Below are 144,179 nucleotides of genomic sequence, written 5' to 3'. Positions count from 1 at the left end.
ATGAAAAATCACCATTTTTGGCGAATACACCGCACGATTTTTTCAATAGCTCCCAGGTCATTTGAGCCATCGACTCCAAATCAATGCCGACATGTCTTGTTATACTGGTAGAATGAGACACAGCAGTTTTTATTGGATTTTAGTGAAATTTCTATTTTTCATGAATATTTTGAATGAAAAATCACCATTTTTGGCGAATACACCGCACGATTTTTTCAATAGCTCCCAGGTCATTTGAGCCATCGACTCCAAATCAATGCCGACATGTCTTGTTATACTGGTAGAATGAGACACAGCAGTTTTTATTGGATTTTAGTGAAATTTCTATTTTTCATGAATATTTTTTTCAAAAAATCACCATTTTTGGCAAATACACCGCCCGATTTTTTCAATAGCTCCCAGGTCATTTGAGCCATCGACTCCAAATCAATGCCGACATGTCTTGTTATACTGGTAGAATGAGACACAGCAGTTTTTATTGGATTTTAGTGAAATTTCTATTTTTCATGAATATTTTTTTCAAAAAATCACCATTTTTGGCGAATACACCGCCCGATTTTTTCAATAGCTCCCAGGTCATTTGAGCCATCGACTCCAAATCAATGCCGACATGTCTTGTTATACTGGTAGAATGAGACACAGCAGTTTTTATTGGATTTTAGTGAAATTTCTATTTTTCATGAATATTTGAATGAAAAATCACCATTTTTGGCGAATACACCGCACGATTTTTTCAATAGCTCCCAGGTCATTTGAGCCATCGACTCCAAATCAATGCCGACATGTCTTGTTATACTGGTAGAATGAGACACAGCAGTTTTTATTGGATTTTAGTGAAATTTCTATTTTTCATGAATATTTGAATGAAAAATCACCATTTTTGGCGAATACACCGCCCGATTTTTTCAATAGCTCCCAGGTCATTTGAGCCATCGACTCCAAATCAATGCCGACATGTCTTGTTATACTGGTAGAATGAGACACAGCAGTTTTTATTGGATTTTAGTGAAATTTCTATTTTTCATGAATATTTGAATGAAAAATCACCATTTTTGGCGAATACACCGCACGATTTTTTCAATAGCTCCCAGGTCATTTGAGCCATCGACTCCAAATCAATGCCGACATGTCTTGTTATACTGGTAGAATGAGACACAGCAGTTTTTATTGGATTTTAGTGAAATTTCTATTTTTCATGAATATTTTTTTCAAAAAATCACCATTTTTGGCAAATACACCGCCCGATTTTTTCAATAGCTCCCAGGTCATTTGAGCCATCGACTCCAAATCAATGCCGACATGTCTTGTTATACTGGTAGAATGAGACACAGCAGTTTTTATTGGATTTTAGTGAAATTTCTATTTTTCATGAATATTTTTTTCAAAAAATCACCATTTTTGGCAAATACACCGCCCGATTTTTTCAATAGCTCCCAGGTCATTTGAGCCATAGACTCCAAATCAATGCCGACATGTCTTGTTATACTGGTAGAATGAGACACAGCAGTTTTTATTGGATTTTAGTGAAATTTCTATTTTTCATGAATATTTGAATGAAAAATCACCATTTTTGGCGAATACACCGCACGATTTTTTCAATAGCTCCCAGGTCATTTGAGCCATCGACTCCAAATCAATGCCGACATGTCTTGTTATACTGGTAGAATGAGACACAGCAGTTTTTATTGGATTTTAGTGAAATTTCTATTTTTCATGAATATTTGAATGAAAAATCACCATTTTTGGCGAATACACCGCACGATTTTTTCAATAGCTCCCAGGTCATTTGAGCCATCGACTCCAAATCAATGCCGACATGTCTTGTTATACTGGTAGAATGAGACACAGCAGTTTTTATTGGATTTTAGTGAAATTTCTATTTTTCATGAATATTTGAATGAAAAATCACCATTTTTGGCGAATACACCGCACGATTTTTTCAATAGCTCCCAGGTCATTTGAGCCATCGACTCCAAATCAATGCCGACATGTCTTGTTATACTGGTAGAATGAGACACAGCAGTTTTTATTGGATTTTAGTGAAATTTCTATTTTTCATGAATATTTTTTTCAAAAAATCACAATTTTTGGCAAATACACCGCCCGATTTTTTCAATAGCTCCCAGGTCATTTGAGCCATCGACTCCAAATCAATGCCGACATGTCTTGTTATACTGGTAGAATGAGACACAGCAGTTTTTATTGGATTTTAGTGAAATTTCTATTTTTCATGAATATTTTTTTCAAAAAATCACCATTTTTGGCGAATACACCGCCCGATTTTTTCAATAGCTCCCAGGTCATTTGAGCCATCGACTCCAAATCAATGCCGACATGTCTTGTTATACTGGTAGAATGAGACACAGCAGTTTTTATTGGATTTTTGTGAAATTTCTATTTTTCATGAATATTTTTTTCAAAAAATCACCATTTTTGGCAAATACACCGCCCGATTTTTTCAATAGCTCCCAGGTCATTTGAGCCATCGACTCCAAATCAATGCCGACATGTCTTGTTATACTGGTAGAATGAGACACAGCAGTTTTTATTGGATTTTAGTGAAATTTCTATTTTTCATGAATATTTGAATGAAAAATCACCATTTTTGGCGAATACACCGCCCGATTTTTTCAATAGCTCCCCGGTCATTTGAGCCATCGACTCCAAATCAATGCCGACATGTCTTGTTATACTGGTAGAATGAGACACAGCAGTTTTTATTGGATTTTAGTGAAATTTCTATTTTTCATGAATATTTTTTTCAAAAAATCACCATTTTTGGCAAATACACCGCCCGATTTTTTCAATAGCTCCAAGGTCATTTGAGCCATCGACTCCAAATCAATGCCGACATGTCTTGTTATACTGGTAGAATGAGACACAGCAGTTTTTATTGGATTTTAGTGAAATTTCTATTTTTCATGAATATTTGAATGAAAAATCACCATTTTTGGCGAATACACCGCACGATTTTTTCAATAGCTCCCAGGTCATTTGAGCCATCGACTCCAAATCAATGCCGACATGTCTTGTTATACTGGTAGAATGAGACACAGCAGTTTTTATTGGATTTTAGTGAAATTTCTATTTTTCATGAATATTTGAATGAAAAATCACCATTTTTGGCGAATACACCGCCCGATTTTTTCAATAGCTCCCAGGTCATTTGAGCCATCGACTCCAAATCAATGCCGACATGTCTTGTTATACTGGTAGAATGAGACACAGCAGTTTTTATTGGATTTTAGTGAAATTTCTATTTTTCATGAATATTTTTTTCAAAAAATCACCATTTTTGGCGAATACACCGCCCGATTTTTTCAATAGCTCCCAGGTCATTTGAGCCATCGACTCCAAATCAATGCCGACATGTCTTGTTATACTGGTAGAATGAGACACAGCAGTTTTTATTGGATTTTAGTGAAATTTCTATTTTTCATGAATATTTGAATGAAAAATCACCATTTTTGGCGAATACACCGCACGATTTTTTCAATAGCTCCCAGGTCATTTGAGCCATCGACTCCAAATCAATGCCGACATGTCTTGTTATACTGGTAGAATGAGACACAGCAGTTTTTATTGGATTTTAGTGAAATTTCTATTTTTCATGAATATTTGAATGAAAAATCACCATTTTTGGCGAATACACCGCCTGATTTTTTCAATAGCTCCCAGGTCATTTGAGCCATCGACTCCAAATCAATGCCGACATGTCTTGTTATACTGGTAGAATGAGACACAGCAGTTTTTATTGGATTTTAGTGAAATTTCTATTTTTCATGAATATTTGAATGAAAAATCACCATTTTTGGCGAATACACCGCACGATTTTTTCAATAGCTCCCAGGTCATTTGAGCCATCGACTCCAAATCAATGCCGACATGTCTTGTTATACTGGTAGAATGAGACACAGCAGTTTTTATTGGATTTTAGTGAAATTTCTATTTTTCATGAATATTTTTTTCAAAAAATCACCATTTTTGGCAAATACACCGCCCGATTTTTTCAATAGCTCCCAGGTCATTTGAGCCATCGACTCCAAATCAATGCCGACATGTCTTGTTATACTGGTAGAATGAGACACAGCAGTTTTTATTGGATTTTAGTGAAATTTCTATTTTTCATGAATATTTTTTTCAAAAAATCACCATTTTTGGCGAATACACCGCCCGATTTTTTCAATAGCTCCCAGGTCATTTGAGCCATCGACTCCAAATCAATGCCGACATGTCTTGTTATACTGGTAGAATGAGACACAGCAGTTTTTATTGGATTTTAGTGAAATTTCTATTTTTCATGAATATTTGAATGAAAAATCACCATTTTTGGCGAATACACCGCACGATTTTTTCAATAGCTCCCAGGTCATTTGAGCCATCGACTCCAAATCAATGCCGACATGTCTTGTTATACTGGTAGAATGAGACACAGCAGTTTTTATTGGATTTTAGTGAAATTTCTATTTTTCATGAATATTTGAATGAAAAATCACCATTTTTGGCGAATACACCGCACGATTTTTTCAATAGCTCCCAGGTCATTTGAGCCATCGACTCCAAATCAATGCCGACATGTCTTGTTATACTGGTAGAATGAGACACAGCAGTTTTTATTGGATTTTAGTGAAATTTCTATTTTTCATGAATATTTTTTTCAAAAAATCACCATTTTTGGCAAATACACCGCCCGATTTTTTCAATAGCTCCCAGGTCATTTGAGCCATCGACTCCAAATCAATGCCGACATGTCTTGTTATACTGGTAGAATGAGACACAGCAGTTTTTATTGGATTTTAGTGAAATTTCTATTTTTCATGAATATTTTTTTCAAAAAATCACCATTTTTGGCGAATACACCGCCCGATTTTTTCAATAGCTCCCAGGTCATTTGAGCCATCGACTCCAAATCAATGCCGACATGTCTTGTTATACTGGTAGAATGAGACACAGCAGTTTTTATTGGATTTTAGTGAAATTTCTATTTTTCATGAATATTTTTTTCAAAAAATCACCATTTTTGGCGAATACACCGCCCGATTTTTTCAATAGCTCCCAGGTCATTTGAGCCATCGACTCCAAATCAATGCCGACATGTCTTGTTATACTGGTAGAATGAGACACAGCAGTTTTTATTGGATTTTAGTGAAATTTCTATTTTTCATGAATATTTGAATGAAAAATCACCATTTTTGGCGAATACACCGCACGATTTTTTCAATAGCTCCCAGGTCATTTGAGCCATCGACTCCAAATCAATGCCGACATGTCTTGTTATACTGGTAGAATGAGACACAGCAGTTTTTATTGGATTTTAGTGAAATTTCTATTTTTCATGAATATTTGAATGAAAAATCACCATTTTTGGCGAATACACCGCACGATTTTTTCAATAGCTCCCAGGTCATTTGAGCCATCGACTCCAAATCAATGCCGACATGTCTTGTTATACTGGTAGAATGAGACACAGCAGTTTTTATTGGATTTTAGTGAAATTTCTATTTTTCATGAATATTTGAATGAAAAATCACCATTTTTGGCGAATACACCGCACGATTTTTTCAATAGCTCCCAGGTCATTTGAGCCATCGACTCCAAATCAATGCCGACATGTCTTGTTATACTGGTAGAATGAGACACAGCAGTTTTTATTGGATTTTAGTGAAATTTCTATTTTTCATGAATATTTTTTTCAAAAAATCACCATTTTTGGCAAATACACCGCCCGATTTTTTCAATAGCTCCCAGGTCATTTGAGCCATCGACTCCAAATCAATGCCGACATGTCTTGTTATACTGGTAGAATGAGACACAGCAGTTTTTATTGGATTTTAGTGAAATTTCTATTTTTCATGAATATTTTTTTCAAAAAATCACCATTTTTGGCGAATACACCGCCCGATTTTTTCAATAGCTCCCAGGTCATTTGAGCCATCGACTCCAAATCAATGCCGACATGTCTTGTTATACTGGTAGAATGAGACACAGCAGTTTTTATTGGATTTTAGTGAAATTTCTATTTTTCATGAATATTTGAATGAAAAATCACCATTTTTGGCGAATACACCGCACGATTTTTTCAATAGCTCCCAGGTCATTTGAGCCATCGACTCCAAATCAATGCCGACATGTCTTGTTATACTGGTAGAATGAGACACAGCAGTTTTTATTGGATTTTAGTGAAATTTCTATTTTTCATGAATATTTGAATGAAAAATCACCATTTTTGGCGAATACACCGCCTGATTTTTTCAATAGCTCCCAGGTCATTTGAGCCATCGACTCCAAATCAATGCCGACATGTCTTGTTATACTGGTAGAATGAGACACAGCAGTTTTTATTGGATTTTAGTGAAATTTCTATTTTTCATGAATATTTGAATGAAAAATCACCATTTTTGGCGAATACACCGCACGATTTTTTCAATAGCTCCCAGGTCATTTGAGCCATCGACTCCAAATCAATGCCGACATGTCTTGTTATACTGGTAGAATGAGACACAGCAGTTTTTATTGGATTTTAGTGAAATTTCTATTTTTCATGAATATTTTTTTCAAAAAATCACCATTTTTGGCAAATACACCGCCCGATTTTTTCAATAGCTCCCAGGTCATTTGAGCCATCGACTCCAAATCAATGCCGACATGTCTTGTTATACTGGTAGAATGAGACACAGCAGTTTTTATTGGATTTTAGTGAAATTTCTATTTTTCATGAATATTTTTTTCAAAAAATCACCATTTTTGGCGAATACACCGCCCGATTTTTTCAATAGCTCCCAGGTCATTTGAGCCATCGACTCCAAATCAATGCCGACATGTCTTGTTATACTGGTAGAATGAGACACAGCAGTTTTTATTGGATTTTAGTGAAATTTCTATTTTTCATGAATATTTTTTTCAAAAAATCACCATTTTTGGCGAATACACCGCCCGATTTTTTCAATAGCTCCCAGGTCATTTGAGCCATCGACTCCAAATCAATGCCGACATGTCTTGTTATACTGGTAGAATGAGACACAGCAGTTTTTATTGGATTTTTGTGAAATTTCTATTTTTCATGAATATTTTTTTCAAAAAATCACCATTTTTGGCAAATACACCGCCCGATTTTTTCAATAGCTCCCAGGTCATTTGAGCCATCGACTCCAAATCAATGCCGACATGTCTTGTTATACTGGTAGAATGAGACACAGCAGTTTTTATTGGATTTTAGTGAAATTTCTATTTTTCATGAATATTTGAATGAAAAATCACCATTTTTGGCGAATACACCGCCCGATTTTTTCAATAGCTCCCCGGTCATTTGAGCCATCGACTCCAAATCAATGCCGACATGTCTTGTTATACTGGTAGAATGAGACACAGCAGGTTTTATTGGATTTTAGTGAAATTTCTATTTTTCATGAATATTTGAATGAAAAATCACCATTTTTGGCGAATACACCGCCCGATTTTTTCAATAGCTCCCAGGTCATTTGAGCCATCGACTCCAAATCAATGCCGACATGTCTTGTTATACTGGTAGAATGAGACACAGCAGTTTTTATTGGATTTTAGTGAAATTTCTATTTTTCATGAATATTTTTTTCAAAAAATCACCATTTTTGGCAAATACACCGCCCGATTTTTTCAATAGCTCCCAGGTCATTTGAGCCATCGACTCCAAATCAATGCCGACATGTCTTGTTATACTGGTAGAATGAGACACAGCAGTTTTTATTGGATTTTAGTGAAATTTCTATTTTTCATGAATATTTGAATGAAAAATCACCATTTTTGGCGAATACACCGCACGATTTTTTCAATAGCTCCCAGGTCATTTGAGCCATCGACTCCAAATCAATGCCGACATGTCTTGTTATACTGGTAGAATGAGACACAGCAGTTTTTATTGGATTTTAGTGAAATTTCTATTTTTCATGAATATTTGAATGAAAAATCACCATTTTTGGCGAATACACCGCCCGATTTTTTCAATAGCTCCCAGGTCATTTGAGCCATCGACTCCAAATCAATGCCGACATGTCTTGTTATACTGGTAGAATGAGACACAGCAGTTTTTATTGGATTTTAGTGAAATTTCTATTTTTCATGAATATTTTTTTCAAAAAATCACCATTTTTGGCGAATACACCGCCCGATTTTTTCAATAGCTCCCAGGTCATTTGAGCCATCGACTCCAAATCAATGCCGACATGTCTTGTTATACTGGTAGAATGAGACACAGCAGTTTTTATTGGATTTTAGTGAAATTTCTATTTTTCATGAATATTTGAATGAAAAATCACCATTTTTGGCGAATACACCGCACGATTTTTTCAATAGCTCCCAGGTCATTTGAGCCATCGACTCCAAATCAATGCCGACATGTCTTGTTATACTGGTAAAATGAGACACAGCAGTTTTTATTGGATTTTAGTGAAATTTCTATTTTTCATGAATATTTGAATGAAAAATCACCATTTTTGGCGAATACACCGCCTGATTTTTTCAATAGCTCCCAGGTCATTTGAGCCATCGACTCCAAATCAATGCCGACATGTCTTGTTATACTGGTAGAATGAGACACAGCAGTTTTTATTGGATTTTAGTGAAATTTCTATTTTTCATGAATATTTGAATGAAAAATCACCATTTTTGGCGAATACACCGCACGATTTTTTCAATAGCTCCCAGGTCATTTGAGCCATCGACTCCAAATCAATGCCGACATGTCTTGTTATACTGGTAGAATGAGACACAGCAGTTTTTATTGGATTTTAGTGAAATTTCTATTTTTCATGAATATTTTTTTCAAAAAATCACCATTTTTGGCAAATACACCGCCCGATTTTTTCAATAGCTCCCAGGTCATTTGAGCCATCGACTCCAAATCAATGCCGACATGTCTTGTTATACTGGTAGAATGAGACACAGCAGTTTTTATTGGATTTTAGTGAAATTTCTATTTTTCATGAATATTTTTTTCAAAAAATCACCATTTTTGGCAAATACACCGCCCGATTTTTTCAATAGCTCCCAGGTCATTTGAGCCATCGACTCCAAATCAATGCCGACATGTCTTGGTATACTGGTAGAATGAGACACAGCAGTTTTTATTGGATTTTAGTGAAATTTCTATTTTTCATGAATATTTGAATGAAAAATCACCATTTTTGGCGAATACACCGCCCGATTTTTTCAATAGCTCCCCGGTCATTTGAGCCATCGACTCCAAATCAATGCCGACATGTCTTGTTATACTGGTAGAATGAGACACAGCAGTTTTTATTGGATTTTTGTGAAATTTCTATTTTTCATGAATATTTTTTTCAAAAAATCACCATTTTTGGCAAATACACCGCCCGATTTTTTCAATAGCTCCCAGGTCATTTGAGCCATCGACTCCAAATCAATGCCGACATGTCTTGTTATACTGGTAGAATGAGACACAGCAGTTTTTATTGGATTTTAGTGAAATTTCTATTTTTCATGAATATTTGAATGAAAAATCACCATTTTTGGCGAATACACCGCCCGATTTTTTCAATAGCTCCCCGGTCATTTGAGCCATCGACTCCAAATCAATGCCGACATGTCTTGTTATACTGGTAGAATGAGACACAGCAGGTTTTATTGGATTTTAGTGAAATTTCTATTTTTCATGAATATTTGAATGAAAAATCACCATTTTTGGCGAATACACCGCCCGATTTTTTCAATAGCTCCCAGGTCATTTGAGCCATCGACTCCAAATCAATGCCGACATGTCTTGTTATACTGGTAGAATGAGACACAGCAGTTTTTATTGGATTTTAGTGAAATTTCTATTTTTCATGAATATTTTTTTCAAAAAATCACCATTTTTGGCAAATACACCGCCCGATTTTTTCAATAGCTCCCAGGTCATTTGAGCCATCGACTCCAAATCAATGCCGACATGTCTTGGTATACTGGTAGAATGAGACACAGCAGTTTTTATTGGATTTTAGTGAAATTTCTATTTTTCATGAATATTTGAATGAAAAATCACCATTTTTGGCGAATACACCGCCCGATTTTTTCAATAGCTCCCCGGTCATTTGAGCCATCGACTCCAAATCAATGCCGACATGTCTTGTTATACTGGTAGAATGAGACACAGCAGTTTTTATTGGATTTTAGTGAAATTTCTATTTTTCATGAATATTTTTTTCAAAAAATCACCATTTTTGGCGAATACACCGCCCGATTTTTTCAATAGCTCCCCGGTCATTTGAGCCATCGACTCCAAATCAATGCCGACATGTCTTGTTATACTGGTAGAATGAGACACAGCAGTTTTTATTGGATTTTAGTGAAATTTCTATTTTTCATGAATATTTGAATGAAAAATCACCATTTTTGGCGAATACACCGCCCGATTTTTTCAATAGCTCCCAGGTCATTTGAGCCATCAACTCCAAATCAATGCCGACATGTCTTGTTATACTGGTAGAATGAGACACAGCAGTTTTTATTGGATTTTAGTGGAATTTGTATTTTATATTAATATTTTAAAGAAAAGTCACCATTTTTCATGAAAACATCTGCCATTTCTTCAATAGCTTGAAACTATTTTTTTACCCGTCTTTTTACACAAAATCTGTATTTCTACTTGAGTAAAGAATATCTGTGCTTCAACCACCTCTGGTTATAAGAAGTATCTTGCACCAGTAATGTTCTGTGTCTGTCAGTAATGTTATCTGATGTAACTGGTTCTTAGGAGAAATACACGTCTGGACTCAATTCATCTGCAATCTACAGAGAATTATTGACAGGAAGCTGCAACAAAACACCTGAAACAGACAATGAAAACACAGCGGAAAGTAAGAGCCAATGTTACATTATAGATCGATTTGGATGGCGCTGGCCAACATGTAGGTTTTTACCTCCTCTTTTACCTCTAAAGCCGAAACAACACAGCCCTTCCGGTTGCTTTGCTGTTCCAGTGTGAGGTCTCTAAGTGTTCGTCGCTGCTGACTTACAGACAAAGATTTTAAGTGTACGTATATACCCACTCCACCCCTGTTATCAATCATGTTCGCCCTTCTCCATCACAGTTAGATTTACAGTCCTGTCAGTGGTGAAAGGTTTATGGAGCCTCATGGTTCATTCCATGATGAAATAAGCTGGATGAGTAAGAGGATGTATCTGAACAGAGCTGCAGGAACAGCAACACATGTAGGAGCCTGCAGGTTTCTGTGCATGACTGGAATGTATGCTGTGATGAGCTGCAATAATGTTTTATGAATTCAACAATTAAAGATAGTTTATACAAGATAACTCCAGTCGGTACTTTGGTTTGTGTTTGAAGTTCTCCCCGTATGCCTGTATTTATTTGTTCTTTTCTGACTCATCTTTCCTCGATCTGTTTCCTTTACTGTCTTTTCATTACACTGTATAAAAAAATATATAAACAGAGTATTATGCTGTGAGGTTATGTGCATTTTTGTCCTGAATAGCCTTGGGGTACAGAGCAGAGATAGTTTTTCAAGCGAAGGTTGATTTTAAGACACATTCTTTTTTTTGTTCATGTCTCTTGTCTGTGCCAGCTGCCCCTCTTTGACCTAAAATGTATTTACCAACCAGTTACCCACACTGCTTTAACTTGGAGATATTGTACTGCAGATATAATTAGGTTAAATCAAATCCTTCTGTGCTGCATCTTGCCGGGCCAGCAGGCTGCTGCTGCTGCACACAGTAAGTTGTCATAGTCAGAAAGAAATATAGGAGGAAAAAACAACTTGACATGAATCTTGATGTAAAGTGCTTCCTGACACTGGTTTACACTGGAGGGCCTGTCCACTCTGTCCCCATTAAGTACTGTGGAGTGTGTGAGAGAGAGCGCTGACTCTGCTGGAAGAGCCTGACCTATATTTAAACTCACGAGGAGTGGTGCATTTTTACCAAGTCAACTTGCCACAGTTTGTGTGTGTGTGTGTGGTGTGGTGTGGTGTGGTGTGGTTTTTGCTTGGGATATCAGGATATCATTCAAAATTTTGACATCCAAATTGCCTGATTCCTCCCAAATCTTCCAAAGTCGTTTCTTTTTGTTTCTCTCTCTAAGGAAACATGAAAATGTTGGTAGCTGGGAATCCTGCTTTGCCAATGCAGTCGTCTCATTGAAGTGAATGAGGAGGCTGCACTTTTTGATGCAGTGCCATTGGTCTGAGCACGGCCATCGGATATCTCCTCTCTTATTCTGTTTTCATAGAACTGGGCCTGTACTTCTAGGCGACTAACAATTCTCATTTTTGCTCTTACTTTTAGGACAAAATGCATGAGAGATTTCTCAGCTTAAATAAAGTACAGAAGTGTCTTAGCCTGCCCTCATGAAGTAGATGTTATCAAGTTCAACTTCAGTTAAAAACAAATATTAATCAACAATACTTGACTTAAAGTGTACTTTTCATTATAGGTATATTTTAGTAGATTTACAAACAGTGCACTTTAATGTTCACTTATTAATTTATCTATCAAGCTGTAATTCTGTGCAGCTTTAAAAAGTATACTAAATTGCAAATACTTATAGAAGTAATTAGTGTGCTTATAGAAAGTATACCTAAATTACACTAAGTACACTTCAAATTGTGCTTTCAATATTTTCATTAGAACTAAAATATACTTGGTACATTAGTTGTTCCAAAATAGCAAACTTTAAGTTAATGAAATGTACTGATAGTCAAGCTACAAGTATCCTTACAGATTTAATACATTTCTTTTTCTATAGGGTGCATTAAGTGCATGCATAGTTTGGCTTTCGAACAGTTTGGAACCAAACAAAATGGAAACAAAAACTCTTTTTAAAGCAGTGCAGAGCTTTCAAGCCCAGTGTATGTTGGTGACAGTCCTGACAACTTTACAGAGTCATGTTACAGAGTTTATATAGAGGATGGATGACAGGACCTCACATAAAGCACACTGCGAGATCATAACACACAGCATGGGATGGAAGTGGTTTTACTTTTACACCCTACGGTTCATTGGCTTTCAGAGCGGTCTCGCTTGCTCGGCTAATAATTGTGCTTGACATTTTTTCTCCTGTTCTGGAAGTGAGCATCAGTGTGTCAGTGTGTGTTACGCCCCGCTGTTGAACCCCCACTGCCACGCAGCAGCCCTGCAGGACTGACGGACTGATGACAGGGTTTGAGGACGGTCTGTGTTATTGCCATGTACTCAACACATTACCGGGACAAAAACATGTTAATCTGTCTCACAGTGACACTGATGGAACTCACCTCCCACCTGGCAGCACAACTACGCAGAAAAAAATATTTGTTTTGGATTTAGGATTAATTTAAAGATTAGGATTTCACTTTTTAAACTGTCTATAAATGAATAAAACAAGACAGCATGGGTGTACTCAGTTTCTACAAAATATAATAATCTTTTCAGACATCAACAAAGTTATCCAATTTTTACATCCTGTCCCACTTGTTCTGTTTTGTCTATTACTCATGCAAATAAAGCCAAAGAAAGGATCTTTGGATGCTGAAAACAAGGAGGGATGTCCTCTGGAGAGTTGAGCAGCCTTCTGGATTTAAACACAACATCTCTTTTGTTTACCTCACACACGCGCGTGACCACAGGCTTGGCCGCCTCATCATCAGAGTCCGCCAGCTCACAATCCCAGAGCTGCACTCTTATGTGTCTTTGCTTTGCTCTAACAGCAGGCCCGTCATATCTCTGACAGTCACCTCAGATGAGATCCTCTTGTCCTGCTGAAGCCTCAGAAGCTCAGTCACCAATGTAATCTTGGTCATGTAAGATCCGATGTGCCAGCAGATTGAAAGAGCCCGTTGTAATAATAGGTGTGTTTAACAGCACCCTGATGGGTCTGTAGACGCCAACTCTTCCCTCAATGAACTCGTGGATGTTCTGTTGCTGTATATCAAAATACAGAGCAGATTTTACACCAAGACACTCAGAATGATGTGTGTTGATTCAATGTTCAGCCGAGGCGCAGTTATTTTAGGTCATCAATGGACCGAGAAAACTGTTTAGCTTGAAATATTTTCAGAAACGGAAATGTCACCATTGTGACAGAGCAGATACTATAAAAACACAAAACACGTGAATGCGGGCAGGTGCAGCTTTTACTAATTTGACACATTGTGAGTCGGTTGTGCTTCGCTGCTCTCATTCGTGCACACACACACACCACACACACACACAGACACACACACACACACACACACACACACACACACTCACACACACACACACTTATAGGCCATGCATGCACCACAATCAGGAAAAGTTTCCTTTCAAAAACCGACAAGAAAGAAAGTAAACTGCTGCTGTTTGTTTGGAAAGGAAACGAAGCAGAGCAGAACGGCCGGCTGAATAGCGTGCCAGAAAAGAGAGAGTGGAGAGGTGAAAGCGGCGACAGGAGAGGAAAACAGTGGGTGAGGCAGGCTGTGTGTGTTTTAGGGGTTAGAGCAGGAACTCAGGGTCAGGGCCCCCAAGCACGTCCACAACAGGAGCAGGAGGAAGGTGGGGGGGGTTGCAGACCACACAAACTACAATAGACTCTGACAAATCACATATCTGAAATAGCTTCCAACCTGAAAAATGAATGAGTTGGCTGGCTTCTTGGCTGCCCTGGTATGCGATGTTTTCACTTCTTAGGCTGTCTGAGTGGGTAGATAATTCAAAGACTTCTCCAGTAACCGTTTAGCCTACAGTAGAGGGTGCAGGAGGTCACATCGTCCTTCATCGCCTCCGTCTAAATAAGAAGCTCCAGTGATAAACTGACTCCTTTTCTTTCCTCTCTCGCAGGGAGAGAAACGGCTGCACAGAAATACTGGAAGCACAATAAAATAAAAAAACATTCAGAGCTTTGCACTGTGCAGCTTTTGTGAATTTTGAAGGAATGTAGCTGCATCAGGATCGTTCACAACTGTTAGACGCATCTTGGAGAGAAGTGAGGTTAGATGTTAACTGCGACTGTTTATGTACTCGATATTTTTTTAATTAAAAATTTAAAGAATTAAGAAAACGTGAAAAAAAAGTGTGAAAAAAAAAGAGTAAAGCAAAGAGAGGTCCCGGAGGAGAAATATAACCCGACAGGTGAAGGAAGACGTTGGTGTGTTCACCAGGAAATCTTCTGGTCACAAGCCTGTGTATTAGCACTGCCGCTGGCTGTTATCTGTCCCGTCCCATCTATCCAAGCAACAATCAAAGTTTTTTTATTTAATTTTTTTTTTTAGCAGCAAATGATTTTGTGAGATCTCTAACTTCTCATAATGTAGGTATTTAAATAATTATAACAAATTGTCTTAATTAGGCAATTGGATTTTAACCCGGTCATACAGCAGAATCTAAGCCAAAATGTCGCACTGGCTACGAGACAAAGGGAACACATACATCAGCCGAAGAGTCAAATAAAACCCTGACTCGACAGATGGATGAACGGAGACAAAATGACTTGAAGAAAGAGGAACATCAATCACTTCATCATGGAAGTTAACTGTGCATTAGTAGATTCTTGCCTTTCTACTCAAAGACAAATACCCATGTAGTACTTTCTCTCCTCCAGACACAACAACCTGTGTGTGTGTTCAGGGGGGCTGAGTTTCTACACCTGCACAGGTCACTTCTTTCAGACTGTGACGGGCAGTTAACATTGAATAACGTTGCTTGTGTGTGTTGTACGCGCCTGCTCGTGCATGTGTCTCTGTATTAGTGCAGCAGTAATGTGTTAACAATGAAAGTGGATGGCGTGAGCGAGAACAGGATGTCGGGAAAGAGGCAGATGGAGCTCGTCTTCACTGCCCCACTGCAACTGCTGCAAAACATTTCAGGATCAAGGCGAAAAGAAAAAAGCTCCAAAGACACACAAATGCGTAAGCTGAGGACCACAACACGCTTTACTCCAGTTACACAAGTGGATGTGCAGTGAGTGATATGTAGTTCAGTTTTAAAGGCCACCGTGAAAACAGAGCCTTAAGAGACGAATTCATTAAAAGATTAAAAACATGGGTAGTCAAACATGTATTAGTGCCCCCCATGTATTAATGTGATGTGATCATTAATTTATGTCTGCTCCACATGCAGCACAAATATAGCCGCGGCCTTGGATGTGGAGAAGGTAGAGAGCTAGAGAAATGTACATCATTGAAAGTTCAGCAGGTTACAGTCTGAATGATAGATGGAATTGAGCGCAGAAATGAAATGAAAATGTGTTTTTCAAGGACGCTAATCTGTGCAGCTGGGGAATAGACTGCCGAGAGGGTCGAGGGAGTTAAAGTGAGGTTAGAGGTGTAATGAACGAGTGATCTGGAAGAGGAGTGGAAACCAGGAAAAGGTAAATTGTCAAATAGGATGCAGGCGAGACAGTAGGGGAGGTCACCGTGATGGCCGAAGAAAAAGGTAAAGGGATTAAGGGGTGAAGGATGGATACAAGAGGGAAGACACACACACACACACACACACGCACACACAGATACACACTGAAGTCTAGACAGGGTGATTTGTTCGTGAGATAGCTCGTTTAGTATGAGTTTGCGGAAGGTCGTTGTTCAGTTGTTTGAAGTCATGCATGGGTGTATGCGTGAATGAGTTTGCCTAAATAAAATATTCACTCATCATATACATGAGTCTGTCTGCATGCATGTGTGGACTCATGTCTGTGTGCAACACAACACGAAGCAAAAGATTTTCTTATATCAAGACATTTATTCATTTACTTTGTCTAGTCTTTGACTATTTATTTTGTCAATTGTTGCAGAAATCATCTCTTTTAAATGAAATAAAGCACCATGCTTGTGGCCTGTTAAAACATGGTGTTCACTACCGAGCGTACCTCTTTTGTTTACTCAGCACAGTCTTCTACAGTTGTCTGTCTGTCATCAGGCAACATGTATGTTGGAGACTCCTTTCCCCTCCCTGGCCTCTGTAGGCTGATGCAGCGGCCCCAAAAATGCCAGAGCTCACAACCCCATTAAAATTCCTTCTTTTTCAAATTAAATGAAATTATCATCAGAGTGAATCCAACACAATTTATCCATATATATACACACCAATAAGCTGTAACATTATAACCACTGACAGGTGAAGTGAATAACAATGATTATCTCATTACAGTGGCACCTGTCAGTGGGTGTGTTGTATCAGGAAGCAAGTGAACAATTTGTCCTTGAAGTTGATGTGTTTGAAGCAGGAAAAATGGGCAAGCGTAAGGATCAGAACTATTTCAACAAGGGCCAAGAGCATCTCCAAAACTGCAGTCTTGTTGGGTGTTTCTGGTCTGCAGTGGTTAGTGCCTACTTAGTCCCTAGTTAGTGGTTTCAGGAAGGAGAACCGTTGAACCGGTGACAGGGTCATGGGCGCCCAAAGCTCACTGATGCATCGGGGGAGCGAAGGCTTGCTTGTGTTGTCTGATCCCACAGAAGAGCTACTGGTTGGTCCTAGGTTGGATTGTTTTCTCCTCTCTTGCCCTTCTTCATGGATTTGCAGTTCAGTCCATACATCCAGACCAACGCTCGCCTGGAGGCAACATACAGTGCAAGTCTGACCCGGCTTCCATGTATGTTTTTTTTTTAACGACAAAACAAATGTTAAACTATAAAACAAATCTTTGAGGAATAATTTTCATTGACAGCCGACTGCAAACTTCATTGCTTGCTTTGTTCCAACCTTGAACAGTTGTGAAAACTGTCACGGAGTCGTTGGACTGTTTCAATTTGTTGGTTAGCAGACTTGATTCTTATTAAATCGTGCCATCGAAATATGCTTTCAAGTTTGACTATTGTTGTATTTTTCCAAAACAGTGACCTGATGAGGCACATTACCTGCAGCACTGGACTAATCCTGAACCAGCTCTGGTGACTTAGGCTCCTCTGGACCTCCTCCTCCTTCTCTCAGAGTTAGGATCTACTTTCAGAGTTAGAATGATTTGTGAATTACTCTCAGAACAAAAACTAAGGAATCCTACAACATGGACTGACATGCCCCTTATTTTATTTTTTCAGGAGTTTCTCCCAGCGCTAGGAGCTACTTTTAGCCTCATGATGACTCACGGTTATCAGTCACATGGTCACCGGTCAACACAGAAAGAGCAGTTTGGGGAGACAGAAGGAAAAGTGTGAGAGGAAAATAGGCTGGTGAATTTTTGCCGTTATTGTTAATGGATGGAGCAGGCGGACATCTGCTTTAGCCATGGGGGGGTCGCAGTGCAGGTTAACTGTTAAAACAGAGAGATGCCGCCATATGGAGGAGAATGGAGAGGGAGTGTGAAGATTAGGAAACACACTGACTGTTAAAAACACATCAGAGCTGCCATATGGGTAGAGGAGGGGATGATTCAAAAGCAGGGAGGAACATAAAAGGCAGGGAACTGGTTAACTGTTTAACCTTCTGAAGCCTACTTAGCATGTGATGGACTGTAATATGTATATGTTGTTCTGAGTGGAGCATTATGAGAATCGAAATTAAACGTGACACCTTAATTCACAAAAACTCCCACCCCTGGGGACCTGCCCTTTAACAAACAAGAGGGGTGGAAAAGAAGAAAAACAAATGAGGAGGAGAGAAAATGGGAGTGAGGTCACGTCTGTGTTTTTCTTCTCACTGTTTTAACAGGTTAACTATGAAAAACAACGGGATGCATCGAGTCAGGGGCAGAAACACACGCAAAGTGGAGGATGAGCGTGTGGAAAGTTGACTGAGAGAAACAAAATAAAGTAAAGGGAAGCAATGAGAAGGAGAGAGGACAGTGAATGAAGGAAAACATTGAGGGGACAATAGAAAATGAGGAAATATGGCAAGGAAAGGCTTAAAGCTGATTCATATTCCAGAGCAGTTGGAAACGGTGGTCAGCGTGCTCTTTCTGGGAAATGTTCATTCCAGTTTCACTTTCTTTACCGTAGAATTTCGACCAGGGCTCCAGACATACTCTTCTGTGTCTGAGCTCTGATCTGCAGGTTATACGTCAGTTATTTTCAGTTCTTACCAACGTATAGGCCAAGGACATCAGTGTCTGCTGTGCATCTACCAGAAACAAACTCTGTCCTGAGACAAAGAGTACTGTAATTGAAAAAAAAAAGGAGACTATGTTCAGCTAATAAAGTTGAATTTACTGAATACTATAATTCTATATTCAGTCGCAACCTCTAACACAAACCTGTTTGGTTTGTGAGTCTAATGAGCAACAACAATGGGAGCCGGCAGAAAACGGCATGTGGGTTCACAGCACGATTGATCTGCCCACAAGTGGCAAATTGTGGTAAGCAGCGCCTGGCTGCCTCACAGTGTTCAGTCTGGCTTTACTCTTAAGAATGAAAGGGGGAGAAACAAGCGGAAAGAGTGACATAAACCGAAGGACAGAAGCAAAGAATGAGCTTAACAGGTTTTTAAAAAAAAAGGTCCAAGAAAAGCATGATGTGCAGCCACAAATATTCAGATATGAGATTTTAAAAACTTGTGTAATGAGACGATTGTTTAAGTAAAAGCCTTTTGTGATTGATATGTTATTTCACTGACCATACAGACTAAATGTTGACATTTTACATTCCTGCAAACAATGATATGTTCACATTTCTACGTGTCATACGTTGCACATCAACATTTGAACGTGTGTCATATCCCATTAACACAACATTTGTGTTAGTCAACTTTCGTGTCAGGAGGCGGAGGGCGTGATTGTGGCGGAAAAAGCAGAGCGAGGCGGCTGCCAAGCAAGAAACCACTGTTTGAGGCAGTTTTTAAACATTTGCAAGCATGAAACCACTGGGTATTTTTAAAAAGGATACATCAGGACTTTTTCCAGCTGTGTTAGTGGCAAAAAAGACAGATATTTTTCACAAGATGACCCTGACCACTTGTTTTTTGTGTTTAAACCTTACAATGAGCACAGAATGGTAATGGAATGGAAAAAAACCTTCAGAAAGGTGAAGTTGAAACATAACTGTAGCTTGAAGTGTTTTTGATCACAAGAGAAAGAGAAACATAACAATTCTTTTTTTTCTTTTAGAAACCTGAATGAATAAACTTCAGGGAAGTGTCCAATGAGGATTATCCTTCATCACGAATACGGATTTTAACACACTTTACTCAGATGATACTCGTACTTGACCGAGAGCGCTCCCAACCTTAAAGTGTACATTTGTATATGTATCTGAAATAACACACCAGTAGATAATAATTACTTTAAACTGTCAAAATCATGCCACTCTGACCGATCTGAAGGTAGTGGTTGGCGGTAGGAGAGACTAGATTCCTGGAAAGCCTTGCGAAAATACAACCTGAATGAAAAAAGAGGAGTCTTGGTCGAAAGCTGCTGACTGTGGATAAATTCTAGATTTCGAAGGAGAAACTGCCGGAGCGTGTAACAGCATCGTACAGCAACAGATTAGGGTGAGAGTTACGGTCAGCTCACAGTGTCAGCTTCTCTACGAGGCCATCCGAACGAATCTGCTCGTATTTACTGTACATTTGTCAGTGTCAGCGGGAGACAGGTAGATACAGCAGGGTGATCTCCCGCATGTGCAGATTTATAGCACATGTTACACTCTGTTAAACCTTACAGTGCTGCTCAGATGTGTTTCTGCCTTACCGGGATTATGATAAAGACTTGAAGTTGAGCGTTCTTGAATATGTTAAAAAATCACTCATTGATCAAATCACTGATTTTTGTCACAATAAATCATTCTCATTTGTGTCCTTCATCAGCATCGGCCGTGCTAGATTCAGGACTACAGCAAAGACCAAAGAAATGTCCACAACTACAGTTGTTCTAATTAGTGTCTTTGCACTGCTGGGTGAGAAGGGGTGAAACAAGGGTGAGGCGGAGGCTGCTGAGTGAGGAATTTGCAGGGAAGAGCAGCACTGCTCACAACACGGAAAATAATGGCAAAGACAAAGAGGCTGAGCTGATGGGAAGAGACCAGGAAAAGATCCGGTCGGGTGAAACATGGAGGAGAAAGGTTGGGGAAAGTTTGCTGACTGTGCAGGTTATCCAGAACAGGGCCGGCTAAACATAGCAGCCTCGCTCTCAATGTGGAACAAGGTAGCCAAGTATCCAGGGATGGGTACCTGCAGCTCATTAAAATATGGTACAGTTGAGACAGAAAGCGATTCACAGTACTGGGCAGGTGGTCTTCGCGAAAGGCACGAGAACAACAAATGTGGCTCTGTTATGGCTCACAGCAGGAATTGATTGCACACATAATTTATTACAGACAGCTTGAAAGAATCTGTAGACCTTCGGTTCAGAATGTAACAAATGCACAACAACCAAACCAAAGAGAACACGAAAGTCCAAAGATTTCAGCAAGAGAAACAGAGAGTGGAAACTGTGTGGCTTTAAAAGACTCCCTCACAGGTGAGCTCAATAACGAGGCTGGAACCAAGCAGTCAGGCACAACACCTGAGACACCACTGAGGATATCGTCACTTATGTGGGGGATTCTGCAGTGCTTTTGTTAGGAGACACATTTTAATAGACAAAACGATCAGAGATTGTTAAAGGTGCAATATGTAACACTGTAACTAAAATTGTCAATAGAACGCAAAGAAGTAACAGCTTTGATGTTGACATCTATTCTTGCAGAGAATATCTGCTCATGATAGCATGCTAACCAGCTAGCCCCGGCCCGTCAGCCTCCAAAGCTCCTGAACTAACGATGTAAACACCAGCACTCCCCCGCTGTTCAAACCTCCCAGTCCAGACCACTAGCTGTACGGCTAACTGAGCTAACTGCAGCTACAGTTGGCAGCAGTTAGCAGTTACTCTAGATATATGCTGCCCCTATTTGTTTGGAGTATGAATTTGATAGCCAATTCTTACATAGTGCACGTTTAAAACTAATGTGATGACCCAATATTTGTGTTCTTGTTAATTCATTATTAAAATAATCTCTGCTAAAAAAGAAATACTTATAGGGAAGTGTGATTCTTCCATTTTAGCGCTATCATCAAAGTTCTCAAGACAGCAAGTCAGACATTTTGTACCAAAACAGAACTTTTGCAGGTTAACAAGAAATGGAATATATTGAAAATCTCTCAGAATCTCCCTAAAACAATTTTTTTCTCCAGTTGGACATAAAACTGTAATAATCATCAAATATACAGACCTCTCAGCTCTCCTTTGCCTGCTGAAATTCACTGGTTCTGAAAGCTAGTCCTTGAGAACATAATTCAATGGTGCTGAATATTTTACGGTTTCTAAATCTAATAAATTCAGTGTTTTGAACCGTGCTGAAGTAAGGATAAAAATGGGTAAGTCAGAGTGAGGTGCAGGGCTTTTGGATGTCATTTCCAGAGCTACAGCAGTGTAAACCAACTAACAGATCCCCTCTGGAAGAGATTAGGAAGTAAAGATCAAAGAAAAAAGAAAGAAATGAGAAAATAAAATAGCATGCTGGGTAATCGAAGGAAAGGCACAGCAAGTGGTAAAAATAAAGGGTGAAATAAGTGAGAAGGAAAGGGTATAGTTTGACAAGAAAGGAACTAAAGTAAAAATTGACATAAGAGGAGGAGGTGAGGATGGAGAGGCTGATGTTAGGGTAGATGGCAGGAGGAGAAGACTGTGGGTGTGAGGAGTGATCTGAAGGTCACAGTGAGGCTTTATGATGATACGGGGTCACAGACCCTTTCACTTGCTAGAAAAGGTGGAGTGGAACGGATGGAGGGATTGAAGGAAAACTGCAGGAGCAGATGAAAGGAGCATGACGGAGTTTAAAAAGGGGTTTGAAGGGAGTCGTATAGAAGGATTAAGGAGACACACACTCTGGGACTGGGACTACGTAGTAGATTTGGGAAAGAGAGTCAAAAAGATGTCTGAAGGGGAAACATGAATGTCAGTATGTTGTGTTTGCTGCTCACCTAGAAAATGATCAGTTATTGGAGCCATGAAATCTACATTGAATATCAATTAAAGTGGAGGTGAGGTGTAGACAAACCCTACCAAACATACGAGTGTCAGCCATGTTTGCTTCTTCCTTGTTTCGTGGTAAAAAGATTTGGGAGAGCACAGATACTGTGGGTCGGTTGCTGACGTATTTTTAAGAAGACATTAACTACTGTAAGTCCGACAAGATTAAGGCTTCTCTCAATTTCGCTGAAATCGGAATGATTTGGTTTCAATTTACGTCATTTTGCTGCGTTCATAAAGCTTTCCATTGCGTACCTTAATACTTGCTGTTGGCTTCTTGAAGCTAGATTGTCTGACTCCCACAAACTAGCTATAAACACACCAGTACCTGGCTACACGGGACTGATGTCGCCATGTTTTTTTATTTTTTTTTGTCACGCTTGCCAGACTAGTTACAGTAACTAAGGGGGGCTGCACTCAATTACCTTAAAATTAGAATAAATGATAGCAGTAAACACACAAGCATTTAAAAAAGACTGAGCAGTACAGAAACACTCTTCACTGCCATCAGAATCATAACCTCTGAGTTCAGTATTTTACTGAGCTACATTTCAGGTGGGATCTTGGCCACTCAAGAACCATGTAACTATTTCTCACTTCCTACAGCTTTCCATCTAGTTCCTGCGCTGAATGAGACCGCAGGTGGGCTATTATGCTAACTTGATGAAAATACCATATTGAATGTAAAAATTAGTATGACATTATCCGGAACTGTGGGCTTTGGTTCGGCCTCATTAAAAGCACTTGGCTGCCACACGGGCTCTTACAGGAGGTGTCGGTGTTCTGGTCTGGCCTCGATCACATTTTCAGGTCTGTCAAACTCCAAAAGGAAATGATTGTTATGGGGTCTTGTTAAGCAGTTACAAATCTGCCATCTGGATTTGCATTTGAGAAATTGAAAGCTGCTTTTGCCTTCATGTGGCGGGCGTAATAAGACACACGTGCGCGAGGACACACACGCAGCTCTCTTGCCGACAGGCTGCAGGCATGAACAGAGTGACCTTGAGCGCATTATTGAGATGAAGGGATGTAAACTGGAATATAGAAGAAGCGTGAAATGAGTTGCAGTGAGAGCAAAAACAGAAAGACACTTGATTTTTCGTCAATGATTCATTGTTCCCTGCATTGGCAGAGGACACACGACAGATATGGCCAAGTCTCATGGGTCAAGAATGGAGTGGGCGGCTCTGACTAACAACTGGTTTGGACCTCTGTGACACGTGCTGTCTGTATTGTCTTTTGAAATATTTATAGGATTTTGTCATGAGTGATCAACACTGCTGCTGAAGTGAATACAAGGTGTGTCTCTTCATGACGCTGACAACAGTCCTCTCTTGGGAAACATTCTTCGTGTTCATAAATACAGGCTGTGCTGTCCAAAATTACAGGTTTAAACGGGGGACTTCCTCCCTCACCCATTTAATTTGTCTTGTGTTACTTTGTCATCTGTTACTCGGTCAGTGGTGTTAGTTTGTCATTATGGGCCCCCATTGTGTATCAGAATATGACATCAGCGTCAGTCGTGCGCGTCTTGTTCAATAAAAGGATGAGCTCACTGCCGCACATGACGTGACACGACAACACAAGTTCTCTCTGTCGTTGTTAAAGCTCATTTATTCAGCTCGTTGCTTTCTCTTCTTCATCTATCTCTCTATCTTTTTCATCCGCGATGGTAAATACAGGGTTGTGCTTGTGTTAGAGAAAACATGAGAAGAAGTGTGGGTGATGTGAGAGCCACTGCTGATGCTGAACTAACTGGCTTTGCTTTTCATATAATCCACAGGGACCACCTTAAGAAGTGGCTAATGAACAGCATTCTCTGATATACATGAAAAATGACATCACTCACTCCTGTTCTGGCTTTTTAAAAAAATGTATTTATTTATTTTTTAAATCCGTGGGAGCTCTGTGATGCTTGTGGTTGTGTGTTTGAAAAAGAGCCTGGTGTTTGTCTCTGTGATGGAAACTTTCTCTTGGTATTTTACAGCGGTCAGTGGTTTGCATGTGTTGTTGTACGTTGGCCACTTAACTAAATAAACTGTTTTTAATCAAATCATATTGAATCATATGTTTCCATCCAGCCTTCAAACAATGTTAAGGCTCTGAAATGTCTGTAGCCCTGCTGGTGTACTTGTGAGCCAGTAATGCTACACGCAAGTAAACATTTGTGTTGGATGGATGAAAAATCGACAGACAACTGCTCTATTCTTAGATTCTTACAGCTAGTGGGGCAAAACGCTTGAAGATTTGCCCAAAGATGGTCTTTTCATAACCATAAAGTTGCCAGGCAACCAGCGGAGACATCAGGAAATGACTGCTCCTAGCCAAGATATATTGTAGCGAATAACCTCAATGTAAAATCACATTGTGATTTTTGTACACTTTGGTTTTTGTACGAATGAAACTATACATATCGTGTGAGGTGAGCTTTACGGTTGTGTGTGAGTGGATTGTTTCCTTTTGGCTTTTCCTTGGCACCAGTGTTTTAGAGGCAATATCTAAGAGCTGGCCACAAATTCATATGCAAAACAAATATGGGGTAGTATATCACCAGAGTAAAAGCTAACTGCTGCTAGTCGAAGAAACCAATGGGGCCAACATCTTAGAGGGCTGCACCTTTACTCATATTTCAAACACATTTCACCCACTGAGGGGTATGGCCAGTGGGACAAGGGGGAGACAGGATGTGGGTGAGTACCACACACAGGAGAAGCTATAAGCAAACCTCTGATGTTTCTAATCGAGTATGCCCCTTTGCTTTGCTGTGCTTTGTGCTTAATGTTTACATGCTAACATAATATTAGCATGCTATGTTTTTAGCATGCCCTCAACCCTTTGTAAGCTTTTGACATTTTCTTAAAGGAAGAATCATTTTCAAAATGACCGCTAAAAATAAAAGTTCAAATTGAAATGAAACTTCCTGCAGGAAAAATGTTTTGACCTTTTGACTTTTTCTTGTTTTCTTTGTGATTTGGAATTCATAAATAAGGACTCTCACTTGTGAAATGCACATGAGAATTAGCCACAGTTGGGTGATAATTGGTGGGATTTTCCAGGTTTCAAACCCATCGTTAAATCCCACTCTTACTGGCTGCACCTGCGCCTCTATCTCCTTTGCTGTCTCCTCTTTAGTCTCTCTAAAATGTCTACAGGTGTGTCAGTTTATGACAGGATTAACCATTTAACAGTACCTCTGTCTGACCTCTCACCTCTGCTGTGCTGGCGAGGAAATGAGGCAGGATGTGACGAGGAAATTATAGGTTGATATTTTGGACATTTAACTTTAAGCATTGTGGCTATTTTTAAAGGAAACATTCGAACATAATGCAAACAGAAAAAAACAGTTTTTTGTTTGTCAACTTGGCTCATAACCTTTAAATCAGTTGCATGTGTAGCAGAAATTCTTAGAAGTAATAAATGTAAAAGACTTTCTGTGTCACATTATGTCCAGTCCTAATAACATTTAAGCTTTTCCAAAAGTTGAATCAACTTTCTGTTAAATGTAAATAAGTTTAAACGACACATATTCTGCTCATTTTCAGGTTCATAATTATATTTTGGGTAACTACTAGAAAAGATTTACGTGCTTTAATGTTAAAATGTTTCCCCCCCCAGCCCTCACTACCTAGTCTTCTCTGATTGGTCAGCTTACACAGGCCTGAGCCAGCACCACTAACAACAACAGAGCAGCTGTGCTACATGCTAAATTAGCTGCTAGGCATAAATTATGCAAATGTGTGACAAGGTGACCTGGTGTGGTGTCACAAAGTCACTGACGAGGCATTCAGGAGCAGTGTTTCCTGTGGGAGAGAGGAGCTTCTGTTGGTGTAGACTTTGACCTTTTTAACTTTCATTATCTTTTACATGCACAGGAACATGTAAAATGCTGAAGGAAAGGAAAAAAAACAAAAAAGCACAACAGGTCTCTTTTAAAAGAACTTATTGTCTGTTGTGTGTTTTTTTTCTACTATTCTCTGACCTTTGAAAATAAACGTTTATCTTTAGCCAGTTACCCCAAACAGCAGCTAGATCCTTTTCCAAACAAGGACATTATTTAACCTCGTGCCAGTGATTTATATTATTTTTCTCCACTGTCTCTCTGTATCAGCATTAATGTTTGTGTTTACAGAAAGTGTGTCTACAGATCCAGGTCTTTGTCTGAGTGTGCCGGTGTGTACATATACTCAGGGGAGAGGTCTGGACAGTGGCCAGCGCCTCACTGGTTCTGTGTGTGTGCGTTTGCATATAAACAGAAGTAAACGGCCATGACTCTCGTCTGTCTCTGCAGGGCCCTTACATAAGCCTATTTAGCCTCCTAAGGGGATCCTCACCTTCCTCCTCGTCTTCCTCAACTCTCCCTCCCTCCTCCTCCTCGTCTCTCCTCTCTTTCTCTCTTGATCCTACTAACCCGCCCACTCATCCCTTTAGCGCGCAGACTTCAGCGAAGGGTTTTACCCATGCTTAAGGGTTTTTTGGCCAAGTCTTTAATCATGTCTGGCACAAGTTCACAGTCTTGAACAATGGTGATATCTATCCCCAAAACCTCGATCTATCTGTCTCTCCTGCTCTTCATCTCTTCTTCCGTCTCAATCTCTCATCCGATCCGTCTGGCACCCGTTCTCTCCCCTTTAGGTCACTTTCTTATCCCCTCTGCACACATTCAAGTTCTCCCATCCTCCATAAAAACCCCATTCATCCTACCTTTGCCTCCATCCCCTCACCCTCCCACCCTGCATTTACCTTCCTCCTCTCCCTCCAGCACTTCGACTCAATCCCTACATCCTCTCCTCTCCCTGCAGCGCCCCCATTCAATCCCTCCATCCAGCTGCTCCCTCATTCCCCCCCCCTTTGTGTTTTTTTTGGATCATCTGAATCCCTACTCATGTCTATTCATCATTCACTTATAGCCTGGGATGTATGTTTTCCATTTAGGGATGCTGCACATGATACACATCACTCCTCTCCACATTTTGTTCCCCATCCTTCCATGTGTCCTAAATCTATTGTTTAAACCTTCCTGCATCTTTCGAACCAAACAAAATGTTCTCTTCAGTACCTTTTCTTTCTTATTAAATCCCTTATTCCTTCACTTTCATCATTTCTTTTACCATACATAGCTTAGGGACGGTCAAAAGAGGCAAATTAGAAATTAAAAAGATATTTACTGAATGTGAAGTATAGCTGTTCAGCAGTTCTTGCTGCTGCATTTACGATGGTTACGATGGTTCAACTTTCCATCCTGCCGCTGTGGCTCGCTGCACGACCAGGGTGTCCACAGAAAGCACAGCATAGGAAATGAGCTGATTATAGTGGTATCTAAATTACCCGAATTATTCACCTCTTCCCCGACAGAGAGCAGACGGAACAATGAAGAGGAACAGAATTGGAGCGACATCAGCCTTAAAGTTTGATTATCAAGTCAAAGATGATGAACAATGTTTAAGATACCTAGTACATTATACATTAGCTGGGTGATACTCCTAACCGATTCTTCTTTTTAAGAAACAATCTGCGTAACAGGATTATATTATAGGTGGGGAGCAGCCTCTGGTTTAAGGGCTGGTAGAAATGGATGCTGTAGCTCATGCTAGCTTGGGGATGCTAGCTTGGAGGTTTTTGTTGTGATTTCCCATAGAGACAGGGATTTTGAAAATTTTAACACCGAGATAGCGGAAGGAGGAGGAGAATGCTGACTAAAATAGTTGACAGTTGGCAGAGTTATGCCAACAGGCTACATCTGGTGAGCAGGGGCGGGGTGTAGTTTTTTTGACCCACAATACACGCACATTTTAATATTAGGTAAAGTAACATAATGACTAAACTGCCACATGATAAGCAGCTCATTTATGCATATTTTAGGATTTATATGAAATGTGGGCTATAAAAGGCTCACTCCATGAGTTGAAACCACGGAAATACATTTTCCTGCACATTGATACTAATGATGTTTATGTTTAAGACTTAAATTGATAAATAAATAAAAAAAATAATTAAACAAATATTACAAATAAAGTTTTGGATCAAATTAGATTTTTAGTGGCAGTATTTTAAAATATTTGTGAAACATGTAATGAAGGCAGTTGATGTTTTGGAAAATGTTTGGAAATAACAGTAAATAAAGCATCAGCAGCAGCTGATCAGCATAAAACTACCAATCCTGAATAATAGACAATAGCTTCAGATTACTATTATTACTATTATTATTATTATTATTATTATTATTACTGTCCATTATGACTGGAAGGTGTATACTCGCCTTTGTCTCCATACTGCAGCTACCTAAATTCAAGAATATGTTGAAGTCTGCATAAAAATATTATGAATAGCTTTGAATTTTCCAGTAGTCCAATGGAGGATTTTCACTTTTATTTCAGCAGTTAGATATACAGTCTCCTTCCTCCTTCCTACTTCAGACATTCACCTTGCTCTTCACACACACATTTTCTCTCTCTCTCTCTCTCTTTTCAAATGACACGGACTCTCACATGTGCACAAACACACAGTCAAATACACACCCTTTGTAACTGTAATAAATCAGCACACATGTGCACTCTCAGTGTGCGTGGTGGTTGTATATGGAGATAAAGTAGGGAAGGCAGACAGGCATAAAAAAAAAGCCACAGATGATAATAGGAACAGGCAGAATAGAGAGCGAGGGACGAGAGCCAAGGACAGGACAGAGAGAGAGAGAGAGAGAGAGGGAATGAAGGAGAAAGTGATAGAAGAAAAGACAAATACGAACCAAGGACAGGAGGGAGGAGAGGAGGAACGGAGTAGAAATGAGAGAAAAAGACAGGAAGCGCACAGTGTCACCGTTTGTGCGTTTATGCACTTCAGTGTGTGTTTAAAGTCAGTTTTATCCATTAACCACGTCCTGTATATGTGTGTGTGCATTATATAAACTGCTGTCCCATCTCATGGGTGTCTAATTGTGCTTGTCTGCCATTTTCCAAAAGCAGCTTATTTTATCGCCATAATAAGTGTCTATTTCCTTTGTGTGTGTGTGTGTGTGTTTATCTGTTAGCGTGTGAGACACTTCGGCTGACTGCTCTCAAGGTTCTAGGTGTGGGGCTGTTGTGTCTTACCACTTATCAATGTTTAAGTGTCCTTGAGTAACACTGAAAACACACGCACACACACACACATCCACGTGCACGTTTATGTCCACATATTGCAGTAAATTGACACATTTTTCAGTTGTAAAAAGAGGCGAAGCACGAAGGAAAAAAACAGCCACTATATGAGGATATATAACAAAATCACACACAAAGACTATTTGGTTGGACAGAAGAAAATAAAGAAGCATAGACTTGGATTTTCACACACACACACACACACACACACACACACTGCACACACACACACACACACACATACACACACACACACACACACACACACACACACACACACACACACACACACGCACACACACACAGTTCTACACACACACTCTTGTTTCCCACGGTGCAGTATGAGTGTATTTGGTCTGCAAGCACCAGGCTTATCTATGTGTCGTGTCATAACAGCTCCCTGTGTATTTATGTGTGTGTGTGTGTGGTATGCAGGGTAGATACACGTATGCATACACACATACATGAACATGGACAAAAGCTCGGACTCTTGGCCCCAGAAAAGGTCAAAGTGGCCTCGCACAGGAAGCAATATATAGCTGTGCTTCATGACAAGATCTGATGATGTACAAACACACACAAACACAGACACGAATGGGCACACAGAGTTACACACTGCATACGTTTCTGTCTACATTTCTGTCATTTAGCTGAATTTCTTACCCATATCCTCAAATATCACAATATTATTTCAGGTCATCTTGCCTAGTGTATTGTCATTATTCGATGACGGAAAGTATGCACATACTGTTATGTGTTTAGCAGAAAGGGACCCTTATGAAAGACACAGAGGCAGGCAGGTGTGAAAAACAAAAGGTGAGCTTTATTAAAGTAAGCTGGAATCCACAAAATCTAAATGCAGACAACAAAAGTCAGGGAACAAAACAAGGCTAAAGAGTCCAAGAAAGACAAATACAAAAAACTAAGTGTAAACCAGAGAAAGCAGGAACACAGAGAACGCACAGGGAGCAACACACGACCGGGGAACAAACACAGGACTGCTGACGAACCAACGGAGAGTGAAGGAAAAACACAAAATACACAGAGGCTGAGTAACTAATGAAACACAGGCGTACAGGGAAAACAGGGAGAAAAGAGGACAAAGACTGGAAGTGGAAAGTAAAACATGACACATGAGGATATCACCTACAAAGTAAAACAGGAAATGATTAAACCAGAAATGCAAACCATGACACAAACATGTGGTCCTGTGATCCTGACTCACTGTAGTGACTTTAGCTAGCAAAACACAGACACACTAATGCATTTTCTATATTCAGGATGTCAAACAACAATCATTTACCATTTTGTAAAGTTTTTTTGAATTGCTTATTATTGTGTAGGAGTGGATAGTTTTGCATCTGTAGTCGGAGAGGGTTTCCTGTCCAATCATTTCTCCCTTTATCATTAAACTGAGAGAACAAAGTCACTTCCCATTTAAACAGGTCATAGTGGTAGTGCTGGTAGTTGTGTTATCTAGAAGGTCACCGTGGCAGACTTCATGTCTCTGGGCAGTAACAGAATATTTAAACCCCTTATGATAAAAGCTTATGATAAAAAACAATTTCCAGCACATTTTTTGACTTTGTACTTTTGTCCCTTGAATGTGGAACATTTGTCCCAAAGTATCAAACTACAATTTGGGTGATACGGTTACAATAGAAAGGAATGATTCACTGTTATGGAATATGTTCTTTGTTTCCAGGACGAAATGAGCAGCTGTTATTGTGAACAGACTGATGGCAGACTCCTCTCTGCTTTTCCCTCATATGGACTTCTATCAGTGTCAGTGGTGCAGGTGAGCAACTGAGATGGATGGAAAAATAAAGCTGTGGCTGTGAGAGTCCTCAGGATCATGTTGCACCATCAGGTCAGTGTCCTACTTGGCAGTGATGCTCCGTCAGCATTCCTGCAGCAGAAAGAATTCACATGGCGAAAAGAAGAGGGAGGATGAGATGAGATGGCGTGAGCGAGAGAGAAGGGAGGGCAGATGGTTTGTAATGAATCTAAAACTGTTGTCACATTATTCTTCACATTTATTCATATCTAACTGGGGGAACGATTTACAACGGGAAAATGAAATAAGGAAACCACTACAAATTAGTAGCTTAATTGATGGTTTTAATACGATTTTACAATTTAGTTTGGTCCACTCTCATGATAATGTTTCAAAATAACACAATGTACCACACATCATTTGACTTCATTACATCTGCTATGACAAACATGGTCATCATGCGCCTACACTGCCAGTTTTTCTGCATCTTTTGTTCATTTCTAGTTCTGGAAATACTCAGTTGTGAAAGAATTTAGTGACTAATCAAATCAAATATATAATTGAAAAAAGATTTGAAGGGAAGGGATGGGCAGGAAGGAGGGTTTTTACAAGAAAAGTGGAAGATCAGCTGACTTGCATTTTCATCAACTTGCTTCATGGCACATTTTTTGTGACTTGAACATCCACTGTACTGGAGAGGCAACAGATGAAAAATAATGATATTAAATGAACATAAATGTAACGGTTCCATCATGTTTTTCTACATTGTTTTCCACCGTTTGTGCTTTGACTGACACCCTCTTCCTCCGCAGTGGTTTAATGCCTCCTGACTGAAGCATCAATGCCAGCAGCACCCAGTAATATTCACATAACAGTAGCAGATGGCAGGTAGGACATTTTATTTGCTTCACCTTATCTTGATTTTCTGGAAATCTGGTTAAAATTTGCACTTCACTCTGGCGATTTGGTTGTGATTATTGTTTGCTCAGGTTAAGGCTCAGAAACAGGTTAGTTAGGTTTAGGAAAACATCACAGTTTGGGTTTAAAGTTAGTTAAGGTTAGGAAAACATCACAAAAGACTTGTTAAGGTTAAGAAACCTTTGTGGGACAGAGAAGGATTGCTGTCATGCTCTGTGGTCAGTTGGAAACAGGAAACAAACAGCTGTCTCTTGTGTTAAAGTGCAATTCTTTGCTGACCCATACAACCACCTGACCTCCTCCCTTTGTGGACTTTGTCACTTTATAATCACGTCACCTCACTTCCGTTGCTTCCGTCATAATCACAACAGCCGCTAGAGGACTTTGTCACTTCAGCATAAACACAAGTTGTTTAAGGGCAGTTGCTTTAACAACTCGTGCTGCCATTTTTCTTGGGACGACAGTCTTGATAAGAGAGTCAGTTTGTGGGAAATAAGGGGTTATTTAGAGGATAAGCTGAGGAGAAAATTTAAGAGAGCAGAAATGAAGACGGATGAGGAGAGGACAGGGGAAGAGTGAAGTTTAGATACAGTAGCTGCTGATTTCACTGTTTGGACAGGCAGTTTATCCAATTAGAGGGGCCCTGTGCGGTGAGCGATGGAGGGAGTGAAGGATGATCGGCCGAGTGTGTTTACCTTTCAGACGCTCCTGGACTCCTGTCCTTCTTTAAATGGGAGGTTCTGACACAGAGAAATGAGAGGAATGAGAGATTAAAGATGCTGCTGGCACACGTGGTGCAAATGTTTGAGATTACGCTTGTTTTCCTCTTTTGGTTGTTTAGGTTTTTTTATTCAATTCGTGACCTGCTTTTAGTTCCTGGTGGCTCCTCAGTTCCTGCGACTGTTTAGTCAAAAGGAGCCAGAAGATACCAAAGGATTCACTTTTAAACACTCTCTCTCACCGGCTCTTCTTGACCTGATGCGCTCCGGCGCTGTGTATTTTCACTTAAGTTTCATCATCGTTCAGTCCCTTGCTGTGGATCACTGGCTCATGATTCTGCTACTTGGTTGACCCCCCAATCCTGGGAGAGTCGCCCAGAACTCTGGGACTCAGAACCCAGCACAGGGAACACTTTGTCCTTTTCTCTCTCTCTCTCTCTATTTCTCATCCTTTCATTTTCATTTTTCTCAGTCTCTCTTTCTCTCTCTCTCTTCCTCACTCACTTTCTTTGTCTTTTTTTTTGCATGGATCACTGTTTACCATCTGAGAGACAGAGAGAGAGGGAGAGATTGCTGTGGGCTCAAATGTCAGGAAGTCAAGGGTTTCCCAGCCAGGCAATTACATAGACTGCAGGACTACAGTGGCACACACTCACACACACACACACACACACACACACACACACACCCATATACTCACATGCACACAACATACACCATCGCACATACGAGCACGTAGTCGAACCACAATACTCACACTTTCAAAAATGTCCCAGTCCACGCAAACGCATACTTTCCGGTCGCCACCTGTCACTCACACTGAGGGCTGTACACACACACACACACACACACACACACTCAGGGAGGTCAGGTGGTTTTCCAATCACATTCAGCTGTGCGCTCTCCACAGCAGTAAAATGGTTTTGGGTCCAGTGTTGGCAGGCTTTGATGAGTCTAACACACCACTGACTTCTGGTTCATTCTATCTGCCTACAAAGGCTCTGACGGACGGCTGCTTGACTGTTATTAGGCGCTGCGACTGCACCTGCTTGATGTGTGTGAGCGCACACACACACACACACATTTTTCTTCATACATGTATGGCCCGTGGGGGAGAAGAGTACAAAGAAAAATGGACCGGGTTTCCAGTGGCCTTGAAAATGTCCTTTCCTGGCCAAAGGAAGAAATTAAATAAGGCCTTGACAGTTTTTGAAAATCAATGAATCGCTCAGAAGTAATAATAATACGATAACAGAGCTGTTTTTACGTCAGTGAGACGGATCGTGAGTCCTTCAAAGCAAGAAAGCCACTATTCTTCACAAGGAAATTGAAAATGTCTTGGGATAGCAATGCAGGTCTAGCGTCGGCCAGAACTGAGGGAATCATATTTTCACCAATTTATCCTTTCCCAAAATAAACCAGTTCTGACCTCGAGGCAAGGCCCCTGAAGTCACTACAATTACAGTCAATCTGAGAGTTTTTCTTGTCCAGCGTCTGCTGATGTGATTGGTGTTGCTTCTGTGTTGACTGTTTGGCCTTCCTGCGCAACGTGACACTCATTTCCCCGGAGTCCTAAATATAATCTGTTCATTGGGTTTTCTTACTAACGCAGTAATCAAATATGGTCATTTTAGACACTTTGGCAGCTCCTCTTGAGCCTCTTTCATGCTTTTATTTGGTCAAAACAGGAGTCCTCTTTGGTTCTTTGCCCGATCAAATCCAAAAAAGGCGGTTTAGCTGCAGGATACTTGATTGTTAATTTTTAGATGATGCGCTGGCCTCTTTTGATACTGACATGAATATACATGAGACCCTCCGCAGTAGCTGTGTTTTGGTCAAGCAGGAAGCTATAGGAGTGTTTTGGAGAGCAGAATCTATCAGCTCCTCTCTTCTCATCCTCATGACATAAATCATTAATGAGGTGTGTGTATCTGCCTGCACCTCTCCATGGTCAGTCCTGGGCCTGCCGTGCACAGCGGCGAGTGTGTGTGTGTGCGTTGTGTGTGTGCTAATCCACATTGTGTTGTATGTTTGAAGGTTTATACGTGTGTTTGTATGTGTGACTATGAGTTTGGCGTGCTTCTGTAAATATAGCATGTATGTGTGCATTATTAAGAGTAGGTGTGTTTGTATCGGGTGTGCGTGCACGCGTGTGTGTGTGAGGGAGTGATGCATACACTGGGGTCTTTGAAGTGTAAAGTAACAGGCCTTTTTAAGTTTTGGATGTGAAATATTTATATGAGCAGGAGTGCTGCTCTGGGAGGACGAGTTGAGAGGAAAGGAGGAGAGGACTGAGAGGATGAACTTGTGTTTAGACAACAAATAAGCAAAGAGCCGCGGTGGCTTTTGGAGCCAGTCCATTATTAAATCGACCTGAAAAGATTTGGTCGTGTCCTGTCATAACTATTGCTATGCACTGTTGCATTATTATTGTCTTAAATGTGTCAGAAATCTTTTAAAAGGTTCCTTCATCTTGAAGAAGATCGAACAAAAATGGTAATCTAGCAACTGGTATGAGATGAAAAAATTATTTTAGCTGGTGTGTTTCTGCCTCCACCAACTTGATTTATCTTTTTATGAGCTTTCCTGCAACCTATCAATGTAAAGTTCAACCATTGCCCTTTAGAACAAATCCCTTTATGCATTAAATTTACTGATATTAACTGAAGACCTGATGGCTTAAGAGACAGTGATTAAGTCAGTCATAAATAATTTGGCTTTTGAACATTTGTGTAGTTTAAAGCGGGCATAGAAGAAGTCACCTTATGGTTCCATGTAGCACCCAATCAAATATGAGGATAACAAACCCTACTAGGTGTCATATATGACCAAGACTGTCCACTCCAGAAACACAACAACATCAGTTTATTCAGCAAAAACCATTAAAAGAAAAAGTTTATTCTTCAACTACCAAAGCCTTCTGGTGGCCATTGACTCTCGATTGGAAGCGGAGTTGGAAGTAGCGGCAGGAGGTTTACTGTAGGTGTTTTAATGGGAGCAACAAAGTTTAAGATTTTAACACAGGAGATTACTGTTTGTTTCCTTTTCCAACCTATTGTCATCACTAACCCTAACCCCCCAAAATGGGACATTATTCTGACAATGATCTCCTAATCTCAATAAAGTACTCGTTTTAATCTAAAAGACAATGTTTCCCTGACCTTCACCTATCTTACCCAAATCATGATCTTTGCCTGACCTTAACCAAGTTGTTTTGTGCCCAAACTGAACCAGGTCAGTCCTGTTGAAAGTGACAGCAGATCAGAAAAATAATTTACACTAGAGCCTGACAGACATTTCCAGTAAAATGTATCTTTTCAGTGCATTGGTATCATTTTAGATGAGTTTATTGTTAAACTGTAACATATAATGCCTCTGTTACATATCTTTCTTTTAAGTGTTTACTTCCTAATATCGGTATCAGCATCAACCTCATAAATCGAGTATCGGTATCAGTCGGGCTCTAATTTCACTCTGACTGCGCACCACATCCTTTCTGCTACAATACTGCCAGATTCCACCAGATTAAATTCCCTTAACATCCTCAGCTGCCTCGTGTGTTAGCATTTAGACATGCATGAGTTTTGAATGTTTCTTTCAATACGTGTTCATGTTCATCGAGTATCTCAGTCTCTGCCTGGGGCTGTGAGCTCAGAGACAGTCTGTGTCAAGCTGGCTCAGATTTATTACAGATCATCACACAAACCAACCCGATAACTCAAACATAAATAACTGTTGCAATAAATAAGAGTGAACTTCCTGAATTACATGTGATTTTAGGAAAATTGTTAAAATGTTAATTTCTAACACAGATTTTGGTCTTAAAGGATTTCCGTCCGCCACAACAGCAACAATCAAACAGCATGCTGTTACTGTTGCACTTTTCTCTGCATTACAATGTCCTGTCAATCCAAATCAGTGAATACAGCACTGAAAAGTGGAGGAGAGCTGGTGAACTTGGCACTCCTTCTATGTGTGTGTGTGTGTGTGTGTCTCTGTGTGTGTGTTGAGGGCGTGTTAAAGGCTAAACTGAGCGATTAGCGGACAGGACAAAGGACAGAGGAGGCTGAGACCTTTATAGAGAGCCATGTGTACTTTCGGGTGCATGTTTATGAGTCTGAGGGTTCGTGTGCTCGCGCTCACCCATGAGTCTCAGTATGAGTGTGTGTTTGTGTGCGTGTGTGAGGCCAGACGTCAGTATTGACAATAGCCTGTTGAGACCTGGGAGGAGACCGGCTTCGTTAAAAGAGGCCTTGAACAAACAGAGAATAGAGACGGAAGGATAGTGGGAGGGAGGGAGGGAGGGAGGGATGCATGCAGGGGCAGCATTTGGAGGGAAAGTGAGGGGAAAAGGTACAAATGAGGGGAATGTGGATGTGTGGCGTTAAGGTGAATTGTGGAAAGAGAAAAACAAGACTATGATGAAGGGGTGTGTGAGGGTAAAAATGGAGGGAAATAAGATGGAGGAGAATAGATTTAACAAAGACTAATTGGAGGCAAGGAGGGAGAGGAAGAAGGATTAGGGAGGTGGTGGCGCTACAGGGAGGAGACGGATAAAGTGGGCAAATGAAGTCAGAATATGAAACAAAATGATTAAAGATGGAGGGATCGACAGAGAGGAGAGGGGGGGCAAAAGAAGGGTGGGGTGAAGAAGAGTTGGACGACAGAAGATTGGGTTCAGCCTGATGATGGAGAAATGGAAGGATTTAAAGGGGAGGAGGCAATTTAAGATAAAGGAGGAAAGAATTGAAAGCAAAACCACAGGCTTCTTTGAGTAAAGGTTAGCTGTGACGGAGGACAGAGGCAACAGGGTCAAGTGTGTGTGTGTGCGTGTGTGTGTGTGTGTGTGTGTGACAGAGCAACACAAAGAGATTTAGCTTTGCCGTGCATGACTCCTTGTTTCTATGTGTATAAAAAAGTGAGGGATAGGGGTTGTAGTGTGTGTGTGTGTGTGTGTGTGCTGGTATAGTAGGCGTAGCAAATCAATAACTGATAAATAAGTAATAAGCCACAAAATTTCAAAAGGCACCAGCAAAAACAAATGATTCGATACTCACAAGCTACAAGAGGGAAAAGATGGGGGGATGTAGGCACACACACATGCACTGCTGTGTGCCCATGTGTGTGTGTGTGTTTCTGTTGTTGCAATGGAAAATATGTGCCGGATCAGTTGTGGAGGTGTTGATGTTGTCAGCCTGGCGTGACATTTTTACACGGTTATGTCCGGTTTGTGACATCAGAGAGTGTTTCACAGGCTTATCAGTCTTTGTGTCTGGTGTCAGATATCAGTTTATGTGAAAAGCCTCATTCACACACATGCGGCCTCAGTGTTTGGAAGAGCACATGTGCTAAAGAAAGAAAGAGAAGTACGGAAGGAAGGAATTAAACCAACAACAAACCCATCAACATGATGGAAACCATGGCGGGGGAGGGCAGAGAGGCGGACTAATCCTTTAAAGATGCTACTCAATGTTTTGTATTTATTGTATACATTTTTATATATTTACTTTTACAACATAATTACTTGTAAATAATGAAATTTCAATAAAAAAATGACAAAAAAAAATTCGAAAAAATGTTTACCCTGTTATTATCTTTACACTAGCTAGTGTATCAGCAGGTCATATGAGAAAGTATATTACAATATATTAAAAAGATTTTTTTCCGCATGCTTTAGCCCACTGATGACCAATAACTCAGAAAAGACGTCTGAAAGCCTCTGACACTATTCCTCAACTTGTACTGATGATTTCAGATGGCGGCTGACCCGACCTACAGTCCCAAACCGTCACTATTTGACGAGTTGGGAAAAACACTCAAAAATGAACTTAATCTTTCAATTAGGAGCTTTAAGCAAGTCTCTGCAAGTTGATTTTCATGGTGCATTATACTTCTAGTTGTTTGGCATCAAGGAAAAACATTCAAAACATCTCAAACAAAATGGAAAATTGCAGATATTATGCATGCATTCATGTAAAGTTCATTAATGGTTCTAATTTAATTTTCAGTAGTTTGATTTGCAGACAACTTAAAGCAACATTATGTAACTTTGTACCTTAAAATAACAGCTTTAAAATCATTTTGATGGCATGATGAGTTTTGTTTGTAGTTAGCACCTACATTACGTCTGACAGACTGTTACAGTCCTGGGATTTGTATTTAGGCACCCAGAAACTGAGGGGGGGGGACCATATCGCACAAAAATGCCAATTTCGACATAATGTTGCTCTAATGCAGAAATGAACTTGACTCAAAGTTGTTGGGTCTGAGTGTTACACATACTGACAATAATGTAATATAGTGAATAATAATACTATTATCTCTACTCCAGTAAACTATCACAGCTGGATAAAAACTGGTTACAGCAGAAAGACGATCTTTATCCGTTAACAGAGGGCACGTCTGTCAATACCACTGTATGATAGTAATGATTAACATTTGTGTGTCTCCTTATTTTCTGATCATATCAACTCATTCTGCTCTATTTCTTCTGTAATTACTTCTGTTTTATTCTGCTCACAGGTAACAAGGGAGACACGAGCAGCAGGAGATCTCCAGTCGTCTGCACACACACACACACACATACACACACACACACACACACACATTCATGCATACACACACTTCTTCTCCCAGTCTTGAGTCTCCAAGGACCTACAGTGTGTGTGTGTTTATGTGTGTGTGATAATGAAAGCTGCTGACTGGAGTTGTGATTGGCTACCTCTGCGGCCTCTAGAGATGGCCGTCTGAATGGTGCCAGCTAGACGCCAGACAGACGGCACACACTGTGTTTATGTGTGTGTGTGTGTTTATTATGCGTGCATTCGGGCTCACATGAACGTACCTTCAGCAGGTGTTTGAGGGTGTGTGTATGTGTGTACCTGCATGAGTGTGGATCTCAGTGTGTGAGTGTGAATGTCCCCATGGCATTGTCTACATGACCCGTGCGTGTGTGCCCGTGTGTGTGTATCGCTGATACTGTGCCGCGCCCTGCTGTCTGGAACCTGATTATAAATACAATAAATTAGTCCATGTTTTCTCTGAGTGTTTCCCATCAGGTGTAGGTTTTCACCCAGCTGTGTGTGCTCTCTATTTTTATCTGTCTCTTTTGGTTTCAGTCTGTCTGTCTGTCTCTCTCAGTGATTTACCTTAAAATATCGTTACATTGTGGTGGTGTGTGGATGTTGTATAAGTAAATGATTAACAGGTGTGCAGGTGATATACTGTAGACTCAGACATGGCCTCAATGACATCACTTTAAGCTTATTGAAAGCTTATTAGCTTTTTATTTTTTTATATATTCATATTCTGGCAGCTTCCAAGTATAGTTACATGTAGTGCTCTGGGTGGATGAATAAAGAAGAGAGAGTTTGACTTGTTTGGGATTCTTCCCGTTACACCAGTTTTTAATAATGGCAAAATTTCATGGTAAAATCAATTCAAGAGGTCATATTATCCTTTGGGGGTTTTTGCCTTTCCTTTATTGTGTTATGTAACAATGTTGTGCATGTAAAAGGTCTGCAAAGTGAAAAAGCCCAAAGTCCACACTAAAGGGAGTTACTCTCTCCCACAGAAAACACTGCTGCACTGCCTGAAACGGGCGGTTTGGAGTTGAGCTTTTATTTCCATAACTTATGTCCGTCACTATGTAACAGGCATTATGTTAATATATATTTCTATATATGTTTTATAATATATATACACTCCAGTCAGTCAGCAGACATAGAGTTGCTACTGCTGTAGCGATGTTATTTTAGATCACACTACCTTGTTTGGCATGACCCACCCTACTCTGCCTTTGATTAGATACATCCTGCAAGTTAAGTAATGCACATGTGCAACCCTCACCAGAGATTGAACAGAGGCTAGATGTCTCACTCTGTAGCTAAGTTCAAGACACAGTGTGTAAAGAGATGTGTTTTTATTTTTATCAAAGTATGTAAACCTATTCTACTAGGACCCCCAAATAAAAGTATGAACCTGGAAATTAGCATAATATGACCTCTTTAATTGCATTAATGTTTGGGTTAGAGTTCAACTTGGTGAACTTTGACAGGCAAATTCACATTGTTGACCATTAGAAAGCCGTCTTGACAGTGCTGACCTTTGACATGACCTGGAGCCAGATAGTTCAAACTGGACAGTAGCTATTAGCTGTGCTGCACTAATGATTTTGACCTACTCAAAGTCCTGAGTAGAAACTGCTCCTTAACAGAGCAGCTGATGGTACGAATACATCTTTTCAATAAACTGTCTGAACCTTTTTTTGTGTGAATGAGCTAAAGTCAACACGTTTGCTAATTGATTGTTAACAAGCTTTATTTACACTCTTCAGTTACTTTTATGGAACTAAATGGTGCCTAACTGTGAACAGCATGTTAAGGAGAAGTAAACACAACAGAAAAGAGAAAATAGAGATAAGCTCCAGGAGCTATTCTGACTGACTAGCTATACCACGTTACAGCAGTTTACCAACTAGCCACCAGCCACCTCTTTCTTGTGGATGTGCAAATGCCCCTTTGTGGTGTTGACTTCCTGGATGTAGGCTGTTGGTATAAAGTCTGTCATTGGGTGCATAATTCCCCACTTCCTTCTGATATCGGCGTGTTTTCAAAATCTGCATTGCTATATGAAACTACAACAACCTCCAAGCTAATAACTTACAAGCTGAAATTGGCAAGTTACTCAAACACTAAACTGTCCATGAACGGCAAGAACGCAAACAAGCTAGCAGCTGTTACCTGCAACACTATTTTGCAGGGGCACTGCAGCTGCATCGTGGGCTAAATGTCGCCTAAGACAATTGTGATTCATTTAAAGCCATGCAAACAAGCCAGAGTGGTATTTCCCACTATACCAGAATAAGAATTGGTGCAGTCAGACTCCACCTATCAGAGGGATGGCTATGCAAGACTATGGAATTGGTGGATGCCATTTGAGCCTCATACAACAAGGAACAACATCTGTATTGTACAATTCCTCATCTCCCGATTTATGTCCAATACCACCAGTGAGTACCAAAGCAATGTAGCAAGGGAATGTCGGGGTGGTGGACAGGCTGTAGCGTGTTTAGAATTTCATGTCTAAAGACTGGAGTTTGTGAGTTTAAAAAGCCTTCCTTCTGTATAACCATAACCACAATCTTTCCCTGACCCTTAACATGAAGACAACATTTGTTATTTTTTAACCACTCTAAACCAATTTGTTCCAGTTGCTGAAACCTCACCATACCATAACCACAATGTATGTGCAATAATCATTTCCCTGACATTAGCTATACCATAGCTGCCACACACATTTTTAGTCTTGGTCGTGTTTCAGCATTTTCACTGCGAGGGACAGAAACCATGGCATCGACGACATGGACGGATGTCTTTTTCTTTTCTTGTGCCGTTGAATTGCAGCTTAGCCATTTTAAAGGTGTTACGGGAAGCCAGGAATGCCAAGGGTGTTTATTTCACTGCCACTTTCTAGGGCAAACTTTTGAATTAGGAGGAAGGAAGATATCGGCTGTATCACCGAACCCATCCAGGCTTTCTTGGAAGGATTCAGAGAAGCATCTTTTCATGCTTCAAGCTATTATTTTCCCCTCTTCTATTAGACAAGAGCAATTCTATAAAAGCCTCACCCAAAACCCTAATCATGCATCTGTTCTGCATCAGGTCTGCATGCAAGCAGTGCAGCCATTTTTTCTGTTTTTCTTCATTAACTTGCAAAGTAAAAAGTAAAAAAAACAAACAAGGATACCAGGGTTTAGGTTTTGATTATAATGGGCTGAACCTTGAATCAAATAAGACTGACACCAAAAATGTCTTAAAGGGAAAAAGAATAAGAGAACTAACAACACTTCATGTGTTGAACAATGAACTGGCGGCTGAGTTGACATTTTAAAGAATGTGTGAACTTTGTGAAGAAACTTCAAACTGAAATCCAAGTGTTAAGTGCACCCTCATCCCAGTCACACTCTGATCCTTATCGCCGCTCGATCAGCCAAAGAACTTGCCGGATCACCACAAAGAAACACACAGACACATGGACCAACACTAAACCTCTCTGAGGCATGTTGAATCATAACGTGGAGAAAAGACACTGCGGCTGGGTGACACAGCGAGGGAGTGACTTTACCTCTGGACTGTGGCAGAGGGAGTGGCGCTGAAAGAAAGAGGAGGGTGTGAGTGTGTGTGTGTGTGTGTGTGTGTGTGTGTGTGTGTGAGTGTGTGTGTGACAGAGAGCTTTGCTTTCACGCCTTGCTGAGCAGTGAAAGAGTATCTGTCACAGAGAAACAAGCCAAAAGACAGAGCGTAAAAGTTAGGTAAAAGGACAGAGAGGAAAGAGGAGAAGAGATAGAGAAAGAGTTGGCTGAAAGCAGCTTCTGTCCTCCGTCCCACCCCCTCACTGTCCTCCCCTCCTCTCTGCCCGGCCGGGAGGGAGAGGAAAAAGAAAAGGAGTGCAGAGAGAGAGACAGGGAGAGGGAGCTCAACCACGCTTGCTCTATAGCGCAGGACTCAGGAATTCCAGGACCTTTGGAGTTGTTCGCGCACACACACAGACACACACACACACACACACACACAAACAACACACTTTACACACACAAGCTGCTTTTCTGGTGGTGATACAGGACTCAGAGAGGGAGTATAAGAAAGAAAGAGACAGAGACAATTAGAGAATAGCCTTTTCCAGCCCTTTCCTCTGGACTATTTGACCGTGATGGCACCTGCCGAGGGGAAAGTGACGAGGAGGGGCTGAGCACTGGAACGGGACGCAGGCGGAGGAAGCTGCTGATGAAGGTGAGATTTTGATATTCTGATATAATCTCTCCAGTGTGTGTCTTTGTCTTTTCTGCCTGGATATGTGTCCATGATATACGACATTTATTCAAGGATATAATTAGAAGAAGTTTTTGTGTTTGATTGTTGGGTAAAAATCAGAGTTTATTCATTTATTCAACTTATAACTGAGCAAAAAAAAAAAAAGAAAAGTGGAATGATTTCAGTTTCAGTAAAAAGTGAAGCTGGGGAAAACCCTGTGTAGGTGTTTGTGTTGGAAGTGTGCAGCTCTGAATGTGTGTCAACTGGGCTGTGTTTATCATTAGGGTGATTTCCTTCAGTAACATAATAGCTCGACTGCTGGACAGAATGAGTTCTGTAGAGGGAGAGTGTGCAAGTGCAAACATTCTGTGGGTTTGTTAATTGGATCTGATCAGCGGGTGATCCATCTGAGCATAAATCTGGACAGGAGGAAGAGTTTGTGTGCATGTGGGAGAGCGTCTGTCCTGGATGTTCAATTTCCTGATGGTGCACCAGTGGAAGTGGGGGATTTAGAGGGAATTATTATTGCTTTTGCAGAGAATCTGTCTTTTTTCAGTCGGCATTGAGGAGTTTTTGCTTCGGAGAACATAACATAAATGTTATAGCTTTGAAATGTGACCAGTTTTTGTGTTCGAACGATAAAGCATTATATGAATTTAATGAATAAAGAACCCATTGGACATACAGAAGATTAGAAGTCTTTGGTCCTCTTACACCTGCAGTTATTATGTGCCTCCTCCCTCCACCCTCCATCCTGCCACACTCTGCCACTTTTGTTCTCTAATCTCATTTACTTCTGCCTTTTCTGCAGGTTTTCTCTCAAATCCCACAACTAATGACAGAGGCTTATCCCATGCCACTCTGCCTGGCTCTCATCCTCTCTCCCACCCCTCTCTTTTCTCTCTCTCATCCTCTTTATGACAATTCACCGGCCTTTATAAAGCCTCACATATACATTATCTTCTCTTTTGTAGCGTCATCATCTTTTTTTTTCATCTATCACCACAATGTTTTGTGTGTTCAGTGGGTGTGTACGTGTTTCCAGGCTCACAGGTGTGCATTTTGTCTGTCATCTCACCTATTCAGTCTTTTAATCCCGGGTCTTGCATGGTCTTTATAACCCCTCCGCCCCAAACCCACCTTAACCTGCACAGTAACCCCTCCATTACCATACCACTGAACCGCACCTTAACCCTTCATTTGCCTTTACGGGGAGGTGTGTTCTGGGTGCAGCGGATGGTCCAACGAGGCGTTACATGATAGTTATGTTGTGTTAATAATAATGTGACCATACACGCACTGCTCTGTCATTTTGGTGATATCTTCTGTGACAAGCAGGCACTATTGAGGCAGAGTTTTGTTCCAGCTTACTGACATGTCCTGATGGTTTTAATGGAAGCCTCCACTTGATAGTAATTGTTAACATGACTGAGGACATATTCTTTAACAGGTTTTTACATTTTATGTCCCTACTTTAAAGGGAAGCTCCACCAATTTTTCACATCAGAGGCTGTTTGCAGGTCTTGTGTGGCTGCAGATGTGATATGTGATAAATCGCCTCAAATGATTTCACTTGAGTCAGCGTCGGCTGGGTCTTAAGACTACAAGTTTGAAAGCCAACTTAACATCTGTGGGTGTGGAGTTAGAAAGGCCACATTAGCCACTACTAGCACCCGAATCTGAGTTGGCCAAGCTGCATTGTGGGTAATGTAGGCACCTGTTTTTGACAAGGAAGAAGAACGTGTGTAATATAAAAGATAAAACTCTGGTTTTATTGTGTCGACTTTGATCCTCTCCATCCTTTATAACTGTCAATGGAGTTCTCTTCTAAGACTGTGTTACATTATTTGGGCTATTTTTGATGTAGAACAAAGAGGACATGTGCTCAATTCCAACAAATTCTTCAAGAAGTGAGATCATCAAAATGTTGGGACTGATAAGGATCCATTTCTGGACTGTACATTGCAGTAAAGATTTAACAGGTTTTTTATTTAAAAATGTAATACAGAAATGGCTTTATGATTTCCAAGAGGTCAGCATTAGCTTACAAAAAAGCTAACTAGTAAGCTGCCACATTGGGGGCAGATCACTGAGTGAATCTGAGTAGCTGTGTTACCAGGTCCTGATAAGTTAGCACATCTTAATGTTTTTCTGAACATTTTAGGAACTCCCACTTGGGCAGAAAACTAGCTATTTATCACAAGCAGTGACATGATTCTTCCTTTCAGAGTAGTTCTGCCTCTGAGAAAAGGTTTTAATAATTTAAAATTCAATCTGCGTCTGTGTTTGCACTACACTTCAGAAACAGATATTGTTGTTTGTGTAAGCCCGTTTTTTTTCCAGTGCTGCACTGTGAGGAGATATTTGTGTGAGGACCAACGGTGGAACTTCAGGTCCAAGTACTCCATCGTTCTTCTTGGATGTTCTTGAGCTTCTGTAGGTGTCACTCTTTGCATTGCGTTGGTTGTTGCTGCTCATGCTAATCACCCTCTTCTTCTGTGAATTCCAAGCACACTGCTGCTGATGCAAATTTAAAGACACATCACTTCCTGTGTGTCAGAGGATTGTTCCCAGGGCAGACACAGTGTGAACAGCATACGTATAATAGCTTTCACCACCTGGTCACATTCGCTTGCGTGTTCAATCATTTTACATCAGAGAGCAGCAAAGCGGACATTTATTTAACCTAACAGCTCCTGTGGGTTCAAGGTGGCGCCGCTGATTGCATGGTGATGAATCAAGCACCAAGGTAACTTCATGGTTAGGATGTCTCTACACTGATCCACTGCCACACCTTGAAACCCATTAACCCCCATCTCAACCCTTTCTCTGTGGAAAAACCCATTAACCTTCCCATTAACCCTTTCCTCAGCCTGAAGTTTCTACCAGGTCAGCAGAAAGTGGGTGAAAAATGTGTAAAGAGAAACACAAGTGTGGTACAATGACTTATGTGTCTGCGGAGAACAGGATAAATCTTCTCTTCGGCTGTCAGTGTTAGCTCTGTCTAGATTGACTGCTTGCCTTTCGTTCTCTATATGAAGTGAACAAAGTAATAGGATAAGATACAGAGAACGGGTGAGGTGAGAGAGAGAGAGAGACCGGGCAGCGATGTCAGTTTTCCTTTGTTTGAAATATTTAATGAGTGCCTCTGCTCTCTTGAAATATTGACTTTTACCCATATAGCCAGAGGGGACAGACGGGAGCGGAGGTTGTTCTCTCGTTCAAATAAAAAGCAAAAGGCTGTTAGCATCAAACTTTCATCAGTTCCCTTTATTTATTTATTTTTTGTTTTCTTTTTCGATTCGTCTGATTAAAAAAAGACATGATACTTGCCCTTGATTTGGAAGTCGCTGCTAATGAGGGGGAAAATGTGTTCTGTGTGTGTGTGTGCGTGTGTGTGTGTGTGTGTATGTGTGTGAGAGAGAGTAGGAGAGAGTTTGTGTGCAACTGTAGATTTTCTGAGCGTGTCTCATGAATGTGTTATGGACCTGCATACGGCTCAGCTGCTCAGTCTTGCTTCCAATTTTGCCCAGTGGCCACTCGCAATATTGCAGCGAATAATTCCCAAGTCCTGAAGAGCATTTTCCCCTTCGAGCACTGTTATACAGGAAATGTCAGGACACATCCAAATGCAAACAAGTAGTCAACTATGAGTCTTTTTATCATGCATCTTTTAATTCATGGAGGTTTTGTGTTTGTAAAACTTTCCACAAGCCAAGAAAAGTGATTTAAAAGTCTGTGACCTCATCACAGTGTAAAGTCTATGGGCCAAGCGGGAACTTGCATATTCTGCTGGCTGCTCACCCTAACCCTTCGCAAATTTGTACAGTTCTTATAAATCTTAGTGCGCCTGTTATGCTAAATAAAACCATGTAGGATTCGTAAAAACCCAGTGTTGGCATTTTTGTATATGATCTGAATGTTACGTTTTCCCCTTAGAGAAAATGTCTGGACATTATCAAAAGTGTTCCCATTTTTTTCACATTTGAATGATAATTTCCACGTCTGAAATTTATATTTTTACGTATTAGATTACATATATCTATATGTGATTTTTCTTCACAAGTCAATGAGAATTTCCAGATGTGCATGAGATCATGAAATTTGCTTCTTCACATGTGAATTTTGAACTAAAATTTTAACATGTGAAAGGAAAATTATTTCATACGTGAACTGGATATTTTCACAAGTTTTCCCATATAAGTGAAATTTACATTTTCACATACAGTATGAACCACTTTCATTCACATGTGATTGGCTTTTTTCCACGCGTGAACTAGAGTGCCCACATGCTTACATTCATATCATTAGTACTGAGGGAAAGGGTAATTATTACTGATTCCAAAAATATCCTCCTTCGTGAAGACACTGTTTACCTGCAGTCTAAAGAAAACTAGGTCCTCAAGTGGGGAGGAATATTCTCTCTCATTTAATAAGAGCAAAAAAAAAAAAAAAAGGAGAAAAAAACACATGCTGAAAATAATCTGGTCTTCCAAATTATAGAAAATGAATAAATGGATTAATAGATCTAATGTTCAAAAGGTGTCATTGGATATGTGTAGAAAACCTAAACCGATGGATGGGTGGATGGATGGATGGATGACAAAAGAGCTGAACCTGAGGTCAGCGAAGATAGTCTACCTAATTCATCACTGTGTCAAAAAGGCGGATGAAGGATGTGAGCCACTCTGTCTTAGATAAAAGAAGATAACACCTTCACTGATGTTCAAGCGCAACCTTCTAAGGTGAAGATGTCTTTAAAGATAATCTGTTAAATGAGGAAACTGCACATAAAATAAATCAGGATGGCAGATTTCTGAGAGTGTGAGAGAGCAGTAAAGACAATATTAGACACGTGCAAGGACAGGTGAAAGAAAGTAAAAACACTTCTTTGTAAAGATGTTGACTTTCAATACATGGGAACACATGAAAAAGACTGATTGTATGTTGTCGTAGAAAAACAGTAGGAGAGACATATTATATTATACATATATTAAACCAAGGTGTTACATGTTAAGGACCTGCGTTGTCAACTGTATAAATAACCAAAACGTTTAAGGAGATTTGGTGAGCAACTCTCTCCACAGAAGAGAAAGGCTAAGTGCTGACGTCTGATTGGCTGTAAAGACAGACTAAATTTAGCCTAATTGGTTTAATCTGATGATAGCTACTGATCCATCAGAGACCCAAAACACTGGAATGGGATAATTAGGATAACGTATCGGTGCAGATGTTGTAGATGGTGAATGATATGTGACCCCATGCCATTAGATACAAGCTCTTCACTTCTACTGATGATGGCCTGAAGGAAAGGTTAGGCTGAGGACAAGGGCGGTCAGTCTCAGTTCACTGTGAGTGGACTGCTCATACTGAGTGGATGGATGTTAGACCACTGGTTACCTGGTTTGTTGTTCCCTGAGCTGCTTTGAAGGGTGTTCATGAACCCAGCTAAAATTATAATGTTGTATAAATTAAAAAGATATTAGAAAGTCATGATCAATGTCAAGACACTTTTTTTTAGTTATATGCAAATAACTGCTCTTTAAGGTGTTTAAGGGGCCGGCTTCACAAAAGCAATTTGTTTTGATTGGTGAAACGTGTCAAAATAAGTGAGAGAAACTTCATGCATATTCTATTCAATTAACATATTTCAAGCTCACAAACCTTCACAAAATAGCTGCAAAACTTTAGTGAAAGAGAAACAGTAAGTTACAGGAATGGTCTTGCAGAAGAAAAATCATAATTCAGTGGACAGGGTGTGTGCAAATTTCTTTTGGCACGCGATAAAACCACACTCCCTGCCTGACTTGGACAGGACTCTCGCTTCTCTTCATCGCTTGTGTTTATACCTACTGCCTTAACCACACACATCCCTCTGCTCCAGAGGCAGAGATATAAAAGTGTCTTCTGGTTCAGCGAGTTCTGAGGACTTTCATATGCCTTACTTGAATCATGGTTAAGTTGTTCAATTTTAAGTAACAAAAGTTACACTTAATATTTAAAAACTAAAACAAAACACAAAAATGTATATCACAGGGACAGTAATTATGTAAAATGATACTGGTAATGAGAAATGTGAGAAGATTAAAGATTTGAGAATAGATTTCCTGGATATTCATTAAAAGATGTGTGTATTTTATGAGAAGAGAGATCCCTCATTGGCTGTTGCAGGCCACAGGGCGGGCATAGAAGCTGATAACTGGTCAGATAAGTTTTTTGCTGAACAAAAGCACTAAATAGGATTTGTGATTGCGGTTTGTTGCGATTTCATCTCCTTTTATGCATGAAATACTGCATGAAATATGTCTTGGACTAAATATTTTACTGCAATAGATCTAATGGAAATTTGGAACAACAGATTGATGCACTACTGAAACACCCAGACCCTCCACCGGTGAGTTGTAGTACATTTGTATGTGCTTGTTTCCTCAGCTATTTTGTTTGTTTGGTGATTGTACCTGCCTGATGTGGTGTTATCCTAAAATGGTTTGCATTAACATAATCAGAAGAATCAAAGCTCTCTCAAGATGTATGTCATGACTTTACACTTAACTGAAGCCTATTTGCTCAGCTGTGTTTGTATTGTTTGGTGAATGAGCCAACGGAATGGTAAAAGGAGAACCTGGAATGTAACACACTGCAGGTTAAAGTGTAGCTGGCAGACAACCAATCAGTGTCAGATTATTATGGTCCTGGGGATGGAGGCCAGAAATTGTGTCTCCTAGTGGCTGATCACAGCCAGAGAAACGTGTCAGCACCAAAACCATTGTTTTCAGCACACTTCAAAGCACTGCTTTATCCGTTAAGTACATATGATGGGCTGTTGCGCATGCAGCTCCAGAAGCACTCACGCTGTTTTGTCCAAAACCTACTTCACCAAAACGGTTTTGAAGCATCCGCACCTGCAGCGACAAGTCTCTGTGTGATCAGGGCCTTAATGTTAATTTTTAACCAAACCAAGACTAAAAATATGGTTATTATTAATTAATAATCATCTTTTATGAATATTTAACTTCAGTCATTGCCACTTTTAGCCTATAATGTCAAGACTTAAAAATCCACATGAATCAAACACGATCAGATCACATTTAACCTTAAGCTAAATATATTGCATATTATGGGCTTTGTGCACACAAGGTGGATAAATGCTGCTCTGCTTCCCCAACACATCTTTGTGTTTCCCTTCTCAGCTCTCCTTTCCCTCTACTGTCTCACCCACCACTCCCCCTTCTTGCACACACAAACACACAAACACATACACACCTTTCCTGTCCTTCCTAATTTCTTCGTTCCCTCGAATGCCCAGGTCTGTCCCGCGCTGTTGCAGAACAGCCTCTCCTTTGCCAGGCTGACCTGTAATTGCACTCTCGATTTGTGTAGATGTGTGTGTGTGTGCCTTTGTGTGTGTGTGTGTGTGTGTGTGTGAGTGTGTGAGTTTATACTTCGAGCCTGTCCTGTCCCATCACCTTGAGCGGTCATGCAGTATTGAAGGTGAGGTGGAATTAGGAGGCTTTACACAGGAAGATAGGAAAATAACGAGATTCTCACCGTCCCTGTCACACACACACACACACACACACACATTATCGTACACATACAAGCAGCCTTATAGTTTCAAAAACTGTTTCTGTCTCTACACGCATGCTGGCATGCACACACACACACACACACACAAACACACACACACAGTGTCCCAGAGGAGCGCTCGAGGGGCTTATGCAGGGGATTTTGCTGTTCTGCAGTGTGCCTGTCAGATAAGGAAGGAGACGCGGGTCTGCCTGGTGACACGCCACTGAGCGCGTGCAGTACAGCCTCCTCTCCTTCCCCTCCCCTCTTTAAGCTGTCACTCAAGTCACCTGCCACCCTCTGCTGCCACTGGTGATGATACGAAACACACAGGGACCCTCTGGTAAACTCATAGACACACTGGCAGTGGCTTTTCTGCTCACACCTCCTCTATCTCTGTCAGGCCAGTTTGACTTGGACCAGCATGCTCTAATGAGAAGACTACTGGAGCTGCACTCCCATTAGAATGCTGGTTTTCTAGTATCCACCATGTTTTAATGATAGAAACAAACCTTATGTGAAAGTGGGTTAGTGATTGGTAGTTTGAGGCAGAATCCTCTGCACTTTTCTAACTCCTTTTTCACTGTTTTTTCCCCTTTTAACTCTCCTCTTTTCATTTCCTTCACCTTGTCCTCCCACCTTCCTTAACAACCCCCCAACTCCTCTCCACCTCCTTCTTTGGCCCTTTCCTCCACCTTTCCATCCCTCTCCTTCATGTACCCCCCTCACATCCCCCATCCCCCCCTCCTCTCCTCTCACCACCTGTAATCCTGCTTACCGCTGTTCTGCAGCTGCTCAGGATCACAGTTGGGGAGAGATTGGGAGTTACAGAAATCAGAGAGAGTGAAAATTTCTTTTGGCTGCTGCTGTTTCTTCGAAATTATATTCATTATTAATAGTGATAGCGCTAATGATTGATCTGGTCTATGGGTGAGCTGCCTGGTAAGAGAGTGGCATTTTGCCAGCACTTCCAGCCTCTCTCCACCCTCTTCTGTTGAATTGTGCAGTACAGCTGCTGGCAGGTGCACTGGCACCAACACCATCACATTGTTTTTCATGCTCTCTTGTTTCTTTCAGTTAGTCCGATAATTTACCTCAGTTTTTAATGTTCAAACGTACCAATTAAAGCCAGGTTGTGAAGATAGATTACTATTCTTTCTTTGTTGTGCTTTGCTGGATAATAGACCATATTCACACGGCGGCCATTTTCCTCTGACAATACGCTCAGGGCGGGAAGCTTAAATGTTTTTCAATGGCCACCTTGTCAATATTGTCTGTTTGCAGTGAGCGGGGATATAGAATGATGCTAGATGGCTATTTCAATTTATCTGTCTTTTATTTTTATGATTACTGATTAATTTTTGGTATACAAAGCAGAAAAAAGTTTTAAAAAGGCAATCACAGTTGCAAAGCCAGAAGGTGACGTCTTCAGCCTGCCTGTTTTGTCCCTTATGAGCTAAATGTACAATGGTTAAAACTTATAAACCTGTATTCACCCCAGTATATTCAGCACTTTTATGAGAAAATGCTTTACAATTTGTGTCTATCCACCCATTCAAACTGATATACCTGTCACAGTTTAGTCAGTTCCTGTTTTACTTTTTTTCAGATTAAATCCTAATGTGTCATGTTTTACTTTCCACTTCCTGTCTTTGTCTTTTTCCTGCACTTTTTTCTGCTCAACTACTTTCCATTAGTTATCAGCCAATGTGTAATTAAGTCTGTGTTTTTCCTTCACTCTTCATTGGTTGGTCTGTTTCTCCTGGCCCAGTCCTCATGTGTTCCCTGTGTTCCTGATTTGTTGGCTTTATGTTTTTTTCTTGTTTTTATATTCTCCTTTAGTTTTCTTGGAGTCTCCTTGTTGCCTTTTCGTTGCCAGTTTTTTTGTTGCTTGCATTTTGGATTTTGGTACTTCAGCTTGTTTTTAAAGCTTGCTCTTTTGTTTTTTCAACCTGCGTTTTTGTGTGTTTTGGTTCCTTTTTGATCATATCACCAATAGCAGAGAGCTTCCAGGAGCAGTTGACATGTGGATAGAAGGGGCCATGGAGCAAACCAACAACATTGTGATTGGTGGACGGTTTGCTCTACCTGCTGAGCCACAGATACTTGGCTTAGATATTTGCTTGATTATAAAACATGTTTTAGATTCCGTCTAATCAAAAATAGGCTAATTATTGCAACATAAGTCTTTATATTTGTGATAATGACCAGGACTCAGTGCTGCAGTGGACTTTCTTTCTGGCATACAGTACCAGGCTGTGATAAAGACATTCAATGAACGAATGCGGTTGTGTTTAGGCTTGATGAAATAGTTGCTCCTCCATCTTTCATCAGCAGGTAACCGCCTTCACCTTTTCTACTATGATGTTATCATATTTAATATTAGCAAACTCCCAGCAGGCCTTCATGTTGCAGAGTGTTCAGTCTTGTCTACATTACACAGTTTCCCTCCACATCCACCCGCCCTGCCATGAAAACCCTCTTGCCTACGCCCTTGGCCTCTCCTGTCTCAACCAGTCACCCTCCACCACCAACACCACCCTCTTTAGTGACACCATCCCCCAGCCCCAGCCTCTTGGCAGCTCCTCCAGGCAGGCTAATTGACTCAGTCCCAGGAGGGGGGGATCATGCCACATTTCTAATTTGGCTTCCCCTCCTCCAGATAAAAGCTACATCCCTCCATCCTGCAACCCCTCCTCTATTCGAGCCCTCGATCTCTATCAATCCATCCTCCTCGTTTTTAATTTTTATATTTTCTACATTTTTTACAGTTAAGGCTGGGCAACTCACATTTTTAAGTGCTTTAAAAACATGTTTTTTGAGATGTTTTTATGTATCTTTCTTACATCCTTTCTTACATCGTTCTTTTTTATTCTTTAGCTGGCTGTCGACATGACTCCCAACCCCAAAATACAGACATAATAGGCAACTGAATACATGAAAGGACAGATACACATACACTCACAGAGCACAGCACCTCGCCTCAGCGCACCATGGGGTTCACCTTCAGAGAGCCTCCATCTCCGAAACTGCACCTGGGGACTACGATGGGCGTGTCTCAATGTGTGTGCGCGCACGTATGTGTGTATAGACCGAGCCTCCAGTCCCGCTAACAAGCAGACAGATGGAGAACAAAGACATTTTGCTATCGATTGTATGACACTTCAGAATCAGAAGAAATAATCAAAAAAGTCTCCAACGTGCCCAGATTGGGAATTGGAGGTTTTGCACTTGTGTTCACCAAACGGCAGAAAAAAAGGCTTTTTGTGAACCTATAAAGGTGTGTGTAGAGTTTATACTGCACTGATTTTTATACTGTTTTGTCCGTTTGAATGCATGAGAGGCATCTGTGTGCGTTTTCAGTCTGCAGTAAGAAAACCATTTCAGGTCTTGTGTGTAAATATCCTAACAAAAGAGAGGTGGAGTAAACCTCAAGAGCGTTGACCCAAGGAGGAGTTTCATGATACAGTGGCCGAAATGAAACAACAAATACACACACAAACACACACCAGCTATACACACAGTAGCACAAGTCAGGCATCCTGACAGGTTCTGTGCAGGAAGCATGTTTGGTATGTAGCAGTAGCTGTGGCCATTAGTAAAATGGTATTTTCAGATGGACAGATAAGGTAGTTTAGCTTGAGGCTCAGGGCCGGCCGGTCTTGTGGAAAAGACATTTGACACGTAGAGAGTCGTTACCTTCAGTACAGTATGTGGAAAGATTTCAGGTCTGTTTTTCGTATTAATAGAAGAGTGGAAAAGGCTTTCCTATTTTCGAATAACAAGTGGGAGCTGGCTTGGCTGATCGTTTGTACCTTGTTCCTTTTGTTCTGTGCTCAGACAGATGTACAGGACAGATACATTTTGCATTTAATATCTCCCAGATGTACATAACATAAATATAATGGGCCCCAGATGTCGTTTTGATCCAGTTTTTGGACATTTAACTAAGAAAAAAATCATTCCAGTTTAGCTTGATCTTAAAGGAGCAGTTTCTAGATTCACCATGCCCAGGGTCAGTACAGTGGTACTTTTAAAGCAACATTATTACATTAAAATAACAGCTTTAAACAGCATTTTGGTACGGTGGTACAGTGTCTTGTAATAAGGTAAATGATGTCTCTGTCTCTGTCTCAGCCACTCCACCCCCCCATCACTTGTTTCTGCTCTATAACTTCAGTGAGAGGGTAGGATCACAGCGTTACATACATGTTCACTTCAACATTCAAGTTCTCAACATGTAATTGTTACGACGTGTAACAAGTTTTGTTTGTATTTAGTCTGACAAATTGTTAAAGACTTGGAATCTGTATTTACAACAGTAGTGTTGCACTCAGAAACTGTGTGGGGCGCCAAATCACATAAAATGCCAATTTCTACGTAATGTTGCTTTACTAGAAGTAATTGGTGAGCCCAATCTCAGTCCCGAAGCGTCAAATACAGCAAGCTGGTCAGTGTTCCTACGAATCTAAGTTTGAACGCTATAGGCCCCCTCATAGTGCCTCTGCTTAAAGTACCACTACTGCACTACATTACTGCAGTAGTATAAAGAGTGAGAGAGGCCTTCGTCAGGGGGTGGATGAGTAGGTCATACAGTGGACCTTCTCTCTGGAGACAGGAGTCCGTGTCACGTTTATGAGAGAGTCAATAGTGATTGGTTACGTATGAGTGATTTAAGTTAACATACATTTTTTAAGTAACTTACGCTACGAGACTGAAGCGAGTTATTTTAACCCAATGTTAATAATAGGGGGTAGGTAGAGCTTTGTAATTTGAAGCATAAAGCCACTGATCAAGCTCCCGAATTTGACGAGTTGGGAGTGAGAGCATGTTGAATTATCCTGTTCAGAGGTGGGAAGCCAGTGAGGGATCATATCTGTATTTGAACGCTACCATTTCTACTGGTTGGTCTTTCCACATAGTGTACTACTGTTCACATGGTCCTCTGACCACGGCTCTCTGTGGACCTACTGTGGGCATGTTCAAATGGAAAGAGATCCAGGGGCAGAACACGCTGGTGAGACTTTATGTCCCGTCTGACATTAGAACGACTTGTGATCCCGCAGGAGGAGCTGGAGGTAGAGTCTGGGGACTACTTTGCTTCGCCATCTACTGCAATGACTCCAACCCCGATAAGTGGTTTATAATTGATTAAGGATAGATAGATGAAAGATACAAATGGATTTGCTCGAAATTGTACCATCATGCACTTAGGGTACTGCTCCACTGAGAGCACAGAAGGGAACATTTCCAATGTTGTTTGCAAAATGGATTAGTAACCCTTTAGTGACCCCATCTTCATTTTATTTTTTCAGCACAACTGAGTCGAAGTAACAACAGCATGATGAACTGAAATACTGTTGGACAGAACAAAAGCAGATTCAGCTACATTGAGGATGTAAATGATCCCACCTGAGGCATTTGTCACAACAGTTTTCTCCCATACCTTCTGTCACAAGCGGGGATGAACTACAAAGACACTGAAGTTAGATAAAAATTCAAACCTGTTTTTATTGGCAGGAATGAAAAGTTGCCATTCTGAAATATAGAGTCTTTAATGTGACCACTGGAGCTATGGAGAGAATTGGCTGGTGTCTTATGTGTGGGTGAGGGGGCTTCAAACAGCAAAGTCTTTCATGCCTCAGACCCCATATGCTTATGTACCGCTAACTGCATCCCTCATTAGCCGCAGTCGTGAGTGTGTATGTAGGTGTGTGTCTTTTGATGACCACCTCGACTGTGAATTCTGATGCTGATTAAAGACGGAAGTCTGTTCCTGCATACACGTATATACACTTGATTGTGCACATATATCGACTGCATGCATTTTAATGCATGTGCTTGTGATGAGGGGCAACACATTTGATTGATTACTTACATGTCGAATGTGACTGCTGACAGGAGCAGGGACGGAGGACGAGGAGAAAGAGTGGAAAGGAGAATTGGAGGTAGAGGAGAATGAGGGAGGTGGAATACAGGCTGAGGGGAATGAAGGATGGAGGAAAAGTTTTTAAAAGCATGCAGGGACGGAAAAACAACCTATCCGCATATAGTACCTAAATAACTGAATAGGTCAACTGTCTGCGTTGCCCAAAACAACATATATCATTGTACCCAATACAACATGGCAACATGGCCGTTGCACAGTAACAGCACGCACCAGACCTTCTTTGTACGCTCACAATATGGTTACTTAGTTACGTTTAGGCAAGAATACTAACTTCTGTTACAAAGATACCCATGTAACTAACATTGTGTTATGTATGTGACAGTACTTTACTATGCTAGTGAGTTAAAAGAAACTCCCTGTTGACTTCTCGTTTCACCGCGGACATGAAGGCTGCTCTCTTGAATGAAAGTCCTTTGCTTGTCTCCCTATATGGATTTCGGCTTCCTATTTCCTCCTCTACCGCTCTAATAACTTACTGACTAACAACAAATGTAAACATGAATTGTATGAATTTCCAACCTAGGCTATATGGTTGTTTTCCTAAGGAGGACAGGCTCCTGATGAATGTGCTACAGCAGTTTGTCCCTTATTATTTCATCATTATATAAGAATATACTGTTAGGCAACAATTAGAGCTACAGATGCACCAAGTCACTTTACTCCCCGTTTAGACCTTTTTCTTCTCTGTCTCTATTTCTTTTCTTCCCTTCTTTTCTCTCAAGAGAAACACTCCATTCATTATCATTCCATCTGCAGCCTTGTTTTCCCTCATAATTAAAGATGGTTGGAAAGATTTACAAGAATTGTTGTGGTGACTGCCAAAAGGTGGAAGGTTGAGGTAATGAGAGAGGTACAACTGGCTCATAAAATCTGCATTTGTACTTATTTACTGATAAGGTCGGAGTCAGAGGTCGGTAGCTGATGATGGTATCTACCTGAGGGCAACAGAAACACACCCATGTCCTTCATTTGTACCTCTATCTCACCTTTTCTCTTCAATTTTTACTTTTTTTTATACTTTGTGCAAGCACTGTGCATCTGACATCCAGATGCAGCTCAAAAACCAGAAATCATGAAAGCAAAAATAATTATGTATTGCAACTTCAAAAATACAAGATGTCAAGGAACAAAAATGTTTTTAATTCCTGTAAAGCATCTGGATTTGTTGTTATGAGGTATTTATTGTGTGTGTTTGAGTCTTTGTGTACGACTCCGTCTGTCTTTTGACAGTAATGGTGATAGATGAAAGCCAGAGACATTATGAGTGACCAGCATTCTGCAGGCAGTTTAGTCTGTGTGCTGGAGATATAGGTGGAGGAGAGAAAAGAGCAGGCTGTGACACGCTGAACATCAGTTGGTGTCACTTACATACCTCGACACACCTTCACTCTACACACACTACTTGATGTATACTTGTACTTAAAGCTGGCAGTGCTTATACTTTCAGCAAACTCTTAGGAATCCCTGTAAGTATAAAAAAAAATGTGCATTTAAACCTCATGCCGAACAGGTGAGGTCAGTATATGTGCTCTTTGTCGATGCTTTTCTGAAGAAAAAAATCTTTTAGGGGAAAAAAAAAGTTTAGAAAGTTTCTCCGGCCTAAAAAAAAGACTTCAACGGTTTAATTGTTTATTCCATCGTATAGATCGCTGATTTTCTCAAAACTTATTTTAAAAGTACTATAATTATGAGTTAAAAAATTGGTGGCGAACAACAGCTGAACCACTGTCAGTGTCAGTCAGATGATTCCTGGATCATGGCATTGCAATTCGTCACGGCTAAAAATGGCCACAAAATACCAGTGGGACATTTGAATAAGGAAACTTATTCAGAGGAAGACGCAGAACCAGTCAAAGAAATAGACTCTTCTTTTCTCCTCCATCCACTCCTCTGACTCCCAGTGAACCTGCTGCCATTATTAGCTTTGATGAAAAAGAGTCTGCAGTGATTTCAGCTGCGCCATCTTCTGTCATGTCTGCTGATCAATCTTCTGCTATTGCTGCTGTCCAGGACGGTTTGGACATCATCCAGATTGACCTGCAGGGAGAGACACACTGTCTGCTGCGGCGTCATCGCCACCACCTCCTCTGTCCCCTGCCTCTGAGCCTCTAGTCACTACATCAGTCCTGGATGGTGATGATTGGAGTGAAAAGACCACCAGAGCTGTCTCCTACATTCACTTCTCTGAGTCTCAGTTCTGAATCTGCTCCAACAAAAAGAGGAGTATTCCTCTATACTCAGCCTTGAAGCAGAGTCTCCTGTGGCTACTCTACCTCCTGACTCCTCCTGCTGAATCTTCAGTCACCACATCAGTCCTGGATGTTGAAGCATGCAGACCACCAGAGAACCAGCCTGCTGAGGCTCCTACTCCACCACCTCCAGTGACCCCTGCTAGTGCACCTCCTGCCATCACTACTGTCCAGGATAGTTTGACCACCTGCCAGACTGAACCGGCAGAGCGGCCTGCATCTACACCAAAACCCCAGTCATTAATGCAGTTCTGAAAGGTGAGGATGTGAGCAAGAAGTACAGGACACAAAACAGAGCAGCAGAAGTATGTAGGTGGGGCGGGATGTGAAAACAGCTGTATAGCTTTTAGAAAACCTTTGAGGTGATGGATGAAAACATTTTATTTTGTCGAATCTTGGGTGCACCGAGCGTGTCTCATAACCACGTTATGTCAGGGCTACAAGGATTCACATTCAGTTAGTGATCTGATTTGATCCAAACGGAAGCTTAAACTGCAACATAAACTTTGATTCAAACCAATTTTACACTTGATTCAGTTTAATCCACTTCAAAAGTTTGATTTGCTTTGAGTCGTAAACCTTCATTCAAGACTTAATCCTTGTGAGTTTGAATTTCATTTGGCAAAATCAGTGAGCTGTGACACCATCGAGCCTGCCAATATCCTTGAAAAAACACTTAACTGCGTCCAAAGACTGTGAGATCAATCTGATATGACACGAGACAGAAGAAGATAAGCGAAAAGGAAAGCAAGAGGGGAGAGTCGAAACCCTGTATTCAGTTTCTGGCCTCTCGTCCTCCTCTCTGCTCTTCCTCTCATCCTGACATGAAATAGTCATTAGGTGTAGTGGTAATTCGGCCCAGCCGTCTTTCCACATTAGCTAATGTGCATCAGAGACGTCAGGAGTGTGTACGTGTGTGTGTGCAGTGTGCTCATGTATACAGTATCTGGAACCATGTGCATGCGGATCTGCGTGCGTCAGCATTCGGAAGTGTGTGGTTCTGTCAGGGCTGCAGCTTTGTGTGTGTGTGTGTGTGTGTTTCTACGTCAGACGGTTCGCATGACAAGGTTTGCTGTTCTCCGGTCGACAGGTACTAAATAATAAAAGCAGTGAGAACAAGTAGGAGGAGAGGAAAAGACAAGGCAGAAGTACATGAAGGAGAGACGAGGAGAGGCAAGAATAGAAGACAGTGATGAGAAGAAGAGGAGGAGGAGGATACACAGGAAAGAAAAGTAAAGTTTGTTCAACTCTGAAACTCTAAACACCTCTTTCTCCTCTGAATGTCCTTCCTTTGTTGAGGTTATCTCCCCTTCACTCATAAAAAAAAAACAAATCTTGATTCCTTCTCTCAGCTGCTGTTGGCGAGCGGTGCCAAACAGCAGCAGCAGAGCTTTTCTCATTACGGTGGGGAGCGGAGGTTTGGAGACGGGGAGGGAAGAGCAGCGCTGTAGGGCATGACTGATGGTTTGTTGGTATTGTGTGTCTTGTGTATGAATAAGGTAATTTCCCTCTTTGAAACAGGAACTCCAGCGACAAGGCGCGAGAGATAGGGGAGGAGAAAATGGAAAAGAGGCAGACACAAAGGAGAGAGAGACATCACAAGGTGACATCTGATGTCAGGTTTCTGTGACTGTCGCCTCGGTGTCTGGATTGTGTGTGTGTGTGTGTGTGTGTCTGTGTGTGTATGTGCACATAACAGACCTACATCTTCTAATATGTGCCCTACAGTCAGTGTGTGCTTTCACTTACTTTAGGCTCAAACTGTAACAAAAACAGTCAAACTTTGACCGAAAACAGTGAAAGCTATTATTAAATTAAGCTGAGTGTATAATGACGGCGTGTCAACAGAAATTGTCATCTATCTGCCAGTGTTGCGTTTCATTGATTCACCCAGATCTGAGACAGCTGTACTCAGGGGCCCCTCAGTAACTCTATACATAGCACCCCCCCCCCACCCCCCCATACACACACACACACACACACACACACACACACACACACACACACACTCAGAGGCACACCTGGACACAGTGAATCCTACCCCAAGGGCAGCTTTGAGTAGGACAGCTGTGCACAGAGAGGAAGGACAAGATAAACTACAGGAAGAGACAGATGTTATAGAGGAACTAAGCAGCTACCACACCCCAGCACTACTGTGTGACGGCTGATCAGAACCAGCTGACTGATGGAGTACGAAAAGGCTGTTGATTAAAGTTGATTAAAGATGCTGACTTTGTTTAAAATCAATGAATCCTTGTTGCACTACTGACTGCCTCTTAACGTTTTATGTTTGTGCCACTGGGTCGGCCTTTCTGAGGAATCTGCTGTGCTGATTTATGGCATGAGAATATTTTACACAGCAGCATTTGCCAGCAAATGCCGGGAGAGAAGACAAAGACTGCTGGCCAATGTAAAAATATGATTGGCTACTGTTTGATACAGAAGGACAGACATTCAACACATTGTTTTAATCTTTAAGACACACAATAGTTTTTGTGAGCACAGTTGTTATTGCTTACAAGAAGACTGGATAACTTTACAAAGGTCATATTGATTTGATGAACAATTTTATGTAGATAAATTATTTTTTAAAACTCGTACATCTACAGAGCTTGTAAAAAGGCACAGAATGAAAGTATCTCTTTTCCTTGAAAACACTGTCATGATGGTGAATCAATAATTTTGAAATGTTTGTCGGGTCCAAAAACCTTGTTTTGTTTATCTCTATGTAAGAATTCTGACAGTTGGTTCCAGCTTCTAACAAGGTTTGTCAGCTAACACCATTAGTATCTCGCGGTATCTGTGTTTCATCAGGCGTCTTGGTAGTTGCCAGTTTGTGGAAAAAAAACCCTTTCGAAAGGGTGAGTTCCACAGTTAGCGTTGGCAATGTTGGCTTGTAGCGATATTAGCTAGTGCACAAACTGGCAACCACCTGAGGGGGCAGATGATTCAACGTGGAGATGGAATGCCACATTTAGCGGCTGAATGTTGTCAATAACACCTACAAGTTGATACAAGATGAATGAAATCTGAAAAACGGTCTGCAGAAAGAATACATGATTAGGAAATTTGAAAAAAATCACATAATTATGTCCGATAATGAAAATACATGGATCACAAAAGTTTAAAACAGTGACTAAACAATACCAAAAAATACAGGGAAAAAAACCTTCCAAAAGATTAACAGTCCGGTAAATTAGATTATGTGCTAAAAACTCAGGACACGGCACGATGTTTGGCCTTATTGAACAAAACAACTCTGTTTTGCATTTTGTAATAATGAAAAAGCAGCAGTGAGCAGGAAGCCAAAAAAGAAGGGAAAAAAACACATTTCTGTCATCTTTCTTGTGACTTTTTCCTGCTGTGTTAGGAGAGCTACATAAATCATTTTGTCTGGGTTTGGATGTGGCCACGGAAAAAAAAAAAAAATGTCATGAAGTCATTTTTGTTAAGAGTGTGCAGAGCCGAAAGTGCAGGTTGGCCAGGAAAAGCAGCGGGAGATGGCGTCCTATGGAGGTTGGCAATGGAGCATTGTGCAGACAGAATGCCTGGTATGTGTATGTATATACTACAGTGTGTGTGTGTGTGTGTGTGTGTGTGTGTCCTGGGACGGGTGAGTAGGCTCAACATCGAGGTGGAGTTTGGACAATTAAAAGAATTCCTGACTGAATTCTTTCTCCCGTGAAAATCTCCCATACACACCACTGTCAGTGCACGCTCGCTCTCTTATTCACACGTTCACACTCTTCTCTTTTCTTGGCCAATTAAACTGTCAGTCTGTCTCATGATCCGGCACTCTGTCTCACACTTTCTCTATTTAGCCTGTTTTACCGTAGAGTAAGCATTTGTCCTACCTCTACTCACTTTGACAGTGAGACGGGCAGAGAGAGGGGAGATGGGTGACACCCAATATCCTCTAATCCGTTCCCTTGTGAGTGTGTGTGTGTGAATCCTCTCCCACTATGACAGTGCCACACACAGTGAAGCTTATTACCTTCTTGCTGCTCCCCTCTCTCGGTGTGTTTTGCATTCCTCAGTGACTGTTTGTCCGTATGCATCTTCCTTTAGGGCATGTGTGTGTGTGTGTGTGTGTGTGTGTGTGTGTGTGTGTGTGAGTGTGCAAGAACTAGCAGGGGGTTTCAGATCCCCTCACAGTCAATGTCTAAGGTGACTTTATCTTTAAGTGCACGCTCATCTACACCCCTCATATTCCCAGACTGCTGACAGCAAACACCCTGTATTGTTGCTGAATTTCAGAAATGTTGCATTTTCCAACGCACGACGCTGACTGATCATCTCTGAGGCACGGAGGGTTCCGTGTTTTTGTCTACTTCACAAAATGTCTCACTACAAGACTTCAGTCATGTTGACACTTATGGAAATGAATTGAGCTGAGGATAAGGGGATTTGTTACCAATCCCATCTGTCATCTTCCTAAGTGGTCTCAAATCCCGGATTATATGCTAGTTCTGCTGAGAGGATGATGAGCTACAGTTGGGCTGAAGCCTTTCACAGGTGCAGCTTTCACTTTTTACTGTTTATACTTACCACAACTGGAATCCATCAGCCTAAAAAGATTAGTTTGGAGAAACCTCAACAGCCATTTTAGTTTGGTGTAGATTAGTCTGAAACAGCTGCCCATGGAGAAACTGCAGGGCATGTGCAGGATAAAAGCACACTGCTAACAAACACCAGGTTTTCACTCTCACACTAAATTCTGACAGTAAACTACTGTAATTATGCTATTGCAATGCACGGTGGTGCTGCTAAGAATTAGATTTTATGCGTCATCCTGAAGTGATTGTAAATGGTAAAAGGTACATTACAAAGAAATAAAGCAGCTGAGTACAGCACCATATAGTAATTTAGCAATAGCATATAGTGATTTTACAAGGAGGCACACATGGTACCATACTAAAATGCTAACAACAGGCTAAAAGGCCCTAAAGTGGACCAACAAGGTATACATGTTAACAGGCTAGCATGTTAACAACAGGCTAACAGGCTAACAGGCTGAAAGGCTAACAACATGCTAACAGGCTAACATGCGAACAACAGGCTAACAAGCCCACAAGTGGTCAAACAAGACATAGATGCTAACATGCTAACAGGCTGACAATTATTCTTTAAATGTATACATTTACAATAACTGTAGATGTTTATTACAATGTGATTTTTTATATAAAAGTACTGTATTTTCACAGAAAAATTGTGTCTAGCTGACTGTAATATACAATATATCACTGTGATTCTCATCTATATCACTGTAAAAAAATTACAGTATACTACTGTGAATCACCCGGGGATTAATAAAGTATTCTGATTCTGATTTACTGCACTTATTAGCCTGTATTTTACTGTAAAATGACAGTAATAAATCTTACAGTGCAGACAGACCATTTCACATTGCTAGCGTTGTTAACTGCACCATCTAGTGAATACACAACACGTAGAGTCATCTGGTTAACACTCAAAACATGTAATTTTGCCAGAAGCTGAATGTTGCACTTTTGTCAGTAGCAGCGTTCCTTTCCTGCCTGGAAAATGAATTCAGTTCAAGCTGAGACCGTTGTGTAATTGCTCATAATTCATCACTCTCCTGGGTCACATCTCACCGGGTTTAACTTCTCCAGAGACGACAATACCTCAGATATGTTGTCACTTAAGGAAATGAAGTGAGCCAAAGCTGCCTTAGATTTGAAACCAATCCCATCTGTCATCTTCTTAAGTGTCCGCAAATCCAAATCTGTTGATCCTTGCTCAAGCAATTACATTTCTATGCCTTAGTGAACCAGGGACCATGATTTAGTCACTGATGTTTTTACAGTTGTAACTTTCTGAAGGTCCAATTTGTAAAGAAGGTCAACTTTTGAGTCTCATTCCCAACTCGTAAAATACTGATGCTTTAGGATGGCAGCTTACCCAACCTACAAAACCCAAAGCATCAGTGTCGAACCTCTGATGGATGCTTGATTAATACTGCTGCACCTGTTTGGCTCCATTCCCAAATGAGTGAAAACTCATAAAAAACCACTGAAAGGTGCGCAGACACTGAAACATTGACCCAGAGCCAAGAATACAAAGACTTCTTCTTACTTACTTCATGGTGAAATAATTATAATTGCTGATTATTTGAAGAGGACACACCATCTCTAGATATTTATGTTGTGAGAAGCTTCATTCATTTATCTTAAACGTTCTCACATCGACCGACAATATCAATGGAATTTCAGGTATTGTTTTCACCCTATAATACCAACCATTTTCATTGTTACATGTTGCTCATATAATCATTTTGTACTGTTCATGCACAGACTTTACATTTTAATTCACTTGTGCTGAAGATGGACCACAGAAATATGAAGCAGAAATATCAAAAGAATTCCTAACAGGGGCGTGTTCAGCATGAGAGGGATCACACACATTTCACAATGTGTTTCTACATTGTGGCACTTGTGGCTACAGTTGACCTTCAGTTTGCCTACAAAGGCTTGCTCTCATTGTTCGCATTCCTCATGGGGACCAAAGGGACAGTTGGGCTATGTTAGCCTGTAGCTGTCCCATTTGGTTTCAATAAGGAATCTTGATAATGTTGACTGTAAACGTGAGGACAGATGGAAACATTTTTATGTTTCCCTCTCAGAAGTTGGCTGCTGGTGTGAGGAGTTAAACTGCTGACCTTAAAGAACTTCTCTAACCTTTTGACCCGTTCCTTTCCCTTCCTTCTTCTCTCTCTCTCTCTCTGCTATACATTATTAAGACAGCTCTCTAATTTACTTCACCGTGCTCCTCAGAAAGCAAGTTAAAATTCTTCTCCCTCACTGTTTGATATGACTAACCTCTAATCTAGCAACATGACGGTATCATATCTTTTCGTCCATGCTATCTTGCTTTATGACCGAAGGTCAGCAGTATATTTCCTCATCCTTCCATCGGGCACATGAGCCACAGTGAGACCGAACTGGCAGCTTGAAGTGGTTAATTGGCTAATTAACTGCATGAAGCCCCAATCAAAGAGACAATTAGCGTGGGACACATGCAGTTTGACATGGCCAATTAGTGGCAGTGTTCAGGCTGAACTCGTTAACTATGAACTCGTTAAGTGTGTTAATTAATTAGGCAGGGTGAATGTGGGGAGCAGTGTGGATGGTGAGACACTCCCACTGCTCTGACTGACGGCCTGCCTGAGACCCAGACACTGAAGCCTCTGTGTTCTTGTATTTATAGAGTAAAGACTGCAAAATGTAGGGTGAAGGTGACATATTATACAGGATATTTTTTCTTTGAGTCTTACTTTTCAAGAGCTACTGATGCTGACGTATTCACTCCAACAATGTGTTAGTGTTCAAGAAACTGTACACAAAGTAGGACATTTAATGTGATCTCCATCTTTCGTAATCTGCACTGAGAAGAAGCTGAGTTATGTCATATTTACACCCAACTTTAACAATTTACCACTGTGGGTTGAAGTTTGGCCTGCCGTCATTAAAGATACGGTTATGTGAAAAAAAAGTGGGGGGCACATGAGGGGGTGAGGTGGTTGGCAAGTCAAAAAGGTGGTTCCCACAAGACTATGCATTTAGGATTGAGATTTGGCTTCTACAATATTTTGTCAAAAAGAAACAAATGATGAAATTGGAAATGAAAATAAAAACATAATCAAGGTAGTATCAATGTTTCCTAACGTGCATCTAATGGCCCCGAGACAGACAGGTTTCAGGTTTGTGGACTACTGTGTGTGTGTGTGTGTGTGTGTGTGTGTGTGTGTGTGTGTACATTTGAGTTCAGTTCATTAGTTTAAAGATGAGGTGGTCACCCTGGTAGTCCGGCCATACCAGGTCATGTTGGGGTTTCTCCTCTCTGTGCTTGGTACTGAGTGTTTGGGATAAAAACACTCAGTACCAAGCACACTGGTGGGAACATAAAACTGGTCAGATTAAAGGCACACATGCACAAGAAATATGTGTGTGTGTAAATTTGTGTGCATTTTTGAGAAACCCTCATGCTGACATTAAAGTATTTTTAAATGAGTAAACTCTGGGGTAATGGCAATATTTGATATAGTCCCTCAGACTCCTGTGTGGACAACACTGCTTCTTTATCAGCTTGTTTCTTGTGCCCTCTATAGATTCTCACTTGCAAGCAGAGAGAATAAACTTTTGTACCAAAAGGTGCAGCATGAGACCAGTTAAAAGCTGTCATGGGCTGGCTATAGATTTGCTGTTATACCGTTTATACCAGTTGGTGAAGGAAAGTAGGAATCCAGACATTTACAATATACAGTAAAATGTCACAGATCGTTACTGTAACTGATGTAATTATGTGACGTTCCAAGCGGGACTCTGGTATTTGGCAGCCTGAGAGCAGCAGGATGGCAGTGGAGTGAGGAGTGTCGTCAGGAGGAAAGAAAAAGAGGAGATGAAATGATTTATGAGCAGGCAGTATTATTCTTTCCTCAGTTGTTCCTCTGGCTCCTGCCGCTCTTTTTCTCCACTTCTTCCTCTGCTGGTTTTATTATCCATCCCTTTTCTCTCTGGCTCCACATCTTTGTCGTCTGCCCTCTCTGTCTATAGTGCATGTGTTGTTTGACTAACCTAATTAACTGTGTCTGGCCTACAGCTCAGATTCTTGCTGAAACACTCTCCAGTGAGTATTCATAGCGGTTCCATTATATCACCCAGCGGCCACTACAAAACAGGCATGCCGTAACGAAATTATAGAGAAAAGCAATGACTAGTATTTATGACCACAGGGAGGAAATAATTATAGCATAGAGTATATTGTCCTCATCCAAGGCAGCATGGCCTTCAACTTAAAGATGTGACAATCTTGGGATATGATTGATTGCACCAATTCACAATAATTATGGTGCACTTACTGTAGAAACTGCAAGATCTAGAGATGATTGACCTTATTCTCGTGGCAGCCATTATTTTTGCCACAACCCTAGTGCTACTTTTTATGAGCACACCGTTGACACATAAATTAATTATGTGTCGCTGGTGCTTCCCAAACCTCCCGCACTTAAGCAAGAAGTCATGTATCCAAACTAAATGTTAATTGAAAAGGATTGAAATGTTTTTGACAAGCCTATTCCATACTTCTTCATTGACATCTGGCTGAATAGATTAGGCTAACACCAAGAGCAGTAAAGTTAGCTAGCTACCGTAGCTAGTGGCTGGAATACAGGACATCAATGTTGTAGAAAAGAAAGTAAGATAATTACAGGAAGGTCTTCAACTCTCTGATCGATGGCTTTAGCACCATTAAGGTTAGAAAAAAACAGGCAAATACTGCATCAAGACAGCTGCCTACTTTCATCTTTATGTAAACCTAGACACTAGCATCAGTGTTGATGACTGTATTACAGTAGACGAAGCCTCAGGGGCCTAAGAAAGTGACGTGGAAGAGTAAGTGACTCAGTTTTGCTTTCTTTCCAATGGCCAAATTGGGACAGCTCCACTGGTTGCAAAAAGAAATCTGATTATATATGAGTTTATGAGAAAATGACCTTACTTCTTACTTAATTTATTACTTCAGTAAACACTCTTTGAATGAGTTCATGGTCTCAATCAAAAGTTTCAAGTCTTCATTAGTACAGCAGGATGTCCATTTTGTGAATTATGGTCCCATTTAGAGAAACAAGGAAATATTCTTTAGGGCGTGGCTACCTTGTCCTCATGTTCGCAGTGAGGTCCAATCAGGATTTCCTCCCCACCAAGATGGGGATGGGCAAAATGAAACTTGAGGCTTTAAAACAGTGGTCCACAAACCAGTGGCTGATGTCACGATGGCTACATACACTTCTTTTATACAGTCTGTGATTACGCTGTCAGATAATACACCACGGTCCTAATTTTCAGTGACAAAGTTGGTCCAGAAAAGCATAATTTCTTAATTCTGAATTGATCTTCGGATCATTGCCACATCCGTCCATGACTATAGTACTTCTGTCACAGGATAGTGGGTTAGATAGCTCAATAGATGTGGAAAAGTCATTGTTAAAGCATATGAATCACTTGACAAAGAATTAGAGAGATAACTTTAAAGACTAAAGAGTCAAAGCTCTCTTGTCTTTTCTTTAGGCTGTGTGGACCTTGCATGTGAGTTTAGACTTCACATATAAAGCACTAACAGCTCAGCATATCTTCCATTCTCCATATGACTTATTGTCTTAATATGATCTGATTTACTTGCTGCCTTTTAAACACATGGCTGTCTAAGTAAAACCAGCATGGAAGTCACAAAATCAGAGACCTATTTGAGCTGAATTACTGTGAAATCTTTCCATCTCAGGTTGATATCCGAGACAGATCTCTGTTGCAGGTGCGGCGTGTTTATCCAGATTTGGACAGAGCGCAGAAACAACCAGGGTGTCAGTGTGAGCAGATCTTGCGTTGTCTGATGTGTTTCCCATCTGAGGGATCAACTGGATGTGCTGGAAGGAGGCTGCAGCCGGGGAAATCCGTGGCAATGAGAAAGACAAAAATAATGAACCGCAATGGGTATGGGCTGCCTTCACAGTTAGTTTAATTTAGACTTATTCTATTTCATTTCTTTTTATTATCTTTTTTAGTGGAAAATAAATGAGAAGGAGGAGATAGAGGTCATGAAGGATGGAAAGTTGATTAGTCAGGGCAGAGGAGAAACATGGAGGAAGGAAGATGATGAGGAAAGGAAAAAATGAGAAAGACATGGAGAAAGGGAGTGGGGTAACTCATGAAGAATAGGTGGAAAAGGGAGATGAAATTGATGAGCAGGTTTGGAGGAAAACAACAGAAAGGAAGAAGAGGAGAAGGGAGGCAATCCCCTTCAGAGCTCCTCCGATGGCATCATCCCTCTTGTGGTTGTGGATTGCTGCCAATCTCTGCATATGCCTCTGTGTGTGTGTGTGTGTGTGTGTGTGTGTGTGTGTGTGTGTGTGTGTGTGTGTGTGTGAGGATGGCTTCTGTGACCAGTGCACAACTTATTCACAACTTTGCTCCTTCATTTTTTCCTCTAACCGAGCGCTGACCACATACAGTATTTGCGATGCTGAAAGGCACCACCTACTTCACAATCCTTCCTCCAACACATGGCAGGAGATCCAGTTTGCCGCTGCGAGGCTCAGCTGACTGAAGTGCTGTCGGGTTCACTGTGGTGAAATTGACAAATGTCTCCCATCGTGCATCTGTCTTGCATTAGGAATCAACCCATTGTGAGTTGTCTTTGCTGCAGATATACTGATGAGATGCAGGAAAAAATGGGTAAAACCATTGACATGCTAACATACTTTTTCACTGTTTTATAGAGTGCTCCACCAGCCAAACCACTTGTTTCTGCTGGCCAACCAAATGTAAACGTTTAAACGTCTATAAAAGTGGATTTAAAGAAACAAATCACAGAACAACTTGGTGACGAAAAAGGAAAAACGAAGACCTGAGCCCTGAGCCAGCAAAACAAGCACGCGTGCACCACAGCTTTGCATTACATGACCAGTTTGCGGTCAAAGGAAGGAAGGAAGGAAGGACATCTACAGTGTCGGCTCATTATTCAAAATTTTCAATTTTTCTTTCAACTCCTCTGGCCAAGCCTCGGTAAACCACAGGCAATGTTCTTTCAGTGTCCTCAAACACTCTGAATCCAACTCTTAGCTGGGGTTATGCGAGGTTGCATGTAACACACACAAGAGGACACATACAGTATGCACACACACACACACACACACTCCTGGTCACTGGAAACTCTGTGTGATAATGAGGGCCACTGACCCAAACATGCACACACTCATTTGATGGTAGAATAAGATTTGTGATACAGAACTGTGCGCGAAAGCCTGAGTGGAAAATCTTTAAATGGCCTCCTCTGCACGTCTGCAAATTATTTATCAATGAAAACAGCTGAAATGGGAAATTAAAGAATCATCTTGTGGATCACATTTCATCCTCCGTGTGGTTACCTACGTCAGACGGCTTTGAGATGGTGTCCCACCAAAAATTCTTAGAAACCTGTGATAAATGTTTTCTTTGGTGCCGTTTTCTCCTAATTGCTTTAGTTCAAATCCTTCCTGAAATTCAGCTCAACAGTTTGAGGTTTTGGACAGAGCAGAAGCAAGGAGGAAAAAATTAAGGAGTTGGAGGCAGATAGAATTCAAGTCGAGAGAGAATATTTACACATGACATCACGTATTAGAAGTGATTTTAACATGATAAATGGTAAGACAGATGTGAGGACAAAGATGAGAGAAGCAAACACAGGAACACGCAGTGAGACAGCAAGAAGGACTGAGACAGTATCAGAGGGAGAATCCTGCTAATGATCAACAGATGTACAAGACGAGTCACACAGGCCTCACACACACACACACACACACACACACACACACACACACACAGGGGAAACTAACAAGTATTACTTCACTTTGCAACTCAGTTCTAAACAGTACTTCTGCATAACATCGTAAACCTGCATTGAGAGACTTACATATTGATGAAAGTTTCATTCAAGCCCTCCACACAATGCTGATTAAGAAGCTGATCATCGCCACATAAATGTCTCTGTATTTCGTTATAATAAGTGTCTACAGTCACCGGTACCGATGCGTTTTTACATCATCCAGCAAAGATAGACTTGAAGGGGGCTGAAGGGAGAAGTATCCGAGGGAGAAAGTAATCGCGTCATAGGTTGTTTGTGTAGTAACTCTGAACGCCAGAAGAGGAAGACAAAAGTCGACCACTAAAGGTTTAAGTTACTTTGAGTTTTTGTTTGTTTTTTAACTTTGTACGTCAGTGTTGTAATTATGTGGCCCAAAGTGGACATAAAAATCAGTTCAAGAGTAACTTTATACGCGGAAAAAGAAGTATACAGTCTTTTGTGGCTGAATGTAGTCTGATAAACTTCCCTACAGTGATGTCACTCAGTATCTAAGTTGCATTGTGGGTAATGTAGGAGCCAGTTTTTGAATTAGAGGAAAAATTTGCAATGAAAAAAAGTGATATCTCTGGTTCTGCTGTGTCATTTTGACTGCTTTTAAACTGTCCAACAGTGTTGTAGGAATGCAATGTGGAGTGCTTTTCAAAGTCGCCACATTACCCACAATGCAATTTAGTCAGAGAGTGACATCACCTGTGAGCGCACTGTAATCTGTAAAATTGGTGGAGTTGCCCTTTAATGAGAACCCCTCTGGGTTTCAAAGCCGTGCATGATTCCCAACATTACCTTTTGTACAGTCATTAAGATATCAAAAACAGAGATACAGATTCCTCTTCACACACACATATCTCGAAGCAAAACTAATTATGGTTCATGGTTCATCTTGTGGAGGGCAGCTTTTTGTCCTCTGATGGCAGCCGAGTCCCCACAATGTGATTAATCATGCATACACATACTATATGTACTTTTATAAGAGTTTGTGTAAAGAAAGAAATACCTCTTTGACAAAAGCTGGTGCATTACCTCAAACTAAACTTATTCTAACCTTAAATTAAAATGCTGTCCAAAACTGTCCTTTTTCTTTTCCACGTCATCGTCTCTATCTCTGTCTCTGTCTCTGTCTCTGTCTCTCATGTTATTTCAGTCAAATTGTTTGCCTCTCTTCTGGGGGAGATACAGTATGTTACCTGATTCAGCCAACATGGCAATTCCTATTTAAGTAATAACACATGTGGAGAAGGACTATACTGTTGTCTCTTTTTTTCGTTGGAGCGGGGTGTGCTGCGGTCACAGGAGGGAGGCTGCAGGCTACGTTTAATGTGTTCGGGAGTAGTCACGTTAGCCAAGCCTGGCTGCGGAGCCTTGGCGTAAATGGACTTGTGGTTTCATTTACACAGTGAGAGAGATCGTGAGCCCATTTATCTGCTGTATGAGGCATAGCAGCACTGCTGGAAGGCCTCTGGATTAATCACAGTCTGTGGTTGAAACCAGGTGTCCATCTGAGGGAGTGATGATGCATCCTTGTATTACTGCGAAAATTACGGGGAAAGCAGGAGTAAAAGGGAATTAGATTTAAAGGGAAGACCATTTAAAGGACACAAGTTTTCATTAAAACTTCTTTTAGTTTTTATTAAAGAGTGTTGACAGGAGGTTTTTCAGATTATCCAATAGAAAGGAGACACTGGTTCTGGAAGGAGATTTCACTTATGCTTGGCATTTAATACTTCCTTGATTTTGTCCTCTGACACAAGCCTGCGCAAAAGATGGCACCGAGATCAGAAAGATAGATTTAATACTTTCTGGTAAGAGTTTTGCTGCAGCTGCTGGATAAGTAAAAGCCTCTGTGCAAGTTCTGAGAGACGGTACAGATAATACAGACCAGCGACCCACAAGTTCCACATGTTTACACTGCGGAGGGCAAACCAAGGCACAAACCTTGAGTCATAAAACTGAGTAATTAATCTTTTTTAAGAGCCTAAAGCGAAAAGAGAACAGTGTGTGTGACTTGGATGATGTTTATGGAGCGCTAGCTGTCAGTGACAGCGAGCGTATCTGCGCTGTCTTCCAGGTTCAGTATGTCCCGTCCCTGTTTGGATGTCCTGTACTTGTTGATCAGTACTGGCTGCTGATCACTTCTTGTGTTTAAGCTTGTCTTCTCCCCCGTGGATTGCAGCATTTTTCATTCCAAGTTTCCAGGTCCAAGATGTTGCCTAATGATTTGGATTACTGCTCATATTATAAGACGCAGTGAGTGATGGTTTGATGTGCCATACATCATTTAATAACGACCTAAACCACTTGCTGAGAGCGGGGAAATAATCAAAACAAGATCATTCAGCGGATTGGGCAGGATTTGTCTCTGCTGTCATGTCATGTTTGTGGGAAGATATGAATTAATTAAGTTATTTTAAAGCGACAGTTCAGCCCAAAATCAAAAACACATATTTTTACTCTTACATGTCGTGCTGTTTATGTAGAAATAAAGTGTCTATCAGCTGCAATTTAAACATCTGTCTCATTTTTCCTCTGAACTTTTCCCTCCTTCATCCTTCCCTCTATACCTTCCTCCCTTCCTCCCTCATTTTAGCCTTTCATGCAGCTCAGAGTTTAAACAGCTTTGTTTTTTTCCTCTTGACACGTTGGCTCCAAGAAGAGGGGAGGAGCGGAGGGAGGGCAGGAAAGTAAGGGTGGAAGGAGAAGAAGAGCCGAGCCAAAACAGAGGGAAATGACAGTTTGTTTGGTCAGGACAGCCTATTACTTAGAGCACTCTAATCTTCCTTCTCTTGGCCGACTACCTGTGACCTCAAACAAGATGGATGGAGTGAGCCTGGAGGCAGAGGCTGTGGTGTATAAATGGTTTCATTATATTTGTATATTTGACCCAGTTTAGCACCATAAATAGAATAAACTACCAGGTTTTGCTTGAAATAGGCACGGCACAAATTTCCATAAATTTTGGTCTGAAAATAGGCGACACACGAGCGAGCAGCGGGGGAAGCAATTGTAGAATATAACACAGCGAATGTTTAAACAGAGGCATAAGATTCATCAGAAGCACCAGGACATACTTCAACATTTTTTTAGAAGCTTCAAATTTGGTGTGTGATGCTTTAATACTGCCTCCTGTCTGCCAGCTGTGACTGGACATCTTGAGTTGATGTGCTTGTTCGAACTAAAGCAGAGCAGGTTTTTCTATATTTAGCCGGGGCTGGCATCAGATGAAACTAGAAGTTGTTGCATATTTCTTCAAGTATATAAGTTCCACATTTTGCCTCGGTGTGTGTCTGCAAGTGTTTGTTCTCTGTGATTTTTGGGGCCATGTTAATAACAGCTGTTGCCTCCATGATAACGAGGTGAATTCCCACGTTTCCCCCGGCAACCCTGAAATCACACCTTGTGTCATCTACCGTCGGTGTGTGTGAAGGTGTGTGACTCTTTTTTGCCCCGCTTTGTGTCTGGAATGAATGTGGGCTCACGTTGTTCTTCAAAGGCTTTGCTGTTCAGCTGAGTGCTGTTGTTAAAAAGCCTTTGTTCTCCAATCGGGATTTGTAAAAGGTCTTTAAATTTTAGTGGCATTAAAACCCAAAATAAGTTGAGCTTTCATGCTCGGGGACCAAATTCGCATCATGACTTGCAGTGAATTTTCTGCTGTTCCTGTGAGATGCAGGAATTTGCTTTTTGTACAGTTAGTACAGTCTGCTCCTTTTCAGTGTCCAGATTTCAGTTTAGTTCAGCTCTTGAATGCAGCATTTAGGATTTTTAGAGAGCTTTGGTTTCATTTATTGTAGCGTGATCCCAACTCATCCTCATACGTAACAACTGAATAGGTCTAGTGAAACGACATATATTGTATCGCTGATCACAAAATAACATGACTGTTGTAGCGTACCGGCGACAGACATACCAGCCCTCCGTCGTTCAGTCACGTTTTGGTTGGGTTTCGTCAACTTTACCCGGTTAGGTTTAGGAAAATAACTAGGTTACTTACATATGAAACCAAACTTATGTACGTGACATAACCTCACTACATTAGTATGTTAAAATAACTCACCGTTGACTTTTGTTTTTCTATTGGACATGAATAGGATGTAGGTTTTGTTTGTGTGTTGTTTGAGAAACAATCCACTCCTACCTCCTTCCAATGACTGACACTCTTAATTCTACTTCACCTGACTTTCTCCTTTGCAGCCTCAATAATTACCAAGCCACTAGAGATTGCCACCTGCCAGAACAGATGTCAGTATGGGTTGTTTTAAACTGCGTTCAGTCTATTTATATGATTGTTTTTCTGATGAGGACGGGCTGCCAGATTAAGGGCTGATTTATGGTTGCACGTAGGCTCCATGCAGAGCCCGCGCTGTAAGCTATGTAAGTAGATGATGCCATAGTGAGCATTTATGCATGTGCGCTGGCATGTCTGCATTGTTGGCAGTGGTGAACGGATCCCTTCGGCTAGCAGCCGTGTCTCTGGGCTACGCAGAGTGGACAGGCGGAGTGTGAAGGACTCTGTTTCAGCCAGGCGGCGTTTGCAACCAGGCTGCTTGTGGAGGGGCTGCATGGACTTCAGACATCCAGCCTGTCCGCTCTCTGTAGCCCAGAGACACTTTGGCAGCAAAGAGCAGCATCCAGCCGGTAAGGGGCAACTGCAGCAGCAAAAGAAAAATAAAACCAAGGTCACAATTCCCTGTGTTACCACCACCACTAAGCCCCAGAAGAAAAGCTGGAAAATGGGATCCTACCAAGCAAACCAATCACAGTCGTCGCGAATGGAGTCACTACAACATGCAGTTATATTTCTAAGGAGGTGCGTGTCAAGCTACAGCGTAGGCCATGCATCTATCATGGCGTAGATTCGACTTAGAAGCATAAATCAAGCTTTAGTTTTGAGTTGGAACAAGCCGGTGAGGGATCATGTCTCTGCTCTATAGGTTGGTTGTCCGCATGGTTGTAGGTGGATCAGAGATGGGTAGCTCCATAGCCTTTCATGGAGGTAGCGCTTCTTTCCAGCACAGTGACAGAGGAGTTAGCAGTGACAAGATCTGCAGTCCAGAGAGAGGTGGATATTTGAATAACACAACAACAACACAGGGACATGGATCTGCCCGCAATGAAAAGAAAAATTTATAAAGATGGTGGAAAGAATGTGTGTGGCCACTGCGGTTTTCTTTATATCCCTTCTTCTTCTATCCTCTTCTCATCATCTAATCATTTTAAGTTTATGAGAGTTCCTGTTCCAGTCCTTTATCATCCTCCCTGCTCATTGCCTCCACTGAAGACTTTATCAGGTGCCTTATGGGTGGCCTCAATGGAAAAACTTTTAACATAGCAGAGTCTGTAACTTGTTCTAGCCAGAGATACTGCACTCAAGGAGACTCAAGCCCCACATTAATGGTCTTACAACTGCTACATATCCATCCATCCACTCATCCATCCCTGCTCCTCTCCTGGGTATTCATTCATTCGTTCATTCACCCTTTTTATGCTCCCCCTCTAGCTTCCTTCAATTACCAGTTAACGGTGGGGATTTCTCGCCCGCCAGACACAGACAGCGCTCAATACACTTAAGAAATAATGTGTGTGTGCTGGAGTTGAGTGTTTGTGTGTGAGCATTTGTTTTGACAGCCTGAATATAAAAGTGAAATCACAGTTATGGCAAAGCTGAAGGTACTTCAACCACTCGTGTAATCCGCTGTAGCAGTTATGATCACAGGCTGCGTGTTTGATAAAGTCTGCAGGATAAACGTGTGTGTGTCTTTGTGTGTGCACATGTGTGTTGTTGCTCTCCATGTCTGGCTGAGAGAAGTGAGCAGCTGCATATTTTGCATGCCTCACTTTGGGAAAGTGATTGTAAGTGAGGGTTGACACGGTCTGTACTTACAGGTTTGGCTGATAGCGTGTTGTGTACAAGGGGTTCAGAATAAGCAGTCATTTCTTCTCACCAGAGTGATAAATCTCTCCGGCTTCGTTATGACACACTTGAAACTGAAAGGACTTGAAATTGAAAATTTTGATTGAAGTTTGTACTTTCTTACTCACTTGTTAATGTGTTAGTAAAACACTGTGGCAGATTGCAAAATATACGAGGTAGATGCCCTGATTGAAGGAATTTAATGGATGCACAACTGGTTGAAAAAAACCTTTTAGACCAAAACAAGCATCCAGGAAGCAGTGGTGGACTCTAGAGGACACTTTATCACGTTTTCTCCGCAGGGAGGGCACCTTAGACGCCACTCTATCATGTTTTATCTACCATAGGGGCACCCAAAAGGGCACTTTTGCTGAGTGTTTTGAACATGGGGGCACCAGCGGGGTGATCGACCCCCAGTGCCCCCTCCCTGAGTCCACCAGTGCCAGGAAGAATCTCCCTCATTGGTTTGACAGGTTTAGACATTATCTGACCTTTCCCTGCACCCGACTTGGTTTTAAAGTCTGACACTGATTGGCTATAATGTGAAAGATGCATGTGAATCAGACTAATGAACACGTGTTGGTGTTGGTCAGTATGGCTAGATTTGCATTTTCTTTGAGTGGTTGCAAAAGCTCAGGGCTTCATTAAATTACCTCCTGCACTTCCACTGCCCTTTTCTTTTTTCATTGAGCTTCATTCAACAACTCTTTCTGTGAGATTTACCTCACCAGGAGGATTATTTCTGCCTCCAGAGCAGCTTAGTCCCTAAGAAATGTGATGTACTCTGAATCCACGCATTTCTGCAATGCTTATACCATGCATGACAGGTTTTAGCTGAAAGGCTAAAGGTAACAAATGAAATGTAGTCAAAACTGGGTTTACATATAAATAATACATTTTCATATATTGTGACTTATAGGTCGACCCACTGTGTTCACGCTGCCCCAGATAGTGTCATACAGTGTGCATATATGTGTATATGCATAACAAGTACATCCACCTGTGTGTGTGTGTGTGTGTGTGTCAGAACCACTAATGTTCTCATGAAATCTGCTCATTGCTGAGCTTGTCTCAGATTTACCCCGGGGGTGTATATGCACACTCACACACTAATAACTGCACAATCTAGTGTCTCAACAACCCCTTGGGTACTGTGTGCCTCTGCGATCGTGTGTGTGTGTCTGTGTGTGTGTGTGTGTGTGTGTGTGTGTGTGTGTGTGTGTGTGTGTGCGCACATTATTAATCCGCAGTGGTGCTGAGAGCAGCCTGTCTGGTTGGATCAGTGCCCATCAGGATCAGGAATCATTTCGTTGGGTCTGCTCACTGCTATCACGTCTCAGGCCTTAATGAGGCAGCACAGCAGCACTGCAGTGTCCGTGTGTGTGTGTGTGTGTGTGTGTGTGTGTGTGTGTGTGTGTGTTTGTCTTATCTGCCTGCTTTTCAGCAAAAAAATGTCTTTCCAAAGCCAAATGTTTTAATGACAGTCCGGATTTTGAGATTTTGTCTTTAAAATCATTAGAATAAGAAAATGTCTTTCAGTTTATTAACTGAAAGACAAAATCTCATCACATTTCAGATCCTTTTATCCACCACACCCACTCTTTCTCCTTAATCTAGTACAGAATCTTTCTCATTTGAGAAAATATGTTCAACACTAATCACATCTCAAGAAGAGGCGACAAGGTAATATATTGGCCTGATCTGTTATCTGGGTAGCTCAGTATCCAAAAAAACTACAATGTACATGTACAAAAATCAAGCAGTCATAGTAACAGAGCAGAGATCTTTGTTATGCTCCATACATGTATATGTTTTGAGGGGATGGTGTGTTGTATAACATGTACAACATAAGTTCAAAATGTCAAGGAAATACGTCGAGAACTGATTTAGTGGCATACAGAAACATTACAGGGTTGGGTACCTGGAATTCAGTACCGTAACCTATTTTGTACTTAATCATTCTAATTAGAAAAATGTAATTTCAGTCAAAAAATGAGTTCAAACTTCTCAATTTCAACACTGTTTGTTCATTCAGAATATTTTGTTATTTTATTTAGAACATTTTTATACCACACATAATAAAACCCAGATCCCTGTTCCTCCCTCTGCCCTCCCCACACGCTGGGCATGGTGTGTTGTCCTGGAGTGTGGAGTGTTTCGTTGGTGTTTGGTTTTGTTAAGTGTAACCACACTTTCGGGTTGACATTGCCCTTCCTCACTGTGACTGTGAGGTAGTCTCACTCTACTGAAATTTGATTTACTGTGATCAGTACTGACTGATAGCAGTAGCCTACCAACGTAATTCAGAGTTCGGTACCCAACCGTAGAGATGATGTATGTGTGGGCCCCTTAAAGACTACAAGTTTGAGTGTGTTGTCTGTGTGCGGGCTGAAGTTTAAAGCTTCGTTCTTTTACAAGGTGATTTCCCAGGTTTTTGTCTTTCATCCGTCCTCACTGTGATCTGTGCTGATTTCTCTCAGAAATAGCAGCAGTGTACCACCAGCCGAGGTTTGATTAAAGTGAAGCTCAGGATTACAGGGCCCTTTGCAGTACTTCTCTCTCGAAAACCAGCCTCTGCCTGCCCGCTCTAACACAGGTCTATATATGACAGAAATAAAATAATATTTCTTCATAAATGTGAAGAGAAATTCAAGTTACTTTAGATCAGACAGTCGGTCCTGATTTATAAACCTGATCACTTTTTCTTTTCCCACATCTGGTAGAAACAGGCCTTCACTGGTGATCAGTCAGCTGGACATAATAGTGGTGGGAACTAGTGCAGCAGTGTGCATTCCACCGAGAAATACTGCTTATTGTGAGTGTGTGTGTGTTTATATGTATGTGTGTGTGGAAGAGACAAAGCCGTGGTCATGCAAGGTGCTATAATCCACTCAGTGACCTTCAGAACCTGCTCCGAGGTGTGTGTGAAAATGTGTCACTAAAACCATGCTTGTGCTTGGAGGTGGTCTCATCCACCCGTTGACCCTCCGAGCCAGATGGTGTGTGACTGCGTGCCTGTGAGTGTGTGTTCCCCACCTCTGAGCCTCCTGGCACCACAGTTAGTCCCCTCACCCACCCACACAAACTGCCCTCCTGACACACCAAACCACGGCCCCCCTCTTCATCCTCCATCCTTCAGTTGGGTGTGATCACATCAAAGTGAAACAGGGAGGATTACGGGTTCCTGTGCCCCCAGGGTTCACCTCTCTCAGTCTCTAACTGTAACGCTCTCCCTCTCTTTTACGTTCCTGCCACTCTGCGTCGGGGCCCCAATAATCCCCGTGGTGTCAGGAGGTCAGGGGACCGTGTCATGGATGACCCGTCAGGATATATATTGTACAGCTGGATATTGATAGCAAGCTAGCTGAGCGTGAATACAGAGACTAGTTAAGACAAGACTTTTTTCCCGCTTCTTTCTGTCATTTTTCATTTCCATATTTCCTTCCTTTCTATACTTATTTTCATTCTACCTTTCATCCCTATTTTTCCAACCTTTTTTTGTGTCATTTCTTTCTGTTCAGAGGCAGAATCGCTTAATTGTTAAAGGAGCTATTTGTATTTGTAATTATACTTTAAAACATTATAAATGCTAACCAGCTAGCCCCGGTCCATCCTGAAATACTCGTACTGCTATTTTCCTTACTAAACAGAAGACATACAACTGTACACCTTCTGAATCCAAGTTTCTCTCTTTTACCTAAGAAGAAACTAAACCAAACATACTCATTGTAAACCACACTTCATTCAAACTCAACATTAAATAAATGAAACTCACCAAAACAGTCTTGGTTTGTCTTTCCACAATCACTTCTAGTTTTGTCGTAAAAAATCCTCAATCCGCTGCACGCCTCACAGCTAGTTGTCCCCATAGTCATAGGGCCACTGGCTCCACGGCCAAAGAGCAGCAGTTGTAATTAATCTGCTGTTTTGCCGCCTCTTGTGTTTTCAGAGAGCTACCTTTGAATTCTGGCCTTAATTTACCATTGTCACCTTTAAAACTAGGGCTGTCCCAGGCTTGAATCTTTAGTGAGAATTATCAACAAATGTTTAAATCTTTGGCTTGGGTGGGAGGCACAACACAAGCTATCAAACTTGTTGTCATTATTTACTTATATACATATTGCTATGATTGTGATTATGAGTCTACTAGGGGATGAAGACTGCCACTGTCCCCAACTCCAAAGTCCAAAGCAAGTGGGTGTGAGCAGTTGCAAGCGTGGTTGGTCACTGTCCCGTGCTCATGAGATCGCATTTGTGCGCATGCAGCAGAATTGCTCCCTTGCTGGTTTTTATCTTGCGGATTTTGAGACTCTTCGAACCCAAGTAGAAGAGCTCCATCTATCAGTCTTTTTCTTCTTTTGCACTGCAGCCGACATAATGTCTCCTTCCTTCAAATCTGGAATTGAGTTTGATTGCAACAGCAACGGTAGAAGCTTCGAAGAATTTGGGTCAGCCTGCGTGAATAAATGGCTCTTCACCATAAACCCCCACAAAACACAATTTTTGTCCTCGCCAATCTAAACTCCATCAGTCATGTGTGTTCAACTCCTGGCCCAATACTGTGGACGCTATTAATAGACAAATTAACTTCAAAAGCTCACAAACACACACACACACACACACACACACACACACACACACACACACACATACAGTAAATGAGACACGAATGTGGTTACAGCTGGCAGAACGGGCTCCATAGTTGCAATGGTACTAATGATCCACTTAGTACTGGTATTTGTTTTATGTCAGGTTGGTGTGCAGCACCAACTAAGCGCTCAAAACACATGGAGAAATAGAAAAAGTTCTTCTAGTTGGTATTTCATGCTGCTAATTTTACAGGCATGGCATCTAGGCACGGATATTTCTGCATCTGTTGAGCAAATGTTTATAACGCAACACTTGCACTGTTGTTGGCATGAATGTTGGCAGTTGTCACTCTAACCCACCCATCAATCTAATTTTACTGCCACGGTTCATCTGCTGCAGATACGTGCCATTTGAATCCATTGTTCCACCCTTGCTTTTGAAGAATCTTTAAAAACGGCATCTGTCCCACAGGATTTTAAAACCAGTCCTCATCGAAGCAATGTAATGTGCCAGTGTAGATTTATGCCAGTTATGCAGTCAAATATAAAGAGATGTTGAAGGGAGCAGACAGTACATTTACAATCGATCAAACTATACTCAGCGTAACTGAATAGGCTGGAAGCTTGTTTCCAACAAAGCCAGCTTGTCCTGGAAAGAGGGGCATCATCAGGAGGAGTCAGCAGGTGCCAAAAAGTGCTGTATGATGCCTCCTGAATTAGTTTCTCGACAATGTACTCATCCATGATGAGGTACGGCGAATGCCTAGTTCTTATAGTTTTTCAGATTAATTCAGATGAACACTCTCATTCATCGATTGATTTCACCAAGCACAGTAAGGTCTTCAAAAGCCATGTACAAATCCCAAAACTCATTGCATGCTGGCTACTGATTTCTCTGTAACCCATCTTCTTTAGGAAGGATACGCACAATCAGCCTACTTGTCTTCCGTCCAATGAACATCACACACTCACTGGCCACGTTTTATCCAAGAAGGTGGCCTGTAAAATTGGACACAGGTACAACGTCAGACAGTACAGAATCAAGCTTGAGGCTGTTGAACCTCACAACCACATACCAAATCACGTCTTAAAGTGTTGAAATCACTATTTGAATCCAATATTTTGCTCAGAGATTCTCTTCCAACAACAACAACACTCTGCTCTCCACAGCACTTGTGTTAATAGGTGCAGTTTTTGAAGTCAATATGGTGTCATTAACTTCAATGAAGCATGACCTCCCAACACTGAGGCACTTGTATTATCCTTTTATTCTGGCTGTTTTGTTTAACCATGCCGTCAAAGTGATTCATTGCTGCATTAATATTAGTATAATGTGCCCTCACAGTTGGAATACCTAATGCTAAATACCTGGTAGACCTATTCTGGGGTCTGGCCCTGCTGACCCTTCTGGCCCAGTCTGTCTGTATATTTCTATTTAGCAGCAGATGTCAAGAGTAGCTGGCAGCTGTCACTGTGCAGCTACACTCAGGTTAGTGTTACTGTATCTGCTGAGTAGGTTATAACAGTTTCAAAATGTTTGTATATCCTCTAGAATCTGTAAGCGCCATAGAAGCATGTTTATGTAATGCAATAAACAGGAATGTTTCTGCAGCAGTGACGTAATCCAGCAGGAGAACATTTTTCTTTGATGGTGCTGGTGTATGATGTTGTGCATTATGCATACTGAGCATTATATAACACACATGGTTAAGATAATCATCTTAAGAGAACAACAGTTCTTTCTATTTCTGTCATGTGTTGAAAATAAAGTCTATATGCAATAAGCTTGGCTGATGTTTGGAATCGGCTCTTTTTTCAATTTTATAGATATTTTGATGTTCCCTATTCATGAAATCAGTGCTTTCAAACTTTTTACACTCTGTACCACCTCAGAAAATATTTGGCTTGTCAGGTACCACCATTATGATGACATTAAAATACAGCAGTAGGCCTACTCTGTTCAGTGTACTCTTTTGCGTTGATGGGCTGCTAATGTCAGCAGGTGCCTGTGGTACTGTTGTCAACTTCCATTTCAACAGGGCTACACAATATACTCCCCTTCTCTTCCGCATTCCTCTTCCCGATAGTTCCCGTTTGGAGCTACATTTGTAGAAACAAAGATATTACAGGAAGTATAATTCGTTGAATTTCTGCAGTAATTTGATCATAAAAAACATACAGTTAATTTAAGCTTTTTCATGTTCAAAACACATTTCTGGGATTCCCCCACGCACTACTATAGGGAGCCCGCATACCACCAATGGTACTTGTAACACAGTCTGAGAAAAGTGGCATTAAATAATATTTAATCAGCTCTAGGTTGAAAGGTAAAGCGTGAGACTACGGGCTCCCTCAATGAACTATTTCTGGTATAAAAATCAAACCTACAGTACCCAGGAGTATAAGAGCACATTCTGGAAGTACTCACATAAATAGTATTGTATACGTAAGTACAGTAATTAGTGCTGTCATGTGAGCATTTCTGCTCATTTGATTGCACAATGTAAAACACAAGCCGAAAAACCAAAATCCCAATCACTTTATGAAAGCGGTGAGGTCTGACTTTGGGAATGAATCCAGCCCAATAATGTTCTTTTATGGTTCTATATTCTGTTTAGGTATTATTACATGTGACTATATGCATTTTACAATGTGAGTTAAATATATACAGTAACTGGTGTACTGTATGGCTCAAGCTAATCTGCTAAATCAGCCTGTTCTCACTCCCAACTCATCAAATACAGCCGCCTGGTCAGTGGCCCTTAACATTAACGTTTGACCCTGGAGGTACCCCTCTAGCACCACTTATCAAAGCACCCCTCTAGTAAAGTAGTATAAAGAGCAAGCAAGTCTGAGTTACTAACCAAGAAGTTTACTTTGCCTAACCCTAAATCTAACCAATTAGTATTTTTGCTTACACCCAACCAAGTAGTTTTCTGCGACCATTTGAAAATGTTAATAACACTCTCAAAGTCATAATGTGTGCTAGCTGTCTGTCAGCATGCTTTATTTTGAAAGTCTAACCGGGTGTTGTATATTGTGTACTGTTGCTAACTTTACCAAGAAGCCCTTATTTTGAAAGTCTCACTGGACATAGCATATAAAGTTCTAGTGCTGACTTGACCACGGAGCCCTTTGCGTGCAAAACTCAGAAGTCAACTCAAAAAAGAAAATATGACATATAATAAATTAAATATTTATAGATTTCTGCTTTTATCTCTTCTATTCTTTATCTATTCTTGGAATACCTGAATAATTGAATAATAAATAGACCCAATAGACCACAGGAGGAGACTCCAACGTGGGAGACACCAGTCTGATTGTGGTCCCACTGCAATCTAAAGATCATTTCGCTTCATTGACTCGCAATAAAACAAAGATTCACTAAGACGCTATTAGGAAACTGAGCCCTCATCTGTTTCAAAAGCACAGAGGCTTTACGCTGAGACAAAAGCCTTTGTCAGGATCACAGTGCTCACTCTGCAGCCTGTAGAGACATCAGACTGGTTTATGACAGACAGGTCAGCAGGGGGCAGCCAGTGGGCTGAAAAAGTACTGCACAAGCACACACACACACACACACACACACACACACACACACACACACACACACACACACACACACACACATTCGCTTACATAGCTTTAATTGTGCACATGCCCATCTGCATCAAAGTGTTTAAAGCACTGAAAGCAAGTGTGCATTGTGTGTAAGAATGCAGGCAAACTTGAAAACAACACACACATACTGCAGTGAAACCCCTAATGTGTGACCCATGACCTCTCTGTATTGGGACCCTGCCCCTACTGGGTTTGTTGGTGTGTATGCGCATGTTGGGTTGCCTAGGCACAGCGCTGCAAATGTCATTGGAATGAAGACTAAAGAAGAGGGGCAGTTGGGGAAAAGATGGACACACACACACACACACATAGTAAAATTGTGAGTGTAACACTGTCACTAAGAATTGGCAGTGGTACAGAACTGACTGTAATAAAACTCATATTTTGGAATTTGGTCCGTATAAAGTCTCTGGCGTCACATCCCATGTGGTCTGCAAAGCCCTGCAGACCATGTAACTCTGGTAGTTGGCACAAGGGATGGGTGATATGACCTAAAAATTTCCATTGTGGTTGTTTTTTTGTTGTGTTTTATGCAGTGACAGTATTATATCACAATATTCGATTATAACGTTGCTCCAGCGTGCTAAAATAGATGGAAAATGGCAAAGGATACAGCTTCAAAAGTTGAACTTGGAAATGATCCATCCTTGAGTTTGAGTTTGAAAGCGCATCTTACTGTTTATGTTGCTGGCTCTCATTGAGAGATCAGTCCGACATAAAATGGTAAGCACAAACAGAGTTTTACAGTTGTTGTTGTTGTTTGATGTCCATCAAAAAAGAAAATCCTCACTGATGGCTGGAGTAGATGAAGATGTTTGTGTTGGTTCTTGCAGACAACAACGGAGAAATTGGCTTACTTTAACATGTTTGTGATACCAAAGTCGGCGTTAGAAAACAGTAGTTACTGGATGCAACTTTAGTTCTCTGAAGATGTGTGTAGCTCTTGAACTCTCTTAGCTCTTATGGAACACAAATTACATATCATGGCAGAACATGGCACCTGTGACGGTGATGAAACTACCTCAGTAGAACTATTTAAGAAAGTTTGTCCATTCTCTCATATATTTTAATGTGATTTTCCATCCACACCGCGTGTTAGGAGCATACTAAGTATATAATGGACAGTAGAGGAGAGGATTATGCTGCAGGAGGAGTTTGACATATTGAATAGATGCTTTGATACTTTTCATGCCTCGTGAAAATGTGTCATGAAATTAATACTCTGTGAGGAAAAAGAAAAAGAAGGAAAGTAAAACACAAACAGCCCTTACTAAGCCCTAAGTCCAACCACACCACCTTTGAGGAAACTTTTTGAAACTTCATATCACTTTTCGTTCCTTTCATAATGTACATTCATGCTGTCAGAGGCTGACATGGCCATGAATAGCTGACCCATACTTCAACTTTGATATGTGCAGTGGATGATGTAAACCCTCATATGTTATAATGCCAATCACTGTATTTACAGCATCTTATCAGCCTACAAGCTGTCCACACCAGCATATAGTCGTAATCTGGATATCTCCCTTTCTCTCTGTTTGTGTTTGTTGTGATTTTTATACAAACTGCTCTGTTATCCAAAGTCTTTAGAGGCAAGTCATGAGTTAGAGTAAGTATCAAGTCTCGCCTCAAGTCGAGTCACATCACACAGCACCCACTGCCTGGAGCTAACACAGTCAAAGCTGATGGACAGTGTTTCCCAGATGTGGAACTTCCGTTGTGAAGATGGTGATTACATTATCATCACCATCTTGTTGCTGCTGTTTACATTCACCCCAATGCAAATTCAAAAGATGCACCACATGTTAACGTATATAAAAACTGTAAATACTATCTGTCCCATGTTTATGCATTATGAAGGAGTTTAAGAACTTTTCATTTTGTTATGCGACCCCTGTGTTGTATGATGACCCATAAATTACCTTGTATATTTCATATTTAAATATTACGGTTAACATTCAAATTTGCATGTGGTGACACCCCGAATGCAGATCTTAAAAAATGCAAGCAGAGCCGAAGCTTCAGTGGACGTTTCAGTTACTTGCTTCATGTACGTCAGCATTGTTCACTGAGCCAATTTCCATTGCACGCTTATCAAATTATGGTTTTAGCGATTCACAGTTCACAGTTTCAACTTTCACCGGAATCACACAGTGAATAGAGGCCTTTCAGACTGACTCGAGCCCAAGTCACGAGTCTGTGCTGCTGGGGGAGTCTCTCTGCTGCTGTATTTAGTCTCAGTAGATGTTAATTAAAGTCACTGATCGCAGTGATGGAGTTTAAAGGCCAATGGACATACAGCAGCACACACACATGCATACACAGAGCAACACAGTGCATGTCCCTGCCCCTTTCCACTCCCCTCTGCTCACCTCCCACCTTTTCAACCCCTCCCTCTCTCTCCCTCTTTCTCTCTCTCCTCTTGAATTAAGTCCATTATTCCTGCCTGCTCTCCCTCTGAGCACTTCTACTCCGCTCAGCTCCTGTGAAAACTCTGTGCGTGCGTGTGTGTGTGTGAACTCCTCGCGTGTGTGTGTTAAGAGGAGTTTTATGTGTGTGCATAGGGCTGTGTGTTTTTCTAAGTGGAGCTGGAGTGCAGCCGTTCATCAGTGGAGTTGACTGCAGACAGGGAGAATACTCAGATCTCACTGCGCCGCTCTTTAACTCACACACCGGCTGCTTTTTTGGACTTTTTTTAAGACTCACTGGACTTTCACCCACCAGAGTGGCACTGTGTCGCTGCTCTCTTTCTGCCCTCCAGGCACCATTCCCATCATTGGAATTACTCAAGAGCTTTTTTTCACAGCTTTCTGAAAACAATTTTTACAGGAATTTCTACCTGCCTCACACTTAATTTTATTCATCCTCCCAATTCTTGGACTTTCCACCTGCTTCCAGCCAAACTTTTCTGTGCATTCTCTTTGAATTTAGACATGCACAAGCCTGAGGATGGCTGCTTTGCAAGCACATATCAAGAGCTCAGTGAGTCTGTGTAGGTGTGTATACAGCACTCTCTATGCTGTGAGCATATAATCAAGAGGGTTTGTCTCATATGGACATTTGTTTTCTTTTTGGTTGCAATGGAAGGACTATGAGAGGTCAAGCAGGAAAAAGCAGAACAGTAACTATGGAAACAGTCAGCGCTGTCAGAGGCTTGTTGGGCTCAGGTGGACGCTGATCCCGACCCGGAATGTTCTGAACTCCTTTGGAATTCGGTTCCCCTGGAAACGGATGGACAGGTGAGTTCATTTGGACTGCGGTCCAGTCAGGAGGAGATTTAGGGTCACTGCTTATACTCATTTCAAGTTAGACTCAACATAATGACGTGGTGCAGAAATACTTCAGGCTTTTCTATCAATGCTTTAATCAATCTTGTGGTTCGGACTTTAATAACACACTTGTCACTTTGTGTTCCATAAATGATTCATCCAATCCCAAACTAACTGAAGGTGGCACACTGAGCAGAGGTAAAATAATGATGAAATAATTAATACATTTATATAAAGTTCATGTTTCACTCAGCCTGCTGTGTTTGTGACCTGATCCTGTGCAGCAGTGCTACTTCAGAGCCAATTCAAGCCACAATATATTTTAACAAGTCATGCTGATGACATGTGGGCTTCTTCCTCAGAGAACTGCTTTGAAATCGGCTCTGTTGTTTCATTCAGAGAGTAGAGTGAGTTGTCTTCCCTCAGAGAGCTGTTTGGAGCGGCTCCAGTCAGGAGACCAGAGGCAGCTCTGTAAGGTCCTGACTTACTGCTGCTCTTGGGTTTAACACGGCCAAATGGCCAGCGACCAGCTACCAGCAGGCTGCCCTCGCCTTAGTGGCTCCTTCATTGTCTCTTTTTTCAGAGCTGTTATTCCAGACAAGAGGTTTAAGCCTTCTTCTGACCACAGCAGGGCAGTTCTCCAATATATATTTCTTCCTTGTGTAGCAGGGTATCCACAAAAATACTAATCCAATCACCACTCCTGGCCCTCACTGTGCAGGCTACACAGATAAAAGAATAAGAGTAAGAATAAAAAGATATCCATAATCATGAGTAGGACAGATCTGACTTGGCAGGATGCACAACTTTCACATTCTGTGCACCAGCCGAGCAGGTTTGGCAGACACTATTTTGTTATTTCTTCTATTTTTCCCATTCAAACTTTGAGAACAATTTAGCCAGACTGAACAAACGCTAGCCACGGGTTCGCAGGCTGGGAAACTTTCCACTCATGATGTTGGGCCAGATGGCTTGGTACCAGCGACCAGCAGAGCGCTGTAGCCTCCCCGGCTCCTTCATTCACTGGGTGTCTTTCAGAACAACCAGGCTTCCAGCCCCGGATTGTCTCGTTTTCTCTTTCTCACTTTCTTTTTTCAGCCTAAATCCCATAAAGAGTGGTAGTCACTCTTGGCTTACAGCTGCTTTACTTTGCCGGTTGAGTGTGTGGATGAGTGTGTGTGAAACATTTACTCCTGTAACCAGCTTTGTCCCGAGAACTTCCACTGAACACAAGACTGTATTTCTAAGCCACATTACACAGAGGATGGAGAGCCTTTTAAATTCTTTTCTGAGCCTTCATATGACTGAGCCTGTAAATCTCTGTAGCTCTTAGTAACAGTTATGGCTCATTTATATTCAATTAAACTTTATTGTCAATGTGTAGAGTACAGGTACAAAGCCTATAAAATGCGCCTAGCGTCTATCCAGAAGTGCAGGTGCAGAAGTTACTACTACCCCCATACGGAAATGTAACATATCACAAGTATGCCCCTACATCAAGAGTGATGCTGCCATTTATGCTACCTATAAGGCGATATGTGATTGTTAACAACAGTACATACATCCTTTGGATATATCCAGATATAGGTTTATAATATATATAAAATACCCATAGTAACATTTGGATTTGTACATATATGGAACATGTCTATATGTTGGTATTATATGCTCGCTCATACAAGTTAACAATATGTATATGTAAAGATAAAAATTTATAATATATATGAAATACCCACGATTAAATGTGTACATGCACATACATTAACATTCGAATATGTGCACATTATCTTATATGCATATATGTATAGTTTGTATATTAGCTATTTATACAAATACATATGTTATATGTATCAATAACAATATCCTGTATGTGACATGTATGTCTAAATACATAATTTACATGTATGAACATACATATTTGTATTGGCTGGATATACAATGTATGTCAATATATTAAATGGTTCCAATTTCTAATAGGTTTCATGTATGTGAATGTCATATATGTAATGTGACAATGCGAAGTGCTGTGACAGGTTCAGTAGGGTCACAGCCTCAGGGAAGAAGCTCTTCCTCAGCCGACGTGCCTGTAACACCTGTTCACGGTCAGTCAGGGTAGGATGCATCTTTGATTTTCACCTTGACCAGGAGGTGTTTATGGTAAATATCCTCAAAGGCATCCAGTAGGCAGTTTTCAACACTTGCTGGAGTGCTTTATGGTCTGATGCGGAGCAGTTCAGATACCACAGTGAGATGCAGTTGTTGATAAGTATGCTCTCAATGATACCAGGGTTAAAAGTCCTTCAGTATCCTGGGACACAGGTGAGCTTTTTAAAGACTCTGCAGGAAGTAAAGGTGCCCCTACAATCAGGATGGAGGAAGGAACCAGATGAGATCATCACAGATGTGAAAGCCAAAGAATTTGAAGCTTGACACACGCTCACAGCTTGAGGTAGTGCGTCGCTCCTTACAGTCCACTGTAATCACCCTCGTTTTTCAGGTATTAAGGGTGTGGTTATTGTCCGTACACCACACCACAGTGCTGTCCCCAAAATTAAGTATTGTATTTGAAGCATGAAATACAACACAGAACAGTATAATCCTGTACTTTCACTTCACACACTAATTTCTACTGACTTCGTTCTCTCCATTGGTGGTCTGTTTTTATCGTTTCCTTGGTTTCAAGGGTAATGAGGCAGCGCTCCTCTCCCTGTTCTGCACAAGAAAAAAAGACCTCATGCTTCAAGTCATTGTAAAAGAGCTGTTTGTTATATGCTTGTTGTATTCTGCATCTATTCCCTCTAGACATAGGAAAGGTCTGCAGCATGTTGACGCACAGCCGCGCTGCCCTGCATCATCTGCTCTTCCTCCCTTATTTATCGCTGCACATTTAGGGGCTTTCTGCTTCCATGTGCTTTTTTTCTTCTGCCTGGAAACGAAGCAATCAGACCCGCAAGCCAAACAGACTTTTATCTGAGCTGAATCAAAACATCAACTCTTCCTACTTTTTGCATGCTTGCTGCACTTAACTTGCGAAGACACTGGCTCACATTCAGCCCCTGGATGCTTTCCCAAACCTTAACCAACACAATTACATGTTGAGCACCAAACCTTTCTTCAGTATCGAAATGGTTGTTATTTTCCAACCTCAACCCTGAAACCAATATACCTTATATATATATAAGATTAACAAAAAAGTTCAACATTGTGTGGATTACTTGTCCTCAGATAGGAGGTGAGTCTTCATAATGTGATGAATACACAGCGTGCACCCTCACATTGCGCTAAATATTATGCATACTACGAGCGCTTTTTATGATAGGCATATCAAATTTATGGCAACGCAATTTATTAACTTGATTCAAACAGCAGTAAATTGCCAGAATGAAAGAATGAAAACAGCTAGTGCCATGCCACGTGTGCTTGCAATTCCAATGTGTTTCAGATGTGTTTTATTATCGTCGAAATGACAGAGTCTGATAAGAATGTAACAAATTAACTCTTTGTTATGTGGTTACACAAATCAAAGACAGATTATTTAGACTATTAATAGTAAATGTCATAAATGAAGTAATTGATTAAATTCACCTCGTTTGGCTCCCTTCTTCTCTCCTTGCGTGGTCCAATCTGACTCATTGTGTCAGCATCAGAAATGCAGGAGGCCTTGATATACACAAGTGTATACTGAGCTCACTGCTCTCATAAAATGTAAATAAATGGACTAATTAAAGGAGACCTATCAGGTTTTTTCTCGTTTTAACGGTTCTTGTGCATGTAAAAGAGCTTGAAATTTAAAAAGCCCAAAGTCCACGCCAACAGAAGCTCCTCTCTCCCACAGAAAACACTGCTCCTGAAACCCCTCATCAGTGGTGCCGCTATTAATTCTGTGACTTTGTGACATCACACTACATCACCATGTCACACATTTGTATAATTTATACCTATATTCACGGTAAAAGTGAAGCTAACTGGAAGCTTAAAACACAACAGAGCCATCCGGTGACACGGTGAGTGGTGCTGGCTCAGGCATGTGTGAGCTGACCAATCAGAGGAGACTGGGTATTCAGGAGGGGGGCCTTAAAGAGACAGGAGCTAAAATAGAGCATTTCAGACAGAGGGGGAATACAGAGCTGCGGCACTGGACACTATGAGAAAACTGATGTGTTTTCTGATTTTCTGAGCATTAAAGCATTCATTTACATTTACTACTATTACTACTATTCTAGTAGTAACCCAAATAAAGTTATGAACCTGATAATGAGCATATTATGTCTCCTTTAAAAAAATCTTTTCACCTGAATTGGATTTTTTTTTTGTCTCATTGTTTAACATAAATATATCATCAAACATCAGAACAGTTAGGCAAAAATATTATTGTATAACAAATTAGATTTTTATTGAATTCTTTTTTTGTGCTCCCATTGTAATTACTAGGGTCAGTAGTGGTTACCGCCAACATAAACATTGGTCATTTAACCCCTTAACAATCAGCCAGTGTTATAGTTTTTTTTTAAGTTATAGGTCGGGCTGTGCATTTCAAATAATTTACTTAATCTCCCACCGTCTCTTGCCCCCTCTAACTCCTCTCTATCACTCACTAACCTGCTGTTTCAGCCCTCCCTCCTCCTCATTCTTCCTCCTCTTTCCCTCCATCCATCCCTCTCTCCTTTCATTTCCCCGTCGCAGGGAGGCTTAGACTTGTTGGTCCCAGGCCAGGGGAACTCTTTTCTCCCGAAGGCCAAACAATTGGCTCCTTTCTCTCCCCCACCTCGCTCGTTTTCTTCTCCATCCCTCCGGCTCCGTCGCCTTCCCTTTTTCCGTGGGACAGGACTGAAGTGGTGTGATGTCTATACATTGCTCAGTCACCTACACTTTTTCCTTCTCCTCTACATCTGTCCTCCATCTCTGTACTTTCTCCTTCTGTATCGCTCTCTGTTGCTTTCTCTCTATTTGTCTCTGACTCTTTATCTCCTTCCTCTGTTCTCTAACCTGTTGTCGTGGAGGGCTACAGGTTAAACTGCTGATACCCATTCATTCATTACTGTGTGCTGTACTGTAGGGTTGCATTCTAACCTCGCTCTGAAAGGCCCGTCTCACCCTGGAGGCGGCCCGCTTTGTCTGCCCACGTCTATTAGGCTGTTTTTTGACAGGACGGCTTGCCCCCCCCCCCCCTGCTAAAGAATCTCTCTCTGTCTTTATTTTTAATCCACTCCCTCTTGGCATGCCGCTGCTCCGTGTCTATTGAAGCTGAACTGAATGCAAGTGTCAGCGGGCCCAATGGCTTTTTTATTAAGATGCATTATGGAGCATGTGAGGAGTTTGTGCGTTTGTGTGTGTGTGTGTGTGTGTGTGTGTGTGTGTGTGTGTGTGTGTGTGTGTGTGCAGATCTAAGTGCTGAGAAGTCAGAGTTTGTAGATGAGTATATATGCTCCTGCACACGTGTGTGCCTGTGCGAGGATGTGTGAGGAACAATGATGCTCTCTTCAACTTATGATGGTTGATTTGGAAGACACACACATGCTGAGACACACACACACACGCTGAGACACACACACAGCTCGGGGAGACTCAGAGGAACAATGGGACCGGCCCTTCCTTTTATAGCAGCTGACAAGAGTGTAAGAGTTCTGCCCCTGTCACTCCCAGGGACTGTGAGGTGAATTGTGTGTGTGTGTGTGTGTGTGTGTGTGTGTGTGTGTGTGTGTGTGTGTGTGTGTGTGTGTGTGTGTGTGTGTATGCGTGTGTTTGCGTGTCACGGAGCTGCAGCTGACGAAAGCACTGACGTCCTTCTCCTTGAAATACTGCAGCGTCTTTGCAGCTCAGCAAAGAATCTGGAGCGCACACACATCTTCCAATCTCCCTCACACACTTTACTGATGAATTTCACACACATAATCACTTCTTTGACATCGGCTGGAGAGATTTACTGTTTTCTGCTTCACACCCAAACTTAGCAGACCAGAGCCCTAACAGCATCCCAGACGATTCACACCTCACAACGCCTCTCTGCTACAACTCACTGTTTCAGAGGGTTTTGTGCTGTCCAAGAGGTTGCATGTGCGCTTTTGTCCATTCATGAGTGTGTGCATGTGTGTGTGCGTGTATACATACTGCAGGGTATGTGAGAGTTTATGTTCCTGCTCAGCTCTGTTCTGTTGTGTTGTGGCCTGGGAGCGTGAGCTTATGAGAGCTCTCCTGTCTCCACGCCTCAATAGCTCCATTATTCATAAAACTCTGTGCCAACAGCCTGGACGGCTGTGTGTGTGTGTGTGCGTGCATGTGTGTGTTTGTGTGTGTATTCTCATCTTTATGTATTTCAGTCGACATATAGTGTATACTTAAAGGTGATCATTACAGCTTGCAGCTTACATGAATGTAAAGCTAAAAAACAAATAAGGTGAATTTTCAGGGGGTTTCAGCTTTAAACATAGTCGAGATGATGATGGTGAAACTGTCACAAAACACCGATCATAACGTCAAACGTCATCTCTGGTCACTGATAACCGATTTAAGTCAAGAAATCACCAGAATTCATCTATCTATAATCTCAGTTCCTTTATTAACCCTGTGGAAATGGACCTTTAAATCAGTCTAAAATAAACTGTGCTCATAAAAAATAAGCATTTCTCAAAAAGCAAAATATGCACATAGTTCAAATAAGTGACATTTTTTGTTCATGTTCATACATTTAGAAATCTTTGGATCAATGTGTTTTTATTTGATCAAATTTGATCAAAACACTTTAAAAAAAAAACTTATCATTTATTATTGTTTTTTCACTTGCATAAACATGTAGCTTTAGTTGTTCAGATTTGAAAGAGAGCATTTGAAGATCCTCCAAGAAATGACATCACAATGTCATCTACTGCAGAGTTCATTTATGTATACAACGCTTACCACCTCTGTACATGCACAGAATACATTTGTACTGTGATAAACAACGCCAAGCTGCAGCATCTTGAGCATCTTCTCTGTTGGTAGAGCCATAAGACAGGTGTTACCTTCAATTAAAGTATTCTAAAAGCCCACCACATTGGTAGTGGAACTGGGACAATGGACTCCCCAGTGGCAAAAATGCACATTAGGTTTAGCCCATATTTATGACTGATTTGGATAAGTTCTGGGGTTGCATATTTGGGCCAATCTGTGCTGAGAGTCAGCTCCAGCAGCAATGCTTTGGCTAGCTTTGGGAAGTGTGATTGTACCAAGTTTGGGTTGCAGCTGGGCCAACTTTTGAAAATTGGCTCTTTGCCATATAAAGAAATATAATAACTGGTGTTTTATGTGTGATATTGCCCCGGTCACTCACAGACAGATCCAGCCTCGTGGTGGCCAAGTAGCTGATTTCACTCCAAGACACAAGGTGTTTTTACAGAAAAGACCTGACGAAGAACAGAGATAGATCAGACCCACAGAGATATTTTTAAGGCGACGGAGAAGAATAAGACTAAATGTGAATAGAGCAAAGCAGACTCTCTGCCTCTTACTGACCGAGTGCCAACTGTGAGGTGTAATATAATAAAGGAGACTGTTTCTACTGAAAGGCTTTATTGTTGCAGCTGACCACAGAGTCCAAAGTACTGAAAGAGAGGTGTGTGTGTGTCCTGTGCGCACACTTTTTCTTTTTTTACCACACAACATTCATATAGATGTGGACTTACAAAGCAGTGACCTCATTCCAACTCTTGCTGTGGTGGAGCTGTGGTTTACAACAACACGCTGGCAACCGAGGCAGCGAGTTATTGGGGATTTTTCCGAAACAATAAGAAATCTGTCGCTTTGAATTTGACTTAAGTCTCAAGTAACTTAATAAAGATTCTTTTTCTGTACTCCCTCACCGGCAAGTCCACATTCATATTGTAGAAGCTGTGTTTAAACAAGATTTAGAAAACTTTGGATAATTTTTAATATCATCTGTGATCCAATATTGACACCAAATCCCATTTGGAAAACATAGATTTTTGTGTGACTCTCTGACGAGCACTCATCCACTACATCCATCCACATCACTGTTGGCTCATTAGTCCTCAGCAGTGACGAGATCTCATCTGGTGACACCGTCTGCCACTGTGGAGGAGAGAGAGAGAGTGTAAGAGAGTGAGAGAGAGAGAAAGAGAGAGAGAAAGAGAGAGTGTGAGAGAATAAGAGAGAGAGAGAGAGAGAGAGAGAGAGAGGGGGAAGCCACTTTGAGTTGGCAGTGCCACAGACAGGGAGAGATTGTGCTTGGCTTGGCAGTGGGCATGGCATATCTCTATCACACACACACAGCCTTCATCGCCACGGTCAGTGTGTGTGTTTGTGTGTGTGTGTTTTGGATACTGTCCCGAGTCTTGCTGTAATGTGAAGAGATTATAGTGTTGTTGCCATAATGGAGGCTGGCATTAACACAGCCTGGCAGGGGCATCAATCTGACTCTCACTAAATATACCTCAGACAGTGTTCTGTGTGTGTGCGTGTGTGTGTGTGTGTGTGTGTGTGTGTGTGTGTGCGTTTGTGTGTGTGTGCGTGTGCAGGGGCATCCCTGGCACGAGCACACGTACTTCAGTCCTGTCCATTTCTAAATCCTCTCCCTTTCTGTCTCTATTTTTAGGTCTCTGTGCCCATGTGTGACGTTTTTGTCCCGTCTCGGATGTGAGAGGTGAACTCGGTCGTCCTTCACGGGAGGAGCTGTGGATCTGCCAAGAGAACTCTTCAGAACCGAGGAGGATATTATAAAGATCACACTGAATATTAAGAACTTGAAAGGAAGACTGGAAGAGACCTAAGCTTGGTTAAAACAAACAAGAAGGAGAATCAGCAGAGCTGAACTAAACCAGTCCGAAGGCAGGTGGACTTGGGCACACTGCTGAGTGGGATCTAAAAATATCCCATAATCCACCTGAAAACCACAAAGAAATTCACCTTTGAAGGGAGTTTCTTCTAATCGTGCCAAGATGATGACCATGATGATGATGATGGCGGCCATGATGGTGACCTGCAGCTCTCTGTTCCTGCTGGGTTTGGCCGCCGCCCACGCCTCCTCCGGCACCATGACCCGCACTTCCTCTTCATCCTCATCCTCCTCCTCCTCTTCTTCCTCCTCCTCCTCCTCGTCCTCCTCACCACGCATGAAGCTCTCATACAAAGGTAAGAACCAAAGCTTTGAGGAGGGAAGCTGAGGCGTTTCGGCTCGTTCATTATGGGTCCGCGTGTGAATCTTTGCCTCGTATACGTACTTTAAGCTTTGTAATGCACTCACACACTTTCTCTGTTTCACGGGAGATTTCGCCATATCCTTTTCAAAGTAAACAGTCGTGAACGGTAGCCAGAAGTAATTTGCGGTCGCTCTGATTCACAGCCACACTCATACACAAACAGATGCACACTCACACACACGACTTAAACACACATTGGCAGGGTTTTTGCTTTTCATCTGGAGCATTGTGAGTTAGAAGGCGGCCCAGTGCCCAACACAACCACATAAACTGGGGATGTGTTCCATCATTGAAAGCCAGCAATTACAGGCTGAACTATATCACAAGGACGTGAGGCTCGCTCAGGGCCGTCTGTCCAGCTGAGATATGTGCTGCCTTTAATTTAGGCTGAAGGTAACATGTATAGCATACAGTACAGGAAGGGAACGCCTGCAGAATAGTTCAGTACAGTTGGCACGTGATGGACTAAAAGATCTTGATGACCTTGTGCATCGCTGAAATTACTTTCGGGTTCGCTGTAAGCTGATCAAACAATGCGTTTCGTAATAAGGAAGAAGAAGGATAACATACAAGTAGGTGGTCATTAACATAAATATTGTGGGTTCCAGAGGAACTCTTTTCAGCCGCCCTAGCAGAGCAGCTCATGAGACGGCAATATAAGTTGGTCTTGTCACTACCTGATCTTAGTAGCACACGCTCATCAACAGGCTATGACATGCAACCACGCACCACCAGCTAAAATAATCATTAGCAAATGTAATCATAATCATAACTAAACTCAGCAATTTGACAATTTTACTGCAAATCTGTCTCTGAGGTGTGGTTGCACCTAGCTGTCCCTAGTGGTGCACATACCCTACTCAGCAGTGTTTTTCCCAGGATGGCCTGCCCCACTCTGCTTCTGATGGCTAGTACTCGTTGCCTTCGTTAGCTGTGTTTGTTAGGTGTACGCATTAAGACTGATGAATATCGGGTAAGCCAATAGGAGGCAGAGTATAATAATTTTTAATTTATACATTTGATAAATAGTAAAATGGCAACGAGATGAACTCAAACAAAAGACATACAAGCTGTAAGATGTAATATCAGCATGGTATCAATATTTCATTTTTTAATATCATGGTTATAATGAATATTGTGATAACGTGACCCCCCTACACAAGACCATCATCATGCTAATATATTAAACATTACACTTGCTTACATAATTTGCAGTGCACACTAAACAATAGTCTGTTAATGTGTGGTACCTGTGAGTACGCTAACATGCTAACATGTTGAGTTTTAAAAAGTTGCCAGATTTTGCCAAGAAAGTGTAGTGGAATAAAAAAGCCGATACCTCTGGTTCTGATGTGTTGAGTTCGATCATTTGTTTTTAAACTGTTCAGGAGTGCGACTGCATTACATTACGCCTACATTACCAACAATGCAATTTAGCCACTGAGTGAAATTACCATTTAAGTGGAGGACTTGAGGCTGCCAGCGAATAATTTCCTTTGTTTTGACAAATAAAATGTGTACTAAGACTGAAAGAGAAGAGACATCAAAGCAGACTTAAGTAACACTGAGACATTTTGATCTATTTAAAAGCTGTCGACTACATAAGACTTTTAACACGTAGGTGCCATGAACAAATGCCTTAAACAAAAAGTGTAATTTTCTTAGTACTATAAGTGTCCCCGTTCAGCCCAAGGTCGTAGTCACCACAGTCTAGTGGAACTGAGTAGTAACACATTTGCTGAAAATGGCACATTGATACAAAACAAAGGCAGCAGATTTAAAGTCCTGATGTCATGCAGGCGGCTGCTGGGTGGCGTCAGAGTCTTAAACAAAGTTATAAATTCCCATTAGAACAATAACAGACTAATAAAGCTGTTTTAATGTCTAAGCGAAGAGGCCCTTGGTCTTGTTTTCTTAAGCTCCTGGTTTAAGCCAGGCCAGCAGGGGAGGATGCAGTCCCTTTATTTCTTCTGCTTCTCAGGCCAAGAACAGTGTTTTTTTTTCCACTGGCTTGAGGTAACTATTAAAGCTTAAGTTTACAAATACAAGCTCAATTTTCCTGGGCTCGATTCCCTCAGAATTTTGTTCTTGCCAGTTTGGAAACACAGCAAGGACGCTCAATTTTTCCATTGAAACCAATATAGTGTCATTACTTTCAAGGGATTTTGTCCTCTCGGTAGAAAAGTCACTGGCCTCAGGACTCAGAAATACAAAAATTAAATGGTAATCTTCTTTATCAACCACATGACTCGTTTCAGTCTTGTGGCCAACAAACTGATTCAGATCTGAAGAATCTGATGACTGGAGCTGGTTCTGAACTCTATCTGAGGTCATTGTTTACTGTTACTTGTTGTTTTATCTAACAACAAAAAAAAACATTAAAAAACATGATTTATTTAAATTCGGCCTCACTGTTGACAGCTCAATGTGAGTTGAATTAGCTTGTGAGAGTTTGCATGTGGCCTGCAACAGCAGGATGCAACATGTCACATGTAACAGAAGACAGATTCAGGGCTGCCACTCTCTGTAATCCCTTATATCTGTATGATTGCAGAGTTGCAGCAGTTCCATGGAGTGAGGCGGTTCGAGCTGGAGCGTTCCTGCTGCTTCAGCGCTCTGCTGTTGGATGAAGAGAGAGGCCGGCTCTTCGTGGGGGCCAAGAACTTCCTGCTGTCTCTATCATTAGACAATATCGCCAAGCAGGAGCACAAGGTTGGTCTGAGCCAAACACAGTAAAAGCCATGATAAGTCGCGAACAATTTTTGTTGGTAACACAATAAAAAACGTAATGTTTTACTGCCACATAATAGGAAAAAACAGTTTGTTGATTAATACTAATGACTCAGCCATTACTTTGCTGAGGTTGTATATACTTTGTTTTATATAGAAGTGTATTACTGCCACATCAGAATAAGAAGAATGGATCAGTGTCACATTATAATATGAAAAATGTATTCTGATAACAAGAAGTTTTCATGTTATAACAAGATATTTTAATGTTATTATGAAATACAAACTCATCAGGTAGGATCGTACCTACAAAATACAAGTTTTCAACACATAACATTGTTATGTTATAATGAGTTTTGTTTGTAGTTAGCACCTACATTAGATCTGACAGATTGTTACAGACCTGGGATTTGTATTTACCACAGTGGTGTCGCACTCAAAAACTGTGGGGGGCGCCAAATCACAGAAAATGCCAATTTCTACATAATGTTGCTTTAAAATATCTTGTTTAAACATGAAGAACTGTTTGTCATAACAAACTATTCATGTGACAACATGATACTGAACCATTTTTTTGCCTCCACGCTAGCTTGGACGGAGGCGTCATGTTTTCGGGTTGTGTGTCCATCCGCCTGCTCACCTGTTGTTTGTCCAACCCATTTCTTTGAACACAATATCTCAGAATTATTGAGGAAATTTCTTTCTGTGGTTTAAAAGTCCAGTTGGACTCAACAATGAACTGTTTTGACTTTGGTGGTAAAAGGTCAACGGTCAAGCTCACTGTGAATTCACGGCGTCACATTCTCGTGAACGCCATATCTTGGGATTCAGCAATATACTGCCGAAGAAGAAGGAACTCATTGGAGCCCATTAAAAATATCTCTTTTATAATTTTCATGGTGATACACTTTTTTATCTAATCAAGAGATGAACTTACCAGAATTGTGCTTTAATTGGTGACCTTATGTGTTTCTGCCATAAAAATACTTTATTACATATGTAACATAAAAATAGATCAAGGAGATTGTTCTGGCAAGGGACGGAAACAAGGAAGTGTTTTTTATTTACAACAAATGCTGTATTGTCTGGTTCCTAAGTATCCTTTATTACTGTTGTTATCAAAGTCTGGCCAGACACCATTTATGAGTTTGTTTTCATGTGGTCCTAGAGACGTGGCAGAAAGAGAAATATTTAAAAAGCATGGACACATTTAACCAACATGCCCCTTTGAAAATATCTGAATCACACTGCTGCACATGTGAGACCACTCAAGCCTCACACAGAAGAAAAAGAAATGTGGGATTAATGGACAAAGGTAGAAAATCAAAGATGTGGACGGAGATGAAAAGAGGGCATCCATCCTAAATCACTTGCGCAGAGTTCGATATACATAAATGTACACACTGGGAAAAATAATGCACATAGCAGTGCTAAGTAAACAAAGAGACACAGATATTCAAGTAAAATACTATCTACAGACATCTGTTCACAGCTGTTTGGAGTAAATGACATGCTTGGTGCGTTAGATGTGAAGCCTGTATTGGATTTAGGCATAAGGGCGAGTTTGATTTATGACCAGGGTTGGCAATGTGGTTGGTTCATCCTCCGTTACAATGAGCAGGGAGGATGAGGAGGAGAAGCACGCAGATGGGAAGAGCGAGGACAAGAAAGAAAGGAAGTGAAGTTGGACGGAAGTATGGTCGTGGTTTAAAGGAAGTGAGATGAAAACCTTGATTTATTCTTACCTCGTGCCGTCTGATTTGATAAGTGCGTTGCTCAAGGGCCTATTATTAGTTTAGATGAAACAACGTTTATTGTTTTGCATGGATAAAGGATAAATCATTTCTGAAAAGACACACCAAGCTTCTAATCGGTAACTTAATCAAGATAAAATAAACTAAAAAAAACACCGGTCACAGGATCATCTAATCTTTGCCTGCTGTGTTTCAGATCTACTGGCCTGCTCCTGTCGACTGGAGGGAGGAGTGTAACTGGGCTGGCAAGGACATCGTTGTAAGTCTCTTCACACCACTTCACTGTACTTGATCTCTTTTCATTAAAATGTTCTGCTTCATTTCACCTTAGTTTACAAAAATAAACAATTCTGTGGAACCTGAAAATGCGTATCTACATCTACATCTACATCTCTGACAAGAAATGTTGGATCGTGTTCTTTGGCAAAAGTCTTGATCAAACCTCAACAATGGATAAGTGAATTGCATTTTCTGTAATAGAAGACCACACTTATCATTAACTCAAATAAAATAGTTCTGAGTGAAACAGTGTGTGAACCATAATGCAATACATTACATCCTTTATAAAATGTACTCCCCATCAGCCCTCAGACATTGTACACAGGGTAAAATAAGAGGGCTGAGGAGGCCCTCGTGGAGGAGTTAGCTGTCCACTCCTTTCCAGCACAACACAATGCTACCTTTTAATCCACTGGAGTCATGGGAGTCATCACAAGACGGAAACACCAAGTTTAAACAGATAACATGTAATAATAGGTTCAACACTCCTACTTTTGGACCTGCCCTGCGGTGAGATCACCTCCTCAGAATCAGTTAAACCCTGTAAAACCCAATCTGACTGCTGAACCAAAGGCAGCTGTTGTTTTTCTACAGCAGTTTTACAGTCAGCGCCGCAGTGTGTGTTTTGTGGCTTTATGGAGTTAACAAATTTCTTAAATGTTAAGTAAATGAGTAACTTTAATTTGGTTAAGGAATTAGATAAACCTTGTCAGCACAGCTAGATTTGTGCAGGAAAAATCAGATTTCTTGGCAATGTACCGAGTTTAAAACACATCAAGGTGAGGGAGACCAACCTAAGCCAGGGAAAGTACTGCTATACTACTATAAGGAAAGACTGGTAATCTTAGCAGTTCTTTCTTAAATAATTTACCTAAAAGTCAGACTTCAACTGACACTAACACTAAGTAGCTTATAGAAGTTTATGGTTTGTCTCCTCCAAGTCAGTTACACAGCTGAACAGTTCAACACAGACGCATCTTGTATCACTAATAAACTTAATGAACAGTAATCAAGCCGTGGTCCCAAAATACGGTCAGAAGTTGATGAGGAAATTGGTTTAATGACCCACTGGATGTAAACATGTGTTCACATACATTAGGGTTGCACAAGGTTATCCTTTATTTAACAAGGAAGGCCTGATTGTAGTTAAATAACCGTGTCCTGGCCATGGTAGGCAGCAATACCAGTGAGGTAGACTAACAAGATAAATAATGAAAGTGTTACGCTACATAAACATAGACCATACAGTATATACACATACACTATACTATCTACACACATACTGTATACATAAATAGGTATTGCATTTTTTGAAATTACATCAGGGTGGGTGAAAACATCAGCAACAACATGGTGAGGATTGTATGGTCGGCATCTTCATATCCAAAGTTTCACATCTGTCCATCATCTTTGACTGCATTTGTGCAACAAGCATCAATAACGTAAACACAGAGTCCACCTCTCACCATCCTCTAGTAGCCCCGGCTCTGCTGGCTCAGAACACGGTCCATCTGCAGAGTGCAGCAGCTTGATACGAGTGTTGCGGTGGAGACAGGTCTCTATAAAGATGAAGACACAACAGTCTCTGATTTCTTGTTCTGGCCAGCCTGAGGTTGGATGGTGGAAAGACATTTTGGGCAGTGGTCGTTTTGAAGTCTGCTGATCTTAATCCAAAACCTGTGCTTTCTTCTCCAATTTCTGCCAAAGGCAATCCATGTTTCAGCAATAAAGCCAAAAAAATCACAGATAAAGTAACTGCAGTCTAGTTAACCATTCAAATAACTTTCCACTTTCAAACTGCGTCCAGTACGTACACAAAAATCTAAATTTGCATGCAAGTGATACACCACTCCTTCACATTAACTTCTGTGGAGAAAAGATCCATAGTCAGGTGACTTTTGGTCAAGTAATGGGTTTGTATGGACTTTCTCACTCTGGTCGCATCTGTAGTCCACAGTACTTAATGGGAAAGATTGGTGTAGCACCTGCACAAAAACTGGACTTTGGGGTACGCACTGCATGCAATCTTAAAGTCTGAAGTTATGTTAATTGAATGCAGATTGAAGCAACTTGTGCAGCGCACGTGCTTCTTTGCAAATTAACAGCATACATTACAGTGTAAGGCAGATCCAACAGTGAAAATGTTTATATGAGAGTAACTGTGTACGTTTGTATTTAGATTAAAAAAAACAATGTTGTTTTATGGGGAGGAACAAACAAGTACATAGAGACGATTAAGGGACTGAGAGGGGTCGTAAACAACATGAGAAACTTCTGGTTCCCAGAGATCGGATCATATGAGATATAAAGAGAGCATGGGAAGAGAGAACACTGAGCGAGAGAGGGAAAGAGAGAGTAAGGAAAGTAGGAGGGATGAGAGAGAGAGATGTTGGCCTCCTCCAACAGAGAAACACACTTCTCTGTAATTAGGGTCAACGGCGTGAGGTCAGCTCAGTTCTCAGTGTGTGGGTGAGTGTTCACAAAGATACTAGAAGTCAGAAGGAATAAGAGGAGTGTCGGTGTTAAACAAAGGATTAAAACAACATTTCAAAGGCCAGAAATGCAGGAATAACAACTGACCGGGGGAAACTTGTCTTCAGAATCCCCCCAATCTTTCTTGTATTTTCTTATCTCTGTCTGCCTCCATCTCTCCTTCCCCTTTTCTTGAGCAATTACTAATTCTCTCCACCATCTCCACTGCTACATTCACACACACACACACACACACGCACACACACACACACACACACACACACACACACACACACACACACACACACACACACACACTCAGACAGACTCCTGGTCAGGTGAAACTGGAGCCCGGAGTTTTGTATGAATGGAGCTCGTTGTCTGTGTGTTACAGCTGTGTAATCACACTGATGAGGGGTTTGTTTTACACACACACAAAGAATGACACACACATATTGGATACTTAAACACACATGAACAAATGGACACACACCCTGTCAAACACAGGAGCATAAATACAGTATATATAGAGAGATTTGTGGCATGTCAGCACACACTGAAGTAAATGTTCCACACGCACACTATATATATGTAGAGGTAGCTAATTGTGTGTGATGTAATCCTGGGTGGTCTATAGGCTCTCGTGGCCTCTACATGTCGGTCAGTGAGGCCGAGCCCAGACTCCATCCACAGATCTTCACGTAATCATCACATACAGTATTTACTCAGCATATTCTTAGAAACTGACTGTTTCTCTTTTTGTAGATCAAAATAGAAAATCTTGATTTTTTAACTTTTTTTTGGCAGCCAATAAAAAGACAGAGGGACGTGGAGAAGCTGTCCGAAGGCATCACAGAGGGTCATGAGTTCAGTCGTGGTTGCATGTAGCAGATGTGTATGCTGTCACGCTGGTCCCACCCTGCACACTCACTACATTCACTATCAATCAGGAAAGCTTTTTTTTTTTTTAAAAGCTAATTATAAAAGAACAAAAAATCTGATCCGGCGAGACATTTGTGTTCTTAATTACATTATTACTCTTTATTAGAAGCATCTTCACAATACAGGGACGATGTGTTGAGAAGCACCACAGGGTTCAATCGATATTTATACTTTGACCAAGCGAGCAATCGAACAGTCTCCAGTGTTCTCAGGTGGGAAGCCAGTGAGGGATCATATCCTACTCGCTGGAGTAGCATTTCTCAGCCTGGTATTCAGACCAAATTACCTTTTTTTTTCGTCAAGCATGGTGCAGGATTGGATCTTGGGGGGGATTGCGTGCACTTTTTGTGTGCAGAACTCTTTCATATTTCCATTGTACTAACTTTGCGCCGCCAAGTCGGATGATTTTGATTACAATGCGAGGACTTTACTGGTTTTAAACAGTTAATCCATCTAATGCAGTCTTGGGCACAAGAGGCCGTGGCTTTTCTCAGCTGGTTGCTTGGTAACCTCACAGTGATGACAAGAAGTCACTGCGCCTGACCAGGAAATCAACCAGCCTTTTAACCCACATAAAGCACACGCAGCTTGTTATTTTTATGTGGAATAAACAAACGACAGTTTTTTCAACAAACGGTCAGAGCCAGGCTATATTTTCTCCCAACTTTTGTTTCCACCCTTTATGCTCAGCTAACCTAATAGGACAGTTGCATCAATCATCACATACACTAACCGGCAGCAAGAAAGCAAAAAAGCATCTTCCAGAAAGTCAAACCATTTGTTTACAAGTAGGAAAATAATATCGTGCTGTCTGACAAACAGCACATCATACAGCGTTTTCAGCCATTACCTTATTTTGTATTACAAAAATGCAAACAAACTGCAGTGCTACCTCAGAAATGATCACTATCACTGTAGCTCAGCAAATACGCACAAGACATGTGATGGGCTTAACACGTCGCCCACATAAAAACAAGTAATGAACACTCACACGCGCACACACGCCCACTGACCACAGGAAAGCCACCTAACATGCACGCAGACACACCAACACAAACACAGACACACGCACATAAACACAGTCAGACAGCGGCGGTAAACAGTTGACAGTTCACCCAGACACTCAGTCTGACTCAGCACTTTGACTGAGGCGTCACTGTAGACCAGGGGACATGTATTAAAACCTACAGAAGTGATGGTCTGTGTGTTTACACCGTCACGTTCGCACGTTGTGGCTGGGGAAAGACGTTAATGTTGTGGCAGAGCGACTGTGAATGCTTAAAGCCGCTGACGGGGTTCCTCTGACCTTCTACGGTGTACAGCTGTGATATTATCTGAGAGCAGAAATCAGTCTGTCGCGGGAGAAATATGTCAGAACGCTGCTTCTTTGTCCTGTTCAGCAGAAGCCATCAAAGGCATTCCTGGGTTATTACACTGTGCTGTGTTGTGTATCTAATGGTTGTCCACTGTATGCCATCGTTCTGTGTGTTCAGTCACAGGCTCTCAGCCATTAACTTTATTAAAGTTCGCTGGATCACTGGGACTCCTTGCTCTCAGACGCAATCAAAACAGAGAGAGAAAGATAAACAGTAGCTCTGTTTCTATCTAAACTTTTATAATGATGCAATAAGATAGCTGAAAATATGTGTTTTGATAGGTGTCGGTGCCAGATAAATGGGGAAATGAGGGAGGTTATTCTTAAGAATTAGCAGATTTTGGCCAATGACGTGAGTATGGTGGTAAAAATGCCTTGAACGTCCAACTTTTTACTTCAAGGGATCATGAAAAATTCCAGCAATATTGAGCAAATTTTACTTTTATAACTCATAAGACAAGATGCTTGACTAAGAAAACAGTATTGGAGACATGTGGAGAAGTAGCAGAAGGACAGATAATGGCTGAAATGATGATTCACTAGATCGGGTTAATCATTTCAAGAATGGAAAGGATAAAGAGAGAAAAGCGGAAAAAAGACATCCACTGAGGAACAATGCAGCTTTATAAGACATGAAGGAGAAAGCTAAAGCTCAGGCCGCACTGAGGTCACAGCCTGCCTCTGCTCACTGTTTCAACTAATGAGTCAGTGGCAGGTCAAAGGTCGGCCGGTGAACCCTTCACACACACACACTGAGGAAATGCGATTGCTGGCATAATTCACCACCCTCGTTCTCCTCCTTCCTTTCTGATCTTTTCAAAGCCTCTCAAGCGTCTTTTCTCTTCTTACCTTTTCTCTTCCTCCTGCTCTGTCTCGCTTTTGTCACATCAAAGAATTGACTTTGTCAAAAATGCCACTCTGCTGACTCCCTCACCTTCCTCTGCCCTCTGACACACACACACAAAGACACACACACACAAAGACACACACAAAGACACACACACACACACAAACTGAGCGCTAAAACACAATAGGTGTTAGACAGAGGATGAGGAGGTCTTGTTTCTTCACTGCCTGGGAAATCAGGAGAAGAAAGGCTGATTGAAACTTGCCACGAGTATGTTTTATCAGTGGAACATGGAACGAGTCGGTCAGGTGTGTGTTTGAGTGTGTGTACGTTCATTGTGTAGATGTGTGTGTCAGCCTGAGGGTGGAAGAAAAAGTGAAGTGTGTGTGCCTTTGTTTTGAAGGAAACAGAGGTCTCCTGTGTTTGTCAACAGCTTAATCGGTCTGTCGACTGGCTGAACACCTTAACATGTGAACACACTTACACACACACACACACACACCCACACACACACACACACACACATACACACACACATAGGCGTATGTATTCACACACCAACAACTCTAACTTTAACCCCCTGGTAGTTTTTCAAAGACTGAAAGGTCTTTGTTCTTACCCACTGAGGGTGTGTGTGTGTGTGTGTGTGTGTGTGTGTGTGTGTGTGTGTGTGTGTGTGTGTGCGTGTGTGTATTAGGTGTGTTGGGCTTAATGAGCCACGATTCCGCTTCTGTAACTGCTTTCACAACCTGGTCTGTCTGTCTGTCACCCTTGGGTGAGGCTGAAAGGCTGAACAAACGGAAAGACATTTGATTAATTTGATCATAGAAGAGATTAAAGGTGTAGACGATAGAAAAATGTAGAAACAGATCAATCTTTATCAACAAGCATAATCCATCTTTGAAAACGTCTACAAAAAATCTAAAAGTACACATATTAAAGGTGCAGTGTGCAAGTTTTTAAAGGAGCTATGAACAGAGACAGGTCGGTTGTTACAAGGAATAGCAGTTTGTGAGAGCTAGCGTGAGCTTTATGTTTACAGTTGTATTTGTATTTCATACGTTAAAAATATCAAATCATGTGCAGACTTTGTACACAGGATGATTGTATCCCAGTCTGACAGTCAGATTCATGTCTTCATGAGCCTTTTCTCCAGTGGGCCCCTGGGGTCCTACAGTGTTTGTAATTTGATCGACAGACAGATGTTACAGTGGTCTGTCTGGGGAAAAAGTAGACAGAAGAGTGTGTATGAAGGAGTGTGTAGAGGCAGTGAATTGTTGTGAATGTGAACGTTTTTAGGCCTCGTTCTGCAGCGACATTACTGACACCATGAAAAGAGCTCCAGCCCCGCGGCTAAAGGCTGCTGATAATCATGGAGATAATCATCTCAGTATCTGTGTTATCTTTACTTAATGGGGTAGTTGTAAAATAGGCCAATCTCCTCAAAGCCTGTTGTTAAGATCAGGACGACGGTGAAAGGTAGGGTGTGTACCATCCAGTCTGTTAGTGTAAAGTCAATCTTTTCTCCAGAGGTCTCCTGGGATCCAGTTTACTGTAACTTGAGTCTGAGATAGACAGATGTATCTGTGGATCAATAACCTGCTGTCTGGATAGAAAAAGAGGGAACAGAAAAGGATAAGGATCTTAAAAAGTTGCTCATGTGAAGGAGGACGGGAAATAAGGGGTGGCCTGCTACAGTATAAAAAGCAAGAAATTTAAGCAGCAGTTTACTTTAGTCTGTTTTTGTTGAACTCCTCTCCTCAGGGTCCGCAGGGTCATCACCTAGAACGTTACAGCCGTTTTCTCTAATTCATACAAAAACCAAAATAAGTTTTTCTCAGTTATCTTTTACTGTTTTCACAACCACTGTGATGCATGTTCAAAATGTCCAATGCGTCGTATGAAATCCCACAACTTTTGACCGTGTTGCGTGCTCACGTGGAGGCTCATATGATCATTTTAGTCAGCATGTGTGAGTCCAGCCAGGACACAAAGGCTGTCACAACAGTGTGTTGGGAGGTGGAGCTGGGGACGGGACAGTGTTGTCACAAGCAGACAGGGCGAGAGGAGCTATGTGAGGAATGTACATCACTAAACCCAAAGAGAGAGAGAGTCCAAGTTGTGGTCGATCTTGGATTAACTGTCTGTTTCTTATTGTTTTGTGAATTTGTTTTCACACGTTTTGCGGGGCTGCAGCTAACTGAGGTCACACTTTTTTTTAGTTCTGATGACCTGAAGTGCAAGCACATGCTAGATATGGTGGGTTTATATTTAAGGGAAATCCCACCAATATCTTTAGTGTATTTGAGTCAGTATATTTGAATCTCAGCATTTTAGACCAATAGATTTCTGTATTTCCTGACAAGAATGTATCCCCAAAGATCCAAATCAATAGACTGACCACCACCTGCTACTCATACTCAGACTGTGTATCTGTGTTTGTCTTTCAGTCTGACTGTGTGAACTATGTGAAGATCGTGCACCACTATAACCGCACCCACCTGTACGCCTGTGGAACCGGAGCCTTCCACCCTACCTGTGCCTTCGTAGAGGTGGGACACAGGATGGAGGTGAGGAATACCAAAAACACAAACTACTGAGATGCAGTACTCCTTTCTTTTTTTTCATTAAGTGCCTCAGAAGATCTGGTTACCCCTTCCTTTGTTTGTTCTCACCAGCTCAAACAAAAAGTTATTCGAATGCCTTAAATTGCGAACATTAGTCCTCTGCCAACCAAATAACTAAACGATTATGCAATAATCTGAAACAACTGCAGAAAAGAACCTCAAAACACAAGGTTCTCGTGAATGTTGACATCTGATATCCAGCTGTTATTCAAGCTTGGAAACCTTTTAGTCTAGAGTGATGATGCAGAGAAGGTAAATTACGATAAAGTTTGCAGACATCCGTCATGGTGAGCTGAAGTTGCTGGTTTCTAATTTGTTTTTAGTCCCTCACGCTGCCAAAATCCCAAACTTGAAATCCCCTCCCACAAATGACTGCGCTGTATAATTCTGAGAGTAGAAAACAAAGTGTATCTGTGTGTGATCACAGCTTTAATCCAGTTTTCCCTCCCTGTCCTGTCTCTCCATCAGGACCATGTGTTCAGGATTGACCCCTCTAAGGTGGAGGACGGGAAGGGGAAGAGTCCGTATGACCCTCGACACAATGCTGCGTCTGTACTCGTCGGTGAGCTGATTAACTTTTACTTCAAATTTTGGATTAAGTGATAAAGTTTTACCATCACTTATTCAGTGTGGCTTATAGCGAAGTTAGATTGGTTCTGCCTCACAGGTGTATTATTGGAATAAATCATTATTTCACATTTTCATGCCATCATTTTATCTGCTTTTGGTAGATGTCATAGACCCAGTCATCAGTGAAAGATCACATAACCAATCAATGACTTATTGATCCGTTTCGTCTCCTAGGTGATGAGCTGTATGCAGGGGTGGCGACAGACTTAATGGGTCGAGACTTCACCATCTTCAGGAGCCTGGGGAAACGGCCCTCCATCCGCACCGAGCAGCATGACTCACGCTGGCTCAATGGTCTGTGTGTGTGTTTGTGTGTCCGCTTCCATAACAGTTCTATCGCGTTTGGAAAAAAGCTGACATTGTTCCTCTTTGCGTCTACCAGAACCAAAGTTTGTTGGTTCCTTCTGGGTTCCGGAGAGTGAAAACCCTGATGACGACAAGGTGTTTTTCTTCTTCCGTGAGACGGCGGTGGAGGCCCAGGGGCTGGGGAAGTCCACCTACTCCCGCATTGGACAGCTGTGCAGGGTGAGACATTGTTTCATCACTTGAATCTGCCCACTCAACCCGGCTATTTGACAGTCTGTTACAAAATGAGGTCATATTCTGGTTAAAAAATTTAATTTGGTTGACAGGATATTACATATAAACTTTGTTTAACGCCTCTCGACCATTTTGTCTTGAATCAGAATGACATGGGCGGTCAGCGAAGTCTGGTGAACAAGTGGACGACATTCCTCAAGACCCGTCTGATCTGCTCGGTACCAGGAGCCGACGGCAGCGACACGTACTTTGACGAGCTGCGTAAGTCACTGTGTACACAGACGGACAGATTCTGTACCGAATCAGCTCATTTATGCTGAATAAGATTAAGTCGGGTGAAAGTGTGACATAACATGACTGCTGTTTGAAGTCAAGACCAGGCATGATACTGAAGTACAGTAAAAGTCTTTTTCAGTTTGACAAAATCACCCTTTTGACCACTTCCAGCACAACTGATTCCTCATGTCATGTGAACTCCTCAACTCAAACAATAAAGATCAAGTTTTCTGTTTTCTGTCCCCATTTCCAACATTATCCTCCAAAACAGGATGATCAGGTAATCTGATTTAATCTGATGTAAGAAAAAGCAAAACAAAGAGTTGAAATTTGGGGCAAACTTTCCAACCTCGTTGTGTCCGTCAGATTTTTACCCAGAAGCACATTCTGTGGGTGCAAAGGGAGAGAAAGTTGAAGAAAACATAATAAATTAACCAGGATTTCTGACCTCAACTGTAGATTATCATTCAGACCCACATTCCTGCAGACTTGGAGGAAGCATGAGTGAGAGATTAATTGGTAATAGATTCTGGCCCGATCTGAAGCCAGTGTGTTTTCTCTGTGGGTTCAGAGTAAGTTGCAGGCTCGTCTCTGGTGAGTCTTCATATGACAAAAGGCAATAATGTGTTTTCATTAGACTTGAGCCAGAAGCGAGGCTATATTTCTGAAGCACGGATTGTGGGCAGAGGAAATGTTTTATGATAAAGACGAGATCCACAAACTTCTGGTGCCAGGTCACCCGAGCATTGTGCTCATAAATATGTAAAGTTCAGAGATAAAACTGCTCAAAACTGCTAAAAAGCTACGACTATATACTATAAGAAATAATGTGGGTGAGTTGAGGGGGAATCCGTGGAAAGATGTCTAAGTTGTGTTAGCTCCTCTGCAACAATTAGCCCTTCTCCAAGCAATTGTTGTAATTGTAAGTTGGCACGTGTCAAACAAATCAAACAATCATGTTAGCTAGGAAGTTGTTGAAAGCTAATATCAGCTAACAGGTTATCAAATATATTGTTTTACCTTGAAATATGGCCGAATGCGCCTTCAGATTTTCACTATCCATTATTTTTTTTAATTTGCTGATCAATTTGGAGTCTGTAAAATGAGAACAATTTGTCAAATTTCCAAAGTTTATACCACTTGCAACCTTCAAGTTTCCCACCCTGACCATGACGCTGGAGGAAAATGGCCGACGTGTGAATACGATCTATTGTTTTAAAAATTGCAAAGAACTTCAATCTGCCCGAGTCAGACCAAACTAAAACACATCTTCCTTCAGAGGCCATGACTTTGAGGAATTAAACTATGAAAATAATGCAAAATGTCTCATAAAAATAATCAATACATGACAATATCACACCTGACAAAGAGAAACAACCAACCAGGTGCAGCAGTTTCAGCTCTCAAGATGTTTCTGATTGATCTCTCTGACCATATCTGTGGGCAAGAATATGATCTGTCTTATCTCGGGATGCAGTGAAAGGTAAACTAAGTGGAAGAATTTGTCCAAATCCTAACTCCTGCCTGAGGCTAAATCTGTCCATCACATTCCCTCAGATGAACAATGAGTCCTTTATCTTGACCAGGAGTTTTCTGACCATACCTGAGGCAGAAGGACCTCCCTGTAAAAATATCTCTATTGATCTGCACCTGTTGAAATCATTCCACTGAAGTACCTTCCCCACTTTAGACACACAGCTTTAACTGTAGTATTTGGTAGACTATGGACCAAGATTTGATATTGCCATGCTTTTTGTGGCAGACCTCAAGCAGACCAGCGTAAAACTGTTTTAATGGGACCTGTTTAAACTAATTTACGAACCACTGCTCGGAGCCGTAGTGGATTTTGCTCTGTGTCACGACCCTCAGTTATTAGTGAAATCTCTCTTTAAAGCAGTTAGACACAGCCATAGGGCTTTGCTTATCTTTCTCTCAACCTTTGACCTCTGGACCACCAACACCTGACCTGAGTGTGTGTGTGTGTGTGTATCCGTCCTCAGGCGATGTGTTCCTGCTGCAGACGAGGGACAGAAAGAACCCTCTGGTCTACACTGTCTTCTCTACTTCCAGGTCAGAGTCGATTCATGTTGTGTGTTCTGTGTGTGTGCATATGTGTGTGTGTGTGTGTGTTTGCAAAATGGAGAGAACGGAGAGAAAGACAAAGTGTGTGTGTGTGTGTGTGTGTGTGTGTGTGTGTTTTGATGTTTCTAACCCAGCTCCCCCTGTCCCCCAGCAGCAGTGTATTTAAAGGCTCAGCTGTGTGTCTCTACTCCATGAATGACATCCGGAGGGCCTTCCTGGGGCCCTTCGCTCACAAAGAGGGGCCCAACTACCAGTGGGTCCCCTTCCAGGGAAAAGTGCCCTATCCCCGCCCGGGAATGGTATGTCAATAGCAGTCACACCCATCCAAAGAGTAGTGTCAGCCCCTGTGAAAAGCACAGAATAACGTTACAAACCTGAAGTACCTGTACTTTCCTGGTTTTTATCTGCATTCATAAATCACAATATTTACACACAGTATTTAATAACCATTTAATGTATAGTAGACATTAGTTGCAACTTTACAATAAACAATTACTTAAAAGGTGCAATATATAAGAATTTTAGGGGAAAACATTTAAATAAAATGACTATTAACAGAATGTAAAGAGATAACAGTTTTGACATTATGACATCTATGTATTATGTGGCAGAGATATCTACTGAAATTAGCATGCTAACCAGCTAGCTCCGGCTCTTCAGTCAGAAGCTCCTGTGCTAGCTGTGTAAACACCAACACACCCCCCAGTGCTCCGAGCTCCCAATCTGGACTGCTAGCTGCACAGCTAACCGAGATAACTAGCTAACGGGAGCTACAGTTAGCAGCAGTTAGCAGTTATTTTGGTGATATGTTGCCCTCTATTCGTTTTGAGTATGAATTTGACTATCCAATTCTTACATAATCTTACACCTTGCACTTTTAATAAACAGTTTGTAAAGCATTTCATTGTTTGTTTACAGTCACATAACTAAAGTTTAATTAACTATAAATAAAAACATTTATTTAAAAAATGCTTATTATAGACTTACTGAAATATTGTACTGACTCATCACCAGTCTACACTTACAGCATTATGGCTATAGTTACTAATTGTTTTGTAAATTCAGATTTTACATACATGTTTGTTATGTACAATTCTTACATATTGCACCTTTAAACCAGCAGACCATCTGAACGGAGCCTTTCTGCCTAATGAGTACTTTTACTGAAGAACGTTTTATTTTTCTGTACTTGTACACAATGCATAATGCATAACCTTTACTTAAATCAAATTATTAATGCAACATCTTTACTGGTAATGGAGTACTTCTGCATATGAGTACTGCAGCATATTGCAGTGTCTGTCATAACAACGGATTTGAAAACTTTTGGTCTTTAATATTTCTAATTGGGGCGCAGGACTGTAACATCAAAGCCAGATCAATGTGAACTCATCAATCTCGTATAATATTCCTGTGGTATAAGCCTTACCATACACTTGTAGTGCTCATTATTAGACATCATTTCATCCAAAAGCTCTCCACAATCCTCCCAATCAATATGTGCTTACTGTATTAGGGCTCTTACATTCTGCTAAGCACACAAGCGTAGCGTCAGCAGGATTTGTTATGCAGAGCTTCACAGCAGAACAATCTCCATTGTGTTATTGCAGAATAGTAATTGTATTTGGCCTACAGTAAACCCTCTCTCACGCCACCATCACCTCACCGGGGTTGTAAAAGTAGCGGAACGAATCGAATTAAAAAGGAAACGATCACACTTACAAGTGAATTAGGCAAAACTGCCCAGATAGCAGATTAAGTGTTTGAAATGCCTAAACCAGATCAAAAGGTTTCCACTTAATGAGCAAACTGTATCTACTGTACAAGCCATAAAAAAGGATTAAAACTGCTTGATGCTGCAGCATATTTTAATGAAATTTAGTATCCTGAATACAAGCTCAAGACTGGAATTTTAATAAGAAAGAGAGGCTGAACACCACCCAGAAGAAAATCTCTCACGTCCCTGAGACCCCACCACACCATAATCACCTCCCTGCGGCCCGTTGGACTGACAAGTCAGACATTTTATACATCCAGAGCAAACACAAGACAAACTTCCTTATCAGATATAGTGTGAGTCATGATTTAATGTTCTGTCCAAATGAGGCAAAGAGTCTCTGAGAACATGCAGCCAGTCCTGTTCTGCAGAGCTGTCTGAATTATTTAAGTACTTTTGGCCGTAGCTTGATCCTAAGCTTCACCCTGTTACAAGACACTGTTCCATCAAAATGAGTTTGAAGCTGATACTTTAACATAAATAATTACATAATTCTGTAAATTGTTTACTGCAATAAAGACCTTATGCTGCTATATGAATGAAACCTTTCTTCATTGCCCTCCATCAGTGTCCCAGCAAGACATTCGGCAGTTTTGAGTCCACGAAGGGTTTCCCAGACGATGTGATCCAGTTTGCGCGTCACCACCCTCTGATGTATAACCCGGTGTACCCTATGAGCCGACGGCCTGTCTTCGTCAGAACTAACGTGGACTACAGCTTCACACAGATCGCCGTCGACAGAGTCAGCGCTGCCGACGGACAGTATGATGTCATGTTTATTGGCACAGGTGAATGACTTTTTTTCAGCTCGAACTCTGAACTTTGTATTTAATCGTGATAGTGACGACATTATCCATGTAAACTGACTTGATGGACTGCATCTCCTATTTCAGACAAAGGGACAGTACTAAAGGTGATCAATGTTCCCAAGGAGAGCTGGAACAACATGGAGGAACTTCTACTGGAAGAGCTGGAGGTCTTCAAAGTAAGAAAACTACCATTAAACTATGTATTTAAAAATGCACATTCTTTTCACATGTAACATTGTAATTCATTTTCTGTATCTTCTCTGCTCCTCAGGATGCCTCATCTATCATCGACATGCAGATCTCCTCAAAACGAGTAAGTTTATTATATCCCTTTTTAGGACAATATTAATCTTTGCATATAAAAGGTGTTCGCATTAGTTGAGCCTCTTTTTGAACATGTTACCAACAACTGTCACAGACACAGATAGCTGGATGTTCAGATTAAAGAAACAGCTGATTTTAACTCTGATGTGAGCACAGTCCTGAGTCCAGCCTCTTTTAAAACTTGTCCTTCCGCTCTGTGCCCTCGCAGCAACAGCTGTATCTTGGCTCAGGCACAGGCATCGCCCAGGTCCCCCTCCACCGCTGCAGTGTGTATGGGAAGGCCTGTGCTGAGTGCTGTCTGGCCAGAGACCCGTACTGTGCCTGGGATGGAACATCGTGCACCCGCTATCTGCCAAACACCAAGAGGTCCGTATGACACAAACACTGATGACACACGCCAGATTATGATTCCTTACACTGTGTTTTGAGTGTATTCAAATACTTTCCTTATGTAAATTGTTATAAACCCTTTTTGATTACATTTTACAGACGTTTCCGTCGCCAGGATGTGAGGAACGGAGATCCCAACACTCTGTGCTCTGGAGGTATTATTCCTAAACTATTGTTTTGTCTTGATGTTAGTGATCAGTTCTGTCTGCTGCTGCAGAGGTATATTCAGTGAAAAAGAACAAAGCCTCAGTCTGATCCTGCCCTGACTCACAGAGACTCTCAGCATCTGACATGTCACTGTCCCTTTGCCAAAAAGTACTAAATCCTTCACCCCTGGTGACCTCCGTCCACACAGACCACAATAGCAGCATTCTGCTGCTATCTGTCTTTCTGCCACATAACTGAATCAAGCTAATCGCTCAAACTGAAGGAACTACCGAGTAATACGATTACATCATGTGGCATGCAAGCCGGGTTGTGTAAAACTAATGAAGGTCAGAGTAATTGTCTCTGATGACTTTGGCCCAAAGCAGTTTGGCAGTTTATACAATGAGTTGCGTGGTGCTGGTGCCTAGAAAAGAAACTGGCCTTTTTTGACCCAATCAAGGTCTTAATGTTTGTTATATTTTTAGAAATCTTATATTTGTATTTAAGATGAAGGTTTATTCACGACAAAGGATCAGTGTCTATACCCCATCACTCATATTGGCAACATACATGACTAAGCAAAGCCTGAAACATAAGAGTCCTTGTTTAGTGTTAAACATCAAACATGAGACCAAATGTTCAAAGAACTGACAGATATTCACCAGTATCCGACAGGATGCTGTCATTATGTGTGGTTGTAGCAGCAGTCACACAGAGGCTGTCATTAGTTAGTGTTGACTAAGACTATGTATTTTTCATTTTTTATGTCAACTGTACATTGACATCACAAAACTGACAAAAGATCCAGTAACTGTTCTAAAATTTTGTCTTTATAAATCAGCAAAACAGTTTCAACGTAAGTTTCATTTCTTTGCCAAACATGTCAGCTCAGTTTGTTTCTGTCCCGTGTTGTCCTGTCTTTTCCCCGGTCTGTCCTGTCTCTGCTTGTGCTCTTGTCCTGTTCTTTTAGCTCTTTTCTCTCCTGACTGGTTCTGCATTGTTCTTTCCTTTCTTTCCTTTTTGCCTTTTCCATTCTTGTATTATTCCTGTCCTGGACTGTTATTAGTGAGTGATTGTCCCCAGTTGTACTAGACTCATAATGTCCTTGTCTCTGCTGCCCCCTGCAGACCACCATAAGTACCGCGTTGCGGAGAGGAAGCTGTATGGAGTCGAGGGAAGCAGCACATTTTTGGAGTGTATCCCCAAATCCCTTCAGGCCAGAGTCACCTGGACCTACCAGAAACACCCACAGAACCCACGGGAAGAGGTGAGAGGGGCGATGGAGAGAGGAGAGAGGTTGTAACAAAGAGATCTGACGAGGACATTGTGCAATGTCACGTTTTACAGGATCAGTATATCAACTCATATCTTTTACAATGTACAATTAGAATAAACATTAAGTAAGACTTTCTATGAAGCACATGTCTATGATGCATCATAACGCATTATGAGCATACATATTTGTTATAATGCGCCTATAGTTATAGCAATCATAAATATTAAAATGCTTCATAACAATAATCACAACACATACACATACACATACAGTATACAGTATCTACGATATAAAGCATATTATATTTACTCATAAGGTAACTACAAGCTGGTTATCAGGGGTGAAAGTAACTAATTACATTTACTGAAATTACTGTAATTAAGTCATGTTTTGGGGTACTTGGAGTATTTTTACAAGTCTGTAATTTTACCCGTAAAGAAGTAATGAAGTAACCTTGTAATCTACTTCATAATTGAGTACTGAGTTAATGTCTAAACCTTGCATCTGCATTTTTGTGGTCAAATAAGGCTCTCTGATCACAAACAGGCCAATGAAAACCCTGAGATACAGGCAAAAACAAAACTGTGCAGCAGGCCCAGGGTTGGAGAGGTGACCATGACCACTGTAGGAGTAAATCAGACTGAAGATCTGAAGAAAAACAAACCTCATTAATTGAACGCCTCCTACTGATGATAAACATTAACAAGTAACTATTACTCTGAGAAGCATTTGAGAAGAATACTTTATACATTTACTTACGTATTATTTTAATGCCAGTAGTTTTACTTGTAATTGAGTAATATTTCAGTAATGTAACTGTACTCGTAGCTTTTCAGTACTCTTTCCACCACATAAGTAATTATATTTTTTTTAATTGGTCATTCTATGTTTTAGTATTCTAAGTAAAGTGAAGAAAATAAGATTAAGACACCAATGTAATCCATTATACTAATATTCATAGTTCATTATTGATATAATAAGGAGTTATTATAAAGTATTTTGAATATTCATAAGTGCTTAAATGTGTTATCATGTGCCTATAGTACCATGTAATCATATAAGCATGTTCACAATGGGCTTTATAGAAGGTATAACCAACACTTATTATGACCCTTAATCATGTATTAGTCATGAAAATTAAGTTAATTTTATTCAAATGTAATCATTTTTCCCAGCAAGTACCACCCAAGCAAGGTCACTGGCACTGAAAGACACTGCACCATAACATTGGCATCAATAATCATTACCAAAAAGTCAGGAAAAAATGCAAGAATCTTCAAAACTTAAATGAGATTAATGAACATCCACCTACAGTGAACTGGTTGTGCAGCTGCAAATCTTTACAGATCAGGTTGCACGCACAGTGCAAGCTCTTGAAAAGAATGTGGGTTTACACTGTCGCTGTTTAGAGCCACTTAGCTCTTCCATTAGTTGGTAAAAGTCAGAAACAACTTTGCACACGTACATGGAACTTCACTCGATGATATTGGTGCTCAGACGTACACCTGTACTATCAGACTAAATGGCAGCAGTACACATTGTTAAGCGCCAACATTTAAATGAAACTTATTTCCGTTTCCAGGTGCGTCTAGATGACCGCATCCTCCAGACAGACAGAGGCCTTCTGATTCGCCGTGTCCTGAAGAGAGACATCGGCATCTACCAGTGCCACGCCATGGAACACGGCTTCACCCAAACCTTACTCGGCATCACCTTGGAAGTCGTACCTTCAACATCCTCCTCAGTCTCCAATCTCCCCTCCGACGCTCCTGTCCGATTAGAACCCCGCAGTGGAGGTGGGCCCCCAATGACCAATCAAAAGCTTTGGTACCGGGACTTCATGCAGCTGGTGGACCACCCTAACCTGAGCACTGTCGACCAGATTTGTGAGCAAGTTTGGGCGCGGAAGAATGCCGGCATCGACCAGGCGGATAAGAGCTTTCCTGCTCCTGGGAAGGACGTCCCGCCTCAGGGCCCCGCCGTCCGCCCAGCTAACAAGAAGTGGAAGCATCTTCAGGAGATAAGGAAGGGGAGAAACCGCCGGACCCACGACGGGAAACCGAACCCTCGGGCACCGCGCAGCGCAGGGGAGTAACAGCCTGGAGAACGAGATGGAAGGAGAAAAGAACTGATACAACGAGAAAGGAGGAGATTGGTGGAAAGAGACTGAGAGACCATGAACTCCTGGAGGTGTTCACACATACAGATACACACATGCAGACACACACACAGCACCTCCTCTATTGTGTATATTTATCTATGGATGCCCCCACTATAAGGTACCCCTGATCCTTGAGTCCTCGTCCCACTGGCCAGCCCCTGCATGTGCTGCCTTAATGCCCAAATTGATTCTGCACGATCCCTTTACACTGTTCCACTAGCGTAGTCGAGTGTACAAGCAGGTACGTGGGGATGAATCCACTTTTATCTGTGCGCAATAAACTTCCACTCACCCGTCGTCCTATCTGCCACTGACTGTATATGGAAGCATTACCATATCTTCTGTTGGGTATCAAAGTTTGCCTACGACATGCCAGCTTACCTGTGGATAGTTGCTCACATTATGAACACCCACTCTCCTGACTACACCACTCCGAACAAAAACAGCCCCGAGTTTTGGATGAACTCTCCCCACAACTTTACCTGAAGATTTCATACCATAATGGGAAGGAATGGAGAACGCGACAACTGGGATAAACTGGAAAGTAATGGGCTCCAACTGGAACTATTTATGTGCATTTGCACAGGCATGCAGATAAACACTTTTTTTTAGACATTCATTCATAAACCGATGAATTGATCAACTTCCTGTGGTGCTCTTGTTGCACATATTTCCAGTAACCTCACTTTTCACACGGTTTTGTGTGCATCTTACATAACGCAGTCACAGAAGAGGTAGAGGTGCGTGGGGCAGCCTGTGGAACAGATCAGCATGTTGCAGAACTGGTTATATTATATAGTAGGTTTCTTAGCGGTTTTCCTTAGGCACATTGAGGCATGTTGCAGCAAAATAAATCACACAACACAAATGCAGCCGTGGTTAGAGAGCAGTTGTATCTGGCCAGATGTGATTATGTTGCGTTACTGGTCCAAAACCACTAGAGAACGAGGGGTGGAAAAACTACTGGCATTCCATGATGTGAGAAAGATGAGTTGTTTACAGTACACAGGCAAAGCTGGAGCACGAAGACGTCAATCTCTAAAAGCAGAAAAGACCTGGATAGAAACACGTTTTTGGTTTTATGTGGCTCAGAAATATTATAATAAGAATTGGAAGTGTGTAGGATAACAGAGTTTTGACACAATCCAAAACCTCACTCTAAAATTAGCTATTTATTGGTTTTAGTTTTGGCTATGTTCAATGTTTTGTGCGCTAACATTAAAGGAGACATATTATGCTCATTTTAAGGTTCATCATTTTATTTTGGGTTACTACTAGAATAGATGCATGCTTTATACATGCTTTCATGCTCAAAAATCAGTTTTCTTATACTGTGCTGCTGCACTGTATCCCCCCTCTTTCTGAAACACTCTGTCTCTTTAAGGCCCTTCTCCTGAACACCCAGTCTGCTCTGATTGGTCAGCTCACACACACCTGGGTCAGCACCACTCACCATGTTTTCCACGTCCAGTTGGCTTCACTTGTAACGTGAATAAAGGCATACATTATGCCAATGTGTTACGTGTTGTCGTAGTGATGTCATGAACCAAGAACCGATATAAAACAAAAGAAAGTAAAAAAAACAAAAAGCATGATATGTCTCCTTTAAAGAGAAGTTACAAACATGGCGGTTTGGGTGGGAAGCATTAACACGATGAGGAGGTAGAGGAAAGACTCTAGAATGACAACCCATGTTTCTGGGTGACAGTACAGTATACATATATATCTATATATTAGCATGATATTTATGAGTTTTATGATTTTTTTATATTCTAAGCGGTACTTCTACTCCTTGCTCTTTCAAACTGTTCTTGCATATGTTGTTTGCGATAAATAGATATATGCAAATAATATGAGATGAGCGAGTCGCCTCGTTCAGCGCGGTAAAATGCACCGAAAGGCTGCTATTCTGCGCTACCCACGATGCATTTCACTGTCTGCAAAAAAACAAACAAAAAACTTCCATCTGACTTCACACACTGTTGGAACCACTTCTCCACATAGTGTTACAGTCATTGATATCATTGACTTTTGCTGCTTAACGATGTCATCTCTTCCTAACGGACGATTAGTACGATAAGGTCTTCCTTCTCTCTGTCTTTAGTCTGATCTCTCTCTGTGTATTATCTGTAAAGAAACCTTGTTTGTTGTCTGTGCTAACATGGTGTGTGTAGCCTGCCCCCTAGTGTCTATTGTGTGTACAGAGCCTACCTGTCGTACGATGCTTCATTATATCATAGTCTATCCACATGAAAGAAAGCAACAGGCCTTGTAAGATAAAACATGCAGTTATGTTTTGCAGTCATGGAAACTCAGTATGATTTTTATGATGAATATATGGTCTTATTTGTGTTGCTGCCACACATATCTCACAAGTATCATGGTTTTAAAGATCAATATACTAAAATTGGCTAAATAGGCTTTGGAGTGTTCAGTAATTCAACCTGAAAACAGGAGGCAGCACAAACTAGATCTGTGAGTGGATTTTAGATGTATGGAATCATTGTCGTTGTTATTTATATACCTTCTTTCTAGAGATGTAATTAACTCTTTAAACCGAACTGAACCGAACTGACTGACTCCTAAGAAAAAGGGACACGCTGCATTTTGACACCACATCCAGGATTTAAAGCGAAAACCGATGATTTTAAAGATGCATTTCAACCACGGAACCAACGGAGTTCACTCACTAAATGGAGATTTAACGTGTTCGTCCTGTACTTCTTTTTCTTCGATATTTACATTGGTAGTGATGTCAAACTTGCTCGAGTCTCCCTTTTAAGCCAGCAGTTGTTTTGTGCTCTTTTGAAAATGCATGACCAATGTTCGTGGCTAACGCGTTTGACAATGGTGCGGTGGCGAGAAAGAGCGAGAGAAAGAAAGCACAATGTTGAATATTATTATTATTCCTATGTATTTATGTGCAAAGATAAGCTGATATGTTGTGGTGGATTTTTATTTTTCTTATAAATGTAGATTGACATCTGTATTGTTCATGTTCTGCTGAAAAAGGACTCATCCTCAACATTTTCTTTTGGACATTACAGCCAATGGGAAAGCTCCTTCTGAACACAATGTCCAATTAGAGTCTTTGTTGTTCACACAGCCCTCCAATCAACACCCCTGTTGTATCCCATGCCATGTGACGCACCCCATGTACGATAGCTCACAAGGAGAGGCTTGTGTATGTGTGTGTGTGTGTGTGTGTGTGTGAGAGAGAGAGAGAGAGAGAGAGAGAAATGTGTGCTTGTGGTGTATGTGTGTGTGTGTGTGTGTGTGTGTGTGTGTGTGTGTGTGTGTGTGTGTGTGTATGTGTGAGTTTTGGGGGAAAGCAGAGCTCTGTATATAATGGCAAAGAAACAGTGGTGTGTCGGTCTGTAGGTGAAAGTTCAATGGTGGAAGGCCAAAGTTAACATGGTGCACTGTAATACTCCCAGAGGTCTTTGTGAAATGTCATGTCAGATTGTTTTTGATTAACACAATAAAAATATGCAGTTACTTAAACATGTCCTCTCCTGTAATATGAAAGATTCAAGAACTTTATTGTCAATGTGCACACACAACAGAATTGCAATTGCATTAACCCTCAAATGATGCATTTGTTTTTAAGACTTCCATATTTGTGAAGAATAAATACAAGAGTGAAAAGAAAGATTGAAAAAGAAATAATAAGTAAAAAATATAGGCAGTATAATATATGAAATATACAATAAAAAAAAATTGACAAAAGGGGGATGAAAGGGGAGTTATGATGAAAAACAACATATTAAAAGGTGCATTGTGCAACACAATTTTGGTTATAAAGTCTTGTATTCTTGAACTGTCGTACTTCTCTTGTTCTCATAGCTCATCAGTACAAGCCTGCTCTAATGTTTACAAAAACAAATGTAAACACATGGCTACAAAACACATCTAAAATGTTAGCTCAACAACTTTGTTAGTTTAGGCCTGTAAAAAAAGTTGCATAGTGCAGCTTTAAAGTTGTTATTTGTAAGAAAAGTAGATTTTTTAGTCTCATTCCTAACTCGTCAAAGAATGATGGTCTGGGATTGTAGGACTGGTCGGCCGCCATCCCAAAGCATCATAATGTGACGAGTTAAGAATGAGACTCAAAAATCAACTTTTCTTACAAATAGCACCTTTAAAGTTTATTATTATTATTATTATTATTATTATTATAAGTAGTAGTGTATTATTATTATTATTATTATTAATATTAAATCATAAATGTCATGACAATGTGAGAATGTGCTAAATTTCAGTTTTAAAATGTTAATATCTGTCACTGTAAGGTTACATGAATTAATGAATGACAGGGAGCCACAGCAGTAACCACAAGAGTGTGACAGGGATTGATTCTTTTAATTTAGTTTAGTTGATTTAAACTTTTACCCCTTCTTTAACCCAGATCTGGATTCTAAATGATGTAATCTGTATTTTAACCACGTGGTGGCAGTCATGCTCTTTTGTCAGGTCAAGAAATACATGAGAAATCCCAATGAAGCACTTATTTTGATGAATTTTTGCTCATTCCTCAATGTCATTACTGCAACACTGACAGTCCATATAAAGGCTTATAGATGTGGAAACTTTAAAGAAGATGGAGTTTATTCAATCTTAATTAAGCAAAACCCACACCCCAGGAAGCCCAGCTACTTAAAGCAGAGCAAGAAAGCTCTACAAACACACTCACAGCAAGCTGCTGATCCCTCTCCTGCTGCCACAGAGGGCAAAGATTCATCTTTTACCATCACTGGAGACAAACATCTCCTCAGGTAAGTAAAGGTGGGAGGTAGACAGGTTCAAAACACAAAAAACAACCAAAGCAAAATCATTTCATACTTTGAGCACATATGAGATTTGTGAAGTTTTAATCTTGTCCTGTACTTCAATTTAAAGTATAACACCTTGCTACAGTGTTATGATGAAGGGTGTTTTGGTCTCATTTTTGTTTAATCTGTATTTTTTCTCTGTTTTCTTCGTTTTTTGGACATTTAACAAGTCTGTTCTGTGCTGTTTATGACACAATCAAATCAATGATGATTTAATATGAAAAACTGCTATTGTTGGCAAATAGGGCCCAAAAGGGAAGGAGGGAGACTTTTCACTGATACCCACAGCTGTATTTCCATGTAATGTGATGAAAATCACACAATCATAACAAATGTAAATGTAATTAACCCTATGTTTGGTTTGGTTTTCCACTGGATTATTTGACAGACAATGTTAACCTGCACAACAAAAAGGTAAATTAAACTTCTTTTCTCTCTTGTCCCTTCCGGTCTTTCTCACCTTAAGCGCTCAAAGTCTTACTGAGTTGGGTTGTAAGAGTGAAAACACTGCAGCATTAATATAATGCACAAAACAAAAAAGAAAGAAAATGCAAAAACCTCAATGAAACAAAATGCCATATACAGTCTAGCTATACATCCGCCCCTTTCTCTGTCTCTCTCTCACCCAACCCCCTCTGTCTGTATATCAGTGTCTCCATCTTTGACATTAGGACCCACATTCTTCATACTCATATCATCATGACCTGCCTGTCAGCGCTGGGAACACACATCCACACAGGAACATACAACGCCAAACACACACACTCACAAAATAAGTGAGGCCACTTGCATTCCTTTATACACGAAAAACATTCACATATGTTTAAGTAGTCAGTGACGCTCACACACACACACACACACACACACACACACACACCAGTGAAGCATGTGGTCACCAGTCATAAACACGAAATGAAATTGGGCACATATTTCTCAAACTGGCAACCCATTTGTTCCCCGGTGTTTTCAATGGCCCTCAGTTTTCTCAATACCTAAATTTGTGTGAGTGTGTGTGTGTGTTTAAATGGGTCTGCAATGGTCCGTGGGGTCCAAATTGAGGACTCATTTCCGTATGCTGATTTTACTGGGTAACACTTGCCATTCTTTGTGTGTGTGTGTGTGTGTGTGTGTGTGTGTGTGTGTTCCTGTTCTTCTACCTTTGTGAGGACTGTGTTTTGTTATACGAGACATGTGAGGAGTCCTGTCATCTACTGAGAACACTTTCGAAATGCATCTTGGTCTCATCTTGCACTGATCAATTCTGTTTTCAAATGGGACACATTTTATTATAGTCAAAAATGATATATGTAGTTGGAGAACCTTTTAGAGGGGAGATGATCATCTTTAACACACCCGTACACCAGAGACAGGGAAGAATGGGGATAGTGGACAGGGACACACACACACACACACACACACAAGTCTTTGTTTTGTCCCAGATCAGATGTGCAGTCTTTGCAACACCACATCATGTGAACAGTGAAGCAGTTCTGACTGACATAATGAAAGTATAGTATAGTTTCTACATTAGCTATTCAGGTTGTTACATCAGTGAGGGTTGTTATATGTATAGAAGTACACACTTATGCGTCCACACGTACTTATTTGTGTGAGTATGTCTGTGATGCAGGTGCCTCTCTTTCTCTGTGAGTAAAGTGAACATATCTCCATATATAGTTGAGTGTATCATAACAGGGTGAATGGGACCTTGGCACACAGTGGCCTCTATATGAAACATGATATCACTGAGACCCTCAAACACACACACAGACACACACACAGTAAATGCAATCTATATACACCAGTATGTTTACATTCAATTTATCGCACTAGAAATGGATAAAGAGAAGGCTTTTAAAAGTCATTCCCATGCCATTCAATACAACGTGAAACATGGACATATATGGCAAAATCTAATGTAATACTTTCAGTGAGCTCATAATACACAGATGCCATTCTGACCTTAAAGTAGCCCTGGATCAGGTTTGGCATATTGTACACTTTATATAACCTCATGCAATAAAAAAATATTTTACACCAGCAGTGGTAAACCCTCAGTATTCAGCATTGTCTAAATTTCAAGTACCCTCCACCTTGAAAGAATTAGGTTTGCCCTGAGCGATACATTTAAAGAATACATGAAATGTATGCTCCCTTTTATTACTTTTCTGGAAGAAGTCCAAAACAACTCTAATGAAAACTAAAACCTAACTAAATTAAAAAGAAATAGTCAAGAATGACTAACTGGACGGGATTACATTTTTGTGTGTTTTGAAATAAGCATTCTTGTGAGTTTCTTATGTTGTTCTGTTTTACATAAAGTTGACTCTATTAACTGTTTAATATAGTGAACACCTACAGAGGTTTGATGAAAATAAAGATGGAAAAGATGTGATTTTTGATCAAACGGTTTCAGATGTGTTCACAGAAATGTGTAACTAAAGTGGCCCTGTGGAGTTTTCTTGTAAACAAAGTTTCTGTTTACATTCAGCATTACTCACCAAGATGTTGCATCGGGGTCAAATGAGTTAAATGCATTTTCTTCCTCATAACAAATTTGTAGAGCCATTATTTTGAAACACATTGTTTACATTCATGCTTACTTCTTTACTGCCTTTACAGCAGTGTATGTGCTTGTCCTTGTGGATGTGTACAACACAAACAGAACATGAACCATTCATAGAAATGTATATAAGTCCATTTTCATTTCCTTTTAGCAGCTGCTTTGAATAGAAAAAAAATCTTTACAAAATAGGCTGTTTGAACAGGTTCTGGTCCAGGCTGTTGTCATCCTGTGTCTTCTTGGATGCATCATTTGACTTCTGCATCATCCAGGATGCAGAAGCCCAGCTGGTCTTCAACTTACCCCAGTTCTCCCACATTGCACTGCTCCTCCACACACCGCACTGGCTACCTTGGTCCAGCCCATCTCGTTCCCAGAGCATCACAAAGCAATGTTTTTTCACATCCCAGACACTAAATGGTACCTTCTGCTTTGGTAATGAAATGCACCTGACTTTAAATTCTAATGTAGACCCACCCAGAAATTGCTTCAGCCGGTGTAGTACACAGAAAGTCCCAAGACGGACAGCGGTTGAGGTTAAGTGGAGGGTCACACACAGTAACCTCATCCAGGAAACTGGGGTTTGTGTCCTGTGTGAAACCTGATCCTTTTCTAAGCCTAACCAAGTAGTTTTTTACGTGAACCTATCCAAACTGTTGTGTTGGAAAGGCTTTCTGGCAGGAAGGATTTAAGCACCGCGCACAGATGCTAAAAGGTACTTTGTGCATCTGTATGCGACACCAATTGGTGTGTCAAAGCGGCGTCAGTATTTGGTGACCTGGGATGGGAACGTGTTACGGTGGCTACTCGAATCTGATTCAAGACACTGGTACTTGCCCAGCACGCTGTGAAAGGCTCAGGTCCATCGTATATCCAGGACACCCTACATCACAGCCCGTCTACTACTACTACTGGCTTGCTTCCAGCTCCTCAGTATGCGGGGGGCCCAGCTACCACTAAACAATATCATGACTGTTTGCTGTTCTGGCTGCACGATGGCAGAACGACTTCTCCATTTACATCTGGACAGCAGAAACTCTGCACATCATCTGTCACAGACCGAAAACTCATCTGTTCAAACTGCACCATGACCCATTATATAAAAAAAGAAATTCTTTCTTTTATTGTTTCTAAATGCAGCACTTGAAGCAGTCCAGCAAATTTGATAAAGTTGATGTACTTGTATGATCCTTGTAATTCTTGGGTTGTCTCCACATGTTGAGTGCACTTATTGCTGAATAAATGTAATTTAATTTTAGGAAAAATCATTTTTGGAGAGCGCTGAATTGGCCACAGTTTGTACAATTTGTCATCATGTCAACGAACAAGATATACAATCTTATATCTCTACACCAAAACTATTGAAAATAACTTCAACCCCAAATAAGTTTAAGATATTACATCATGATATTTACATAACTTTTCACACTAATGCCAACATCCCTCAATACGAAGAGTACGTGGTAAAAAAGCTTGAAAGCCTTTGAAGACAAAAAAAACCCCTCTCCAATAAAGGTTTATTTCCAAATCAGATTATTGTGGCATGACAGATGATGTGCAAAGAGACAGAAGCCAAATGAAGGGATAATATCCAACAGAGATTCTGATTTTGTTTTTAATCTCTCAAACATCCTGACCATACATCACCCACTGATTGAATCATATGAGAGCATGTTTAGAGTCTAAGCTGCAGGGAGGCTTCAATTGCATCTGCTGAATGAATAAACACTATTCTTTCATGACATGCAGGACTGTTTATGTGGGGGTTTTAATGAGGAACAGGGGAATGTGTACTCCGGTGATTACCTCAATGCCTTGTAAAATAAACACATTGTATGGTAAACGTAAAGCAGTTTAATGAACCGTTAGAATACCAAATGGCTACCATGACACTGACGCTATTACTAAGATATTTAACTCACTGAGCTGTAGTGTATGTAGATCATTCAGAATAAACAGAGGGATTATATTCTTCCAGTCTACTCCTTGAGTTACATGGAGAAATAAAGTCACATTAAAGCTGCCATCAAACAGCTTCACAACCAGACACACCTCTTTCTGTAACGCCTTGGGCATTTAATGTGTACAGATGGAACCTAAACCCAAAGAATACACAAATATATGAATAAACATGCAGGATACAGATGAAATAAACCACCTCAAATTTGATTTTACTTGTTGTTTTGAAAAATACATAATCACATTCTGATTTGTTATGGTTTTGCCCATGGGCACGTAGGAGTTTTTCTATTGGTCATGCCTGTTTTTTGCAAACATACTGGACACAAACCCTTTTGATTTGTTGTACGATAAAAAAGGGGGAAAACTTTCTTTAATTCTCAGATCAGTAACTGCAAAACATGCAGTTATTGTTCAAACATTCACCCCACTTCTTTAGAAATGGAGACACAAAAATCTAATATGTGCTGCATGTAAAGGCGTACCGCATTAACCAATGAAACAGCTGAATGTTCAACACATCCTCAAACCTAAATTACTGAACAAAAACAACACGACTGTTTCCAAAATGGTATGACCAATGACAGGCGTACTGGACCTATGTCATCACCGATATGTTGTGAAATGTAGTTTGGTGAGGTTTAGGCCCTAATACTAGGGCAACATAAGTTTGCTTACTTAAAGGAACTTGGGGCAGGAGCAAGAAATAAGACTCAATAGTGACAAGACGGCCATTGCGGCCTATGGGCAACTGCAGCTATCAGCCAAGCCGGCGCGGGAGCACGCATTAACTCTTCACAGCAGTGCAGCTAATGTTACTGCACAGACACAAACAAACCGTTAGCCTGTGGATACAGCCAGCTGCTAACGTCACCTCCCGGATCACAGGTTGGGCTTTCGGTGCCATATATAAATGGACATATTTCTAACTCTTCGGTTTCAGACTAAAGGACCATGGAAAATGTGCAGTCTGTGACTATTCAGTGTTACACAGCGGTGGACTAAGTTACATGTTTGCAGCTAACACTACTTTGCATGTTAGGTCACTCCAAGTCCTTGGTGATCTCATATGATTTTCAAATCAAGCTCTAAACATGACCTGTAATGTTTCCTTACCTGGTTACTAGGAAATGAGTCATGTCAGCATCTGTTTTCAGTCCCAATTCATGTTGAAGCTGCCTCCATGAGTCGAATGTGTATCCGATGTTTATTCGGGTGCCAGCCTGGCTTTGGTTATAATTTTGTTTCGACTCACGACAGCTGACAAGTCGAAAGCCGTCGAGGACGCGCATTCAGCCCTGCCTGATCGTGGATGCGCCTACTGCTATGGCCCTGCCGGATCGTGGATGCGCCTACTGCCATGACCCTGCCTGACACCCACCACTACTGTCGCTAATATTAGTCACATCTCTGTTACATACGTTCCACTACTATTATTGTAATGCATTACTACATATGTCCTTCAACTCCCACATAAAACACATTTCAAGGTCTGCATTTTTTCATCTACGTAACATTGCAAAAATCAGGCCCATCCTGTCTCAAAAAGACGCAGAAAAGCTAGTCCATGCATTTGTTACTTCCAGACTGGACTACTGTAATTCTCTATTATCAGGCTGCCCTAACAAGTCTCTAAAGAGTCTCCAGCTGGTCCAGAATGCTGCAGCACGTGTACTGACAGGAACTAAGAAAAGAGATCATATTACTCCTGTATTGGCCTCTCTGCACTGGCTCCCTGTAAAATCAAGAATAGAGTTTAAAATCCTTCTCCTCACTTACAAAGCTGTTAATGGTCAGGCACCATCATATCTCCAGGAGCTCATATTACCCTATCACCCAACTAGAGCATTACGCTCCCAGAACGCAGGATTACTTGTAGTTCCTAAAGTCTCCAAAAGTAGAATGGGAGCCAGAGCCTTCAGCTATCAAGCTCCTCTTCTGTGGAACCATCTTCCTGTTTTGGTCCGGGAGGTGGACACCCTCTCTACCTTTAAGAGTAGACTTAAGACCTTCCTCTTCGATAGAGCTTATAGTTAGGGCTGGTCCAGGACAGGCCAGCTCTTAGTTATGCTGCTATAGGCCTAGTCCGGGGGACAATGACACACTGAGCTTCTCTCTCCTCCCCTCTCCTCTCCTCTCCATCTGTATACATTATGCCTGTATACATGCCCCATCTCTGCATGTCACTGACTTACTTCTTCCCCGAAGTCCTTGTGCTTTCTAGTCCTACAGGCTCCCTTGGATCCTGGCCGCACCCGGGTCGTGGATCGTGGATGCGCCCACTGCTATGGCCCTGCCTGATCGTGGATGCGCCCACTACTATGGCCCTGCCTGATCGTGGATGCGCCCACTGCTATGGCCCTGCCTGATCGTGGATGCGCCTACTGCTATGGCCCTGCCTGATCGTGGATGCGCCTACTGCCATGACCCTGCCTAACACCCACCACTACTGTCGCTAATATTAGTCACATCTCTGTTACATACGTTACACTACTATTATCGTACTGCATTACTACATACCATCCTTACCATTAATCACTACTACTGCTATCACTAGTAATCACATTTCCATGTGCATTTCATCATTATTGCTGTAATACATCTTTATGTACTTTCACTCCTGTCAACCATCGCTTATAATCGAATACATTGTGATCTCGTTGATCTGCTCTGTACATGCGACATCTATTGCACGTCTGTCCGTCCTGGGAGAGGGATCCCTCCTCTGTGGCTCTCCCTGAGGTTTCTTCCGCATTTTTTTTCCCTGTTAAAAGGGCCTTTTTTTGGGGCAAGTTTTTCCTCACTCGAATCGAGGGTCGAAGGACAGAGGGTGTCGTCTCTGTACAGATTGTAAAGCCCTCTGAGGCAAACTGTGATTTGTGAATTTGGGCTATACAAATAAAATTTGATTTGATTTGATTTGATCTGACGTCACATCGGCAGGACTGCGCGGGAAATTCGGACCACAAATTGCAGTACATTATGCAGCACACAGCCTGTTCAAGGCAATGGAGAGATAAGTGGGTAGGCTCATTCTTTTTGGTTTTGAACGCTGCATCACCCATTAGCATTAAAACCTTAAAATGCATGTTTATTTTTTCACACATCCTGCCCCAAGTTCCTTTAAAAGGAGCAATGTGGATGATATGGCCAGAATTTGGGTTTAAAACATAAACAAAGAATCATTAAAAATGTAATACTTTTACTTCTATTTTCCTTTATAGACAAACAAATACAATCATCCACCTTCTGAATTCAAGTTTATTTCTTTCAACTAACTAAGATGAGCTTAATTACCTTGTTAACTTCTCGCAAAACACACTGAATTAAAACTGGATTTCAATAAAATAAAACTTACCAAAACAGATTTGGTTTGTCTTTCCAATAAACTCTTGGTTGGTCATTATAAAGTCTAGATTCACAATGTAAGAAAATATTTCAGCTCTATTCAACCGAAAGTCATGCTTGAACTGTCATTCAACTTCACCTCGGTCTCAGTCTCTTTTTTTTTTAATGTCACCTGACTTCCTCCCTTGCTCCTGTCATAATTATTACAACCTCTGGAGGTTGCTGCCGAACAATAAACATAAAAATGGGTCATGATTAGCTGCTTGCACAGATAACCAAAATGTTTTTCAGGTCAGGACAGCCTGGAATCATGTGAAAAGTTTATTTTAGTTGCTCGGTGGGGTTGTGTCTATTTTCTGATTTGGTATCAGTGAGATGGTGGTACATTATATAAAGCTCAGCCATGGAAAACATGGTCTTTTAACAAATTGTACAATTGCATTTGAATCAAGATCAGCCCCATCTCGCCTCTCCTTTACCTACCTATACAATGTGCAAACAAACTCTCTCTCTCTCTCTCTCTCTCTCTCTCTCTCTCTCTCTCACACACACACACACACACACACACACACACACACACACACACACCAGCTACCAGGCAGTGAAACAGACTGACAGGTCTAATGATTAATGAACCTAATTAACAGTAATTACCTCGGTGATTAGCCATAGCAAGTTAGAGAGCCTGTTGACACAAAGGAGACAGGGCCCCCACTAACTAACCATAGTCTCTCTCTCTCTCTCTCTCTCTCTCTCTCTCTCTCACACACACACACACCCTACAGAGACTTTGGACCATTGCTTGATTTGCAGTGATGGAGGTCTACCACCTTGACAACCCAAACACTCCCACTGGCAAATTGTTTCTATAGAGCAGAAATAGCTTAGACACAAGTATGGAAAGAAAAAACAAAAGCCACAGTAAAGAAAGAGCAAAGAAACAAACAAAAGAGAGAAAGAAAGAAGACAGACAAAAGTCAAAAAACAAACTGACAGATAAAAGATGACTAAACATTTATAGAAAATGGGTTTCAAAAGCTTGTTTGATCCAAAGTGCTGAGACAGTTAGTTGACAGTATGGGACAGTTTATCCTGCTCAGACATAAACATACCTCAATTCATCTCCAATTACTACCTACCACCGGCAAAGTCATTTAGAGCTTTGAAAGCGTCGTACTACAAAGACACAGACAGTGTAATGGATCGCCTCGTCCTATACCAGCGCCTCCCTGTCTCTGTTATGTCAGGTGTCGGCTCATAACGTGTGTGAAAAGAGAGCAGGCAGTTTGAATATCCGATTGTTATTGAGCTCTGTTTAAAGGTATATGGACTAATAATGTACATGCTCTGCCAAAGGGAAATGCCCCCGAGCAAAATCGGGTTTTTCAATCATCTGTGTAAGCGAAGGCGCTGCTGTGTCCCCGAATCACACCTCATTTAATCACCTCTTTACACAGAAAAGCTGGAGTCAAGTGAGGAGTTCATACCTCATAGACTGAGGGTTGTTCATCAGGGCCTCCAGAATAGGTCCAAATGATTGTTCCAAAATTGAGTTGGCAACTTAAACTACCTGGTTAAGGTTAGGGAAAAGATTGTGGTGGTAGGATGCAAAATGTGATGTGATGCGAAACTCAACTCAATAATTTTAGTGAGGGAGGCGACTTGTAAGAAAAATGTCAATTTAAATCCTTTTTAAGCATTTGAACTAACAGCTGTCATATTTCTGGTGAGGACAGTTTTGAGGAGTTTCTTTCCAACAAACTACAAAAGCTGAAGGTCTAGTTAGATGGTGCAGGTGCTGTAAAACTATAGTTAAGGCTGATTTATGGTTGCATGTAGACTCTAAGCAGAAGCCGACGCAGTAATCCACGCATGTGGCCTACGCCGTAGTGACCATTGATACATATGTGCGTATCTGCGTTGCTGGCTGTGGTGAGCGGATTGCCAGCAGTACTTTCCCCTTTAAACACACCAACCCATTCACAGCTGAGTCTCTGGGTAAAGGAGAGTGGACAGACAGACAGAGTGACTGCAGGGAGGGCTGCCTCCCCATACACATACTCACTGCAGTTCGCGTCACTACAACTTATAGTTATATTTCTGGCAAGGTGCATGTCAGGCTACAGCGGCATAGATTGAACAAAGAAGCATAAATCAAGCTTTAGGCAGAGCAGTGTTTTGAGCTAGGTGCTAAAATAACATCAGTAGATTTCAAATGTCTCAATACAATTTTGTACCAGTCCAGTGGGTAGATGTTGAAATATTTCATAGGGTAAGTGAAACTTTGACCTTCTGGTGGCGTTACAGGAAAAGTCATGAAGGTATCCGTATTCCTTCTACGGATGCGGATACCTTCTACAGACACCATGAAGGTCTGTACACATCTTTATCTGTACACAATGATGTATATATAAATTGCTCAGTATGAAGTACAGGTATGAAACCAAGCAGCCATCTGTATCAGTACTCCAACTCCAGCTGTTTTTACAGTTAGTTTTCTTTATTAGGATAATAAAGCAGATGCCCATACGTACACAATCAAAATAGTGTTTTAAAATGCAGCTCTTGTTCTGAATAAAAAAGCAAGAAACAATGAGCACTGCGAGTCAACAAATAATAGCACACATACACATGCACACAAACACACGCTAGGAAGCTGGGCAGTTGACAATGCCTCAGACAAACTGTTTGTGTGGCCGTAGGGGGAAAACTTCCTGCTGGTCAAGGTGTGACCACACCTTTAGGAAGGAAGTAGCTGCGTGGCCACTGTGTTTCACACAGGACAGGACACTTCCTGTGACACATGTACACACTTCTCCCCTCTTACCTGGAAAATCAATGCCCAGTTTACACAAAGTAAGTGAAGATTAATCTTTAATAAACACATAGCAGGACTAATCATTTACGTCACCAACTTCTCAACATTGGAGCTGCATGTATACTGTGTGTGTGTGTGTGTGTGTGTGTGTGTGTGTGTGTGTGTGGCTGCAGGCGGGTGGTTGATTGAATCAATATGTGTATGATACAAATTCCAGATGCAGTGGGATAAAATGGAAGGAAAGAGGGAGAAGTTTGGCAAATAAACAGTCTGGAAGACTGATGACCGATGAACTTATGAACCTGCTTTTATTTATTTATTTGTATTTTCTTATTTTAATCATTTTTCAAATTTGTATATAAGGGGGTCTTTTTCTTTGTACTCATTGTATGTTTTCATTTATGTCATGTATGTTTTAGATCAGAATGTCATGCCAATAAAGCTTTATTGAAGAGTATGAGTTAAATCGACTTTTTTACAACATGAGCTATGTTGGCAAGTGTTTATGAAAGATTTGGTCTCAGGTGGGCAGTCCCAGAAGTGCCTGCTCTGTTACCCAGCACAGCTGTTGGACCTATCACACACACACAGCCAGTCTTAGGCAGGTCATTACCTCTGACATAATCGACACGATCTGGCAAAGGAACAAATCCAGCTTTAGCACTGTTCCTAAACAGGAAAAGAACAGGAAGTGAGCCATAAGTGTGTGTGATGGTAAACAACCACTGGTATGCAAGTTATTGACCAAACTTCTCAGCAACATTAATTTAACATTTGGCATGTATTGTGCATATGAGTATGGTTTACTTCCACTGTGAAAGAATCCGGTGTTCATCCTATTCTCAGTTGTTTATTCCGCTGTGTGCTTTCTCCATCATTTCCTAATACCTAAAGGATGACTGCTTCATCAGCACCACTTGAAAACACACGTCCTCCTCTGTGCCTCAACAAACATCTGCTTGAGGCTCAAATAGTATTCTTGTATTTGTCTAAAAGAATCTCACTTAATGCCAGGAAATGACGGGTCCAAACATCATCAGCTGCAGTTCCTGATGACAGGCTGCGTCCTGAATATGATGACGACAATGCAACAGCAAGTGGTTCAGCTGCATTGTAGACACAAGTGCAAATGAGCTGACACCGGTGATGAATCATCGCTGTATGAACGATGGTCCTGATGCGATACACAGGGGGAGGGCAAATACACAGAGTCTAGGTCCTGGACTAACAACAAGCATCTGTATTGCTTTAAAGGTCCAATATACAACATTTAGCCACTAAGATGTCACTACACATCAGGAAATAGCTTTTTGCTATGTAAGATATGGTGGATTAAAGATGTCCTGAGCTCTGTGCAGAGTGTGCTGTTATAGAGCTTTTCTGTTCTTGTTTTGGATATTCGGTCTCGCCATGCGTGCATGTTAGTGAATGTGAGACCCCTCATTTTCTGAAGCGTTTAACTGCCCAGTTTATAAATGGACACAGGAAGTGATGAGCTACCATTGTCGGTTTTGTATTCTGTTATAATTATGTGCAAATGCTGTGACTAAGGTTTATGCAAACGGGTCAGTATTGATGAATAATTTTGAAAATGTACAGCTGAATAGGGCATAGGACAAATAGCTAAGCATAGCTAGCGACTGACATTGTAAAGTCACAACAAATGAATGGGAAATACTAACTAGAGGTTACGACTAGGGCCTTGTGGTATCCCATTGTATGTCCACACAATCCTGCTAAACTATAGCACAAAATAATGGCAAGTTATTATGAAACACTTTTGGTTTGGTTGTATAGCACAGGCTAACCTGTAACCATCAACCTCCAAGCCTCAATTTGTCCTCTAATGTATGTGGCTTTACAAGAAAAAGAAACCTGAGAGAAAGTTAATATCAAGTTAAAAGGGCACTAACCATTTGATTCTTTATACATTTTCAATCCTCAAATCCTGTGGATTGAGAACAAAACTCCTAAAGTTGGTTTTCTTATGTTCTCCATAATAAGAAACCAGTTAAATGTAGGTACATACAAGAACAGCAACAATGTCTCGGAGCAGGCACAGACCAGGGGCCTGTACAGCACTAAGCGGACACTAAGCTGGTTATCAACTCGGTTAGTCAACCCAGGATACCCCAATCTAGTCATGAGTGTGTTCACATAAAAGGGGAGGTGTTTGCAGCAATGGACCAATTGCAAACATGGACAAGTCTTCTGGCAGCAGAGTGGCATACTTCACAAACGAAGAGCAAACTATAATATTAGAGAAATATAAAGACAACAGTTGCAGCTGCAAAATGCAGGAAAGACTGTCAATTAAGTATGAGTAGATCTGACTATAGTGTGCATGTACTTTAATGTATTCCATTAAATTAATATGTTGCTTATATATATATTTTTTTTATGGTGTGTGTATGAGAGCTTCAGTCTTATTATTTCAGCTGCAACCCGGCTGTGTCAAACAGACTTGGGAGACAGATGGTGAGAGTGTGGAAATTTGTCTGTAATTGAATTAGCTTTAATGATTTGCTAATGGTGTTGGTCTGCGTGCGGGACAAATAATGAAAATAACTGCTTCAAGTACACTCTGTACTAAAATGTTTTCATTGCTTCCATTGCTATGATGGAAATTTTGCAGGAAGAGGATAACCTTCTCCCTACCGAGCCTGTGGCCTCCACCTCAAGGGCTAGGTAATAGGAGACAAGGAGACAGGAGACAAGGGGTAATTAATTAAACTTTGATGGGGTAGTCAATGTGAAATTTGCACCTTTTGAGTGAGCCTTGCTAAGGCACAATGCTTAAATGTTAAAAGAACTTTATTATGTTTTTGATTTGTGTCAGGCTGGAGCAGACAATGCTCGTTCCCTCTAGCTTGACATACTCTACAAGAAAGAGTTGTTGAAAAAAGTAAAACTGGAGGTGGAGAAATTGAAGCTTGAGTGGGAGAAATTACAGAACAAAAAGAAGGTAATTCCTGATCCCCCAGTGTCAACCCTGAAATTACCCGCTAACCTCATCCCAACACAACTCCTTTATGGTTCAACATGTCTCACTGCCAGCTGCTCAAACTTTCTGCTGTCCTTTGTGCAAGATATCATCATTTGTTATACTGCACACTGGTTCAAACAATGCAAAGCTGTTTACATGGCTAATGAAAATGAATACTCCAGTGATATTTCTTTTCATATGTAGCCATTCGTACTTCCATGTGAATGAGAATCCTCAAGAGCGCTTAACAAAACAAGAACAGTTGAGTGCTTGGCTCTGTGTATGGATAAATGCACAAAACATGACTCATATTTTAAAATTTTGTTGTCGTGTCTGAATATGGTTTTACTTTAGGGATGCAAAATTCTGTCAAACAGGAAACATTTTGGCAATTAATGTGTTTTTAATGGCGAACGGTACAGTAATCAGTCTATTTCCATTAATGGATAATTTTCCATATTGCGGGGAAGCATTTGTTGGATGTTCTGTTGCTGTGAGTCGAGTTAGAGCCAAGACATACTTGTTAACTGTTGACAGAAATCCTATTACAGTAGATGAAGGGAGTTGATATCAATATAATGTTTTTCATAGATAAAGTCCCGAGTTAGAGAATGTTTTCCCCACTATCACTTGGGATTAATTATTGGTGTACTTCAGTCGACTTGTTAAGTAGAAAATCATTCAGCATTGTGATGTAAAGGGGAACCGAGTATTTCTTTTGACCTTGGTGTTTAAATGTCAAAATTATTTATTTGTTATGAACTTTAGAACTATAAAAAATCTTGGAAACTTTTTATGAGACTCGCTTGTACTCAAAACAGAGAAACTGTCTCCTCTCAAGGGTATGAATATCCATCAATAAATTTTGATAAATCCCTTTCAAATCACTGCTCGTTCCAAAGAAAAGTCAAGTCTTCATGGTGGATTCAAAACGTCCACACCATTTTAATTAAGCCTCGTTTCAAGCTGCACCGAGGAATTCTTCTGTGGTTTTTGTGAAAGAACTATGAAAGAGCAAACACATTCAACCCGCGACCAACAGTGTTTTTTTTTTTTTTGTGGTTTAGTGGAAGGGGTCAAAGAGTGAGGAATGACGCTGGTCTGAATACTGAATGATAAATAATATACAGTCCTACTGAAAGTGGGTCATATATGTTTGAGCTTGCACATGGACTGTGTGTCCTCTGAGACTGTGGTGTAATGACATTATCTATCTAATGACAAATGAGTTGTATTATTGAGACGGGAACACATGCCTTAACAGCCCCGGCTCACAGTCCTAACACGTTGTGGCACACTGAGAAACTGTTCATTTCTTTCTCCCAGAGGACGAGTGGGACTGACTAAAGAGATTAATGACCAAACTTGCTTTCTCTCCCTGTGAGATTTCTCTACATCTACAGATCTTTAATTTCCCTTCAGCTTTCCTTGAGAGACTGCTTATTGTTAGAGTGTATGTTAACGTTTGGGCTCTTTCACGTTAACTCTGTGTTTACCTAATGTTCTCTTCAGACTAGCTTACATTAAGTAAAGATCGAGTAACCTGCACAGTTGAAGTTAAAATGTCATAGCTTTGTCCCATGCATTAAATCAGCCATTTCGCTAGTTTTTTTTTCAAATAATCATCCTTTATTCAGCCTATTTTAATCAATGGCGGTCTCAAAATACAACGTGTTCGCTAACATTAACTTAAAGGGTGTTTCTCAGAACAATGTACCACATTATAAGGCTATTCTACTCCCTCAGGGCTTGTTCCTGCTCCTCCAGGTATTATCAAAAGCATGTTGCTTACATCTGACAATGTGTGTTATTTTTATTATTAACAGCAGCCATGCTACTGCAGGTGCATAGCAGGTCCGCATGGCTGCTATTGGTCAATTTTTCCATCCATTCCCCTCGCTCACTCTGCTGCTCCTGGTCACGTCTCGTCCCAACCCGCTTCCGCAATTGAAACTACAAGCGGGCAAGAGGTTTGTTTGGCCCTGAGCAGGTAATCTTTCGTCTTTATTGTGGATGTTGTGACACAGATAACTTTTATGCCGATGCTGGCTTATGACTGTGAAAGCTGCCGTTAGTTTGTTTCTGTTATTAGACTGTGTCGAGAATTTCTGTCTCTGCAGTATTGTCAACACTTGTTTACTTGTTCAACAGAGACGTTAGCCTCTTTGTTAGCATTGTAAGCTAAAATTGCTATCATGTTTACACCAAATCAGCCTATTTATTTGCTCGTGGCAGCTAAATGAAGCAGCAAATAATTCAAGTAAGATGAGCTTCGCGTTGGGGTTTCATTCATCCTGTCCGGATTTATTTCTCCATAACAACCTCTTGCCCGGTCACTACTCAACTGTTTTGCTAACCCTCCTCCCGGTCTTGTCCATTTGTTTTCAACGAAGCCTTTGCTAAATCAATATGATGGATTATCATATACACGTTACGATGTGTGTATTTGTGTTTCTTATCTGTCATAAACAAGAGATTACGGTTTACGGGGCACGTTTGTGTCGCAGGCTGGTGCTACTCTTGCTGCCTTCATGTGCTATGGTACAGATGGTATTTTCCACTTGTGATCTGGTATTTACCAGTGCGTTGTGTTCATGTGCTTTTGTTGTTGTACAGAGAAAATAAAGATGGTGGACACACAGATTCAGGCTTGTTACTTGGGTAAAACAATCTTGGATTGCCTAGTTCATCTCTCACAGCAAAAAGATGAATTTACAAAACTCAAACGGTAAATATTACAGAAATAATAATGGAGATTTAGCACTGGCTATTTGGCTAGCCTTTTTAAAAGCGTTTTTTACTGTACATGCACTGAATAGCAAACTGTTTTCTAAAGGCTTGCCATACTACACTGCCTGGAGCAATGTCCGGGTAAAAGAGGACGTTTGGTCACCCTATAGGGGTTGGATTTCAACATAACCTAACGCAATAGATTAACCAAGGGAATATTACAGACAATGACTGCAACTGCATTTTATTATGCGAGCGAGCAGGCACTCACCTGTTTCAGAAACGGAACCGAGGGGAACTATTTGCAGAGCAGTGGTGAAATCATGGTCCACATTCAGGGTACTTTCTCCTTCCTGCTGATAAAGCATTTGCGTTATGGGCTGGGTCATCTCCTGGTCCCAGTAAATCATGGTGTCGCTGGCATACACTACAGAAAAAATACATCGACATGAGTTTGCCTGACTGCTCATTAAGCTCCTATGGACTGCTAGCTAGCATCTGCTAGCATCTGCTC

At 41.0% G+C, this 144,179-nt stretch overlaps 2 protein-coding genes across 4 annotated transcripts in view; one reads left to right on the top strand and one right to left on the bottom strand.

Annotated features, from left to right (window-relative positions):
- Window positions 1–43,781: 43,781 nt before the first annotated feature.
- On the top strand, window positions 43,782–125,933 carry sema3b (sema domain, immunoglobulin domain (Ig), short basic domain, secreted, (semaphorin) 3B). Of its 3 annotated transcripts, none has more exons than XM_084366706.1 (18): window positions 43,782–44,216; window positions 98,388–98,923; window positions 101,546–101,703; window positions 103,672–103,734; window positions 111,841–111,960; window positions 112,486–112,579; window positions 112,822–112,941; window positions 113,030–113,172; window positions 113,334–113,448; window positions 115,464–115,533; window positions 115,700–115,844; window positions 117,891–118,110; window positions 118,216–118,307; window positions 118,403–118,444; window positions 118,664–118,821; window positions 118,945–119,000; window positions 120,120–120,259; window positions 121,851–125,933. In XM_084366706.1, exons 2-18 carry the CDS (start codon window positions 98,731–98,733, stop codon window positions 122,361–122,363), a joined length of 2,442 nt encoding a protein of 813 aa, XP_084222832.1. In that variant the 5' UTR covers window positions 43,782–44,216; window positions 98,388–98,730; the 3' UTR covers window positions 122,364–125,933. The 3 variants fall into 3 exon arrangements, with proteins under 3 accessions (XP_084222832.1, XP_084222833.1, XP_084222831.1); XM_084366707.1 differs by lacking the exon at window positions 43,782–44,216 and adding an exon at window positions 61,522–61,605; XM_084366705.1 differs by lacking the exon at window positions 43,782–44,216 and adding an exon at window positions 89,034–89,770.
- A 14,350-nt stretch (window positions 125,934–140,283) lies between these two features.
- The window catches only part of LOC311265594 (jouberin-like), a 10,838-nt gene continuing 6,942 nt past the window's right edge, over window positions 140,284–144,179 (bottom strand). Inside the window, 1 exon segment of the mRNA XM_084367418.1 lies at window positions 140,284–144,092. The gene's annotated coding sequence lies outside the window, so the exon portion shown is untranslated.

This window comes from Pagrus pagrus, assembly GCF_965226575.1.
Source record: "Pagrus pagrus genome assembly, chromosome: 11".
NCBI classification, from domain to species: domain Eukaryota; kingdom Metazoa; phylum Chordata; class Actinopteri; order Spariformes; family Sparidae; genus Pagrus; species Pagrus pagrus.
Note: the sequence above shows the minus strand (reverse complement) of the source record. Positions and strands in the feature narration are given on the sequence as shown.

Coding starts and splice junctions, on each gene's coding strand:
- sema3b (XM_084366706.1), top strand. CDS start 98,731: ATGATGACCATGATGATGATGATGGCGGCCATGATGGTGACCTGCAGC. Junction 101,704..103,671: donor TCGCCAAGCAGGAGCACAAG/GTTGGTCTGAGC, acceptor GCTGTGTTTCAG/ATCTACTGGCCTGCTCCTGT. Junction 119,001..120,119: donor CAACACTCTGTGCTCTGGAG/GTATTATTCCTA, acceptor TGCCCCCTGCAG/ACCACCATAAGTACCGCGTT.